Source organism: Schistosoma haematobium, chromosome 3 (genome assembly GCF_000699445.3).
Source record: "Schistosoma haematobium chromosome 3, whole genome shotgun sequence".
Classification (NCBI taxonomy): domain Eukaryota; kingdom Metazoa; phylum Platyhelminthes; class Trematoda; order Strigeidida; family Schistosomatidae; genus Schistosoma; species Schistosoma haematobium.
This window is the reverse complement of record NC_067198.1, coordinates 46,341,598-46,451,899: the sequence shown is the minus strand read 5'-3', so window position 1 is coordinate 46,451,899 and position 110,302 is coordinate 46,341,598. Positions and strand designations below refer to the sequence as shown.

Here is a 110,302-nt window from a genome sequence, read left to right as displayed (position 1 = left end):
AGGACACTCGAAGAAAGTTTAAAAACCGTTTCTCGCATCAAGTAGTGATTACTGATATTCTCTACCGTAACACGTAATATCAGCACCTTCTGTTGATATATTCAAAACGAGATTGGGCATCCACAGTGTTACAAACTGCAAGGATTAATATAAGTCGATAGACCACCTATACTTGTTACTGAAGACGGAGTACATACATACATGGAGGGGGGGATGATAAACTATCGTATGATATTTAAGCGATCAACATTTTAACTAGAGTCTGTCATGTGATCTAGTGATCATAAAGATACAAAGAAATAGACAAATTGTTCTTGTTCTAATAATATTTTCTGTTAACTAAGTTAATAAAAGGCCTTATCGAGAATTGAGCATAATCGAAATTGATTACAGAATAGTTGCGGTAATAAAAATTAAATGTCAAAAAATACAGTAAATTCAACGTACATTCATAAAAGTGAAACTAGTCAAAAATGAATGTAACCTGTTTATAGACGTCATGTAAGTCCAGATTTAAATAAAGTTCTACAATTTCAGTTATATTGAAATAAATATTCGGTCGAGAAAATTGACGAAGGATACATGTGTAAGGATGGCAGATCAACATTTGTGTAATTACGTAAATGAAAATCAATTGATGAATAATTAAGATTAAAATATGTAGTGGATGATATTCAGTTGGCTAATGTGAAATTATCACACAGACTAGCAAATTATGTAAGGTAAATTGAACTTAACATTGTTGAACTCTATAAACTGAAGATCCAATTAGTTAGGTATATAGAAAGCAAACTTATTACAAGAGGTGGTTATTGTTGGAATATTTAGGCTACGCGTTATTGACATCTAAATATCTCAACAAGTCATTTTTGTTTGTTTTAACACACTATTATATCTATAATTTACACAACCTACTCAACCGCATTTATGAAAAGTTTATGACCTTTCACTGTACAACTTACAATAAAGTACAATCAGCGACATCGTGATGGCTGAAAATATGCATTGAAGTTAGTGAACACTAATCATATGTCGAGTCTTAACATGTCAACCAGCGTAAACAATGACAGCTGGATGGCCAACTGCCTATGTTTCTACCTCTCTCGAAGTGAAAAGTACACTGTGTTTGGAGGAAAGTGTTCGACATCTTTACCGTCTCATGGTGTGCCACAAGGAGCTGTTTCTCCCCTCTTCTCTTTTTTGCGTGATCTGCTATTATCCGTAGAAAACACTTTCGCTAAATATGTAGACGATCTCGCTGTAAGGATACCGATTTCGGCGAGACTCTAATTTAGCGACGACCTTTGAACGAATCTTAAATGACCTTGACAATTATTAGCCAATCAGAAGGCAGTTAGTACAAAGTGAAAATATATTGTAAGTAATGAATTACAGTAGATATTCTTCTTTTACATGATTTAAAAACTGGTTAAGGTTTGATAAAGGTTCAGAGGCTCTGAATTCATAATACATATGGTATAGAAACTCGTCCACAGGGTTAGTGGTTAGGGTTAAGATAAACTCTAACCATAAACCCTAACCTCAACCCTAAATCTTAATCTTAACCTAACCCTAAACCTTAACCCGAACCTAATCCTAAACCCCAATCTAACCCTAACCTTAACCTAACCCTAAACCCTATTCTAACCCTAACCTAATCCTAAACCCTAATCTAACCCTAACCTTAACCTAACCCTAAACCCTAATCTAACCCTAAACCCTAATCTAACCCAAACCCTAACCTTAACCTATCCAGCGCGATTTTCGAACGGGAAGTTTAGTCCTAACGTGATTTGCATATATCAAACTTTTGCTGTGTTCTTACGCAACAAAAGTACCATTTCAGTTCTAAAAAATCTATCCTGAGCTATACGTTCGGTAGATTACTTTTTTTTGAGTTTCACTATATTTAATAGTTACCTGTGGTTTTGCCTCAGCTTACTATTCGGTTTTTTTTGTTTTTCACGTATAGACTAGTTTCAGTTTACATCACTCGTTTTGTCCGTTTTCAGTGTGCATTTTAGTGTTTTTTTTTTTTTAAAAAGGTCTTAAGCTTTGCCAGCATCTATAACATAGTTTGCTTCAACACCGTCATGAAAAACTCATGCAAACGTCCGGGATGCCGTTTTGCTGTCACAACTGGCATGCAGTGTGACAACTGCAAAGGTTGGTTTCACGAAGCATGCACAAATCTGACAGCAACTGCTTACAACAAACTCAGCAAGTCAGACCAAAAGTGGGTATGTGTCACGTGCAACACGGACGCAGTAGTCTTGCTGAGTAACATCATTGTCCTACTGACAGGTCTTCGAAACAAGCTGTCAGTTAACTTGGAATACGACAGTAAAAAAACCGATATACAAACAAGAGCGCGCAACGGACTCAAAAATAGGGATGTCGATAGGTATGTCATCGATGGAGCATCCATCAACACTAACGACGACGTGTCGAGGCTCAGTACCATCATTACGTCGACGGTACTAGACTCCCTAGGCAAACTCGGGTCTCCCAGCTCAGGGTCGCTGAACACAACAGTGGTTCCCAAAAACCCTGCAGGCGATTCGACCCGCGTTAAGAGAGCCCAAAAGAACCAGGCATCACCGCCTAAGCCGAGCAACCCAAGTGTTGCTGCACGGAAAATAACTGGTGATTTAGTCGCACAGTCTACCCCCAAGACTGTTCGTCCGGTCAATAAAGAGCCCAAGATTCATAAACGCACACTGACCTCCAAAAACAAGTTATTAAACCTGAACCCATCGTGAAACCTGGTAAATTAACAACAGTTCGTGACGATTCTCTCATTATCATGAACCTCGTCGACAATCCTGACCTTCCTCTCAGTCTGCAGGATAAAAACGACAGGATGCTGTGGGGTGAATTGAACAAAAAGCTCGAACTTCCTAGAATAGAGCCTTTGACGGTCACCCGGCTCACTCGAGGAAAGGATTCTAAGCATCTAAATCACCCGAGGCTTCTCCGAGTAACACTTAAGAATGCTACCGACGTAGAGGACGTCTTGCTAGCAAGTCACTTACTGAAATCAGATGGTAACGTAAGAATATTGCCCGACATACCGTACTCTGAGCGCAATATCATACGAAACGTCCCTAAAGAATCTCGCGAGAAGTTCTTCCGCGGAAGAAACATAATTGTCCAAGGTATACCGGAAAATGCAGACCCTACTCAATCAAATTCTGACATCAGGGAATGGAAATTCATCAAACAGTCCTTGAGGCTCAAACACATACTGACTCAGCATGTGACGAGACTAGCCAAGAAGGACGGTGATCCTAGACCTCGTCTGATGAAGATAACCTTCCCATCTTCTCACATGGCGGCTGCAGTTCTGGAAGCATTTCGTGCCAACAGACGTCGATTGCCACCTGGAATCCACATGCACCCGGATAGGCCATACGAAGTCAGGACCAAGAACAAAGGCAAGCTGGAGCTGACCATTCCACTTGTGGACTGTCTAAACGATAAAAAAACGTGTAAAGGACAGGGCCTACCACCTCGGCAAACCTCATATAGGTGGGCTACCTGTCCATTCACATAAGGTTCATACAGAAAAACAGGACGAAGCTCATGCGTTCCAAATTGAAAGCATAAACTGCTTATATACGAACGCCGCGAGTTTACCAAACAAACTGGATGAACTACGTGAACTTAGCGACGCTAACAAGGCCCATCTGATAGGAATATCTGAAACCTGGACATCTTCTCAGTTCTCGGATCAAGAGTTAGCATTGCCTGGGATGACTTTGTTCCGCAACGACAGAAAAATAGGAATTGGGGGCGGAGTAGCCATATACATAAGCTCTTGCTTGGAGGTGCACCAGGTTCACAACCTCGAGTTTAACAATCTTGAGGAATCCATATGGTGCTCTGTAAGGTTGTCTAGTACTTCCAGGTGTCTAGTCGGAGTCATTTACAGGAAGCCAACTGCCGACACCGAGTACGATAGTCGTATGCTGGAAGGACTATCCCGCTCTATCCGTCTCGGTTTCACACACATCCTGATTCTAGGGGACTTTAATCTCCCTAGAGTCAACTTCGCGGAACACACGTACACTGGAGGCGACAACTCAACTGAAGCTCGGTTCTTCAACCTCATCGATAACTTGGGCTTATATGAAAATGTGAGGTCGGCAACTCGTTGGAGAAACAGTCAGACACCATCGCGCTTAGACTGTGTATTCACTAACGAAGAATTCCTAGTCGACAACCTCTCAATCCTGGCTCCTCTGGGAAAAAGCGATCATGCCGTCATAGCCTTCAGTTTTGTCATCAAAACTAAGCTAAGGTATCCCAACAATAATTTGCGATGGAATTTTAAACGGCTGAATGTGCGAGCTCTACATGACCATCTACAACAGGTGGCTTGGGATGTTCACCCTCAAATCGATGTGGATGGTCATTGGGACTTCTTGCTGCACACGCTCTTACGTGCTACAAACCATTCAGTTCCTCAAACGGTTCCCAAAAGCTTCAAGCCACCTACAGTAATCAAGAACCGTACCCTCCGCCTCCTAAGCCGCAAACGGCACTGTTGGGCGGAATACAAACGAACTAATAACGATGGAGCGTATAGGCAATACAAACATATCAGGAACACATGCACGAAGGCTATAAGAGAAGACAGGCTTCAGTACCAAACAAAGCTTATGGACAAATTCGCCTCTAACCCTAGAAGCCTATTCCGTTATGCAGCCTCTCTTCGTCAAGCCAAAACAGGAGTTTCTCAACTGCTAGGTCCTAACGGCCCGACCAACAACGATGGCGACGCCGCTAACCTTCTGGCGGCCCATTACTCTCAAACATTTCAACCGGCTGATATCAACTTTATTGACGACAGTTTCATCTGCAATTCCACAGGACTTTCTGAAGTGGACCTAAGCGCTGACTTGGTGTTCCGGAAACTGCAGCACTTACGACTTGACACTTCTCCTGGCCCGGATATGGTTCATCCTGCCATACTGAGGGAGGCAGCCTCAATCCTGGCAACGCCGCTTAGCGTGATGTTTTCACACTCGCTTAGCCGAGGCAAACTACCGGAAAATTGGAAGTTGGCTCACATCACACCAATTTTCAAAGGTGGTCGACGCAATGAACCTTCAAGTTACCGGCCGGTAGCTCTTCTGTCGTTACCTTCAAAACTCATGGAGTCCCTGATATGCGACGGTTTAAATGACTACCTACTGTCCTTAAATTTCTTCTCACCCCAACAGCATGGTTTCAGGAAGGGTTACTCTTGTATAACCAACCTGCTGACTGCGGTGGACAGATGGACAAGCATCCTCGATCGCAAGGGAAAGGTTGATGTCATTTACCTTGATTTCTCAAAAGCTTTTGATAAGGTTAACCACTTGTGTCTTATCAACAAGCTCAAACGACTAGGTATCAAACCACCTCTAATCGACTGGCTTACTTCATACCTAAAAAATCGACACTTTAAGGTTAGGGTTAATTTCACTTTATCTCAAGCTATGGAATGTTCTAGTGGGGTCCCCCAGGGCTCAGTACTAGGGCCTCTTCTCTTCTTGATTTACATAAATGATCTTCCTCAACAGGTAACGTCAGACTTATTACTTTTTGCCGACGACGTGAAACTTTGGAGAGAGATACGCAACCAAGACGATATACAGGCTCTTCAAGAGGATCTGACTCGACTTCATAGTTGGGCAGACGATAACGGACTTACCTTTAACACTTCTAAGTGTAAAGTAGTCCATCTGCGACATGTCGCAAACTACAGTTACAACTTAGGAAACTCCTCTCTAGTAGTATCCCAAGTCGAAAAGATTTAGGAGTCCTGGTGCCCCATGACTTAAAGTCTTACGCTAACTGTGACAAAAATGCCTTCCGAGCAAACCTTGCACTGGTAACGTTGAGGCGCATTTTTGGTCAGTTTGACGGAAGAACTTTCCACACAATCTTCAATAGTTTCATCCGTCCCCATTTAGAGTACGGAAACATAGTACTCCCCCTCACTCCAAAAGGATAAGGTCACTTTGGAGCGTATCCAACGGCGAGCCACGAAATCAGTTCGAGGACTCAAATCTAAGCCTTACGAAGAACGCCTCCGTTCACTAGACCTTTACCCACTAGAATATAGGCGTCTTAGAGGTGATTTATTAATGGCTTATAGTATTCTTAACACTTCTGGACATCCTCTTAAACACCTACTTAAGCTTAGTTCGAACAATAACCTAAGGGGTAACACCCAGAAACTGGAAACACAACATAGCAAGACGGAATGTAGACACAACTTCTACTCCTTAAGAGTTGTCAAAAGCTGGAATTCGCTGCCGGCCGAGCTAGTCCAAGCGACTTCTCAGGAGTCCTTCAAGAGGCAACTTGACCTATTCTTAAGGACCAAGGACAGCATCGCACTATGATTTACCAATTTCTTTTCCTCTTTTATTGTTAACATACCTAGGTTCCTGCCTGGAGGATTTGGTGATCCCCTGCTACTAGACACGGAAGCCTGTTAAGCGAAAGCTTCTTCTATTCCGTCCACAACCATTTGAACCATTTGAACCTAACCCTAATCTTAACCCCAAACCCTAATCCTATGGATGAGTTTCTATACAATATGCGTTATGAATTCAGAACTTCTGAGCCTTTATCAAACCTTAACAAGTTTTTAAATCATGTAAAAGAAGAATATCCCCTGTAATCCATTACTTTCTTGTAACATATTTTTACTTTGTACTGTTTTCTGATTGACTAATAATTGAAATTGCTCAGACGCTTCTCATTGGCTCGTCCCTAAATTAGAGTTTCACCGTCCCATCTGTTTTAACCTCTCATTAATCACCTCCTCTCTAAAATCCGCTGTGAACCGACCGTATGATAGCATCGCGTGTTGAACTTGGCTCCGTGACCTTGAAATTGCTCAAACGCTTCTGATTGGCTCGTCGCTAAATTAGAGTCTCGCCGTCACATACTTAATCCGTTTAAATGTTAAACTGTCAAATTCAGTCTGAGATATTGACAGCCCTTAGACACACTGTTGTACCATTGGAGATTGTTTGATAAACACACTGTCAAAAGTTATTTTTCTCGGTGCAACCTTTCCTCTTGGTCACCTCATGTTTCATTGTTATCGAAGAAAGTTTCCTGTCCGATTTACTACATAAAGAGGCTACATGCCTTTGGGACTACTCGACATTTACTCGTAAAATTCGTCGATTCTGCATGTTACTTATTATTATTTACTGTTCTCCATTATTCTTTCCCAGACTTTTTAGAAAATAATTTTCTGTATTGCGGAGTGCTGAAGGCAGTTAGCAGCATGTATAGTGAATCTTTTGAGATCATTATTAATATAGTTGTGCATAGACATATAAGGTCTTGCAAATTCCTGGCACGTGTTATCTTATCAGATACTAACCAGCCCCTTCATTCACATATTTCACCTTGTATATCTTCTGGTAAAACGAGACTTCAATACATCCGAGTCCATGCGCCCAAGAAAAAGTATATAAACCCTACAGTACCTTATCTAGCAAATATACTATGTGACGAATAGATTGGTAGACTTAACCTAGTCAATAACCTATATTCTTAAACATGTTTCTAATTGAAGAAATCGTAGAGATTCAAATCTCCTTAAAAACATTGCGTTTAATTCCAGGTAGTTCATCTGATTAATTTATGCATGAATATATGCCGTTATCAGTTTCCTCCACTTTTTTTGTAAAAGAAATACCTTGTGCTGAGAATCCTATGTTGTATCATAAATAAAATATTAAGTAAAGCCATTAATAATAGTAAACTAGTTAATATGTCAGAGTCAATACAACTCGAATAAAAATCAACTGTTTGTGGCCGGTCGAACACAACCATTGTGTGTTACTTGTTGAGACAGTACCGCCGGAGACGGATATTCGTGGGACACGGCGAAGTGTGTATTTTTCCAATCAACCTTTTCTAATCCAACCCTACCTTGGCGGGAAAGCCTTGAGGAACGATTGTCCCAGCCAGTATAGCTCGACTGGTTCATCGCGATAGACAAGCCCAGCCACTAAGTCAAGATGGCAGCAACGGTCGGAAACAGCATTATTAGCGTCGTAGTTACAATTAGGAAGGTAATCAAAATGACAAGTTAAAAAACTTAACGTGCACAGTTCTGAATCAGTTAGTGTTACAAATCCATTCTCAATTTGAATTCTACGAAACGCTGAACATTTGGTCGGTCTAGATGCTTTTATTCTATATAATCACTGCTTTCTTTATTAATGAATTCCATCTTTTTTGACGTCCTCTAGATTTTCTTGAATTCGAATACACTCAAATCAGTATACGATTATGTAACTCAGACTGTTGTTGTAAAGAATAATCAATAGCTTTGTTGTTCGAAAAATATTTGATTGCTTAAATTGAAACTGTGACACTTTAATATGCCAACTTCATTGTATTTAGTCAAAATGTTTAAACTGCCAGTGATTATTTCTCTTTTCCGTTGAAAGTGTTTCTCTTAATTGTTGTTGATAACACTTCATTATTAAATAAATGCCACCTTTTAGTTGATACTATTTAAATGTGAGATTTTTATTAGTTTTTTTGTAAATAAAGCGTTATTTCTTCGATAAAGAATTTGCAACTATTCAACCCGTCTTCAAAATAACCAATAGATTTTCTAGTTTAAATCAATTACTGCATTGATAATACAAAACATTTCAAATTGCGAACAACACAATACAGTCATTATAATGTATTTCTTTATAAAATATAATGACTTATTATATGAAGTTTCAAAAACAAAATTTTTAAGCATTTATCAATTATCCATACAGTTTAAAGTCTATACAGCTTTATTGGGAGAATATATGATTTGTTTAGGGTATGGTTCAGTGATATGCCGTGTTCAAAGTATTTTCTAACGAACAAGCCGCTTGTTTAGTCAGTTAGTAAACCTTTGTTTTTTATCGTTGGAAGTTATTCATCTGAATTTGAAGTGTTTGAAGCACTAAAGTGAATGGTTTTATAAGTGAAAAAATTAGATATCAACATCCTAGGTTTTTTGTTTGATATCGTATAAATCCATCTGCCCTAGACTTTGACTTATACTGTTACGCAGTCCGAGTAAGTTACTCTGCTGTCGAGCCAATCAAAAATAACCACACACTCATTTCTCGATTGTAACTTACCCCTCCCCAACATAACAGAGAAATATTTTGATTGAATAGTATCCATTAGTTCATATGTACGAATCAAGTCATATACACTGGAAGATCAGAGAAAAACGTGCCTATTATGACACCTGAGGACACTTCAAAAATGGATGAATGCGACTAACCTTTTACAACTGATTATGAGTTATATCACTCGAGATCCACGATTAGTGTGCGAACCATAAAGAAGTATATGATTCCCAAGACGACCATTATAAGCAGTTAATAATATAATGAATCGATATCATTGCTTGGTTTAACGTTCCTTAGTTTTCTTTCAACCAACTTAGACGCTAGTCACCACTGAGAGTCAGGATGGATGGTGGCTGGAAAAGTTAACTAATATCGTCCGAATAATACAACAGATGTGCAACCCACATTTTACCCAAAAAGTGGTACGTAAATTTGAGCAGATAAACACATGTGTATCTAGAAAGGTTTGGTTTTCTATAATAAATACAGGTAAACACTAATGTGTGAATCAATTTCGGGAAGTGAGTTACAATTCAGTTCTAAAAATTCTCTTTTCATTTAAGATAAATTCATCATTTATCTCCTATACCATGATTTAATGTGTTTTTCAGATTTAATTTTCTTTTGCAGTTGTAATATAGAATACATCAGCGCTTCTGCAGATGGAGGACAACCTAACATTAAAAAGAAATAAATAAGAATATTATTGTTACTTTCAAGTAAAAGAATGAGCCCAATTTGACACAATAGTTTAACATTAGGCTAACTATTTAGTGCTTAAATTAGCTAGACATATAGTAGAACTTAACTATGACTAAGTAATTTGAACTTACAATTTTAACGTGTTTGATCTCATTGAAAAAGTGGCGAGACTATAATTTATGGACGAACCAATCAGGTAGAAGATAACAGGTCTCGGATTTCGGCACGAAATTCACCCATCCATTTGGCTAAACAGTTTTGGCATTATAGCTGACGTCAATCCGTGATGAAAACCTTGAATCTAATCCCTAAAACTAACCATAAACTGTAAATAATAATTCTCATTCCTCACACTGGTTTATAACCTTCAGCGTCGCTCAAAGGTCGTCCATAAATTATAGTCTCACAGAAAAAGTCTGCATTAAATTAACATGGGACCTTTAAATCAGTTAGTCATGAAAATCATATACCCTAGCACAAAAGTACGAAGCCTCAAGTTGTTATATTTCGTATTGGTACAGTGAATCAGAGAATCAACAAAAAACTAATGGCATTGAAAATATTGAATGGCTTCGAATAATACGGCATCTGAATACGACTTTAGTCGGAAACCATAGGTTGTTTTCACTAAACCTTTTAATCTATATTGATGATGGCTAAGCTTGAATCCACAGAATGAGCGTGTAAAACATCTCAAACTATGATTAAGTCAGTGTTATTTACTCAATTAAATGGTTGTCACCCAAAGAAATTATTAGTCATATATAACTGATTATTGTTAAAGTAACTAAACATGATACATTCCCATTCGCTTAACAAAAGAAAGGATACGGCGCGCAGCAGCTAACCCTATATTTACGCATGTGAAGTGGTATCTGAGGGTTTAAGATATGTGTAGATTGTTGGTAGTTGTCACGACAGTTTTGCACGTGTATAGTCCAACCACCACGTGAATAATGCTGAAGCTACTCGCAGGCTACTAGATGGAGATGATGCATGTCTGATAAGGATGTGAACGTTCACCGACAAGTGACCGAGATATGCTCTATATATTCCACACTACTCCCCAACTGTTAAATAAAATAAGTAGCCAGGTAGTATTTTTAGTCTTCATAGGAGTATCTCTCGTAGTCGAGTACACGGGTAAGTAATTAATTCAAGAACTGTCTGTGTTTTTCTTTTCTGAGTATGACTTATTTAATGGAATTAGGTTAGATCCTCTAGTTTGTGGCTAGCAAGTTAAATTTTTAAAAAAAACTAGTAGGTCCAACTGCGAGCAAAATGAACAATCTAACAACATACCTGGGACATATATATCAACTGGAATAATTCGATCACAGCCACGTACAACACTATATGAATAATGATAGTAACCACCACCATTTGCACAAGAGCCCATTGAAATAACCCACTTCGGTTGAGTCATTTGGGCGTAAATTCTGTGAAGAGCCGGGGCCATCTTGTTCGTAACAGTTCCAGAAACGATTAAAAGGTCAGCTTGACGTGGGCTAGCCCGAAAAACTACCCCATAACGATCCATGTCATAACGAGGCCCAGCGATATGCATCATTTCAACAGCGCAGCATGCAAGACCAAAAGTAAGCGGATATATTGAGTTCTACGAAGTGAAATAATAAAAATCGACCCCACTTTTCTAGCCCAGTCTGCTAAATCATCAAGCCGGGTGATAACATAGTCTATTTTCCCTTGTGGTTTTGGAAAAGGACTGTACGGTTTGTACGGGATGGACTCATCAGAACTATCAACTTTTGAAGGTTGACTAAAGTTATATTAACACAATTTTATCGCCAACCTTGGCTCCGACGATGAAAGTCGCGAGTACGATGAATAAATCAGCCTATGAAGTCCTTTTTTGCTACTCAAGGACAACATACTAAAGTAGCGGTGAGATCGAAAGTAGCGGTCTGAACGTTGAATCTGATATAAATCGTTAACATTCAGATTCAAATTTCTGTAGTGAGGACAGAAGACCTACGGCATGTGCTATTTCTTTTCTAGTATGTTTCTGTGGGTGTTCATTCTACTCTTGAAAGAGTCAATTGAGGGTGAGGACACCACTGCTTCGGGCATCAGGTTCCAAGTATTGATGACTCAGTGTGAAAACCTGTATGTCATGTGTATTTTGTCTGTTGTTGGCTTTTCTACGCGCTTGTTATGTCTTCTGAGATATCCTGATCTCGTGGGAAGAAAAAGATTACATATTAGGTCTAGAATCACCTTTTAGTATTCTGTACATCAACATCAGATCATCTCTTATTTTACGATACGACAGATTATAAAGGTCTAGCTTTTCCAACTGCCTTTTGCATGGTAAACCTCGGAATTCTATAATTGCACTGGTAACTTCCCTCTGTACGTTATCCAGGATATCTGAGCCACTTTTTAAACAAGGACTTGCAGCCTGAGAGCAGTTCTGAGGCTTAGTTCTCACTAAGGTTGTGCATACTTCAGTGAACATGGTAGTATCTAACTTGGTGGATGTCCGTCCAGGAGGGTTCAAGGCCTCTTAGCTGCGACCTCCCGGCAATGGGCCGTGGTCTTAAGACCATAAATCACTGTCACTCCTAGATCCTTATGGGACCAAACCACAGGTACAGGCACTCTCCCTATGTTATAGCTACTAACCTTTGTATCCACAAAGTGCATGTAGACAAACTTTGTCGCAGTGATAGGCATTAGCCACTCCTCAGACCAGCTAATCACAATATTTAAATCTGTCTGAAGTGCGCATGCATCTGCATCTCCTGTTATTACTCGCCAGATTTTTACATCGTCTGCGTATAATCACATTGGGACTGTACTAGGGAGATCATTTATATACAGTATAAAAAGTAAGGTACCTAGGACAGAGCCATGTTGTTCACTGTTTAGCAGGTCGTTGGTTTCCATAAATGTCATTATGCTATTTTTGACTACTATTTCCACTATTTTAACTACGATATTGGTGAGCCTGACAGGTTTTTAATTTGGTGGAAGTTGTCTTGCTCCTGTTTTATGTATGGGAGTGACGATTGCATCCTTCCAGTCCATAGGTAACACACCTTGGCCAAGTGACATATTGAATGTCACAGTCAGTGGGGACACGATATGTTGTGTAATATGTCTCAAGATTTTGGGGTGTAGTTCATCTGGTCCTGTTGACTTTTCCATGACCAAGGTGCTAAGAGCCCTAAGCACATCGTCTTGATCAAAGCCCACGTTGAGTAAGTGGTTTGTTGACTCTTTATTTTGGTCTAATTCTTTGTCTAGAGGAGGTTTCTGAGTAAAAAAAATGTCCCAAAATAGTTAGCCATGGCCTATGCTTTCTCCTGAGCTCCCTCTAACCTTTAGGATTCACTCTCTTCTTTAATTGGGTTGGTAGTCCAATGATGCATCCTTGTTCCGTAGTTTATGTACGAGAATATTCTCTTAGGCTGCTTGATTGCAGATTGTGCCAGCTGCGTTTCATATTTTCTCTGAGCTTCCCGGATTTTAATTATGCACTTGGTTCTTACCGATCTGTAGCGTTCCATCGCACTTGCTGTACAAAGGCTGATGGAAACATCCCAACATTTCTTCTTCTGTCTTAGTAAACGTCGAATATCCCGGCCTATCCAGGAATGGCCGTGCCTCTTCTTCTTTGGAACTGTGCAGAGTATATATGGTTGAGTTACCTGATTGTATAACTGCCTGAAAAGAGTGCATGCCTCTCGTACTGATGCCCTAGAGTCGATTTCCCAGTTTTCAGCCGATGCTGCGGAGTTGACTGCCTCCATGTCTGCCCTCCATATATTAAGACAATTCGGCGCAACTTTTTGATAAGCAATCTCAGCCATGAATTTGAATAAAATGACTGCATGATCTCTTTTACCTAGTGGTGGGAGAAAAGTGATTGGACCATCGTCATCACCGTGTGTGGAGCCTAAGTCCAAGGGAGACGAGGAACTTCTTAACTCATATCTGGTGGGACCTCCAACGTGCTGTAATAAAGCTAGTGCAGTTAGGGTTTCTTACAGTTCGCAATCGAATGACGTTTTCGATTATCACACTTCTAAGTTAACCCAGTTTATATATGGTGCATCAAAGTCTCTTGCTTTAAGGTTTTTACTTATATTACACCACAACTCAGGTTCGCTTAGGAGGAAATTATCGACTACACATTCTGGACTGCGATATACTACAGTTGATTCAATATTTTACAATTTGAAAATTCTTAAGTAGGAGGTTTCTTTCACCATTTAGGCGGTGCTCATTAATTTCTACTTCTGTAGCTCGTCTCTTAATATGGTCAACCAGGCTGTGATCCTCATGGACGTACATTCCGGACCCAATTAGTTTGCATGGACTTCCCACTATGAGGTTTCTTCAACTGTAACAAAAGTGACCTTCAATAGACGGCTTTTCTGAGTACTTTCGGAATCCACATTTTGTCCTATTGTAAGAAGCTTGCAGATGCCTGCTTATTAAGAACTTGATGTGACTGAAGTCGTGCTCAAATAAAGAGTTTGGTTTCTTTTCTTAAGATTTTCTTTACCTATAAAAAATGACTGACACCTCAGCAAGGTCTGAATTAACACGTGAAATTTTAGTTCCTGAAATCGTGTCTTCCTTGTAATCCGATTCCAATTTAGCGTCCTTAGGTGTGACTGTGAGCCACTCATTTACCTTATTTTGTCTCTCGATTACGTCCTCTACACCGCTCAGACTTGGCTCCCCCACAGCTTGTTTTGCGTTGATATGTGAATCCGGAACTGAAAACCTAAAGTCACATACCTTAGTACTATCTATGAGCAGTTTCTTCTTAGCACGCCTTTTCTTTTTCCTTGTGACAATCCTTACATCCGTATGCTGAAGATGATTTGATGGTAAAGATGCCACAATATTCGGAGTTTAACGACGCTTTATCTGTAACACCTTCACAATCAAAGTACGCTAACTCAGTCGAATCAGAAGTCAGAAATGAAGAAGTTTGGAGATATATTTGATAGGATGTCTGCACAACGAGAAGTGATCAATCTATGTTGGCTAGCTCTTGTAAGAGATGTGAAGAACGACGTATTCACTCGCATCTGTTTTGAAGACACGACTTTCTACGGCTTTCTTCCAATCTTTTAGTAGTCTACCTTTGATTAAAGATCGATTAAAACAAATATTTGAGGGATTTGTTACAAAACTCGTTAAATCCTTTAGTAAGCTATGATTAATATAATCAGCTCTCATAGATTTCCCTATATCAGACTCACTCAACAAATCAATCACATCGAGTTCTTTAATGGTTACGGTATCCAAAGTGTTTGTGAACCAAAGGGAGGTTGCCTCCAAAGCATGTATAACGCCAAAGAAATTTGAGAATACCTTGGCTTTACCTTGATCGTTTCCCAATAGCGATATATTACTTCTTTCTCCTAATAATTCTGAAATGCCACCTCTTCACTTAGGTATTTGATTCTTACACGAATATATAGACTATGACAGGTTTTTCTTCATACAATCTTCTGGACTTGAGGAGAGTCGTTCCGCAAATGTTTCTGTTTTCCCAATATTTAGATTCCATATAATCAACATCAAGTAATTGGCTTTATAAGTCTTTTAGAGGCCTGGATCAGTTTGCTTTCAAGAACCTCTGGCTACCTGATGTATAAACCTTCAGTAATGTGGTCACAGAGATACCTTGAGCACTTAGCTGGATAAGAAAATTCTCCGTCAATTAAACACCACGCTCATAGAGATTTCTGGGCTGTGAGCTTTAGCTCTTCTTGAGCCTACAGAAGAGGACTGTCCTGTTACGATGATCAGACTAGGATTTCTCACTCGCAGTTCGGAGGACCGACTTTCCTTTAACGACATCAAACGTTCCTTATTTTTGGTTTGCACCCATTCAATAACTTTCTCAAGATTAACAGCCATGGCCGAGTTATACACATTATAGATGGTCAAATTTTTTATTTTAGTGCCAGAAACTGATATCACATTACGATTAGGTTTTCTAGGTATCGCGAAGTCTTCATGTCCTTCTAGAGAACTCGTAATCTGGTGTAGATGAGTGACAGAGCACCCTCATCTAAGGTGGGTCTGGTAATACTGATAAGGTCAGCATCAATGTCAAAGAACTGCAGAACTATTTATTTTGAGGATTTATTTGCCGCGACACTTCATTTGCCAACATGTTCCAAAGGATGTTGTATCGATTGTGACATCAACATTGTCCGGACTCAAATGGGCCACCCAGCCTCCTGTCTTTTCCAAAATGAAACTTTCAATTGTTACACTCGGAAGTGCGACAAATATTAAAAAACAGTGTGCTCAATAAAATTTCAAATGCAAAATTACCCTTGAAATATATCAGTTTCAGTTTTGGAAGGACAGGAAGCCTGATGGCCTGTGTTAGTCCTGGCAATGGTGGTCCCTCAGTTGATCCAACTTTCTTTTGAAAGAATTGACGGATGGAGCCTCAACCACGTGCTGAGGTAATGAGTTCCACTCGTTGATGATTCTATGGAAAGTCGATAGTCAGCTGACAAGTAATTTGTTCTTGGCTTGTGAACTTTTTTGGAGTGTCCTCGTAAATTCTCTGTTTTGGAAGACAAGAAAAATGAGGGCATATCAGGTGCGAATTTGGCACTAAGCAATTTGTAGACTGTAATCAAGTCGCCTCTAGTTCTGCGATATGACAACGGGAAAAGGTTCAGCTTGGCCAGTCGAGCTTCATACGGAAGCTTCGCTATTCCGGGAATCAGCTTAGTTGCCGTTCTCTGAACCTTTTCCAGAAGCTCACTGTCTTTTTTTAAGCAGGGGCTAGCGGCTTGTATGCAGTACTCAAGTTTGGGACGTACGAACACTATACAAAGTCAAAAACGCCTTAGCGTCGACATGACTAAAAGCCCTACGTATTGACCATAACGTTCTAAAACCTTTGGCGGCTATTGCACGGCAGTGTGCAGTAGTCTTTAAGTCTTGACTAACGATGACTCCTAAGTCATTATATGTCTGGACGACAGGTAGCTCAGTGTTATTCATCGTGTATATATGTGTACCTTGATGACCGATATGCATCACAACACACTTGGAAGTATTTATCGGCAACTTCCAGGTTTGAGACCATTCAGATAATTTCTTCAGGCCATTTTGGAGTTCTAAGCTATCACCCTCATATCGTATCGTTCTCCATATCTTGACATCGTCAGCATATAGCAAGACCGATGATGATAGGAGAAGAGGAAGGTCATTTACATACAAGAGGAATATATATGACGTTAATTTTACTGCAAATATTTCAACCCGAAAGAAAATAGTAGTCTTAAGGAGTGATATATAGTCGGAACTATCGAATTATGTCTGAGGAAAAGAATACCTCTGATCTTTTAAACATCGCGCACTGTGTGATCTGACGAAACGCGTAGTATTATGACCATTTCTTGATACGTGCAAAGTGATACTATATCTTCTCATAAACAAAAATTACAAAATCTATGTAGATTACCTGATTTCATATCTTGATAAGTGAAGTGGTTTAGCGGTTTTTCGTAATACGCGTTGACTTGTTTGCTTGATCTATAACGGATGAGCAGCTATGATACATTCCCATTTAAAAGCAATTATCAAGTATCAAATCTACTTGGATCTGGAGCATATGGACGCGTTTTTAAAGGGACATCTTTAAATGGAACGACGGTTGCATTAAAAGAAATACTGATACCTACTGATGATGAAGGCATTCCACTCAGCACTCTACGTGAACTTAGTGTTCTGAAGAAGGTGCAATCCTATAATTGCCCTTACCTCGTACAGTAGGTTCAAATTTTCAACACTACTTTTGCTTTAGAATGCTTGACATTTCATTAAAAAAGCAGGAGACTGGGATATCGATTTATATTGTTTTCGAGTTTGTTGATTGCGATTTAGCTCGTTTTCTTTCTCACCATGTACCTTCGACTGGCCTTCCATCTGAGACCATCAGGGTAAGTTCAATGTTTGATAGTTTAAACTCCATAAATACGCATGAGTTGTTACAGTTTTGTGGTTAAATGGATAAATGTGTAGCCAATATACTGATCTCATTACTGTAGTTACTGGCCCATACAATGATACATCGGTGTATCAGACTTTGACCGACAGTTTCAGCCTCGACAGGAGGTAAAACTTCGTTGTCAACTGAAAGAAAATCACTACTTGGATGTATAATTATGGCAACCCCTCACAACTATTGGCTGGGTTATGGCTTTTGTCTGGCCAGCCGAATAGCAATGACTTTTGATTGCAGTATATTTATTTGAAAGGTACATATGACGTTTGCATTGTTTACTCAACTGCATGTTTATGTTAAGAGTGTATTCTGAAATTCATCCAGGTTTATGAGTGCGGAATTCTATCATTTTTATATTGCATCCATCGTCAGTCTTCAAATCAGAAAAATGGTGGAACCTAGGGTTTTCTAGATAGTTGATCTAGTGATCCAATTTCGGTTTTACTTTCGAAGTAAATCACCCGTGATATAACTATGAGGTTTCATAAAGAATTGGTGATATTATTAAATAAAAAACAAATATGACTATTCGGGTCACGGAGCTATAAAATGCCGCTTTGAACCACAATCTTTCAATATTGCTTTGAATAGTTGTCTGAGTTTTGGTTGGCTACATTGAAAACAATTGTAAGAGCATTCCTGGTCATTTCTAAAAATCTCATTTGATGCTGCTCAAGTCTAAACCTTTTAGTTTTTCTGTCCTTTGATACTTGGTTTCAGTACTTAAGACAAACTAGGCACTTTGTGCAACTATAAGCGTGTTTTTTGCTCTCTATTTTAGAATTTATCTGAACAGTTGCTCCGTGGTACGGATTTCCTCCATTCACATAGAATAATTCATCGTGATCTTAAACCGGCTAATATTCTCATCAATAAGGAAACCTTGCGCTTGAAGATAACTGACTTTGGTTTATCTCGTGTACTTGGTTGGGAGTCTTCACTCACACCGATTGTTGTAACATTGTGGTATCGGTCTCCAGAGATTTTAATTCAATCTGAATACTTATCACCTTGTGATATATGGGCTGCTGGTTGTATCATAGCAGAATTATTCAACTTACAAGCAATTTTCCGTGCAGATACAGAACTAGAGATGTTAAAACTTATATTTCAGTAAGCTTTATAGTGTTCGAAATTCGATAATCATGTATGATTTTCTAGAGTTATTGGATTTCCTGCTCAAAATGAATGGCCTGCGTTGTCTTACTTGAAACGATCTAATTTTCATTTCAACTCTTCTGGTTCAAAATTACGTTCGTGTATCAAAACTAACGATAAATCTGCACTCGAATTACTTGAAGTGTGTGAAAAATGTGTTATTTTCATGCATATATTTCTCATTCATAATTTTATCTTGCTATCGTATACAATTATCTTTAAAGTAAATAGGTTTGTTTTTTCAGGTTAACTGAGTAAGGTTTCATAATTTCAACTATACTACTGAAATACATAAGTATATAGATACGATGCATTACAATATCTACTTTTTATGAAATAATTGTAAAAGGATACGAAATAATCAGTCTCGTTAATAGGGTATTTTGATGCTCACTCTAAAATCGAGTTGGCTGATTTAAACATGTACATCTAAACAACTTAGAAAATCATACAATAAGTCAGATGGATAGTACATAGCTCCTAGGTTTATTTCTTATTATTCAAAGCTTAAAATTAGTGGAAGTTTAGTATTAAAAGTCGCATTGCATTAAAATACCATGGGATAAAGTGAGAATTTATGTAAGTAGTAAAAATGACTAACTTGTGATGAGTTGGAAAACCTCTTCTCATATATGATAATTTTATCTAAAGGGGATACAAAAACATTTAAAAATAATTATCATTACTATCTGCTTAGAGTTGTTAAAGAGTTTATCTTTCAGCCGCTAAAATAATTCGAAGGCTCGTTCTCCACTTTATTTTAGGGAGCTGAATAGTATCACTAGCGTTCACACAAAGTTCAGCTTAAAGTTAAGTAGATCAAGTTGTGATTGGCCTTGAGATAGTGAAGATCTGCAGCCCAAGTGAATGACTAGTAAGTTCCATTCTATGATCTAAAAAGGTTTCAAGTTCAGCGATGACCAATCAAGATCAATGTAGTGATGGTGAATGGTTAGTCATGCATGGAAAAGTTCGAACACCTCACTTTTACCTGGAGTTTGTGCTGGTGATTTTGTTCGGAAAAACAATGAAATCTCAACGATTATTGCTTACGTACATAATTATGCTAATAATTATATCGGACCAATTATCATTATTATTACTTCTGTTTCACTGCTTCAATAAGCATGCCTTAAACCAACTGTTTGTGTTAGACAAAACTGAGATATAATGAGCTGTAGTTTGTTGTTTAAAGCATTCAGTTTTCAACCATTAAGCATCAGTTTCACTATTCATTGTATCACCAATGTGGCTGACGACCAAGTGTATAATCTTCCATTCAGTCACTACCATTGGTCCACCAAACAGTTTGTCATTGCTTCATCCTAATTTTATTTGCCACAACGTTAGAACCTGTATGTACCAGAAATTCAAGTTACAAAGTTCAGACTTTTCATAGCAAGGATTAAATAAACACAAAGTACTTTTATCATATAAGAGATCTGGCGAACCATTTTATTTTTTGTATACATAATGGATCGTAACTGGTATCCTACTTTCCATATATTTACAGCTAATGATCCAGTTCAATCCAAAAAAGCGAATCACTGCCTTCGATGCACTTTCACTACCGTATTTTCATCCTACTGTCACTAGTAGTACTAATACAGGTGGATCCGTTCAAAACAATATTCAACACATTGAAACTGCTCTGCATAAGCCATTATTAAGAAATGTAAACGCTTCTCGATCAAATGGACGGCAATCCCGCTACTCTGTGAATGCCATTTATCCTACACAGTCATGTGCAGCTGCATTGTCGTCTTATTTCCAGAATAATTTGCCTTCTGCAGTTAATTTTCGACCATGCCGTGTTGGTGGTGGTGGTATTGATGAAGTTGATGGTTGTGTTCCAGTAACAAATGCTCAACTTGTACCTCACACACTTCACTCAACACTTGATCATTTAGTTAATTCTGCACTTACAATTGACCAAATGGTTCCCACTTCACGTAGTTCTGATATTGATCAGCATCAGCGTAATTTGATTATATCAGTTGTAAATAATGCCATTAATGATAATTCATCATCTGCACCCTTAAATAACACCGACCATAATTCTGCCACACCACCTAGGAGACCGCTAACTAGACAACAAGCTAAATCTATCCGAAGGCATACACAACCCACTAGAACCTGTCTTATGGAAACCAATTACGAAGTGAATAATTCACAGAAAATTGGAACCCAGAAGACATGCAAAAACTCCATTGAAATCTTATCAGATAATACATCTGTGCAAAAACCAAATAATGCAGACCCTTTAAATGTAACAAGTCACATAGTTAGACAGAAAAAAACAGCTCGCCGTCGAACAGTCATGGGTGTTGTAGAGGTAATATTGTTCACTAATAATTTCCATACCTTTTTGTAATACACTTCCAGACAAAGTTTGATTCTTAGAAGACCAATCTTAGAATCACTTCGGATGTCAAGACAATCAATTGATTTGTATTATTCTGTATTGTTTATTTGATGAGATACACACTGAAAAAAGCATTCAGTTACTCATAAGCAACATAGAACCTGGGAAAAATATGCATCACCCTAAGTTGCCACATCACGTCGACACATTGAGATAAGATTATAAAGACGAATAACAAAGAAATAATACTAGTACCAGTGATCGTACGAAAGATTAGGCATAATCAATGTGGTTGGAGAGAAAAGAGTGAATTTATAAAGTAAAAAAAACAGGATCTAGGCGTAACAAGAAATGAATACATTCGTATCGTTCCAACTCCATTCTTCAACCATGTCACCTGAAGTCTCTAACCTTTGGTTATAAAAATTGTGCTGATCCCAACCAAGTAGTCGATGTCCTACCTACATACCGTAATTTAACCAATAACGTTATCATGAGGTGATGCTATGTTTTAGCTTGACCTTCCTTACTTTTTTCCCAGTCTCTTTCTATACCAACCAATACCACATATCGAGATAGGTAATGGTTGGACTTACGTAACACATTTTATAGCTCCCTCAGCAAATAGAAATTCACAGTCTCACCAACCAGTTTTCTGACTTTACTCAAAAGTCATTGACAGTTGGACTGAACCATGTTAACAGGTGTAGACTACGTGGATGGTTAGAGACTTTAAATGATCCGTTTGTTGCTACCTAAAAACCCAACCGTTGTTGCTACCTTGACGTGGTGGTCGGGCTTGCCCATCGTGATGAAGCAACCGAGCTATACTGGCTGGAACAACCGTTCCTCAAGGTCCTACCATGTCAGACAGGCCGGTTGAAGAGCGGTAAGACTAAAAGCAACAAACCCAAGGTCCGAAGGCGAAGTCGTACTGCTAACTGTACAGAGGTGTGAGGGCAGTAAGGTGTTTCCTTCAGACAACCAGCATGACAGCGATGCTGCCTTCCCACAAGGAGGGGTGGGGTTAGGAAAGGTCGACCCTAAAAATGCACACCTCGCCTTATCCCTTAGACGTTATTCCATCTGACTGATCACAATCACTTATCGTCCCAATATATAAGAGAGGGTTAAAATCATCCTGTGACAACCATAGAGGGATTAGTTTAACTAATATAGTATCTAAAATACTAGCCTCGATAATTATCAGACGCCTAACTAAGACTCGTGAACTGCAAACACGAGAGAATCAAGCTGGCTTCAGACCTGGTCGTGGCTGCATCGATCGCATATTCACCATTCGTCAGGTTCTAGAACACAGGCATACTTATCGTCATCCGACAATGGTGGTCTCTTTTGACTTAAAAGCAGCATTTGAATCTGTAGGCCGCGAGATTCTGTGGCAGCGTCTGTCGTTGAAAGGCGTACCTCAGAAATATATAAACCTTGTAAAGGCTCTTTACTCGAACACTACTAGTCGAGTCAGGGCTTATGGCGAACTGTCATCTACTTTTGCAACCTCGAGTGGTGTCCGTCAAGACTGTCCACTTTCTCCATTTTTGTTTAACTTCATCATACACCTATTGATGGAAATAACATTCTCGTCTACTGAATTCTCGGGTATTGATCTCCTACCAGGAGGTCCACTTATCGATTAGAATACGCAGATGATATAGTTCTGTTTGGTGAGGACGCTGATAAAATGCAGAGTCTTTTGGTAGCACTGAGCAACAATGCCAGAATGTTTGGAATGCACTTCTCTCCCATTAAATGCAAGTTGTTGCTTCAGGACTGGCCTGCGTCAACACCTGAACTAAGGATAGGAAGCGAAGTAGTTGAACGTATCGACAACTCCACTTATTTTGGAAGTCTGATCAGCCCTAGTGGGTTAGTGTCTGACGAAATCTCTGTACGGATTCAAAAAGTTCGTTTGGCTTTTGCCAAATTACGTCACCTATGACAAAGGCGAGATATCCGTCTATCAATAAAAGGACGAGTATACTGCGCGGCAGTCCGTTCTGTTTTAATTTACGGCTGCGAAACATGGCCATTAAGAGTAGAAGACACTCGTAAGCTACTAGTATTTGACCATAGATGCCTCAGAAATATTGCTGACGTCTGCTGGGATCACCGGGTAAGTAATAGGGATGTTGGACACAGGTTGTTAGGGAATGATGTTAAATCAGATGATGAGGTTGTGAATCTTCATCGACTGAGATGGTTGGGCCATGTGTTACGTATGCCTGAACACCGATTACCACGACGTTCAATGCTGACCAGTAAACAGTGGCTGGAGAATCTGGGTGACACAGCTTAAAGTCGATCAGTTATGGCATAGGTTTGTAAATATTTGATTATTGATCAACGTAATTTGATTGACAACTTTGTAATGGTAATAATAATAATATTTTATTCGTTTATTTCTACAGACAGCGAATTCTTCAACTAAACAAACGAAGAAAATTGAAACAAATAACAGAAATACTAGAAAATCTAAAGAAGCCACACCTCTTACAAGGACATTGATGCCAAGTAAAGCGGAGAACTCTATTAACTATATCGATGCTTCTTTACCTTATGTCTCACTTAATCGAGAAGAGATTTGCAATAAACCAATGCTCACCGTTACCACTACTTCTGGTATTGATGTTACTACTGAATCAAATGAAGCGAAAAGAAAAGATATTGATGTAAAAATTCTTCAACATAGTAGTGATGTTGGTCGAATTTCAGAAAGTTGTCAACAATTTTTATCACAACATACTACTGATCATCATCGTTATCAACATTATTCTCATCAAGTTCGCCCAAGTTCACGATTTTCACTTGGGCCTGCTTCATCATTATCTTCCAACTCTACTTTGCATTCAATTCATGAGCATGAAAACTCTTCTAATGATAATAATCATAAGAAAAAGATGAAAGAAGCAAGATTAGTAGGCAATCATCAACAAATGTTAATTAAATCAACTAGTCATCCACCGTTAACTACTGAATTAGATGATAATAATGAGAACTATTGTTTATTAGGAAGTAGTAATTCGACTAAAAACACATCAACGACAACAACGGCATCAGAGACAGAAACAAAAACAACAATGACATTGTGTTCTCCATCAAAATTACCTCGTGTTATTGATCAGTTTTCTTCAAGCACTCTTGTTAACACTTCACTATTACAATCAACAAATAATCCAAATTGTGTAAAAACACATCATTTTACTAAACAAGGAAATATTAACGTCGATGAAGACGATACAACTGATGATGAAATCGATTCAGATGATATTGATGAAAATCAACCAGCTAATACAAGTCTTGGCATTAATACAGCAATGACCGGTTTAGCTCTAGTCAATAGTCATAGTAATAGCAATAGTAATTCTAGTCAATATAAAAATACTACTACTACTGCTGCTGCTACTACTACTACTAGTAATAATAATAGTAATAGTAATAGTACCGCTAATAGTTGTAATAATAGTACAAATAAAAAGGAAAATGACAATAATCATTCAGTTTTAACATCTTCAACAATCGCTATTAGTAATAATATTGAGTCAAATAACAAGACAATCCCTGTCTCATTATCAAATAATGTTGCAGTTCAATTGACCGCTTGCTCATTAGATAAGTTTTTATTTAAATAAGTAGAGATTATCAAATACTTTATTTATTTATTTATTTGTTTATTTTTACAATTATTATTGATAGTTTGCATTTTTGTTTTACTTTCTACCTTTCATAAAATCATCGGTAGAGAGAGGGAAAAGGTTGGAGAATGCTTATCGGTGGCCTATGCTCCATTGGGAGTAACAGGCGTAAGAGAGAGGATGATGCATTGCATTTCATACTACTGAGTTCTTGTTTTATTTTTGGTTTTTTGTAATCTTTTTTGTAATTTCACTATTTGAATTCAATAGTGTCAAATCGTTTGGAATATTTTTCTAGTGCATTTATTTGTCCCTATAAACACTATTACTACTACTACCTATTCTTAGTAGTATTCATTATATTCGTTTTTATATACAGTATTTTATTTTGTACGACTATTATTATTATTATTTTTCTTCAGTTATTCGTTAACTCTGTGCCTTCACTCATACGATTCCATGTATTTTGATACGATATATTCATTCATTTATTGTGCCTTATCATTATTACTATTATTAGTTGTAAATGTCAGAAGCATTTTTTACGAAAAATATACTACAAAGATGTTTTTTCTTTCTTTTCCATGGATCTATTCAACGTTTATTATTCTCGGTGTCATTTAGTGATCCAAGTCGAAGTTTTGAAGTCTTCTTTGTTCTTTCTTTTAAATCAACTAGAATGACTACACAAAGATGTTTGTTCTTTTTTTCTTTTCCATGAATCTATTTAACGTTTATTATTCTCAGTGTCACTTAGTGATCGAAGTCGAAGTTTTGAAGTCTTCTTTGTTCTTTCTTTTAAATCAACTAGAATGACTACACAAAGATGTTTGTTCTTTTTTTCTTTTCCATGAATCTATTTAACGTTTATTATTCTCAGTGTCACTTAGTGATCCAAGTCGAAGTTTTGAAGTCTTCTTTGTTCTTTCTTTTAAATCAGTTAGAATGACTACACTATTACCATTATTATTATTATATTATTATTAGAACTGCTATTTTGTCTTACCATTATTGTATATAAGTATACAGTCATTGTTATATCGTTTCCCCTCATTTTTTCTCGGTGAAAACAATAACAGAAAGAAAATTGAATTTTAAGAAATATCCCATTTATCCATTATGTGAGAATACTCAAATTTAACATTACTATTAGTACTGTAGTATTCTTTTTTGTATGTATTTAATGTACTTTATGAAAACTGCATATTATATTTATATGTGTATATAATGAAAAGAGTTAATATTTAATTAGAATGTGTTTATAATGACGATAATGATGATGATGACGATGATGGTGGTGTGTAATTCGAATGGATGAATGATGAGTAGTGACCAATTGTGAGAAAAAAGGTGAATAAATGTTATACGTATGTGTATGTGTGTGATCTGTTTACCACAACGGATTTCTTGTTTCACTTTGTTGTTGTGTACGAATTGTTGATCTTATTGGTCGGTCATCGTCAACTTGAGCTCCTTTGTTGTTTTTTTTAAAATAAAAAATTCAAATAAAAACAGAATATGTGTAAATAAAATGATAAATAGGTAGCGATTGATAGAAAACTGTTTGGTTTCTAGGTAGTTGAAAGTGGTCAACAGGAAATCCTGTCTGACCTAGGTTTCTTGGTAGTTGGCGCTTGTCAACAGTCTCGACTGAACTGAGATCGCCTGGAGGATTCGGACCCCAGTCACGATTGATCTTTAACTTCAATACAGGTTTGAATTCAACAAACAACTTATATTCCTAAAACTAGAATTAGCTCTAACCATTATCTAAAATCAGAACATAATCCATTGTGATTTCAAGTTGTTTAGACTATTTGTTACATTGCATGCTGAGTCGATAGGATTCTATCATCTGTAAGGATTAGGCATACATCACACTGGTTGCTACTCCATATCCAACCATTTAAAATGAGTAGATTTTGTAAGGATGTTTATTTAAAAGATCTTCGAATGCAACGATTTACACAGTTAGTAGAAAATCAAATTCGTGATATAAACATTTGACCCTAAGAAAATGAGTCACAAGTTTCAGTGCATTCTGAAAACAGCGGCAATATTTGAAGTCAAATTGTATGTTCACCTAAACACGGTGGAGCTCGATCACATTTATAGGGACGTAAATACCAAAACAAGCTTACTGCATATTCCTGATCTGATAAAAATGAGTAGTCCTATTGTCCAACTATGATCATCGAAACATTACATCATGATTCATCCTATGTTTCTATCGTTATCACCACAAAATTCTCTTATTTGTGTGAGATTATTGGAAATATCTGAATACCTACTAAAAACCTAGTTTAATATGAAGGGCTTCGCTTACTTTCTATCAGTTTGTAGCTAGAATATCAGGAGATTGGTAAAATACCAAGTTTACATGTGTCTTACCATATATGAGGAGCAACAGGGTTTAGTGTGCAGTCCTCTGAAATGACAATGAACCTACAATGTAGAACCTGGCACACGTTTGGGCGCTTCATGTTGCCACATCACTAGTACAGTGAGATGAAATGCAAATATCAGATTAGTAGAAGTAGTATAACAGTATCAGTAGTGGTAGTAGGGAAGATTGGTATTATTCTTTCAATCATTAACTCAGAGGTTCCAGCTCCTTAACAAGTACTTTGAGAACTACCAAACCCTGTTAGGTAGAAGAGTACATTAGAAAAATGCTTAAATTATCCGAAAAACGTATCCCTAACCAATAAATGACGGTTTCTTGCTGTTATGAAATTGTAAAAAAAGGTCATTCATTTCTTGAGAACGACTCTAAAGATAGGTAATAGTCAGTCACTCATCAACAACGTAAAACTTCGTACGTACATCAGTTCAAGTTGCCACACCACATTAGCACAGAGACACAATTTTCGATTCAAATCCCGTAGTGATAGAGGTAGTAAAAGTATCAGCACTAATCGGAAACACTAGGGTTTGAAGATGTTATTCAAGGAGTATAATACAGTGAAATAAATTTGGAAAGAGAAAAAGAAGAAACATGAAGAATTCAGAAGATTAGGATTTGGGAGAACTCAAAGAGTGGATGCACCTGCGCCATTGCAAACGATTTTGAGCCATGTGATTCAAAGTCTCTAACCATCGGTTGCTATCATATCGCGGATCCTAACCCGGTAGTCTACACCTACCAACATGTCTCAGTCCACATGTCAGTGACTTCATGGATTTGTGCCATGTTTTGGTCTGGCCACCCCTAGCGTATTTCCAACCTATTCCGGTCGGTGGTTGGGCATACGTAAGACGTGTCCCAGCCATCTCAACTGATGAAATTTCACTACTTCATCAATTGATTTGTCATCTTTACCTAGTTCCCGTTTCCTAACAACTGAGTTACTTACTCGGTAGTATAAGTTCCTGACACATTTCTGAGCTAAATATGATGACTTGCATAGTTTTACAAGCCTTACCATCAATAATCTTAACTTCAAATACAATTAAACATAAAACTGTTTCAAAATAATGAAAAAGAAATTTTAATAACTAACCACTTAATGAAAATCCTGAAGCATGTAAATCTCGATTACCACGTATTGTACGTATGTTGATTGGCGTTGTCACTAAACTTTGAGGATTTCCATCTTTCGTTTGTTCACTATTATTATTATTATGATTGTTTGTTATTTTTGAAATCGTTGTTAATTCTCCACTTAAATTATTCATTGTCCAAGGTTCACGAATAACAGGGATTTGATTTGTTTTACGTAACTAATTTGAGGAATAAAAAAAGTAACATTTCTATAGTAATGAAAGGAAAACATCATTTTGATTATTCACTGCTAAAGAGTCTTAAACTAGATCGTTCTAGGTTGTTCTATACTTTGTAATGTACACTAGTTGAAAACAGTACCTAACAAGCATCTAATATAAGTTAAAATAATCTTGCCATCTAAATTAATGTTTATGTTTGTTACTTTAGATTATCCAGTAATTTGACATTAATTCAATGAATGTCGATATATGATGTGTATGTCATTTATGTATGCTTAAAATTGATAGATCCACAACTAAAACGCTTGATATTGACTTCGTAGCTGTTTCCTGGATCACCAGAACTCTTCCCCCACTTGAGAGCTGAACAATCGAGGAAAGGAGTAGTGTCTAGTATCATGTCAGTCCCATATTGGTCTATTCATTCGTGTTGTGTTAAATTTTGACTTTGTTAATTATTCGTTTATTAACTTTGACTGCTTTTATAAGGGCGTATGTGTGTACATTGCTTATTGTACTCATAACATGTCTATAGCTTATTTTTGTCTGACTATAAATATTCAGCCATACTTGCTCAAATCGAGTTGGCTCACTCGCCTCGCTTCGTTTTTTGTTCTTTCAACGATATTCTCCGCTTCGTTTTGCTTTCCAGCTTTTCATTGTGATTGTTCTTTCAGATCAACCAGTGTAGGAAATATACGTACTCAAAATTCATCTTCGTATTTGACTTATGTTATTCCGTTATTCATAACATGATTTAAGTCAATAATGATATACGAGGATAGCTGGGATGTATATTTCGATAACATTATCATACAATCTAATTAGAATCAGATTAAAAGGCCAACAATGGCACAAAGTAGAAGAAGAAGCTTTATTTCAAAGTTTCTTAATCCACAGGAAATAAGAGTATTTAGAAGCTTATATGAATTCTGGTTATCTCTGAGAGAATACTAAATTCAGTTACACAGCAAACAGTTATCCACTCAAAGTATGACATAAAATCCATTAGGTTTCAAGGAATTTTTGTGTCATATAGGGATTGAACTAAATGTTCTCAACACTTTTCATGGTTTCTAAAGAACTTGTGGACGAACACAATTACATGAAAAGTTGAAGGATATTTAGTGATATAAACGCTTGTTTCACTGATAATCAACTGAGTGATATCTACATCTTAAGTCAGAGAATATCAGAATTGTTGGGTGTTGATAAAGGTCAAGTGTTTTTTTAAAAAAAGGATTAGATCTGAGACAAGATTACTTTTTCTTTATGTGATTGAGAAGTTTATAGAAGTTGGTTTTCATCACTTCAGTCTAAGCGAATCTTTACAAACATTTCATGTAAACATTAATCATGTGCTGACTAATTGCTGGATGGAGAATGAATTCCTTGTGCTATAGTGAAAATTTATTATTTGATGAAATTCAACTATATTGAGAATAAGGGAATTACCTACCAACGGTGTTGGTTGGTGTCACGTTATGTACTACACTATCACTAATGACAGTATTCAAGAGCTATTTTCTGGAGTCCTAATGAGAAGCCATGATCAGTGGAGTTCAGCCGAGTCTGTTGTGAGAAAGTAACTCATTGAAGACAATGGTGGACAATGGCACAACTTCGAGGATCGGTTGAAGTTAGACATTAGCACCATTGGATGCCGGCTCAGTGATCTAGAAGTTCGGTGTTTACGTACGAGACTGAAGGTCCTGGGTTCAAGCCCCGCGGGGCAGGATTGTAAGTGCTCATTGTTGAGGAGTCTCGCACTAGGACGAAACGGCCTTCTAGTATTTCCAGATTTTCTATGGTGATCTAGTTTCAAATGACTCATGAATTCAACTATTAAATTACTATAATATCCACAAAACCACTCATCGATTATATCTTAAATATGTTACTCTTTATTCATCCTTACTCAAATGAAATCAACTTATTCTATCTTTTCTAAACACTTACTCTTTCAAATGCATTAACCAGATCGTAAATAGTAGAGGGAAATAACTTCCCTGTTTGTAACATTCCAAGTGGTTGATTTGATTGAATTTCATTCAAATGATTACATGGTATAATCTTTAAATCATTATTATTATTACTTATATCTTCTATAAGATTACCATTGTATACTATTAATTTCCCATGATGAATAACTAAAGATGGATGTTGAATAGTACAATTAGTTATATTATCATATGGCCAACAGATTAAATCAGCATCTGATCCCGGATATAAACATCCTTTATTAGGATATAAACCTAAATAATGTGCAGCATTAGATGATGTAAGACTAACAAATGTAGAAGCATCTAACCATCCTGATGGCTAAAACAATAAAGAATAAAAAGAAAATAATGATAAATAAGAGTAGTATCAGTTAAAAGAAAGAAAGTAGTCATCTTATATAATTTATTCAGTCCATTTGAAGAGTTTTGATATGAAAATGAAAGAAGAGTTTATATTCTATAAAAATGACTAGTGGAGTTAACCGGGTCTGTTGTGAGATAGTAACTCACTGAAGACATTGGTGGATGTGTCTCTCAATTTCGTGGATTGGTTGGATTTAGACATTAACACCGTTGGACGCCGACCAGATCAATGGCCTAGTGGTTAGGCGTTCACACGCGAGATAGACAAGTCCTGGGTTCAAATCTCGTGAGGCGGAATCATGGACGCGCACTGCTGAGGAGTACCATACTGAGATGAAACGGCTGTCCAGTGCTTCCACATATTCCATGGTGATAGCTTCAATTGACTCGTGAATTCAACTATAAAATTTATTTATGTAAACACATAAACATTGGTACAAGGAGGCAACAAATAGATATATGCGCCACAAGTCATAGACAAATACAGTAATTCTTGTTTTATTCTTCTCTGAATACGAATCGGTAACTATTTCATAATCAGTTTTCTTTTGTCCTATATTTGGTGTACAGATTGAATTCTATAAATCAAATGTATAATATATTAATCAAACTTAATGGTTCAACTTGATGGTACAATTCATTTGGTGTATGATGGTTGGAAACAATCATTGATAAGCCACAGATCATAGCTTTTCTTGGTTGGTATTCATCATTGAGATTTGGCTTTACTTCTGAATAAATTACTGGTGTGTAAAGATTTGAATTCATGTCGTCTTTGAAACATCATTATTTAACAGTTTATTTTGTCTTTCATTTACTAATAATACTAACTACCATTTCAATAGTTGAAATCATGAATCAATTGAAGCTAGACCACCATGGAAAACCTGGAAGCGCTGGACGACCGTTTCGTTTTAGTATGGGACCCCTCAGCAGTGCGCATCCATGATCCCGCCTCCTCTACGAGATTCGAACCCAGGACGTGGCTTCAATTGACTCATGATTTCAACTATTGAAATTACTAACATCTCCACAAAACCCCTCCTGATAACTACCACTTGTTTACTCTTTCAAGTTTTGTTCAGTATTAACGTTTGTATTGTTTGATATGATGGCGGGGGTGGATGAAAAGTATTATTCGATTGAGGGGAGATAGTGACCCATAAAAATGACTTACCCCGATCTCATACAACGTTTAATTATGCTTATTTTTCTGTTAATATTTTGTATATTAACATATTATTTTATTATATCAAAGCCTACTCTACTGGGGAGCTGTTTTCTCCTCTGGTAGTCTATCAATTAGAGAGGAGCTACATCATTATTCCAGCTTCATGAGCAGCTATTGTTCAATCACATCTTATCGTCGCATACCAGTGCAATAAATCAATAATGCGTTCACTAATTTAACTGCCATCAAATATTCGCGCGCGAGACTGATACGTCCTGGGTTCGAATCTCGTGAGGTGAGATCGTGGATGCTCAATGCTGAGGAATCCCATACTAGGATGAAACGGTCGTCCAGTGCTTCCAAGTTTTTCATTGTGGTCTAGCTTCAATTGACTCATGAATCCAATTATTAAGTGTTTTATCATTAAATCACAAAATTTTAATCCATAATACGTTTGTACTTCTTGGCTTCATTCTTACTTTCTTTTGCAAATGTTAAGTGGTTACTTTGTTACGACTGTTATTTCAACTCATTTACTCTTCATCATGTGAATCATTCATTTCTTTGCATTGATATGGAGAGCAGCAAACTGAACGGGTAGATATTTGTTGTCAATTTATGAATAAATGACACTTTGATATGTTTCAATGAAACATATACAGTCTCATATCTTGTATTCTTATAACTTGGATGAAAATTCAAGTGAAATAGAGAATAAATTAAACATTTAGTTTCGTGGTCTCAAGTTTCTTAAACTATTGGCAGTATTATAAAGTGATTGATAGAATTTGACTTGTATTCAAGACTGAACAAATACAGCATTGACCATTATTCAGCGATTAATGAATATGGATATTTCAATCTTATCAGAGATGAATAACGATCTAAATGAACCATTAATAACATCAAAATATGAAACATGGTAGCTTAGATTCGAATTAATAGGAGAGAATCTATTCTATTATGATTCCAGATAAACTTAAAAGGTTTGAATAATTTTTTTCTGGTTAGCGTTTTTTTAGCGAGTTAGTTTTCTACGGGATAGGGTCGCTAACCCCATGCCCAACCCTCCTCCTTTATCCGGGCATGGGACCGGCAGTAGCCCCGAAGGGACTTCAGGCGGATTTATTTCGGATAGAGTTTGCTAATAAATACCTAACTATTATTAACCCTAAATCAATCAGGTTTATGTATCAAATAATTCCAACCAGATAACATTCAACTTTATCTAACGAGTCCGATGGTCATATTATATCATATGAATATATATATATATATATATATATATATATATATATATATATATATATATATATATATATATATATATATATATATCTGTATATAGTTTTACATGACTTACCACACCAGCTTTCCATGTTGTTATTAATCTTTGTCTAATTGTTTGTAAACTATTAGAATTTCCATTTGTATCAATATTAGAGTGATCACTTGAAATTAATTTGATATCACCATTGGTTAGTAATGGTAAAAATCCATTTCCGAATTGCTATTTATACATGATTTTGTAAAAAAAAAAAAGAGAAACAAAAGAATAAAGTATAGACGACAATTAAAGGATTCAAATTAGGTGTATATTATTGTAGAGCCGGTGATATTCCACTGAGCCCTAGCCAAATCATCCGGCAGTTGGGTCATTGATTATCGAACAAATCATCGATCCTCGTCAAGGTCAAGGACAACTAACGCCCATCAGTTAATCGTACGCCATGGACTGGCCCATGAGGCGGTGGTCTAACTTTCGCTTGTATCTACTGTAACTAATATATTTCTGTAATAACGTCCTCTATGTTGTACAATCTTCAAAGCATCTATAGTACCTTGATATGGCAATGGGGTAGTCCACGTAAGGTGCTGACCACGAGGTGTGACTTTGACGTTAGCTGGTTCGTCACGTCATTCCCGTTTAACTGGAGTAGGCTTCCGATCATTCGACATAGATAATCTACGTTGGTGATCTACATCATAATACATATTTCTAATTTAGTTTGATTATTGAATAAGCTGAAATGTTAGAGATAACATTGTAAGTGTGTGTATGTTTTGTCGATCAAGATAGATAATACACTTTAAAGCTTATCTCTACTAAATACAGGTTTATTTGCTCACTTATGTCTGTGTTTATGTATTTTGTCTACGCAAAATATATCGGATCCGTTGCCAAGACACTATTAACAACAACCTACTGTTGGAGAGAACAAACCAGAACCCAGTGGAGGAAGAAATCAGGAGGAAGTGCCGGAAGTGGATAGGACACATATTCAGGAAACTACCGAACTGCGTTACAAGACAAGCCTTCGCCTGGAATTCTCAAGGTCAAAACAGAAGAGGAAGATCAATGAACACATTACGCCGAGAATTGGAGACAGACATAAGAAAGAACCAAAATTGGATAGAGCTAAGAAGGTAGACCCAGGACAGAGTGGGTTGGAGAATACTGGTCGGTGGCCTATGCTCCATTGGGAGTAACAGGCGTAAGTAAGTTTATGTATTGGTATGTGATGTTTGATGATACGACCAAGTTTTTTAAACTAAGCTACATATAATTTTCTCAATTAAGCCAGTATTTACACAACAAAATAAGGATAGGTTACCGATGATGGGTTCCTCTATGTGTGTATACTAATTTAACTGCACTTGTGGAGCTAGTTACATAGACCGTACTCATAGGACTTTATTCTTGCGTGTTCGTCAACATGTACCAGCGTGGTTGGGAAAAGGAGTTGCTAAATCGACCAACAGTACTATTGTTTCTCATTTGGTAGATAGTGAACATCATATCAAAACAGATGAGGCTTTCTCTATTTTATATCAAGTTCCAAAAAATCAACTTCAAGGAGCTAGATTATGGCTATTATACATAGCCGAAGCCATCTGGGTCAACTCCAGAAAACCAAACTTATATGTTCAGAAAAGGTATATCCAGCCTCTATGTTTACCTTGGCCTATGACTGGATCACCAAATACCTCTGACCCCCATCCCGTTTTCTTTTTTTGATTACATTTATCTTAGTCTTCACATTCATCTACCCCAAATCCACATGATACCTTTTTTTTATATCATAATTACCCTGATAACACCCCTCTTATTACATATTATATTCAGACAACGATATTATTAATACGATTATTATTATCATTATTACATCAATTAACAAGATGAAATTCTCCTACTATGCATTTTATTCACACGATTTCGTTACATTACTATTATACTAATTGAGACCTGATACGTTACTTTAAATCAGTTCTGACCTTTATTCGATGACCTTTTTAACTTACAAATAGCACAATTTGGGGGGCATTTATGTCGTAACAGATGCAAATGTTCCTTACTTTTAACAGATAACATTGTCAAATTCATTAATGGATGTCTTATTTGGGCATATCATAAAAATTTATAACTGTGGAGCATAGAAAAGGCAGATACAACAGAAATCAATCATTCTAAATTATAGGTGATATTGACTTGACATTGTTTACAATAATGTAGATGCATTTACATATAATACTGTATATCATATCCATTTAAAAGAACGTAATGGATTTCATAACTAAGTAGCCTATTAGTAAACACGTTGATATTAGCAGTGATGAACAATGGATCTATATTTCATGATGAATATCATTATCAAGATCTAAGTCTATCTACCTGATTAGTATCAAATAGGATAAAATAAGCTTCATGGATTTCATTTCTATCAACTTATCACTTTAGACAATAACGAATATTTAGTATAGGAGTTCATATTACCAACAGACAAGTTAAAAATTTGGAAAATAAATGAAGTTTTGAATATAAGCAAAGATTGATAGTGGCTAGCCATGAAGTCCAAGACACCTATTTCGTCCTATTTGAGACTCTTCAGCTGGATATATCCGCATCTCAGAGTTGATACTCACCCTAAAAGCCGAACTCACTACCGTTCGCTTCAAACGTCATCGCATCATCTACTTAGCTATTGAGTCCTGACAGTCAATTGCTTGTGTAATAGGATAAAGTTTATATTCATTTGCTATTGTTTACTTGAATCTTCTCATCGATGCTTAGGACTGAGATTGACCATAAAATGAATTCCCATTCAAAATAAAATTATTATTATTATTACTACTACTACTACTACTACTACTACTACTACTACTACTACTACTACTACTACTACTACTACTACTACTACTACTACTACTACTACTACTACTACTACTACTACTACTACTCTCTACTGCTGCTGCTGCTGCTGCTGCTGCTGCTGCTGCTGCTGCTGCTGCTGCTGCTGCTGCTGCTGCTGCTGCTGCTGCTGCTGCTGCTGCTGCTGCTGCTGCTGCTGCTGCTGCTGCTGCTGCTGCTGCTGCTGCTGCTGCTGCTGCTGCTGCTGCTGCTGCTGCTGCTGCTGCTGCTGCTGCTGCTGCTGCTGCTGCTGCTGCTGCTGCTGCTGCTGCTGCTGCTGCTGCTGCTGCTGCTGCTGCTGCTGCTGCTGCTGCTGCTGCTGCTGCTGCTGCTGCTGCTGCTGCTGCTGCTGCTGCTGCTACTGCTGCTGCTGCCCTGCTGCTGCTGCTGCTACTCTACTGCTACTACTACTACTACTACTGCTGCTACTACTACTACTACTACTACTGCTACTACTACTACTACTACTACTACTACTACTACTACTACTACTACTACTACTACTACTACTACTACTACTACTACTACTACTACTACTACTACTACTACTACTACTACTACTACTACTACTTTAACTACCTCAAAAGTAAAGGGCAGTTTTGAAATAAATCTATGACCTTTTCAATTAGAAATGAAAGAAATTCTACATACAATAGTTGATGCATGGACTTATTTCATCACTTAACATTGAAAACCCCTTTAATACACATTAGAATGTTTAAACACTTAAGTGTACCATTCGATTGTATCAAAGTCACATAAATTGTCTAGACTTTTTTATTTTTTAGAGAAAACTGTACGTGATTTTGGTCAAAAATCTTATTGAAAAGATCTTAGTGATTCGTTTTTTTGTCTTAAGAAATAGACAAAAATTATTTCACACGATAAACGTGATTAACACTAACACTTGGATGACTCATAATTAACAGAACAATCCTGGTCTAGTTGGTTAAGCGCCTGGCGCGAGACTTATAGTTTCTGTGTTCGAATCTCGCGGAGGGGGGGCGGGATCGTGGATATGCAGTGCTGAGGAGTCCCATACTGGGACGAAATGGCCATCCAGTGCTTTCAGGTTTTCCATGGTGGTCTAACTTCAATTGACTCATGATTTCAACCAGTGAAATTAATTATACTGTATGTATGTAGATATGATTATCCTTTTTTTGCACTAACCTTCGGTTAACTATTCTACAATTCAACTATTAAAATTATTACAATCTCCACAAAATCCTCATTCTGATCATAATTATCATGTGTATATTTGGTGACTGGTTTCAAGATGGATTTCTTGAAGTTCTAATGAGAAGCCATGATCAGTGGAGTCCAATCTGTGTCAAGTGGAAACAGTTGTCTATTTCAGTCAATGAATGATAGGTTGTACAAGATCATGGGTTGATTGATGTTAGACATAAACACTGTCAGATGCCATCTCAGTGGTCTAAAATTTCAGCGTTTACATGCAAGATCGAAAGTCCTGAGTTCGAGTCCCTTATGCAGTATCATGGATGCACACTGTTGAATAGTCCCATAATAGGACGAAACGGTTGTCCAGTGATTCCAGCTTCTCAATGATGGTCTAGCTTAGATCGATGAATGAATTCAACTATTAAAATGACTAAAATCTCTACAAATCTCCGTTTTGATCATTCGAAAGTAAATTAAACTGAAATGACCAACTGTATTTTGTCTTTCTAAAAGATTTCTCAAAACCGCACACTTAAAATTTTAAGATTTTTCGAAATCAAATAGTTTGTATACTCAACTTTAATTATCAATGAAGTACAATTGTCCATTTGGATTTCGTTAAGTTTCAATGGGAATAAATGACCTATGAAATTTACTAAGTGATAAGTGAAACAATCATAATTCTATTAACATTAAATAATGATCATGTTATATCGTGAATTGATTAAAGCTGAAAATGCCAGTTATTGAATTTCACTTTAGTCAGTCAAACTGTATAATACTGTATGGTATATGGTACTGTTGTCGACAGATATAAGTAGTATGTACCACCAATCGAAAATGGAATACCAAGAGGTGGAAGGTTAATAAAAATTGAAGAGAAGACAATGAGAGTAGAGACTGATCAGTATGGAAATGAAGGAATAACAACAGTCTGAGACAATTGACGGATATTTTTTGGAAATAAAGTATTTACTGTATGGATCTAAGATTTTACCAAGATATCATAATAAATTTGGTTGTCTTCGCCTGTGTTCTCGTTAACTACAATACTAGATATAAGAGAATTAAATTTCTTGAATTATCTCATATATTGGACCAGTGACGCGAAACTCACAAGTAACGTTGTTGATTAACTTTCTAACTTACATCAGTTCGTAATAAAATTTTTCTTCCGTATATCATTAATGTCTTGACCGCTTTGATACTCAGTCAGTCAGTCAGTCAGTCAGTCAGTCAGTCAGTCAGTCAGTCAGTCAGTCAGTCAGTCAGTCAGTCAGTAACAACGTAGAACTTCGTACGTACGTACATCAGTTCGAGTTGCCACACCACCTTAGCACAGAGATGCAGTGGTCGATTCAAATACCGTAGTGGTAGAGGTAATAAGAGTATAAGCAGTAATCAGGAAAATTAGTGTTTGGAGATGTTATTTAAAGAGTACAATACAGTGAAATAATTTTGGAAAGAGAAAAAAAAAGAGACAAGGAGGAATAAGAAGATCAGAATTTGGGAGAACACAAAGAGTGTATGCACCTGAGCCATTGCAAACGATTTTGAGCCATGTCATTCAAGGTCTCTAACCATCGGTTGCTATCATCTCGCGGACCCCAACCAGGTAGTCTACACCTACCAACATGACTCAGTCCATTTGTCAGTGACTTCATGGACTTGTGCCATGTTTTGATCTGACCGCCCCTAGCTCCCTTCCAGCCCACTCCTACACCAGAAAACATCGCACGTTGTGGTAGTCGGTGGTTGGGCATACGTAACACATGTCCCAGCCATCTCGATGAAGTTTCACTACTCCATCAATTGGTTTGCCATCCTTATCTAGCATTCGTTTCCTAACAACTGCATTACTTAATCGGTTGTCCCAAGATATACGAGCAATGTTTCGAAGACACTTATGATCGAATACGAGTAACCCATGAATATCCTCTACTCTTACCAGCCGTGTTTCAATGCAATAAGGTAGGACGGAACGAACTGCTGCACAGTAAACACGTCCTTTGGTTGATAGACGGATATCTCGCCTACGCCATAAATGAAGCAAGTTGGTAAAGGCTAGTCGAGGTTTCTGTATCTGTGCTGAGATTTCGTCACACACCAAACCACAAGGGCTGATGAGACTTCCAAGATAAGTGAAGCGATCGACACGCTCAATTACTTCACTACTTGTAAGTATCAAGTTCTTTATATCCAAATATTCATAATGAATAAAGTTAAGGGTGACCACGATTGGACTGTTAAAATGCAAGCTGAATTCTAGACCATCCAGTGCTTCCAGGCTTTCCATAATGGTCTAGCTTCAATTGACTCATGAATTCAACTATTGAAATTACTAAAATCGTCATAAAACCCTCTTCTGAAAATAAACTTGAATCAGTAAAGTACTGTGCCAAATGTAATAGTATTCCAGTTATGCGAATAATTTATGTAAAATAGGATAGATTATCCTGGTGATTATATGAATGAACATAATTAATTTACAATTATTTACCATGAAGAGTTATATATGACTCATCTTATAGTGATATATGAATAGAGAAAAGCAATGTGTATGTATGCATGTGTGTGTGTGTATGAGGGAGAGAGTGCCATTGAAAGCTCCCCTTAGTACATTTATCTGTTCTTTTATGTAACTATAGTCACAAAACCGATCTTATCACATTATGACTTTGTATTTTGTTAACTCTGTAATTTTACCAATCAACAAACAAACAAAGAAAGAAACAGTTGAGATCAAACTATTTTCATAATTAGTCATATTTATATACACAATATGGATGATATACAATATACCACGTTTCTTTTCTTTATTTACCTTCAAAACTAAAATGTTGATCAAAATTAAAAGTTTCAATATTGATTATTGAACAAGTGTAGATTTAAACAAAATTCACTTGGCAACTGATTAACCCCTTTTTTTAATGATTATTTAAGCGTTGAATACTGGTTCAGTGGTCTAGTGGTTAAGTGTTCGCGTGCAAGACTAGTAGGTCCTGGGTTCGAATCTTATGAGGCGGGATCGTGGATGTGCACTGCTGTGGAGTCCCAAAATAAGACGAAACGACCATCCAGTGCTTCCAGGTTTTTCATGGTGATCTAGCTTCAATTGACTTATGATCTCAACTACTGAATTTACTAAAATTTCCACAAAACCCCTTCAAATATTTAATTCATAGATATCTGTTGTGAGATAGTAACTCACTGAAGACAATAGTGGACGGTTGTTCAGTTTCATTGATAAGTTGAAGTTAGATATTAACACCGTTGGATGCCGGCTCATTAGTCTAGTAGTTAAGCGCTCGCGCGCAAAGCCGATAGGTCCTCGGTTCAAGTCCTGCGGGGCAGGACCGTAGATGTGCACTGCTGAGAAGTTCCACATTAGGACGAAACGATCGTTCAGTACTTCCAGGTTCTCCATGGTGGTCTCACTTTTATTGACTCATGAATTTATCCATAAAAATCTGTTGAATGGTTAAGTATAAATTATGAAAGTCTATTTTATTTACATGATTACTTTATGTAATTTTGATACGATTAGAGATCACCATATCTAATTTATTCAAGATTGTCTGTTTTTCAACTATTATATCGTTAAATAAAGATGAATGGTGTTTAGCAGTGGAATCCAGAATGCGCGTTTTGTCCTGTTTGAGACATGTCAACTGGATGTACCTACATCACAGAGTTGGTATTCACTTCGGGAATACCATTGAACTTAGCACAATACTTTATTAATTCAAGTTTATTTATCTGGAACTTAAAACAACTATCTGTCAGTCAACACCAAAATCAGAATTTTCAATGCAAATGTGAAGACAGTTCTACTGTATGGGACGGAAACCTGGAGAACTACGAAAGCCATCATACAGAAGATACAGGTGTTTATTAACAGTTGTCTACACAAAATACTTCGGATCCGTTGACCAGACACTATTAGCAACAACCTACTGTTGGAGAGAACAAACCAAATCCCAGTGGAGGAAGAAATCAGGAAGAAGTGATGGAAGTGGATAGGACACACATTGAGGAAAGCGCCGAACTTCGTCACAAGACAAGTCCTCACATGGAATCCTGAAGGCCAGAGGAGAGGCGGCAGACCAAAGAACATAATACATCGAGAATTGGAGACAGACAGACAGAAATGAGAAGAATGAACAAGAATTGTATCGAACTAGAAAGGGAGGCCGAGAATAGAGTGTTTTGCAGTATGTTGGTCGGTAGCTTATGCTCTATCGGGAGTAACAGGCGTAAGTAAGTAATGTGGAGATTGTTGAACATGAGGTTTTCTCTCTGGGACCGATTTTGGTTAGACAACCATTTAAAACAACAGGAAGCTATAGATTTCTGTTTGATTCAAGTATGAATGTAGTCAGAAGTTTTCATTGATGACTCCACGATAGATCATACCTAAGATCCTACTTTTTAATAGTTGTCCAATCAAATTCAATTTGTGATATGAAACTTTATTTTCACTTATTAATTCATTATTCAATTCAAGATTGAACAGAATCTCAGCATTCACTTATGTAATTCTGTGTTCTGAAGTCAATAATCATGGGTGAGATGAATTCTCAAACTTAATTATTAGACATTATAGATCTATTATTTACACAATGATAAACTGGTCAGTTGTAAAACAACCTACAAATTATATGAGGACAGTAATATCGATTCAATATTATATAATCGATTATATCTAAATTAGTCAAAAATGATTGAGATGGATGGAATTCTATTACGTAACAACATTTGATGTATAGAATACTAAGAAATGATTTTGGACTTAATATATTCTCTCTTTTTCTTCCTACGAGATCAGGACATCTCAAAGGATATAACAGGCGAGTAGAAAAGCCAAGAACGAGCAGGTATGCAGGTTTTCACACTGGATCATCATTCTTTGGAACCTGTTACGGTAAGCAGTAGTGTCGGCACCTCAGATTGACTCATTCAAGAGAAGACTAGACACTCACAGAAGTATTATTTATTTAAACACATAAACATTGGTATAAGGAGGCACTAAATTGATATGCGCCACATAAATCATTTGATATGTGTGAGGGCTGGGATACTGTCCAGGTGCCCAAACCGAACCACGTGGTTTGCTTAGGGGCCACACCCAGAACCTTTGACCTAAAGGTCTGATCCATAAGGCAGTGGAGCAACGTCAGGAGATGCAGTCCCATGGTAGACGGTGACCAACAATTGGTTCATACGCCATTTGTTCCTTAAGGATCTTGGAGCCCATTTGCACCATTGGTTCGGAATGAGGCTTTTCCAGCTCCCCTAGGTGGACTCTCCATGTCCACTAACCTGGTTATAGCACCGCATATTCGCCTTTCTTCCTCTCAATTTCGTAAACAACACCCGTGGCGCGAGAAGGTAATGAGTAGGACTTCCTGGCAGAGGCTATATACGCGTGGCCATGTGACAGCATTTCGAGAAGGAGAGCTGACTCTCCCCACTCTCGGCTGTACCAGGACATTATTCTTAGAAAAGGAATAACATATGCTGTAGATCTTCTGTCCTTACTACACAAATCTGAATCTGAAGACCATCATCCTAAACAATTACAAAAATACCTGTCAAAAGTTGAATCCTCAACTTCGTTTATCTTCAATTCATTTTTCAAATTAAACATTACGTTAACAATAAGAAATAATCAAAATGTATTAACTTATATGGATCTGAAAAGAAAGAGAACAAAATACAACGACTTTACCATATTCCACAAATACTGTCATTCTTTTTTAATTAACGATGGAGATTTGTTTGAACAATATTTAATTATCAGTAGGTTGTTCATCAAAAATGGAGAACTATTAGAGACCAGTCAGTATTGGATAACTATTTGGTACTAGTATATGACTGTGAAGAAGTGTAGATCTATGACTATTCCACTGATTAAATCTATGAATTTAGAGGATTTGGGACGAGTACCTAATCATTAGACTATTGAGCTGATAACCAATGGCAACCACTTTCAAATTGAATTAATTTACTATTCAATATCAGAAGGGATTTTTTTGGATATTATAGTAATTTCAATAGTTGAGATCATGAGTCAGTTGAAGCTAGATCATCATGAAAAACCTGGAAGCACTGGACTGTAGTTTCATCCTATTGCGGGACTCCTCAGCAATGTGCATACATAATCCCGCCTCGTGAGATTCGAACCCAGGACGTATAGGTCTCACACACGAACGCTTAACCTCTAGACCACTGTAATTGGTAATAAACATTTCACTCCCCACATGTTTACACTCCACAAGTCACAAATTCCTGTTAAAAATCTAGGAACTTATCTTGAAGTAATTTATTAAACTTCATCTATAGTAAATAACAATTGAAGATTGAAAGAAATCTTCAGTAAACATCTTAATCAACTTACTTGATTATGTGTTATCTCCGATAATAATGAATTTGATGTACAACATACAGTAATATGAATAGGTGGAATTTGTCGTCTTATTTTAGAAATTCTTTCAATTATATTCATTTCATTGATAGAAGAGAAAATTACTGGACAATTTGTTGATGTAACAAGAACAATACATTTTTCAATGGATCTTAATTTCAACTAGATATAATAAGAAAAGTAAATTGAATTTTACATTTATAGAAATTTCTAATGAAAATTCTCATCACAAAGTGATGAATTGAACTAATAAAGATCAGATCATACTCTATACAACTATTTCATCTCGCAGGGGCGAGGTCGTGGATGCGCACTGTTGAGGAGTCCCACAATAGGACGAAACGGCCGTCCAGTGCTTCCAGGTTTTCCATGGTGGTCTGACATTAATCGGTTCATGATCTCAACCATAAAAAGATTCCTTATTACTTTAAAAATATGATCTTGCACAACCTTTCACCCATTGTCAGAGGTAGATAACTGTCTCACACCTTGCACGGATTGAACTTCACAAGTGAAAATACTACAATCTCCAAAAATCCCTATACTGATAGTGTAAAAATACACACTCGACCTCATATGAAATCAAATTCTGAGGTTAAAGTTCTAGTGCCGAACACAACACTGTTGAATCACCATTTCAGGATTTCAACTATCTCTACTTTAGATGACATGGCTCAGGATTGATCACAATGGCTTAGATGTATTACTTACGCCTGTTACTCCTCGTGAAAGAACACAGGGCGCTCACCAGCATTCGCCATCCAACCCTGTCCTGGGCAAACCTTTCTAGCTCCTTCCAGTTCTCATTCATCCTTTTCATATCTGATTCTATTTTCCAACGTAATGTGTTCTTTGGCCTTCCTCTTTTCCGTTCTCCTTCAGCATCCCAAGTTAGGGCTTGCCTCGTGATACAGTTTGGTGATGTTCTATCCATTTCTATCGTCTTTTCCTAATTTCCTCTTCAGCTGGAAGCTGGTTTGTTCTCTCCCACAGAAGGCTGTTGCTGATGATATCCGGCCAATGGATGTTGAGTATCCTGCGTAGACAGCTATTTATAAATACTTGTACCTTCTTGATGGTGGTTGTTGTAGTTCTCCAAGTTTCAGCTCCGTACAGTAGAACTGCCTTGACATTCGTATTGAAGATTCTTACTTTGGTATTGGTTGAAAGTTGTTTTGAGTTCCATATGTTCTTCAATTGTAAGAATGCGGCCCTTGCTTGTTGATCGATGATACTTCCTAGGTATGTGAATCATTCCACATCCTCCAGAGTTTCTCCATCGAGAGTGATTAAATTGCTGTTCTCCGTGTTGTATTTGAGGACCTTGGTTTTCCCTTTGTGTATGCTCAGGCCTACTGATGCAGTGACTGCTGCTAAACTAGTTGTCTTTATCTGCATTTGTTCATGTGTATGAGATAGGATGGCTTGGTCCTCTGAGAATCCCAAATCGTCTAATTGGTTCTGAGCTGTCTATTGTATCCCGTGCTTTCCTTCAGATGTCGACGTTCTCATAGTCCAGTTGACCACCAGAAGAAAGAGGAAGGGAGAGGGTAGACAGCCTTGTCTGATTCCTGTCCTTACTTGGAATGCGTCTGTCAGCTGTCCTCCATGCACGACCTTGCACTGTAGTTCGTCGTATGAGTTCCGGATAATATTGACAATCTTCTCAGGAACTCCGTAGTGTCGAAGAAGTTTCCATAACGTCCTCCTATCCACACTGTCAAATGCCTTTCCATAATCAATGAAGTTGATGTATAGTGACGAGTTCCACTCCACTGATTGTTCGACGATGACCCGTAGTGTCGCAATTTGGCTTGTGCACGACCGATCCCTACGAAATACAGCTTGTTGATCTCGAAGTTGGGCGTCTACTGCATCTTTCATCTGGTTCAGCAACACTCTGTTAAAGACTTTTCCTGGTACTGACAGTAGTGTGATGCCTCTGTAGTTTTCACATTTGCTCAGATCTCCTTTCTTTGGAATTTTGATGAGGTGTCCTTCTTTCCAGTCCATCGGCACTTGTTCCTCCTCCCAAATCTTTTTGAATAGAAGATAAAGCATGTTTGTAGTTACTTCGATATCTGACTTCATTGCTTCAGCTGGTATGTTGTCGGGTCCTGCTGCTTTCTCGCTCTTGATTTGTCTGATGGCCATTCTGATTCCTTCCATCGTTGGTGGATTGACATCTATAGGAAGATTTGTGTGTGCTACTTCGATGTCCGGTGGATTCACTGGAGCCGGCCTATTCAGGAGTTCCTCGAAGTACTCTACCCATCTGTTCCGCTGTTCTTGAATTTCAGTGATTGGCCTGAAATATTTGTCTTTGACCGGTCTCTGGTTTACTGTATTTCCCTGCTAGTTTCTTCGTTGTATTGTGAAGCCGTTTCATATTTCCTTCTCTAGCGGCTTTTTCTGCCGTCGTTGCTAGTTCTTCCACGTATTTCTTCTTGTCGGCTCTAATGCTCTTCTTCACTTGCTTGTTTGCTTCTATGTATTCAGCTTGTGCTTGGACTCTCTCTGCTCGTGTTAGGCTGTTATTAATTGCTGTCTTCTTGTTTTTCCTTTCTTTGATCTTGTCCGGTGTTTCTATAGAGATCCATTCCTTATGATGGTGTTTCTTTAGACCCAGAACCTCTTGACACTTTGAAGTCAATGCTTCTTTGATACTTTTCCAGTTGTCCTCCATGGTAGTTTCTTCTTCTTTCAGTAGATCTTGTAAGGCTTGGAACCTATTGTTGAGAGTTGTCTTGAATTTATTGAGTTTGTCAGTATCTCGAAGGAAGGCTGTATTGAACCTTTGTAGTGTTGTTTGTCCGGTTGTCCAGTTCTTCTTTAGCTTCAGTTTTAAATTGGCTACAACTAGATGGTGATCTGAAGCTACGTCAGCTCCTCTCCTGGTTCTCACATCTTCCATTGTCCTTCGGAATTTCTTATTGATGCAGATATGATCTATCTGGTTCTCTGTAATGTGGTCCGGTGAGATCCATGTAGCTTTGTGTATACGTTTGCGTGAAATATTGTGCCTCCTACGACCAATTTGTTGAATGCACAAAGATTTGCAAATCTTTCTCCATTTTCGTTTCTCTGTCCCAGTCCATGTCGTCCCATAACATCTTCATATCCGGTGTTGTCTACTCCGACTTTGGCATTTAGATCTCCCATCAGAATAGTGAGGTCATTTCTTGGGCACTTGTCTATGATTGGTTGCAGCCGCTCCTAGAATTGATCTTTAATGTCGTCGTTGCTATCATTGGTGGGTGCATAACATTGGATAATATTGATTGCGATCCCCTCCTTCTTTGTTTTGAATGGTGCTTTGATGGTTCTGGATCCGTGAGATTCCCATCCTACAAGTGCATTTCGTGCTACTTTGGACAGCATTAGAGCAACTCCTTGAGTGTGTGGAACATTTTCCTCTTCATGACCGGAGTATAGCAGCATCTCTTTCATATTTAGCCTTTGTTGTCCACCTTAGGTCCAGTGGGTTTCGTTGATTCCCAGTACTGCCGAGTTGTATCTCCTCATTTCTGTTGCTATTCGACTGGTCTTCTCGGTCTCCCACATTGTTCGGACGTTCCATGTACCGATAAAATGTTTGCTCTGGTTGTTAGAAGGGGCATCGGCCTCGTGGCTTCCGAAGGAACTCGGCTTTCACCATGAAGCGTCATAGTTCTTCTAAATGAAGACCTTCTAAATTTCAGGGCAGAGTTTAAATGGTTTGAATAATTTTTTCTGGTAAGCGTTTATTTAGCGAGTTGGTTTTCTACGGGATGGGGACGCTAACCCCATGCCCAACCCTCCTCCTTTACCCGGTCTTGGGACCGGCAGTAACTTTGGAAGAGCTACAGGCGGAGTTGGCTTAGATGTATACACTCTATGAAATTAGAATAGCTAGATCACATTAGTTAACTTGAGATCTTAATCCATATTTCATCATCTGATATCTATGACCTACTCCACAAAACAATTTTTATTAAGAACATGCAGAAAACTCTACCTTCTTATGTATGTAGTTTAAAGTTTTTCAGACATATCCTACTTGCTATAAATGCATTTATACATACAATATTAAGAATTTATTTGTGTAATCATCTAATTACGAAGAAAAGAGAGTAGCTAAGACTTTAATTATAATGCTTAATCCTACTGCACTCAATAGAAAACAAGGCCTTACCATACATCCGACTTGGACTATCTATCCAAGCTACCATATCTAATATTATTCACATTTCACACTATTATCTTACATACAAATTAAACTCTCTCCTTTCTCACTACAAAGGTCACATTTTATCATCCCTGACCTTGCACATATACACAGTCAAGCACCCACCCACCTACATACATGTCGTTTATAAATCATCTTGACCGAAATGACATAACATTGACTGGGTGACACGGGAGCGAATCCGTCAGGGAGCACCAGTTCCCTAAAGATTACAGGTACATGTTGCTGATGAGTGCCAAGTAGCACGAAACCTAAGTACAGGGTTTCCTGTCGACTACCTCCAACCACCATCTAACATAACACTAACTTGCTTAGATCTGTTTTCATCATTGATCGCACATAATATTTTTGTGTTGTTCTGTTGTACTATTTAAACTTGGACTCATTTTGATTTGATCAGTTATTTACCCTGAAGAAGTGACTTACACTAAGTTACGAAACATCAGAAAATTTAAGTTTTCTACTTGTTAGGATATGTACAAATATATTACTTTTATTTTACTTACATCATTTTGTTTATTCAAATAATCACTTGGACAATTGTAATTTAACTTTCTTAGATCACATTTGATAACAGCAATTGAACCAGTTTGTTTACATTTATCCAAAGCTTTTAATAAATTTGTAATGTATGATGAATTTTTAGAAGGTTTATCCATTTCCATTGGATCAACAATAAACTGTTGATTAGTAGTTTGTTGATTCACATTTCATTTTTTCCAAGTGTTTCCATGTAAAACAGATCATTTAAGCATAAAAAGAAAAATAAGAAATAGACTATTGTGAAAACACTTACAGATCGAGATCATGAATCGCTTGATGTTAGACCACCACTGGAAATCTGGAAGTACTGGACGGCCGTTTCGTCTCATTGTAGGACTCCTCAGCAGTGCACATCCACGATCCCGCACGCGGGATTCGAACCCAGGGCCCTCAGTCTCACGCGCGAATGCTTAACCCCTAGACCAATGAGTCGGTATCGATATGTGTTAGTGTCTAACCTCAACCAATCCGCGAAATTGCTCGACCATCTTCCATTGTACAGTTTCAGTCATAAAAACAATAATTTTATGTCTATTTTGTCCTAGTATAGAACTCATTATACTAACATGATAAATGGATGCTTAAGGTGGTTAACATTATCTGGAGAGTAAACGCTATATCGAATCATCATAGTCGTTGGTCATTACACCCATCTTATACTTGACAGACATATCTGTTGTTCATATGTCTTGGTATTCCAGATGATTAATCTAAAAGAACACTGAAGTTTATCACGATGATGATTTTATAACCAATTTTCTTTGGATATTATTTGACACTACAGATAGATGTATGAGGTTAAGCGTTCGCATGCGAGACTGATAGGTCCTAGGTTCGAATCTCACGGGGTGAGATAGTGGATGTGCACTGGTGAGGAGTTCCATACTAGGATGAAACAGCCGTCCAATGCTTCCAGGTTTTCATGTTGATTTAGCTTCAGTTGATTCATGAATTCAATTAATAAATTACTACAATCTCTATAAAACCCCTGTCAAATATATGATTGTCCATTTTTGAACGAAAACAACTGGATATTCATTCTTTTTTCCCAGGTTCTGATATCACATGGCAAAATATTGATAATCAAAGGGATCAAATAGCTCACTCATTCTAGTTGGCATATTTACCAACCTAATGTTTATTAAACCAATAGAACATTCAGATCTTATGAATAACTGGATATCTTTAGAAATGGTATTTGATAATCTAATAAATTCACATTATAAAACTCAACTAAGTCATAATATAATGTAACAATCATAAGTCATTCAATAATCATTTGGATTTAATAACTCGTAAGCCGATGGTATGCTAGGAATAAAACTAGAATAAAGTTTAGAATTCCTCATAAAATGTTACTCAATAGAAAGAAACAAATAATTCATTAATTGACTTGAACTCACTAGAAACGAATTAATCCCATGTTGTTTAGCTAATTGTTCTATTTCATTTAAATGATTCTCTTGAATTTCCATAAAACCAATACGAATGATAATATCACACCAAAATTTTGTTTCTTTGAAAGTATTTTTATATTTTATTAAAAGATCAACAGCTGATGAATCTTTTGGACATATGATAGTATCAACTAGGAAGATATTTTAATAAATACATACATACTACTTAAATATTAATTTAGTAGACAAAGACTAAAACAAAAATATTTAAGGCAAATAAAAGGGAAATCATAGTGATAGGTAGACTGATAAGTCCTGGGTTCTAATCTCGCGAGATGGGATCGTGGATGCTCATTACTAAGGATTCCCATACCAGGGAAAAAACGGCCGTGTAGTGCTTCCAGGATTTTCATGGTGATCTAGCTTCAGCTGATTCATGAATCCAACTATTAAAATTATTATAGTATCTACAATACCCCTCTCTGATTATAATCCTAATTACTGAATTATTGTCAATTATTTCAACATCAGATATCTATGATATCTATCAGTTGATTGAAGTTAGACATGAACACAATTGGATGTTGGCTCAGGAGTTTAGATGTTAAAAGTTCACGAGCGAGAGCGAGGGTCTCGGGTTCGAGTCCATCATGAGGGATTGTGGGTGCTCATTGCTGCGAAGTCGCACATTGAGATGAGGCGGCCATCCAGTACTTCTGGATTTTCAGTGGTGGTCTAGATTAGATCGACTCATGAATTCAACCATTTAAATTACTAATCTCTACAAACTGTTATTCACATATTTATGTGCTTATTGAGGATTTAGTTTATTTTTTTCTCAGCTCTAGATCATTTTATCGACTAACCGTACTGAATCCTTCAAGCCACCACATACTACGCAGAGCTGTCTCTGAATGTTAAGTGGAAACCCAATAGGGATCAAGTGTTAAAGAACCACTTGACAATATAATGACTTGAAAAGTGAACTGGCATTTCATAGTATTTCACTGCTTTTCACTACAGAAAGATAAATCCAGAGATTTTACGCTCTCTCCTTCTCTTTGATTTATATTAGTTAATAAACTTCGCTGATCCGAATTAACTGGACGTTTGCTGATTTGAGAGACATTATAATGTGGTACAGTCATTCTGATAACAAGAAATTACCCAGAAAATAGAAACTCTCAATTGTTAAACTTACCGATTGTTGTAGTCCCACCAAGTAGAGCCTCTTTTGTAAAATTTATATACGCTTCTGTATCAATCGGATGGATATCTTGTATTAAGTAAGTAGACATATCAATTCCAGCTGGCATAATTAACATTCCGGTAGCATCAAGTCTTGGCGTATCCGGTTGAACTTCAATGTTTGTGCCAGTTGACCTAATTTGTTATAAATTGGAGCAACACAAATCTAACTTATCCACTGATTAATCAAATGAAGGTTAGCAAATTTGAAGATGAGGTAAATGCTAGGTGGTTGAGGTCAACTAGCAAGTCAACCGCTGACAAAATCGTACACATCAATCTTCATGATGAGGAATAACCAGAATGAGATCCAGGTAATCTTATTTCTGTCGACTCTCAGCAACTATTCAACATAAGAACAAACTACACCTTGAGTTTTGATGATATGTCTCCGAAATGATCATAGGGGAGCACATGAGGTTTATTCTTTATCTTCCTCTAGATTTTGAGTTTATATATTCCCTTATGAATGCCTTCTTTCTATTCCTTCTCAGACCATATTTTTAATGTTGAACCTTGTTTGTTATCAGTATCCGTACAGTTATCATGATTTCATTGCCATTCATCTTATTAATTTTATATTATTGTGCTTACATTTTATGATGGAGACCGAGATAACATTTGCACAAGGCTCTACGTTAACTACGACTGTCTGATATTATGATATACCAATTTTCATGTTGCTAATTTAGCCAATAAAGTTTGGTCTAAACTAGGAACTAGACAGAATGAAATTGTTTATCACTCAGCTAATTGGGGGCAATCCATCTGACGTCTTAGTATTCTGACTGGTAGGTTTTAAACTTGAAAATTTTGCATAGAGCTGTTGTTTATAGTGTATATAGTAATTGAATTAATGGACATAATGTTGCTGGTGCACACAAAGCATCGTCACACATTTGTGTTAAGTCTGTTTTACGTTCTCTATCCTTATTCACTTCCCTTCGACTCTTTTGTGTATTATATGTGTATTGTGTATTGTTTTATACTACTTATTATTATTCAGTAAACAGTTGTATTCCAGCAATTTTTACACTTATGTTGTCAGGCAATTTTGTGGTGTAAGATTCTGAAATATTTACATATACTTATAACATTTATTGTATTTATCATTATAATTACTTTATCTGATTCATCGTAGCATTTATTCTCGAATTCGTGCATTCGTTTGACCCTTGTTTAAACGTAACAGTTTCCATATATGTTTTGCTCTTAGTTCAGTTTTTGCTTGTTGATAAACTTTTACCAAGTTTGAACATAGCCAATGGCTGTCATTTTGCAGTATCGAAGCCTATCAAAGACGTGGCAAATGCCAAAGACATCTCACAAGTTAAGGTTTGTAACTAATTTTTGTATATTATTCAGTGAAGAAAGGCTATTTTAGACAAATCGTTGCTTTATGAACTTCGATTTTACGTGTATCTCAATTAGGTGATTTGGACGCTTCGACAGACTTAACAATTTGTTATAACAAGTTTTATTGTCTAATTCTATAGAATAGCTCACCGAAACATTTAAAAAGATACCAATATTCAATTTGACTGAGAAGATAATTTGTCATTTTATCTATTACTTGATAGTTCTTAATTACCAGGAGCTTTGGAAAGATCTGGAAAGATACCTTACATGTGAATGTATTCATGTGAAGATGATGAAAGATTTCTATGACACTAAGATTTGAAAACCGACAGTAAACCTTCAAATCATTATACTTTAACATATTTGACTCATTCAAGATAATTGCTCATTGGCTGAAAGTAGATTTAAAGTCTCAAAGTTAGTTCAACATCAACATTGTCCTAATATTTCTGTTAAGTTTGTCTTACATTGTTCCTACTCGTTCTCTTTCTACTCTTTTGTATGTTGTCTTATACTACTTATTTACATTCAGTAAGCAGTTGTGTTATTGACAATTTTCACACTTATGTTGTAACGCAAGTTGTACTGTAATATTCTGAAATGTTCACATATACTTATAACGTTTATTGTACTTATCATTGTATTTATCATTATAATTACTGTATCTTAATCTCTGTAGCCGTTGTCCACAGTTTTGTGCATTTGTTTAAACGTAACAGTTTCCATATTGTTTTGCTCTTGGTTCGGGTTTCGATTGTTCATAAACTGTTATCAAATTTAGACACAGCTATCAGCTGTCTTTTGTACTATTGAAGCCTTTTTATTTTCATACTTGAAGGACGCGTTTAAACGCCTCAGGCATCTCACAAGTTGAGAACCGCTATTGTAGACGAATTGTTGATTTGGAAACTTCGGTTTTGCGCGTATCTCAATCGGGTGACTTGGACGTTTCGATAGATCTAACAATTTCAGTACAATGACATAAGAACTTCAATATGAATAGTAATAAAAGTAACCAAAAACTTTTGAATACTTACACAATTTTTCCATCCTCAATCAATATATTTGCAAACTGTATATGATCACTATTTACTAATTGTCCACCGGTTATATAAAGCTGTTCCTTCTATCAAATAAAATAACAAATAAATCAATAAATCAGTTGAATTGACTTCATTAAAGTCATATGCTTTAAAGAATCAATAACTCTGAAGATAGTTTCTGATATACTTATTTACCTACGCCTGTTACTCCCGATAGAGCATAGGCTACCGACCAACATACTCCAACACACTCTGTCCTCGGTCTCCCTTTCTAGTTCTATACCATTCTTGTTCATTCTTCTCATGTCTGTCTGTCTGTCTCCAATTCTCGATGTATTATGTTCTTTGGTCTGCCGCCTCTCCTTTGGCTTTCAGGATTCCATGTGAGGGCTTGCTTTGTGACGTAGTTCGGTGCTTTCCTCAATGTGTGTCCTATCCACTTCCACCACTTCTTCCTGATTTCTTCCTCCGCTGGGATTTGGTTTGTTCTCTCCAACAGTAGGTTGTTGCTGATATTATCTGACCAACGGATCCGAAGTATTTTGTGTAGACAACTGTTAATAAACACTTGTATTTTCTGGATGATGGACTTCGTAGTTCTCCAGGTTTCCGTCCCATACAGTAGAACTGTCTTCACATTTGTATTGAAAATTCTGACTTTGGTGTTGGTTGACAGATAGTTGTTTTGAGTTCCAGATGTTCTTCAGTTGTAAATATGCTGCTCTTGCTTTACCGATCCTCGCTTTCACATCTGCATCAGATCCACTGTGTTCATCAATGATGCTACCTAGATATGTAAAGTTTTCTACATGCTCTAAATCTTCTCCGTCAAGTGCGATTAGATTGGTGTATGTTGTATTGTATCGGAGAATCTTACTTTCCATCTGTGTATATTGAGACCTACTGCTGCTGAGACTGCTTCTACAGTGGTCTTCTTCTCCTGCATTTGTTGTTGCGTTTGCGTTAGAAGAGCTAGATCATCTGTGAAGTCTAGATCGTCCAGCAGCATCCTATTTGTCCATTGAATCCCATTCTTTTTCCCAGATGTTAACGTCTTCATTATCCAGTCGATCACCAGGAGAAAGAGAAAGGGTGAGATTAAGCAACCTTACCTGACATCGATCTTTACTTAGAACGAGTTTCTGTCATAGCCTGATATCAATATGTGAACAATTGAAAATTATTAGGAACATGACATATATTTTTGTCTCTTAAAACTCCTCTGTATCGAATAAAACTCAAGGATTTGAGATCAAATCGGTATGTTGATTTCAATTTGGGCCAATACAGAATTACTTAGGTAGTAAATCTATTCAGACTAGTGTCAAAGATCATTACATCAGAAGAAGACAAGCAAAAACAATAACAAAAACATCTAATTAATGTCTTACAATTTAGTACCTTTCCCATGAATACTATTAAAAATATATAAAAGCGGAGTGTTCTTTTAAATTCACTTGGTATTGTTTACTTGAATCTGCTCATTGATGCTTACGACTATAATTGATCAGGCTCTTATTGGAATATATGTATATTGTGCTTATTGCTTCGATGTTATCTTAATTTACAGACGTTATAAGCATTATAAGTGGATAAAGTGATGACGTTTGGAGTGAACATTACTGGGTTTGAGTCCCATAGTGAACATCAACTCAGATGCAAGTATATCTAGCTGAGAAGTCTCAAATAGGACGAAACGGGCGTCTTGGATTCCACTGCTAGCCACTAATAAGCACATACAATTACATATAACATTGACTATGTATAATCTTGATGACCAATCCACCGTTGGTTGGCGGCTCAATGGTCTAAAGGTTAAGTGACCGCGCGCGAGACCAAAGGTGCTGGACTGGGGTCACGCACACGGGATCGTGGAGGCGCATTATTGAGGAGTCCCATAGTATGATGAAACGACTGTCCGGAGTTTCCAGGTTTCCAATGGTTGTCTAACATTGATACATTCATGATACCAATCTAAGCTCAGTCATCAAGGGTTTCCATTAATTGATTCTTAACATCTCGATCATCGAAGTCAAAGAAAGATTGCATTTTACCAAACTATTTGATCACTATGAAGAGTTTATAGAGATTTTCCCAATTTTATAGTTAACTTCACGGACTGATCTTAGTTAAAAACAGAGCTTCAAAAATCATGAAGCATTTGAAAGTTGTTTCAGTTAAGTATAAGATTATTGATTAGCGTGTATCCCTGACTTCGCCATCAGGGACTAGACCTATGATCGTTAGTCTGTCAATCCTGAATCAATTCATCAGTTCTAAGTAACTACTTGATACGAGATAAAGAGTGGAGATTTCCAAACCACTGGAACTAATGTCACTTCAAGTTTCAAAACTGATCTCCGTAGTTAACTTGAATCGAGAATTGTTAATATACAAGATAGACATTATATCTATACCTGACAATCATGTAACTTGTTCAGTTTGATTTTTATTCAAGCTATCATTTACTTTTTCAAAGTGGTGATTCCTATTCAATATATATGTCCCAATTTTCTCAGACTAATCATGTAAAAATATATCATGGCCTTGTCTACTGTTTATTTTTCTGGTTAGCGTCCTTTGATCAGTCAGTTTTCTTCGGGATGGGGTCGCCAACCCCATGTCCAACCCTCCTCCTTTACCCGGGTTTAGGACTGACAGTAACTTTAGAAGAGCTACAGGCAGGGAACCACTACAACCATCATCATGAAGCTACAAGTATTTATAAATAGCTGTCTACGCAAGATACTTAACATCCATTGGCCGGATACCATCAGCAACAGCCTTCTGTGAGAGATAACAAACCAGGTTTCAGCTGAAGAGGAAATTAGGAAAAGACGATGAAAGTGGATATGACATACATTACGCAAATCATCAAACTGCATCACGAGGCAAGCCATAACTTGGAATCCTGAAGGGAGGTGGAAAAGTGGAAGGTCAAAAACACATTACGTCGGGAAATAGAAGCAGATATGAAAAGGATGAATGAGAACTGGAAGGAGCTGGAAAGGACTTCCCAGAACAGGTTTGGATGGAGAGTGTTGGTGGGCGCCCTATGCTCATCCACGAGGAGTAACAGGCGTAAGTATGTGAGTAAGTCTACTGTTTACAACATATTAGTGAAGTTAATACCTGAAAAGTATAATGGGAACTCTCAAGGTATTAAGTATACTTTCAATTATATTTGTCTTTCGGATAAACGAACAGGAGTCACTATAAAATTTATGTATCAAATACATTACAAGGTTTAAAAAAGAACATTTGTATCTGAGATCAAACGTATAATAAGTAATCATTGTTGATATTTTTCTAATGCTTTTTATAAGGTGGTATTGTAGTGTGAGCTACTTAAATCTACATAAGTAGTAATATAACGATGGTTAGGAATAGAATGTACTTCAGTAAAAGATCAAGAAGGTAAGAATGGAAATGGAAAGTAGTTGGTATGAAAATACAAAAACAATGAAATCTGAGAAGATGAACTAATATTTGCAAACGAAACAGTCAAGTTCAAGACAATTGATCGACAGTTTGCAAATGAAGTATTTACTGTATAGTTCTCAGATTTTAGTGAGATATTCTGTAATTTTATGCTCAGATACATCCGATTGTCCTCACTTGTATACTTGTTCATTACAGTATCGTCAAATCAATGAATAATTATAAACAGTAATTAGATCTTCACTTGAAAACATACTGGAAAGATTAACACAAGTCAACCGACCAAATATCATTATGACTGAAAGCTGAAATATATGGTCCATCTAGAATGAACCTAAATCTTATTTATATCTTATCATATATATACATAGAATTTTCTTTAATCTACTCTTATTCTAAGTTAGACATTGACACCGTTGGATGCCGGCTCAGTGATCTAGTTGATTAGGCGCCTGGCGCGAGACTGATAGGTCCTGGGTTCGGATCCCGTGGGGTGCGGGATCGTGAATGAGCACTGCTGGGGGTTCCATACTAGGACGAAACGGCCGTCCATTGCTTCCACGTTTTCCATGGTGATCTAGCTTCAATTGACTCATGATTTCAATCAGTGAAATTTCTGATTCCAAGTGTCAATACAAAGTAAATAATCTGAAATCTCTTCTAAGGAATCTAACATATCATTCAACTCTTAGAAATTATCATCAAGATGATCTTTCAGATGATGGAGAAGATTTTTAATTCAAATGAATGATTTGAATAGAATGTTTCATCTACTTGAAATGTATAATTGATAATGTTATTCAGAAGAATGATGAAAACTCCACGACTAAACCGTCCAAATGATAGAACAAAACTCCAACAAGATTACTTTGTTACAATCATAAACTAAATTGTTATTGATTTGTATTAAGAAATAAACCAGTGGTTATTAAATCAATATCATAGTAAAAACTAGGTTGAGAACTGTATAGATGAACAAGTAGAAAGATCAATAGAGAAATGTAAACACAACAAAAGTACAGAGGGCAGCTACCCGTGCAATTCGAGAACTCCGGGGTTTACCATACAAAGAGCGGTTTGAAAAGCTGGACTAAGGAGAAATCTAATTTTGATGTACAGAATACTGAGAAATGATTTTGGATCTAAATTATTCTCCCTTTTTCTTCCCACTAGATCGGGGCATCTCAGAAGACATAGCAGGCGAGTAGAGAAGTCAAGAACGAACAAAATATCCATGGCGTACAGGTTTTCAAACCGAGTCGTCAATACTTGGAACCTGATGCTCGAAGCACTGGTGTCTTCACCTTTAATTGACTCTTTCAAGAGAAGACTAGACACTCATAGAAGCATACTAGAAAAGTAATAATACAGGCCGTAGGCCTTCTATCCTTACTACACAAATCTGAATCTGAAATCATCATATGGAAATATTATAATATACATTGTGAAATTCACTTGGTATTGTTTGGCTTGCATCTTCCCATTGAGGTTTAAGACTGCAATCGATCAGCCTGTGGCTATCAAGACTCAGTAGCCGAGTGGATAACGCGATAGTGTTTGAAGCGAATGGTACCGGGTTCGAGTCCCAGAGTGAACAGCAACTATGAGAAGCAGGTAAATCCAGCTGACGAGTCCCAAATAAGACGGAACGCACGTCCTGTATTCCACTGTTAGCCACTATCCATCAATGCTTACATTGTGAAAGATTAGAAGGAAAAACTTTACAAGAAAATAGTACAATATTCAGGAAAGCATAAATCTGAAAGAACGAAAAAAAGTGAATGCATAAGTGGGATGTAAAGCAATAAAGTGAAGGATTAAAAAGTTCATTAATTCATATTATTGGGATTGATGTGTAGTACAGTCAATCAGTGATCCTAGTTACTGTTTTGTTGTATATTAAATAGGAAAATCAATTAAAATGTCAATTATCAGTATAGAGTTGTGGAGATTATTAAGTTATTGATTGAGGTCATGAACCGGATGATGTTAGACTACCACTGAAAATCTGGAAACACTGGACGACCATTTCGTCCTATTGTGGGACTCCTCAACAGTGCTCATCCACGATCCCACTCGCGCGATTCAAACCCAGGAACCTCTGAGCCACTGAGAAGGCATCCAATGGTGTTAATGTCTAACCTCAACCAATCCACAAAATTGCGTGACGATCTACCATTGTACTGAGGTAAATATTTGTCTCTACTCGACACATAATAACTCCACTGGTCACGGCTTCTCATTAGAACTCTGAGAAGTCACTCACAAAGTTAGTCTTTAGTGAGTACATGGTAATTATTAGTAAAGGTTTGTGAAGATTATTAAGTTATTGATTGAGATCTTGAACCGATCGATGCTAGACCACCATTGAAAACCTGAAAGCAATACTTTTTAGATAAGATTTAGGTTCATTCTAAATGGATCATAATAATTTGGCTTAGATTTCTCCATTTAGTTCTGTTGTTTAATATTTCTAATTCATGTGTAGTTGTAATCTGTTTTCGAACAGTATCAATTCATTGTACATAAGTTATTTGTTAAACACATTTATTGATTATCTGTCTATATATTATACATATATAAACTACATCATGAGACAAGCCTTAATTTGGAATCCTGAAGGGAAACGAAAAAGAGGAAAGCCAAAAAACATACTGAATCGAGAATCGGAAACAGACATGAAAAGAATGAATAGCAACTGGAAAGAACTGGAAAGGATTACCCAAGACAGGGTTGGATGAAGAGTGTTAGTCTGCGATCTGTAATCCTCCACAAAGGGTAGGAGGCGTAAAGAAGTAATACATATATATTACACTTTTATATAAAGATTTACTAATGTGAATATATTTATTTCGATCAATTTTATATCACGGTTCATTAAACTGGTTGGTCTTCTTCCATTTGTACTGAACTAGATGTAATATATATGCATAATATGTACCACATACTGTGAGGTTGTACTCGCAACAGCAGGTTAATGATGTAATTAGTAATTAACGTAAATGAAAACTACAATTCATTGATTCATTAACTAATTCAATATGAAAGGGGTTTTTGTGAATATTATAGTAATTTCAATGATTGAGATCGTGAGTCAATTAAAGCTAGACCATCATGGAAAACCTGGACTCCTCAGCCGTGCGCATCCACGAGATTCAAACACAGCACCTATCAGTCTCGTGCGCGAGCGTTTAACCACTAGACCACTGAGCTGGCATCCTACGGCGTTAATGTCCAACTTCAACTAATCTATGAAATTGTGCGACACATCCAACATTGTTATCCGTGAGTTACTACCTCACAACTGACTCGGCTGAACTGCACTGGTCACTGCTTCTTCCTGCGAGTGGGATCGTGGATGCGCACCGCTGAGGAGTCCTACAATAGGATGAAACTGCCATCCAGTGCTTCCAGGATTTCCATGATGATCTAGCTTCAATTGACTCATGATCTCAACTATCTGGATTTTTACTAATAAATATAAGTTCCTTCGTGAAAGGATAGCAGCGATATCGTTAATTTATTCCATATTTCCACAATAATCTATTCTATTATTTTATTTATTGAAAAATTCATTACAAAGACAGCCAGTAGAGGTTAATACAAGATTACTATTATTATAAATGACTTTATGAAAATGTCATATAGTACGAGGGTAAATTTAATTGTGAACGGATTTCTCAAATTAGATTATAATAGCTGATCATCAACTTCGCCTGCAGCTATTCTACAGTTACTACCGGTCCCAAGCCCTGGTAAAGGAGAAGGGTCTGGCATGGGGTCAGTGACCCGATCTCGTAGAAAACTCACTAAAAACCGCCAACTAAGCTGTTCATCATTAACCGTTTCGTTAAGTTAACACCAATACATAACGAAAATTCTCGTTCAAATATATTCAGTAGTTTAATTGAAATGATTCCGAAAAGTAACAAGGAGAACAAACCTGTCCAAATGACGAAAACTGAATGTCTTGTGTTGTATTGCCAAGGATTTATTATCATTAACAAACATTCAAATCTATTTTATTTACCTCTTCCATTTAAGCTGTTATTACTGGAATATTCAAGATGCCTACTGTTTCTAACAATGAATATATTTTAGTGTCACTTAACCTGGGGATTGTAATGAGAAATATAATCCACTGACATCAATTGATACCTTAGGTTTTAAGTCATTCTATCTAAATTTCATACCTATTATATTGCACAATAAGATAGTCATTTGACAGTATCGTCGTTTGATAAAAAATGAACTAATATAATCACTCATTTGGTATTGTTTGTTTGAATCTTCTCAATGATGTTTAGCACTGTAATTGATTAGTCTCTTATTGGAATATGTGCATACATTGTACGGATTGCCTCAATATTGTCTTAATTCACAAGCATTATAAGCAAAGATGGATGATAGCTAGCAGTGGAATCCAGAACGCATGTTTCTTCCTATTTGCAACTCGTCAACTGGATATACCTGAATTTCAAAGTTGATATTCATTCTGGGACTCGAACCCAATACTGTTCGCTTCAAACGCCATCACGTCATCTACTTAGCTACTGAGTCCTAATAGTCACTTGCTTGTGCAATGGGGTGAAATTTTTAAATTCACTTGGTATTGTTTACATGAATCTCCCCCAATGATGTTTAGCACTACAATTGAGTAGTTTCTTATTACCATATATACATCCTGTATGGATTGCCTCAATATTGTCTTAATTCACAAGCATTATAAGCAAAGATGGATAATGACTAGCAGTGGAATCCAGAACGTGTGTTTCGTCCTATTTATGACTCGTCAACTGCATCCTAGAGTTAATGACTACTACTGTTAAAATGATGATTGAAATATAACAATAAAAAATGTTTTATTACAATAAACTAATAAAACAAAACTTGTATTCATTATTTCAGCTGAATATTCTCTTCATAAACTAAACTGAAACTCATTAGTTCTATGTATATTTTACATTGAAACAAAAGATTATGATGATTTTATGACCTAATTAACATGTTATACATCGTTTATCGATTTCAACTATACTATGATCATAGAAGAGGGTAGTAATCAAAAGCTTTTTCTTAGTAGTATGGTTATTCTCTTTTAGTTATTGAATAAAAATTTCAACAGTTTGTTAGATACAAATTGTAACTTAGTCAATCAACCATTAACAACGTAGAACTTCGTACGTACGTACATCAATTCGAGTTACCATACCACATTAGTACACAGATATAATTATCGATTAAAATCCCATAGTGATAGAGCTAGTAAAAGTATCAGCAGTAATAGGAAACATTAGGGTTTGGAGATGTTATTCAAGGAGTATAATCCAGTGAAGTAAATTTGTAAAGAAAAGACAGAAAAGGGACATGAAGAATTCAGAAGATTAGAATTTGGGAGAACACAAAGAGTGTATGCACCTGCGCCATTACAAACGATTTTGAGCCATGTCATTCAGGGTCTCTAACCATCGGTATTTATGTGTTCAAATAAATAAACCATCGGTTGCTATCGTCTCACGGATCCCAATCAGGTAGTCTGCACCTGCCAAAGGTCTCAGTCCACTTGTCAGTGACTTCATGGACTTGTGCTATGTTTTTCTGTGGCTGCCCCTAGCTTTCTTCCAACCTACAGTATCCTACATTGTAAAACATCGCACGTCGGGACAGTCGGTGTTAGAGCATACGTAACACGTGTCCCAGCCATCTCAAATGATGAAGTTTCACTACTTCATCAGTCGATTTGCCATCCTTACCTAGTACCCGTTTCCTAACAACTGCATTACTTAATCGGTTGTCCCAAGATATACGAACAATGTTTCGAAGACACTTATGATCGAATACGAGTAACCTACGAATATCCTCTACTCTCACCGGCCATGTTCCACTGCCATAAATTAGGACGGAACGAACTGCTGCACAGTAAACACGTCCTTTGGTTGATAGACGGATATCTCACCTACGCCATAAATGAAGCAAGTTGGCAAAAGCTATTCGAGCCTTCTGTATCTGTGCTGAGATTTCGTCACACACCAGACCACAAGGGCTGATGAGAATTCCAAGATAAGTGAAGCGATCGACACGCTCAATTACTCCACTCCCTATCATTAGTTCGGGTGTCAATGCAACCCAATTCTGAAGCAATATTTTACATTTCGAGGGAGAGAATCGCACCCCGAACATGCTAGCGTTGTTGCTTAGAGTGGTCAGAAGACACTGCATTTTGTCAGCGTCTTCACCAAATAGAACTATGTCATCGGCATATTCTAGGTCAAAAAGTGAATCTCCCGGTAGAAGTTCAACCCCTGGAAATTTAGATGAGGAAAGTGTTATCTCTAAAAGCATGTTAACGACAAAGTTGAACAAGAATCGAGAGAGTGGACAGCCTTGACGAACACCACTTGAGGTAATCAATTCTGATGACAGTTCTCCATAAGCTCAAAATTGTAACTATAGTAAATAACTTTATTGGGTAGTTCAACAGACACTGTGAATCTAGTAAGAGAATATCTCATGAGATAGATATTTATCAAAGTAGTTAAATGTTGTGAGGAAAAAAACTGGTGATTTTATAATGAAATGTTGGTAACAAATCGATCAATAATTTGTAAAGTAGTTGAAAGTAATAAACTGAAAGTTTAGTATGACCTAAGTTTAGTGTTAACATATATTAGAAAGATAAATTTTCAATCTATAAATGATCTTAATAGTTGAACTGATGAATCGATTTAAGCCAGATCACCAATAAATACCCAAAAGTACTAGAATAGGACTCGTCAGAAGTGTATATCCACGACCCTGCACGTGGGACCCGAACACAGTACCTAAGGTATCATGCGTAAACACTAAAACTCTAGACCACTGAGATGGCATCCAACGGTGTTTATGTTTAACTTCAACCAATCCACGATATCGCACAACCGTCCACCGTTGTCTTTAGTGACTAACTGCCTTACAACAGACACGGTTGAACTACATTGGTTACAGCTTCTCACTAAAACTTCAAGAAACCATCTTGAAACCAGCCACTAGGGAACACATAATAATAATCAATGGTGTTCTAGCTTAAATCGACTCATGAATTCAACTATTGAAAGCCTTGGTCGGTGGTGGTCTAGAGGTTAAGCATTCGCGCACAAGACTGATAGGTCCTGGTTTCGAGTAGTGAGGGTAGGATCATGGATGAGCACTGTTGAGGAGTCCTATATTAGGACGAACCTGTCATCCAGTGCTTCCAGGTTTCCCATGGTGGTCTAGCTTCAATTGACTCATGAATCCAACTATTAAATAACATATATAATAGTAATAATACTCTTAACAGGGTTTAAAACTTAGAATTCAAAAAGTATCCTTAAGCAACGATCTGATAGATAATGACTAACAAAATACACAAATTAATTCACTTAATGAGATGGTGAAGAATATTTGTAACTCAGGTGGATGATTTCAATGAAGTTTTGTTCTCTAAGCTGGATGGTTTGTTCGTGAAGCAATTATCATTATTCCAAACGACATGAGCACTAATTTTACATGCTATAATTTGTATTGCTGACACTATGTTTACATCTCTGACTTATTGAATTTCATTCATAGAAACAATTGTTTATTAATGTCCATTAACCTAAAACAGTTCGTTCGAAGTAAAGACCGGTGTCAGGTAAGGTTGCTTAATCTCACCCTTTCTCTTTCTCCTAGTGACCGACTAGATCATGAAGACGTCAACATCTGAAGGGAAGTACGGAATACAGTGGACAGATAGGATGCTGTTGGACGATCTAGACTTCACAGATGATCTGGCTCTTCTAACGCAAACGCAACAACAAATGCAGGAGAAGAAGACCACTGTAGAAGCAGTCTCAGCAGCAGTAGGTCTCAATATACACAGATGGAAAGTAAGATTCTCCGATACAATACAACATACACCAATCTAATCGCACTTGACGGAGAAGATTTAGAGCATGTAGAAAACTTTACATATCTAGGTAGCATCATTGATGAACACAGTGGATCTGATGCAGATGTGAAAGCGAGGATCGGTAAAGCAAGAGCAGCATATTTACAACTGAAGAACATCTGGAACTCAAAACAACTATCTGTCAACCAACACCAAAGTCAGAATTTTCAATACAAATGTGAAGACAGTTCTACTGTATGGGACGGAAACCTGGAGAACTACGAAGTCCATCATCCAGAAAATACAAGTGTTTATTAACAGTTGTTTGCACAAAATACTTCGGATCCCTTGGCCAGATATTATGAGCAACAACATGCTGTTGGAGAGAACAAACCAAATCCCAGCGGAGGAAGAAATCAGGAAGAAGTGGTGGAAGTGGATAGGACACACATTGAGGAAAGCACCGAACTACGTCACAAAGCAAGCCCTCACATGGAATCCTGAAGGCCGAAGGAGAGGTGGAACACCAAAGAACACAATACATCGAGAAATGGAAATAGACATGAGAAGAATGAACAAGAATGGTATAGAACTAGAAAGGGAGACCGAGGACAGAGTGTGTTGGAGTATGTTGGTCGGTAGCCTATGCTCTATCGGGAGTAACAGGCGTAAGTAAGTAAGTAACCTAAAACAGTGAGTATTTTACAAGTTACACTTAGCTTCTATTACTGAATAATAGTATTTAATCATTGTTGAATATTTGTAATTTTCAATGAGGTTGTTACCAACCTACATATCTATTTATACCATATGACGATCAGATTTGGTTACCTTGACGATAAAAAGAAAAAAAATGTATCATATGATCTAAACGCTTCCAAATTGTTAAACATGATGTAACTTTTTTCGTTGTTGTAAATACAAAAATCTAATGATGTTAGTTCGGAATAAAATTCTTGTGAAACAATAGGTATCTGATGTTAGAAAGTTAAAGTAGTAAAGTTCTTCAAGTTGTTTAAACAATAGAATGAGTTTGATGTTAAACTTCTTAATGTGTAGAATATAACATGACATTATTTCATTCATAGTCGCCTTATAGCAACTATCGTACAACTCCGATTACGATTATGGTTCATTTCTATTAAACCCTTTTATTAACTTACTTAAAAGATAGTAACAGTTCACATATTTCTTTGTATTGTTCTCGTCACTAGATCACATGATAGACTCTAGTTAAAATGTGGATTGTGTTAAATATCACTCGATGTTTCATTCTCCTCCCTATGTATAGTATTAGTCCTTGCTTTGTTTTACTGTGCCCTTATGTAATTTGACTACAAATTTGCCTATGTAATTGCTCGCACATATAATTATTCACCTCTCAGCTTCAAATACACTTGATGTGTTTATAACTTTGTGATCTATGCTATCCGCTATAATAAATTGTAGTTGCCACTTCTTATTGACTTTTGATTTTAAACACTGTTGAAATTTATATAATAAAGATTATCATAGTGATCGATTAACGAAACAAAACCTCTACAGCTCTCATATATATGTTTTTCTGAATGATTCTTATCGGGTATATGTTCTTTAATACTCGTATCCCATCTCTGAGCTACAATACACACAAGTGAATTAATCTTAGACAACTAAATTATTCTTGTACACAAATTATTTTCAGAAGGGGTTTTGTGATTTTAGAAATTTCACTGGTTGAAATCATGAGTCAATTGAAGCTAGACCATCATGGAAAACCTGGAAGCACTGGACGGTCGTTTCGTCTTAGCATGGGATTCCTCAGCAGTGCACATCCACGATCCCGCCCCTCCCCCGCGAGACTGACTTCAAGAGGCATTTCCTGGGGTTTTAGTGAGAATCCGTTACCAGTGGAGTTCAACCAGGTCTGTTCTGAGATACCAACTCACTGAAGACAATGGTGTACGATGGCGCAATTTCGTGGATTGGTTGAAGTTAGACATTAACACCGTTTTGTGTTAGGCGCCTGACGCGAGACTGAAAGGTTTTGAGTTCGAATCTCGTGAGGAGCAGAATCGTGGATTCACGCTGCTGAGGAATTTCATACTAGGACGGAACGGCCGTTCAGTGCTCACAGGTTTCCCATGGTTGTCTAGCTTCAATTGACTCATGATTTCAACCAGACAAATTATTTCCTCATATTGTATTCATTTACATTATTCTGCAATTATCTCACAAATACAAACACACACACACACACACGGTTACAGGATTTGTTTAGAGAAAAACAATTTCTTTTATATAAACCGATAATGTTGTTTTGATTCGAATTTCTTTTCTGTTTTTTTCTCTCTTATTTTTTGGTTTAAGTAAATAAACCAGTAATGGTAATGTGTTTAGAAGTAAAACTGAAATTTCTACAGACCAAGTTTTAGGACTTTCAACTGATGAGTTTAGAAAGATAAGCCAAAATAGAGAAAAAAAAAAGGAAAAGATGAATGAATCACCTATATTCATAACGAACTTGTTTTTTTTTGTATTTTTTCTTTCTCTTCAATAACAAAATCATGTAACCATGGGATATAACTAGTTTTACCCATGTTTACTATTAGTAATATAGATAGAGAAAATAGAGGAAAAATAAATATAGAGACTGGTGGAGAAGATTTGTAGCTCAGATGAATGATTTTGATGCATATTTGTTCTCTAAGCTGGATGGTTTGGTCGTGAAGCTTTCATCTTTCCTCTGAACGACATCATCATGAGCAAAAACTTCAGGTAGAAGTCCTCTTCTTCTTCTTCTTCTTCTTCTACAACTAAACCATCCAGTTCAGAGAACAAAACTCCATCAAAAAAATATAAAGACTATATATAGGGATATAATGGAGTCCCTCCGAGGGCTACTGCCGGTCTCAAGCCCGGACAAAAGAGGAGGGCTAAGCATGAGGTTAGCGACCCCATCCCGTAGAAAACTATCTCGCTAAAGAAACGCTAACCAGAAAAAATTATTCAAACCTTTTAAACCCTGCCCTGAGAGTCAGGTCTTCATTTAGAAGAATTATGACGCCTCATGGTGAAAGCCGAGTTCCTTCGGAAGTCAAGAGACCGATGTCCCTTCTTACAACCAGAGCAACCATTTATTTAGGTACCTGGAATACTCGTACAATGTGGGAGAGTGGGAGAGTCTTCCAAATTGCTTCATATATAGGAAGAATTCAGTAGATAATTGGTTATTTATTGATTTATTTCATTTGTATTTTTTGTCTATTTTTCTCTAATAAACAATAACACAAACAAAGTTAATTATTTGTAAACAAATTCTAATGTTTATTAGATTAAAAATCAATATTAATGTGATTCCGTGAAAGAAATCATCGCGTACAGTTGTCATGTGAACTACTTATATCCACATAAGTAGTATATAACGATAGTTAGGAATAGAATGTATTGCAATTGAAGATCATAAAGGAAAGAATGGGAACAGAAAGCAATTGATATGAAAATGCAACAACAGTGAAATCTGTGACGATGGACTGATATTTGCAAAAGGTACAGTCAAATTCGAGACAATTGGATTGATATTTTGCAAATGAAGTATTTACTGCATGGTTCTCGTGTTCTTGTTCACTACACAGTTCATTAATTTATAGGTAGTTGATAAAGATTAATAAATTCTCATTGAAGATAGATTCATTTGATATTGTTTGTTTGAAATCTTTTTAATGATGTTTAGATTTGTAATTAATCAGTCTCTTGTTCGTATATGTTCATCTTGTGTGGATTGCCTTGATATTGCCTTAATTCACAAGCATTATAAGCAAAGATAGATGGTAGCTAGCAGTGAAATCCAGAACGCATGTTTCTTCCGATTTGTGACTCGTCAACTGGATATACCTGCATCTCTACAGTTGATGTTCACCCTGGGACTCGAACCCATTATCCACCTAGGACTCAGTAGTTAAGTACTAGGTTCGAGTCTCATAGTGAAAATCAATTATAGGATGCAGGTACATCCATCTGAATAGTCACAAATAGAACGGAACATACATCCTGAATCCCACTGCTAGCCATCAACCATCTTTGCTCATTGATGATAGTTTTTTTCATTATCAACTGTTAACAAGTTTAAAATCGCTGGAGAATCAAAAACTAACGGAATGTTAATGTGTTTCAAAGATGTCATCATATGAATTTATGATCCTATAGTGAACACAATACCATAAAGCTATTAAGGTGAAATTCATCAGTTTACTATGATAGGTTAATGATTTGTATTACTCTAAACATAGTTAATTTTACAAATCATAACTTGTCAATTTATCGTCAAGAGATCTATTTCGTAACCAATCACTATTAAACAGACAATTTATGATTTATTTAGATGATCTTGTGAAGTGACTAATAATTTGAAAAATAGTTTATATTTATGAATGATGTTAAGTGCACAACTGTTGAAAATCAATAAATACTGTTACTTTCTAGCTTGTTACCACTCAGCGGTACACACCTAGATATAGGATTATAGACCTTTAGTCAACAGTGGTTGGTAATCAATAAAAAAGAACATTTGTATGGACAAGTAAATGGTTTTATACTATATTGTTGAAGAAATTAAATAGCATTGATCTCATAAATTCATGTTGACATACGGTGATACTGTGGTGCGTGCTACTTATATTTGACATAAGTAGTATATAATGCGAGTTAGGAATGTAATGTCTGGCAGCAGAAGATTGGGAAGATGAAGTAAGGAAGAACGGGAATAGAAAGCAATTAGTATAGAAATGCAAGAACAAAGAAGTTCGAGACAATTATTGAACATTTCCCGCCTGGAGTCCCTCCGGGGGCTACTGCCGGTCCCAAGCCCGGATGGAGGAGGAGGGTTGAGCATGGGGTTAGCGTCCCCATCCCGTAGAAGAATAACTCGCTAAAAAAACGCTAACCAGAAAAAAAATTAAGTATTATAGTATGATTTTTCTATTTTACCAAGTAACTCTGTAATGTTGTGCTAAATATAATTCGGTTGTCCTCACCTGTGTTCTCCTTCACTACAATACAAATGTTTGATTAACAAATTGTTATCTTCAAGCTAATTATTGTCCTTTTTACTGATGTACGAACTAAATTTAACTGATAAAAACAGATTTGGGAAAATAAAGATGTTCTACACGGCTTATAGGCTATATGAACTAGTATTATAGATGTTAAATGCATAGTGTAGGTTGACAAAACAACGTATAATAAAATCATGAATTCACTTAGTATTATGTACTTGAATCTTTCTATTAAAGTTTAAGACTATAATTAATCCTTCTGTTATTGGCATATGTGCATACTGTACGTATTGCCTCTATATTACTTTAATTCACAAGCTTTATAACGCGATGGTGTTTGGAGTGAATGGTACTGGGTTCGAGTCCCAAAGTGAACATCAACTGTAGAGATGCTGGTACATCCAGCTGACAAGTCCTAAATAGGATGGAACGCACGTCCTGGATTCTACTGCTAGCCGCTATACATCTTTGCTTATAAAATCATGAATTGTTCTTAAGTGTCTTAAATACAATCAATAATCTACAAAACATATTAGCGATAAGAAGTTGAATTTGTTATGATTGATCTTAATCTATATCCAATGATCTTTTATTATGAACTGTTAGAACTGTTTACAAAATTTAACACTTATATAGACTACAGTTCTTAATATGATCTACTGAGTTTTGCCATCTGGCAGTTCTTTATATTTCAATGATTAAGATCATGGGTCAGTTGAAGCTAAATCACCATTGAAAACCTGGAAGCACTGAACGGCCGTTTCGTCCTATTGTGGAACTCCTCAGCATCTTGTAAATTTCATTAGCTTTAAAGAATAAGTACGTAATAAAATATTGATTGTGTCTTTTTTTAAATCATTCACTTAGCTTTTATCATCTTGTGACATACGTGATTTAACAGTTCTATTTGAGATTACATAATGTAATGGGGTTGAAGCCATGAGTAATATATGTTGATATTTGATCATAGATACCTTTAAAGTAATGCACCCTGGCAACAAAAACTTTGAGAATGGTATGTTAATTTTTACAAGTTATAAAATTGTTTTAACTAAGTTGGATAATAACATGTGCTAAACATTAGAAACCATTCCATACTCTAGATTTACAGGATAAAAGCGGTTCTAAAACAAGTCGATTACGTCATGACATTGGTCTTTGAAGTTACTGACTATTGGATTCATATGTATCGATAGGTAATAAACGTCCTACTTATTGTAAACAAAATTCTAGTCAATAGTTATAGATTTTTAGAATGACTGAAATTTAGTCTCAGCAACATATGTGTTTTCATCGTTTATATACACAAAAATCTAAAGTTTTAATTCTGTTTTATTCATGTTTTTTTGCCACTGATTCCTCTTACCCTTTGAAGAATGTATTCTCAATAGTTGGTTCTTTTGACCATTGAAAAAATCATCCTGACTCCCTCGCTTATTCTAATGTTAATATTCTCTGGTTATACTGACATGAAGTATAGAAATCAAGGCCAATGTACTATTAATACCTGTGTAGTGTATGCTACTTATGTCTGTCGACATAAGTAGTCTGTCACATCAATCAGAAGTGGAATGCTTGGTAGCAGAAGGTTGAGAAGATCAAAATGAAAAGAAGGGGGAATGTAAATAGACAGCAATTGTAATAACAATTAAAGAACGATGAAGTTTTAGACAACTGATGGAAGATTTGCAAATGAAGTAGTTGATGTATGGTTTTCATATGTTATGAAACAACTCTGTAATTTTATATAGAACAATAAGTTGATTTTCCCCGCCTGAGGTCTCATTCACTACACTTGGTATATCTAATTAGACTGACTGACTAGCGTGATGTTATACATTGAAACCCATAAAAATAAAACTTAACTTTCAACATATCAGAAATAATTATGATCACTTGATTCAAGTAAATGTTTTGATGATTTTGATCGAGTTTTATTCTTTGAGCTAAATGGTTTGGTCGTGGAGCTTTCATTGTTCTTCTGAACAACATCATCATCACTTCTACTTGAAGTTGGTGCTGATGATGTCATTTAGAAGTATGATGAAAGATCTGCGACCAAATCACCCAGCTTAGAGAACAAAACTCCATCAAAATCATACACGACTTATTAATCAAAGTTAGTCATTAGTATGTAGTATCGGTCATTATGTTAAACCCATATACCTTATTCTAGCTTTTGGACAAGCCAATCTATTCATTCTACTTGAGTCACATTCTGACCTTGTCGATTATTCGCTTATCAACCTTGACTGTGTTTATATGAGCATATACATGTGTGTACACTTCTTATCTTATTATTAATATGTGACTAAAAATATTGATTAACGCTTGACTGAAGAGGAGTTGGCCTACCTGCCATCTCCACTCCGCGTTGTTTCTCTTCTCTCTCTCTTCCATTCGCTTCATATACAAAATATATGTATTCACAAGTCCATTCTCGTTATTTGACTTTTTTGATTCCGTTATTGACTAACGCGAATTAAGTCGATGATTATATACGAGGATAGGCGACATATATATTTCGACAACGATCATTCATACGATCAAATTGGAGTCACATCCTGGGCTACTAAAGTGTTGAGACCGTCGACAACATTGGCCGATCTAAATGACGACAAAATAAAGGGCCCCACAAAAAGTGAAGACATAATTATTATTCATATAGATAACATGTAGAGATTATTATATTTCAAAGAAGTATTTAATACTTCCAGTTACATATGATATCTACTTCAACATCATTTGTGGCTACTTAACAACAATCTTACACTGTATTTTGTAGTAAACTATCAGATCCCTTAGCTCACAATAGTTTCCCAACTGATATTAACCAGTAGTCTTTACAAACTATCCAAATCACTGGGTGGTGATCAGTGTCATGCTTGTCTAGTCCTTATTAGTGCAGATCGAATGCTATCGATCATGTTAAAATGTGGCCACCAGCCTAGGTGACTCGACACTGCGGGCACTATGTAATGAGGTTTAGATGGTTGGAGGTAGTCAACAGGAAACCCTGGATCCGGGTTTCGTGCTCCTTGGCACTCGTCAGCAAGGTGTACCTGTAATCTTGAGGGAACTGGTGCTCCCTGGCGGATTCGATCTCATGTCATCCAGCTTCACAGTCAGAGACGTTAAAACTCAGCTATCCGAGCCGCGATTACAGGTACACCTTGCTGACGAGTGCCAAGAGCACGAAACCCGGGTCCAGGGTTTCTTGCTGACTACCTCCAACCATCTAAATCTCGATATACTAATTATTTTCGATGAAACTATAATTTATGGACAACCTTTGATTGACGCTAAAGTGACCTTGAGAGTGTTCAGCTAATAACTAGGACTAAATGAGGGTTATAAACCGAAGTGACAAATGAAAAAATTATAATTTACAGTTATCGATTAATTTTAGGAATTAAATAGAAAGGTTTTCATCCCAATACTGACATAAACTATAATGCCAAAACTTTATTTATCCAAATAGATGAATGAATTTCATGCCAAAATCCAAGACCTTTTATCTACTACCTGATTGATTATTATAGTTTCGATAGAACAATGAGAAGACGAAGTTTATCTGAAAAAAATGTGATGTATTTGCGCTATACATTTCGAACAATCTGGTTATAAAGACTCGGCTTGTTTGCTCGGATTCCTATAGCTTCTGCTATGTGTAAGAGACGAGATCGAACATCATAAGGAAAACTATTGGGAATCCGATAAATAAGGCCAAGGGAGAGATGTGGGAGTTACAAATTTCTTCTGAACACAAAGACTTGGCTTGTTGGCTCGGATTCCCGCTAGTTTTCCTTATGGTGTTCGATCTCGTCTCTTACACATAGCAGAAGCTATAGGAATCCGAGCCAACAAGCCAAGTCTTTGTGTTCAGAAGAAATTTTTAACTCCTAATCTGGTCATACACATATACTTGTCAAGGTCAATTCAATGAAAGTTCAAGTAAAATAACAAAGGGTAGGGGGAGGAGAAAGAATAAGAAATTGTCGCGTTATCCTAGGCCATAAAACAACTTAAGGATTACCAAGGTTAATTCAAGGTTACGACAAATTGTTTTTGTACACATAATGGGGGTGGTTTAAATTTACGAATAGCCAAGGCTTCAATAAACTTATATTATAGTTTTACCTTATTTTCTTATTAACATATAAACTGTTCACTTGACAACAATTTTAATAATAATAATAATAGTAGTAATATTCAAATATAAATAAATCACTACTTACTTTAGACTTTATCATTGATCCATTAGGAGTTACATTTGCTTTATCATTTTGGTGAGTTAAATAACTCATTTCTTTTACTTCATTATCAACATTTAATTTTGTATTTTGATCTATTCCACTTTTCATTGAATCACGTTTATGTTCTTCTGGAATAACCCATGGTGGAATAGCACCAGCTTCACGTCTATGTGACATTTATATGTATATGTAATAATAATAGTAATAATAATAATAATAATAATAATAATAGAATAGAAATGGATTGTTTAAATCAAGTATTCAGTTAATTATTGTATAATTTATATTAATGTCCTTTCTTTTTTTTCTTTTTTTAAAAAAAGGAAAAAATAAAGAAAAAAGAAAAGTAGAGTAAAGAAAAGTAAAAGAACGAATCAACGTGATTATTAGTTCATAAATTCTAAGAACCTATCAATCAATCAATCAATCAACCAATCAATCAATCGATGAAATAGATTAATTTTTGATTGGTTTAAACAATCATTATAATTCTGAATAATAAAATTTATAAATAAATAACTAAATAAATCTATGTAATCAGTTATTCACCGAACTCACAATAAATGGATTGTAGTTAGGTAGAGAAATCTGTTTTTATTCCCATGGTAATATGTCATTGGTTAATATAGCTCTATATTATTATTCCCTATATAGATATATATTGATAGTATTATAGGAAAGTTCTGATAAAATGGAATAATGGATTTTCATTACAATTCGTTTTTGTAACAGAAAAAAAAAATAAATAAACCAATCAAATTCAAGGAAAATAGGATAACTGTTTCTTCCTATTCTATGATTGGGTTAAAATAATTAGGCTATTATTATTATTATTATTATTATTATTATTATTATTATTATTATTGAAACCAAGATGATAAATTATTGGTATTCTATGAATTCAGTTTTAATTTTTGATGATGATGATGATGATGATGATGCTTTGAATGATGATGATGCTTTGGATGATGATGATGATGATGATAAAAACTCCACCAATTAATGAAATCAATCCGATAAACTTTCGGTGATACTATAATTTATGGACGAATCAATCAGGTATAAGATGGAAGGTCTCGAATTTTGGCACGAAATTCACTCATCCATTTGGTAAAATGTTAATTTTATTTGTTTTTTGAACACATGAATATTGGTACAAGGATATACCAAATAGATATGCGTTCCATAAGTCACTAGATTTATGTGTGGGCTATGAGACTGCTAGGGTGCCCTAACCGAAGTAGGTGGTTTTCTTAGGAGGCCACACCAGGAACCTTCATCCTAAGGATTTGATCCACAAAGCAGTGGAGCAGTGCAAGGAGATGCAGTAACATGGTAGCTGGTGGCCAATAATTGGTTCATACGCCATTTGTTTCTTCAGGATCCTGGAGCCCATTTGCACGATTGGTTTGAAACTAGGGTTTTCCAACTCCCCTAGATGAACTCTCCGTGTCCAACAACCCTGTTAAAGCGGCGGACATTCGCTTTTCATCCTTTCAATTTCGTAAACAGCAGTCCCGACGCGAGAAGTCAGTGGGCAGGACTTCCCTGATAGTGGTTGTATGCAAGTGGCCACGTGTGAGCATTACCAGAGTGAGAGCTGACTCTCATCTCTCTTTCAGCCGTACTAGGGCATTTGGGGGGGTAATAGCGTTTTGGCATTATAGCTGATGTCAGTTCGTGATGAAAACCACAAATCTAATTCCTCACATTTGTTTATAACCCTTATTTAGTCCTAGTTATTAGGTGGACACTCTCAAGGTTAACCTAGAGCCGCTCAAAGGTTGTCCATAAATTATGGTCTCACTAAACATTCTATAAGTACTGTAACTACCTTCTTATATTTCTTTGCTTGGAGAATAAGCTAACACAAATGATGAAATCCCTATGAATATACTAGTGTATCTGCTTCAATAAAACCTAGTGTGTTGATCGTTCATCAAGACGCTTTCTTCATTCCAGTCGAAACTATGTCCTAGTCTAACCAAAAACAAAACAGAATGATCGTATATTTTCATACATCAGTATGTAGTAGATACAGATTCATATTCCTTCTTTAATATAATTTACATGATATAAACAAAGATTTCGAGAAGTTTATCAATGTTGCTTAGTAGAAACTTTAAACATCTATAATTAAGCATCGGAGTTATCTGTACAAAAACAATTTGTTAAACAGTCTTTTGAATACGACCCTAATTAATTCACCTTTTGATTTTGTGTTACGTTTACAAAATTGTTTCAATTCATCTAATACTTATTTTTGCTTACCCTCTCTCTTTCTTTCGGTCGTTGACTGGATTATGAAGACCTCGACATCTGAGAGGAAACACGGAATACAATAGACAACCCGGAATCAACTACACGACTTCGACTTCGCAGATCACCTGACCCTTCTATCCCATACACATCAACAAATGGAGGTCAGGACAAACGGTGCAGCGACAGTTTCTACATCAGTAGGCCTCAACATACACAAGGGGAGAACCAAGATACTCAAAAATAGCACGGAGAACTCCAAGACAATCACACTTTATGACAAAACTCTGGAAGATTTTGGATCCTTTACATACCTGAGAAGCATCATCGATGAACAAAGAGGCTGGTATTATGAACAAAGAGGATCAGATGCAGACGTAAAGGCGAGGATTGACAAACCAAGGGTCGCATTCCTTCAATTGAAGAACATATGGAACTCAAAACAACTTTCAACCAATACCAAAGTAAGAATCTTCAATACGAATGTCAAGGCAGTTCTACTGTACGGAGCTGAAACTTGGAGAACTACAACAACCACCATCAAGAAGGTACAAGTATTTATAAATAGCTGTCTACGCAGGATACTCAACATCGATTGGCCGGATACCATCAGCAACAGTCTTTTGTGGGAGAGAACAAACCAGCTTCCAGCTGAAGAGTAAGTTTGGAAAAGACGATGGAAATGGATATGAAATACATTGCGCAAATCTTCAAACTACATCACGAGACAAGCCCTAACTTGGAATCGTGAAGGGAAGCGTAAAAGAGGGAGGCGAAAGAACACATTACGTCGGGAAATAAAAGCAGATATGGAAAGGATGAATAACAACTGGAAGGAGCTGGAAAGGATTTCCCAGAACAGGTTTGGATGGAGAATGCTGGTGAGCGGCCTATGCTCCTTCACGAGGAGTAACAGGCGTAAGTAAGTAAAGTATGTAAGTATGCATTTTTAGTAAATCTGAGTTGTGACCGTTAGTGAAATCTAGAACTTGAGTTTTATCCCATTCATCATTCGTCAACTGGATATACTAACATCCTTTTGCTAATATTTGCTCTTAACACAAATGTCGATCACCTATCACTTGAACACATTAACACATCACCCACTTATCTACTAAGTTCAGATAACTAATAACTTTTCTGCCATTTATTATAATTATCAGTATATGGGTTGTGAAGGCTGATGAACTTTACTGGGATTATGAACTGAATTAAATCAGACAACCATTAAAAATCTGGAAAAACTATGTGACCGTTTCGTTCCAGTATGGAACTCTTAAACAGTGGGAATCCACGACCACACAACCAGAAATTGAATCCGGGACGTTCGGTTTCGTGTGTGAACACTTAATCTCTAAATAACAGAACCGGAATCCAGTTTTACAAGTCATAAACTGATTTCTGTATGCGCAAAAGATAAGAGTCTTCTTTACTTCTCTATTTGTATAACATGTAATAAATTCCTGCAGAGCAAGAACATTAACTGTAATTAGAATCCACTTATAAAATGTATATTAAGACACATTTCAATCTTGTTCTTGTTAGATGGGGAAGAATGGTTGAAGGAAATATAACTTTAATAACTATTCTATGGAGAATTAATGTATATATTCTTATTGTTTATTCAATAAATACTTTGGTTGTGATATTTTGTTTGGTACTCTTATTGTAAGCCATCGTTTCTTTCATTAAATGTTATTATATTTTTTGCTAGATCTAAACTAACGTTAATTAGTTATTCGTCTATCACTCAGTTTATGTTAAGAGCTCCCTAGAATTCCTCTGTAAATTCTCTAGGAGACAGGAAATGGCTGAAGAGATCTTGTTTAACTCTTATGGTGGAGGAACATATCAGAACATCTGAAAAAAAACGGAAGATTATATGATACAATTTAATTGAATAATTAACAATAGAAAGTGAACTTTCCAGTCAATGTTACCAGACATTTGTTCATTTAATAGTTAAATTCATGTGTCAGTTGAAGCTAGACCATCATGAATAACCTGAAAGCACTGGACGGCCGTTTCGTCCTAGTATGAGACTCCTCAGAAGTTTGTTTGATTGACGAGATGTTTATTAGGTACATAAGCGTAAATGAGCAATTAGTTAATGTACTTTATAGTCTTGTGATCTAATTAAGTGGCTCCATAAAAATCTTAGTGTTATAACAGTTCTATAACAGTAGGAAAAATGTAAGGTGAATTGGATCCTTGAACGTCTAATTGACTTGAATTGTAGTGAACAAGGACACGAGTGGGGACAATTGAATGTGTCCAAACACGAAATTACAGAGCATCTCAATAAAATCTGAGAACCATATAGTAAATCGTTAATTTGCAAAATATCAATCCATTGTCTCAAACTTGACTGTTTCTTTGGAAATATTAGTCCATTGTCTCATATTTTATTGTTCCTACATTTTCATAGCAACTGCTTTCTGTTCCCTTTTTTCCTCTTGATCTTCTACTGAAATACATTCCATGCCTGACCATCGTTATATACTACTTATGTGGATATAAGTAACCTATACCACAGAACCACTTAGATAAATTACATAGCATCAGAAGGGGGTCAATTGTGAGATAGTAACTCACTGATGACAATGGTGGGTGTGTCGCTCATTTTCATGGATTAGTTGAAGTCAGACATTGACACCGTTGGATGCCGGCTCATTGGTCCATTGGTTAAGTGCTCGCGCTCGAAGCCAGTAGGTCCTCGGTTTGGATCCCGCCAGGCGGGGTCGTGGATGCGCACTGCTGAGGAGTCCCACAATAGGACGAAACGGCCGTCCAGTGCTTCCAGGTTTTCCATGGTGATCTAGCCTCAATTGGCTCATGATCTCAATTATTGAAATTACATATTGTTTTGAAGATTATGTATATGGTTCATTATGCTTGCTAAAATTTATTGAGTTCTAACTGTTTGAATTAATATAAATGTTATTTAATAAATAAAATGAAACCTGAACTTTGTATACATAAGTAATATATTGAATCTTTGTTGTAACCCTGGTTACAACTCATTATTATTGTTATTATTATTATTTCCAGTCCATAAACATTTGTATTTGGAAATGTTTCTCTTACAGAAAAGTGTTTTCTGATTTTCCTTTAGTTTTTCACACTGAATTATATTCTGTATTAATTTAAATGATTCACCTTATTACTTGAATATTCAATTTTAATGAAATTATGAACTTCCATTTTTAATTCGTTTCTTTCATTTTATTCATAATAGTCTTAGTTTATTATAGTAACACTTTAATCTTTAGCAACATACAATTTGTAGAAACTAAATAACTTTATTATCTACACTTGATTGAACACTGGGTGGTGATCAATAACAGTGATCGATCAATTGTAAGTACATCTCAGTCCTGCATGAGGTTAGTCGCGGCCAAGATAGTTCAGTGGTAATGTCTCTAACTGTGAAGTTGAGTGACGTGGCACTCAGTAAGACTGTCTAATACCTCGATTTGTCTACTTGTTGTCATGTACAGGAAGCCCACTGTCGATCTCTTTAATCGTCTCAGATATACTTATTACCTCATTCTATAAGAGTTGAATATTCCTAAAGTTGACTAAGCTAAAACCATGTATATCATAGGTTGCAGTTTTACTGAAGCTCGGTTCTTCAACCATATTGAAGAACTGCGATTATTCCAAAGTGTGAAGTTGAAAACTCAGTGGAGACATAGTCAGACGCAGTCACGCTTAGACTACATATTTACAAACGAAGAATTCCTAATTGACAACCCCTCAGTCCTGGCCCCTCATTGCAAAAGTGACCACACCGTCATGGCCTTCAACTTTATTAGCGAATCCGAGCCAAAACATCCTACCAACAACAAGCGTCGGGATTATAGACGGTTGGATGTGTCATCTTTGCAGGCCAATCTACAGAGTAGTTATCAGTCGTATTGGACTAGCCAGCAACAACAGTGACGCCGCCAAGCTTCTGGAAGAACTATACTTTCAGATATTTCAACCAACCCACACTAACTATATTGCTGAAAGCTTCATCTGCAACTCTACAGGACCCTCAGAGATGAAGCTGAGCGTTGGCTTGGTGTATCAGTGGCTGCAGCACTTAAACAAGGACAATTCTCCTGGCCCGTATATGGTATTTTCCGTAATACTGAGGGAAGCGGCATCAATCTTGGCAAACCGCTTAGTGTTATATCCTCACATTCTCTAAGCCGAGGTATATTACCAGAAAATTGGAAGCTGGCTCACATTACGCCAATTTTCAAAGGAGGCAAACTCAGAGAACCATCAAGCTGCCGACCAGCAGTACCCTAAAAATTATAGATTCCTTGATATACGATGGTCTACGTGAATACTTGTCATCCATAAACGTCTTCAACACTAACAGCGCGGTTCTGGTAAGTGTCATTCCTGTATAACAAACCTGCTAACCGCGGTGGGCAAATAAACAACCAGCAACGAGAAGGTCGATTTCATTCGCCTTGATTTCTCAAAAGCTTTCGATAGGGTTAGTCATATCAATAAGCTCAAGGGAGTAGATATCAAGTTACCGCTGTTTGATTAGCTTACTTCACATCTAAAAAATCATCATTTTAGGGCTAGGCTGAACTTCAGTTTTTCTCAGGCTACAGAATGTCTTAGTGGGGTTACCCAGGGTTCATCACTAGACCTATTCTCTTCTCCATTTTTATAAATATCCTTCCCTAACAAGTACCATCTGAGCTGTTACCTTCCGCTGAAGATGTAAAACTGTTAAAAGAAGTTTGCGACTAAGATCAGCTCCTGCTTCAGGAAAATCTGACTGGACTTCAAACTTGGGTAGATCACAGTGGACTTAATTTTAACACTTCAAAGTGTATAGTGGCCCATCTGAGACATGTCGAAGACTATGTATACAACTTAGGCAGCTCACCTCTAGAGTTATTCCAAGCTGAAAAAGTTCTGTGAGTGTTGGTAGACTGCGGGCAGAAAACTTACGCCAACTGGGACGAAAAAGCTTTTCGAGCGAACCTTGTACTGGTAACGTTGAGGCACATTTTTGGCAAGTCTGACGGCAGATTTTTCCACTTAGTATTCAACAGTTTTATTCGACTCCACTCATAGTATAGAAAAATGATATTTTCCCCCTCTCTCAAAGGTATAAGGACTGGAATGTATCCAGCGGTCAGCCACGAAATTAGTTGGTAGACTCGAGTCCTAGCCTTATCAATAGAGCCTCAAGTCAGTGAGACTTTGTCGGCTAGAGTATTTGCGTTACTGGGGTGACCTTTGTGGTGACTCACTTTTATCACGACAACAGGATTGGTTTATTGAAAACAATTATTATTATAACCAATTGTACTAGTGATTGTTTCAATGTGCTATCTGTTTAACTGTGCCAAAAACATTCATTATATACACTTTGATTGTGACCTCGCGCGCATTCAGTTACACTCTGTAACCAAGCTAGTATCCTGGCACGATCTCGGTATCCTTTCGATACCACGAGATCGCCAGCGAATATATCTCGATTTGGTCCATTAACTGCCTTCTGATATTTGGCTTCCGGGGGATTTTATGGATTTATTTGGCACGTGTTTCTCTTTAGCGGTGTTCATAGTCTACCGCGACTCGACACCACGCTACACCTTCTTATAAAATACAGCATCCTAAACACTTCCAGTCATCCACTTGAATATCTAATTAACCTAAGCCCCAACACAAACCTAAGGAGAACGCACAAAAACTGAGGGTAGAACATACCAGAGCGGACCGAAAAACACACTTTCTACTGGTAACAGTAGTTAAACTCTGGGATTCACTGGCGACTGAGCTAATCTAGAGACTTTTCAGGAGTCGTCTAAAAGAAACCTAAACAACCAGTAAAGAGCAAATAAAGGTGAACAATTGGGAAGTGAAAGGAAAAATGCGTTTGAAAATAAGGGGGAAATAATGGGGAGATGCACAAAAATGTCTGCTTTCTCTTCTGTCTGAGGGAAATAATGCGTATTTGCCCCTTTATTTTGCTCTGTGTTTCAAATGTCGCTGAATAGTCTGCCTAAATGTATTCCAAATTGTCTACTTTCTGCCTATATACACGCTGATTTCTCTAATTTTGCTTCCACTTTAAAAACACATATGACAAAGCCCCAAACGTCTCCTGTGTTCTCTTTTATTCCCACAACACAACACACGAAAACTGCAATCCAAGTAAAAAATGGTGTGCGTTTGATGAAATTTATTGAAAAAAACATCGTATTGTACAACATTATGGGTAGTTGACAGATGCTAGAGCATCAAAAGTTATGTGACTTAACTGTAATTACCAAGTCTTATTGTAATTTGAAAAGATTTACAAAAGAAAGAACAGATGATGTATTATTAATAAGGCACGTGTACATAATTGCAAGTGCATTTAAAATTAAACAGGCTTCCTCAGCACTTAGTCAAGGAGTTTCTCATGCAAGTAAGAAAGTAAACGCATGTTTAAAAAATGTTTATTGAAAACGAAGTTGAACATGTTAAATATTCCACTGATTATTTCGTTTCGCAACGCCTTTTCGACTACTGACAATTATAATAATCTCCTTGTGAATTCTGAAATGTAAAGAACAAAAAAGCAACGACGATTTCTGAATGACATGCCTCTACACAACTAGCTACTTGAAGCTTCACCTACGGTTATGGTTGTTAACACTGAAGACTGTACTTATAGAGCAGTAGAGAATAGTTATCACTTTAAATTAGTACATACGTGATCTTGTTTCCTTCGATTACGCCTTTTTAATTTGTCTCTCATGTCGTGAAAATAACCTTGCGTCGCGATGTCGTGCAGTTTCACAAGGTATTTTCGTCGATAGACAATGACAGGGACCGATTAGTTAATGTACCTGTACTGTCGAAAAGCCGAAATTTCGGATATTGAACGTGGCTATTTCCAGCCTTCGTCTCGGCCACATCCATGTCAAAGAAACCCGTCTTTACGATCCAATGCACCTCAACGAGATGTTAGTAAGATTATTGCACTGACCTCTTCGGCTTCTCACTGTTTAGTGGCAAGGTGTTTTCGTCCGTCGAACTGTTTATAAGGTCAAGTTTAAACTTGAAAGATTCTTAAAGACTACAGACAGTATCTCACCATAATTTACAGGCATTTGTTCTGTTTTATCGCCAAATATACCTAGGTCCCTACATGGAGGCACGGATGATCCACTGCTGCTAGAAACAGGAGCCCGTTAGACGAAAGCTTCTTCTATTCCGTCCAAGACCGTTTGAAACCGTACGGAACCATTCAAACTTTTGGATCAGAATCTACTTTAATAACCCCTCCCCGGACATCCTGTTTTTTCTTTCTCGTAAGACTTCATAAGTGTGGAAAATTGGGACTTGAAACATTGAACAGCATTTTGTGTTTCCCGGATAGTCTCCTGGCTAACACCCGGGATGTACCAAGTCCCTCGTCACGCGCGGCAAAAATTGTTCTGGTTTTTATGTTTTGTCCTTGTTTTCATATCTTGGGGATTTGTATTCTGGACAGGAGCTGTGATAGTTAAGCGAAACTTAGAGTCCAACTGATAAAATATCATTCTGAATTTTCAAGTTGTTGAATGGAACTCATTGATCCCCAAAATCCCAGGCTTTTAACAAATCTCGAAGTTCTGAAGCTTATCAAAGATAAACTTGAATCTAAAAAGAAAGTCAGGCGCCAGCAAACGCTATTGTATACGGGCGCAAAGTATTTAAATACCAAATCACCTTGTAGCAAACAGACAGAATCAGGAGTACAGGGATTTGCTAATGATGTCAAGGTATTTAATTTAACAAAATCTGAGATTCTTATGCTTATCAATCACTGTCCCAGTAGTCAAGTGGAGCTATCAGTAGTGAGTTCTATTGTTTTTTTTAACATACTTCCATGTATATGATAGATATACGTTCTCACCGCTAAATGTAATGTCATTTGTTTTTATGTACACGTTACTACTAAGCATAAACATTCTACTACAGTCAAACGTCTGTACATTCATTTGAAGTTAGTTCCGTCGAACGTCTTTGTAAACCATTCCGGGGTAACTGTCGATGTTGTTATTTGTAGTTGACAGCTCTTGGCACCCGATTACACATCTCAATTCATTCTTCAAAGCTTAAATTCGGTCACGTAATATAAAACGTCGTTTCGAAGATAGTGACTTTTTCGGCGCACCCTTGTATAATTTTGCAAAATCGTCTACAATAGAAGTATAGGGTTGACTAAAATAGTTTTGTAATCATTCTCATAACTCCAGTTGGTCACTCTCAGGTAACTTAGTTTTTCAAACACAAATCTAGTACAGCATTGTTTATTTATCATTGGTTGCCCCAGTAAACTTTGACAGTATCTCCAGTCAATATAAGCATTATGTAGGTTGGTTTTAGTCACAGTCACCAGCCATATTTTTCAGCCACTCTTAATTGGTGTGCTCCGTCGAGCTCAATTAATTGTAAACAGTATCCAAGTCGGTCTAAAACTAACCATATGAAGTGAAGAGTTTGGTTTCTAATCATTTTATTATGGATTAGATTGTGTGATTCTATGGACGATATTTCCCGTCTGGCGTTTGTTTGGCTATGAACTATAATTTGTACACTTATTATATGACAGCTGCAATAAGTAGATTGGTGTAAAGTATTTGACTGTTTCTCGAATACTTGGTGAACTAAAATTTCATTCCACTATCCATATATTTACCTAAATAAGATGCGTTTTCAAACAAGGTGGTTGATTTATTTCCAGCTATAGCCTTGATATTTAAGTAAAGATACTCAGCGATCGTGTTTGATCATTTGTTTCTTAAAATTGCTTCGCTTACAACAGCTTATAAATACTGTTAATTCTATATGTTATGGTAACGTTGGTGATGATCTAAAAAATGTGAGTCGGTGACACCTCTTATGTTGTCTACGTGATTTCCATATGAAACTTTCATGGTACTGAGATTAGTTGAGAAAGGCGGTCAGTTTATCAGCGGCTGTCTTAGTGGAGCTGTGTATTATGCTCTTCAGGGTCAGTAAGGCATATCTTTAGGGAGAAACGAGACCTATCGTGGATATTTATGAGTTGTTTCCGTATTTTCTTTTCAATAATATTAGGTGATTTCCCACTTTCATTTATTCACATAGTTTTCATGTTATTTTGTATTGTGCTTTTCATGATACCTAACTTTGATAAGCCTTTAAAGTAAAGTAGGTCTAAGTATTTGCGCTATTTATGATGAGTTAGTCGAAAAATATTTTGTGTCGTAATACAGATTTACCATATAGTCCAACTGAAAAGCACTATTTTTACTCCACAAATCCTTCAGCTCATTTCAAAGTGTACCAGTATAAACCCACAATTACACGAGGCAAGTATATAGTGCGTAATAGATGAAATAAGAGAATCAACCTACTGAGAATGACACGATGTTTTCAATTCTCACTTCATTTCAGTGAAGATGTTTGTTTTTGGAACGTGGATTGACAACAGTTGTCTTCATAGTGTTATCAATGTTCGCTTCAAAGGCCTAGTCTCGACTGTGTATATCAGGAATTTCTGGAAAATTATTTCCACTGTAGAAGATATTTAGTTAGATTACAGTCAATATTTTTTTGGTTTTGACTTCTCGGTTTTAATGTAAAAGCAGGCTTCTTTAATACTGTGTTGCAACCAGCAGATTGTTGATTACATTTATCTGGATTTCTTTTGTAGATAATCAGTGATTTGGATTCTCGATTATCTAACAGTCAAACTGACCAACTCTTACAATTAGTAGAAAAGCATTTTCCCGATGGTGTTACTGCAAGTCAAATGATCAATTCCACTGGTACATTAGAGGCATCTGAAGATATATAATTATTATTACTTATATTTATCTCCCATCCTAACATAAATACATCTTACTAGTCTTTCACTTTTCGTTAGTTTATTCTCTAAAGTCATGGATGGACAAGTATGGATTAATGTTTAAATAGTTCGGAACGAGCATCTTAATCAAGTTCTTGCAAACTATCAAATTTCGTCATGAGTATAAAACTAGCTTTATTTGATGAGAGCTCACTCTTTGAAAGCTGTACAAAGCGTTTACGTATGTAGATTGTTTGCAAAGCTTTGTTTCGAAAATACCAAACCCTGCAGAGATTTGTTAAAAATATAGGAATTCACGGTACTCTGGTTCAAATGTCTCTCAACTGAAGTTGACAAGATATATATTAACGATCAGTAGCATTATCAATGATAACACGAAAAATTAACAAAGGATACGGTTTGATCGGATTAAATGCGATTAATGAATAAGAGGTATAAAATAATTTTACAATCCAAAATTTAAAGGAAAACGACAAGTAAATATATCCACGCTACTGCGACAAATTTTGAGCCAACAAAATAGGTTATCTACCATTCAGTAGGATTGTCTTGTGAATCTCGGCTCCTTAGATTGGTGAATGTATTGATCTTGGTGTCTCTTAATTATTTCTAATGAACTCCTGTTAGTCACCATTGGACGTTGGTGTAGGCGGCGGCCAAGTCTGTGTAACACGTATATCAGCCACTTCAGTGAATAAAAACTTAAGGCTTCGTTAACCAATTTACATCTCTCTGGTACCCTAATTCCGTCTGGTCGTTCCATTAACATGTTAGTAGTTCTATGACCAAATATCAACAGCATATACCATAAGACTAAGAGGACTGAGGTTTCGTGTATTCCTCTGATAGATAGACGAATATCTCCTTGTGAAACTGGTGAGCAACGCTGAGGTCTCCGTATCCGTCAGAGGGTTCCATCAGCCAATGACCCTCCAGGGCCGATCCATTCGACCGTTATCTTGGGAACACATCACATCCCTAGGATCAAGCACATAATGGGCGCACCATATTGTCTTTCCGGGATGCTTGTTAAACCAGTGATAACTTGACTGCTTAGACACTCAAATTAAAACGCTATTATCCATGTTATTGAGTCCTGCTTTGCGGTATTCGCCCAGATGTCTTGTATGTAAACTTTTTGAACTAACAAGTGCCATACTGTCTTTTCATCCACATGGTTCTCGTACCGCACTGGTAATGTTATACGCGAGTGAGGGGTATTACTTGACATAATCAGGAACCGTTAACACTTAGGAATGTTGTGCATGCCAGGTCGACGGCCATCGGTTGTAAAATATCTGTGTGTATTGAAGAATCCATGGGAATGTCAAGGATGTGACGTGATGATCCATAGAGAAGCAAAACATTCAAGACACCGAAAACTTGACGGTACAATCAGCACTCCTTATCCTATAGTTACAATCAGACCATTTAGCCAAGTTATCTTCGCACTTCACTGAGATTGTCACTCATTTGTTGTATGTGGACATCTTGGGCTGAGTCCTCTCACCACGCTTTAACATCAGTCTTAAGTCGGACACGTGCGACGACGATACCACAAAGCAAAAGTCAGTGTTGTTCCCATTTAGTTTGTACTATCACATCCGCTAAGACTAATGGAATACTTTGCATACCAACCTAAGGCTTTATGAACCAAGAAATCTGTTTTAATAAAAAGCATTAAGTTTGAGTTTTCAATTTAAAGAACAATGACTAGGGTTATGGAGATCTCATTAAGATGTGGTCAAACTGAGTAGAACGAACCTCAGTCGCGCTGTACCTTACAATGCTACCCCGACTGTCACTGCTACATTGACGTGGTCGTTTGGTTTGCCTATCGTGATGAACCAATCGAGCTATACTGGCTGGAACAATTGTCCCTCAAGGTTTTACCATGCCAGACAGGTCTATTAAAGGACAGTAAAACTAAAACAGGTCAAAGGGCGAAGTAGTACTGTTTACCGTACAGTGAGTTGTTTCCCTCGAGCAACCACGATCTGTAGAGATCCTACCTTTTCGCAATGGGAGGGGTTAGAAAAGGTCAACCCTGAAAATGCCACATCTCACCTTACTCCACGGATCTCCGGCAGTAAGGTCCCAACAAGTACGCAACTAACACGGAAATTACCCACAAGAAGGTCGTGTGTGACCGACCTCAAGCAATTGTCCCTTGGGCGCTGCAGTTACGCTTTCAGGTCACTAAAACCACCTCTAACCCAATTTCCTTTCTATGTGCCTATTTCATGTCATTCTAAACAGATGAGATTCCGACCGTCTATACAAACATTATGCTTTTTGAAACAATTCTTAACTAACAGATGTTAAACCATACCGGTAGACGTCTTCAGAAGAATCCCCAAGGCCTATCAGACGAGCAGAAGTTCCAACCTGAAAACATCACTTAGTGAATGATGGTTTAAAAGACAAAGAGTAGGCCAATTGTACACGTTTATTAACTAATGAATTGAACTGGCGGTTGATGCAATCTTTGGCCACATATCAGCGCATTCTTTAGCCACAGGGCCGGTAATTGCCGAACCTGAAATGAAAAAGGCAGGGTTTACTTTACCGAATGACTTAACAAGTGAAAAGTTATATTTTTTCCATCAAACGTCTTTAACGTTCCAAATTAACACAAGATAATGGCAAAAACCTTACATAGTCACTGTTCATTCAGATGGAAATGAATTAAGTTTCATTCGAAAAGAATGAAAGATTGCGTGCCTACGCGAAACGGAAGTCCATCCAACTTGTCAGACTAGCATGTAAAACTACTAGTCAGTTTGTAAGTGCTAACAGTACTTAAGGGCAGGTGCGTAAGGTCATTAGGCCTTATTATTTAATGGAAATAATAGGCATGAGTTTATTCAGTACAACAATTTACTGAACTTGACTAGCAGTACTACATTCAGTAGATTAACTGTTGTCACTGTGTGGACTATCTCTTCGAAGTATCTAACTTGATTACTGGCTAATCAAGCAATAGTTGTTAATGAATGCCTTAAACAGTAATCGTTAACAGACTAGGCACCTAACAGCACGACCGACGATTACACATTTGGTGGATTACATCACGAAAATGTGAAACCACTCACAATTCTGTCTGGGTAAGTTATCCTTACTGAATGTTTACCCGAAGCAGACAAATCCTGGTGAGATATGACAAGATAATAATGTGAAAACAAAGGAGAGGAGAAAGGAATAGCCAGTTAAAAAGTCAACGAGGACGCCGTTTAGTAAGGAAAACACTACGGACGATCAGAATTATGTGCTTACCAATTAAGAACATGCAACTCTTCCTAAATGTGATATTGATTATTAGTGACAACTGGATTCCCTATTCCTTCATATATACTTGATGATACTACCATCTCTGTCTCATGTAATACAATCTTATGGCGCAACTATCCAATAGGAAGAATGATATTAAACTAATCCATGATACAGTCCACTTACAGTCCAGAAAACAAGTGAAAACAACTTGTAACAAATTTCTAGGAAGGTAAGGGTAACCCTATCAAACTACCCACCAGATTACTGGTGATTATTACATGTTGGATCGATTAGTTTTATCTACTTCGATGGGGATTGTTAATTTATTATTCTTGATGTGACTGCAAACAAATGCAACTATCCAAACTCTAAAGGATCAATTACAAATACAGCGTACAATTACTGTTGCTAGATAATTAGTCTTCGATACGCATACAAAAGGCTGGTTGAAATAAAGAGCTAAACATAGTTTGTCCGAAACACTAAGATGATAACTTGAACGGTTTAAGTAATGTAACTGGATATTATTGTTCAGATCCTGAACTCGAGTCTGTCATAAGATTCTATCATCAAAATTCAGTCTATCGTAGTCTTGTGCTAGATTATGCGGTTATAGCTGCAAATACCTTACTACCGGATTTTTCTAGTTAACGGAAGCATACTAATCTAAACGTGAATAAACCTGTAAAGTGCAAGATGACCCTGAACTCAACGGTAAAATACTTTAATCTTTACCTTTAAGTTCTCCCTTGTTGTTGACAATCACGCCAGCGTTATCCTCGAAATAAATGAATACTCCGTTTTTTCGTCTGAAGGCCTTACGTTGTCTGACAACTACAGCATACAACACCTTTTTTCTTAGTTCTGGTTTTCCCTTTTTAACCGAACAAACAATGAGGTCACCAGTTGCTGCCGATGGAAGACGGTTCAAGCGACCTCGAACACCAAACGTAGCTATTACATACAAATTTTTGGCACCACTGTTGTCAGCACAGTTCATTATAGCTCCAACAGGAAGAGCCAATGAAATACGGAATTTTCCACCAGATGAACCACCCCTTCCTAGTTAAATAAATAACTATAGATACAATCAGGACGAAAAAGGTTATGCATCAAGTATAATGTAAGACAAAACGAGGAACTCACCACGCTTCGGCATGATGCAGGTTTAACCGCGGTTGAGAAGTAGTGATGAAAGTAGCACAACATAAGTATGTTTGTGTAAACATCATTCAATACACCATTGATTCAGATTATGACAGACGAAATATATGAATTAGCTATGTGATCATATTACACGTCCAAGAGCATTACGTAACATACTTCATGATATTGGCTGGGGTATATAAAAGGAAACTGTTCGGACATTAAAATCTAATGGTCCATGACCTAGTATTGCTGGTAAACGCTGGAACAATTAGTTGCTCGCAGAAAAATTGGTTCTTCTTGTAGTAGAATAGTTCTAGTCCAACTCCATATTAAAAATGCAATTTAAACCACGTTTTGCCATGGTTACGGTTCCTGGATGGAATAGAGGAAGCTTTTGCTTAACGGGCTTCCGTATCTAATAGCAGTGGATCACCGATACCTCACGGTAGGAACACAGGTATATTAACAGTAAAAGAGGAAAAAGAAAAAACGTTGGCATAATTGGTAAAGTGAGGATTTTCCAGTTCAGCTTTAAGGACTATGTAGGACAGATTTCATATATGGGTTCGTTTTGATTGACTGAATTGGGAAACTGAAATCTGTACGTCTATTATCGACAGTCTTTGTCTTCCGGATGACTAACCCTTCTTCAGAACACATGAGACTGAAACTGGAACAAAGTTACCAGTCGTGTTTGAATGTCCGATAACTGATCTTCTGACTACATTTGGGTATTAGTTTCTTCCTGCCACTATTATACCAGTAGAGCTAACTGAAGTATTGTATACGAGAATAATTCTGCAAATAATATTTCGCTGGAGTCAACCAAGGGCATAAAGATATCACGGATATTCAGTGTTTCATAACTCTGTTGTCCGTAACACCTATATAGTTGAGGATTCGATGCCAGTCGGACCAGACGTCAGGAATTAAGAAGTTAGGAGATTTACTTGGAAGATAATCGATGTGCCAGCTAGCATATGATTTAAGCTGATGTGTGGCACGGAGTACTCAATAGTGAATGGATGCGGGTGCTTTACTAAGAGATTTCAGCCCGCCTATGTCTAGTAAAACTAATGAGAACCGCACCAAACTGTTCACTTTGGAGATTTATTTACTGTCAAAAACATTATAAAACCTGCATTATTAATTTGAGGGACGCGGCGGATAAATAGACCGAAATTCTCAACTTTATGGGTAAGATTGATGCGTATGCATCAAATTCTCTTACCCATCATTGTCGTATCATTGATGTTGAGCAGATTGATTTTTGCTTACCAACAACGCTGAAGATGTCGAATGGATCGAATAACTTCTGCCTACAGAGAGAAGTGATTATGCAGTCTTTATTTTCAAGTTTATTGCCGCACTGGTGCATCCTAGCATATCAGGTGCTGGCATTGAGGTAATTAACTCTACGGCCCTAAATAAATTTTGAAGAGAGCAATCTAAAAAATTGATGCAAAATGTATGGAGTCACTTCCTGTAGCTATACAATGGAGCGGTAGGTGTAATTGAATATTAAAAATCTATCTGAGATAAATGTCTGGACATGGTGTATCGATCAGCGCGAAAGCCGAATAAACTGAGGCGAAGCGCCATCAAGCAAATGAAGCGATTGACCTCCGATGGATATCACACAACAGGAACTCTTCAATGGATTTCAGTTTAGTCACAGAAGGGATCTCATCTCAAATAATAGGAGAAGACTAGGAAAAACCAGGAGTCATAGGAAACTAATTCAGGACAGCCTTCTCTCCTGAACCCCCTTTTGACACATAATAATGTCAGCAAATAGGTTGTTCACTTTGGGCTTCATTCAGGGTAGCGTACTAAGATCGCAAAACCACATAGATAAGAAAATCAACAGAGCCCGACGAGACACGCCCCAGAATGCTGAGACAATCTAGAGTTGATACCGTTGCTCTTTTAAAAACTTTTGTCAAGCCATAAACCTGCTATCCTCGCAAAGTTGTAGTTAAAATTTTTGAAAGGATCAACGAAGATGAAATGATGGAACACATGAAAACTGACTTGTTAACTAGTTGACTATACTGTTTTAGGAAAGAATTATCGTTTACGATTAATTTCCTGGTAGTGAGAGGGGTAAACGAAGTCTTCCAATAGTTCGAAATCATCTAGTGTCTTCTACGTTTGTTTAAGCGGAGTCGATGATAACCGTCACTAGATAACGCCCCAACGGTATATTAATCAGAAGGCGAACACGAAGTGTTGATTAGGTCTATTATGGAACCACACACATATATCCAAAATCACAGGTGCGCTAAACACGCATGAAAGAGTTGTGCCGAAAAGCAAGCAGGCAAGCGGGTGAGTCAGCGAATACAAGTACGAGTAAGCGAGTACAGATATGCGAGAGAGAGAGAGAGAAAGAGCAATGAACATGAATAACATGGACATATATATACATAGTGAAATGAATGAATCACCGAATCAATTAAGTGGTTAATATTAATGCTAGCAGTGTGAATAAATGCTTAGGCAGTAAGCAATGTTCAAGTATACATGTTCATACATTTGGAACAATAATAAAAATACGACGATATAGATAATTTGTTGTTGTACGGATGACTCAGTTCGCTAATAAGTTAACAAAATGACTTAACCGAATCAAATGTGAACAAACTCGATTGCACGTGGCTTGCTATAGGGTGACATCAAGAAAAAACTGGGCAGTGTGGACAGTGAATAACAACTATTAGAAACTCAAAAGGAATCTTATTCAAACGTTATGTCCGCAATGCATTATGTAAAGACAGTATTGTTTTTGGTAGGTCTTCAGTATTGATACATGAAATATTCGGTAAAACATTAGGCCATATTTATTTGATGTATATTTAAAGAATGATGATAGACTACTCACCTAATTTCATAGCACTAATAAACTTTTAGCGAGCGAATTATATTGTTTCAGTAACAAAATAACTGATTGGTTACATGACTTATACCTATTAAATACCACTCTAGAAGTCCACTGTTGCCAAGTTCGTTTGTTTGTAAGTGTAACATGTGACGTTGAGGAAATCGGAGGAGATTAAATGACTTAGACAAGAAATCCGTTGATTATAGTTCGGACATCCTGTAAACTTTTATAAACCTAATATGAATCAGTGACTGGACGGTGGTTTACAAGTTAATACATTTGATTCACAAGTAAAACAGTTAAACGGTCGGTTTTAGAAATACAAATGACATTGAAATTATGATACTATAGCAGCTTTTATGTCATTACACACCTCAGGATTGATTCTAATATTTGGGCAAATTTCATTGAACCAGACATCACGTCACTATTGAATTATATTGACGATACTGATAGCTTTGTTCTCTTTATAGGAGATTGTGATATTCAGTAAACAAACCCTTATGATTATAAACGTATTAGTCTCATGTGCAATTGTGTGGGTATCTAAACCATTATTATTTCATTTAATGCCTGTGTAATTACCGGGCTGTTTATTATGTAGCATGAATTAAGTTAACGATTGCAAGGAGTAATATGTTGAGTAGGCACATTCGCTGTCTTTGTTTCTAATCTCTTAGTTAGTCTGACGAAATGAATATATATGGAACCTAAGAATCCTAAGTACCCTGAATCAACCGTCAATATACATTTCCTTCATACTGATGTGTGGGCAAGAATGATGATGGTTGGTTGTCTGCTTAGTCAGACACGTGGATAGTCTGAAAAGGGTGTCAGATGAGTTATATATTCCCCTATCTTTATTATTACTTATTGTTCACTTACCATTGATTTTTCATTGCTGTTGGATTGTGTCGGGTTGTTGGTGTGGAAATATATTCACGTTTTGGTCAGGCTAATCACGTGTTCTTGATCATCTGAGTTGTGTTGAAATCCTGTAGAATAGACACTGGGAGAGAATCTAGTGTAGATATTCGTTTAATGTAAATTAACGTCTTATACGTGGAAACGTGGAAACTCAACCGTTATAACATCAAACGAAGTAAAACACGAGCGTTATGACACAGGGTCTACACTATCACTGTTCGATCACATTAAAGACAGACAATCAGCACAAAATTATAATATGGAATTTGAACAGACAGATATGATGCTTTTCATAATTACATCAAAATACCACATTCTCTCCTTGCGAGATGTTAAATATTTATTTGTACCGATTGGGAATAGACTTCACTTGCAATTAATTGATACTTACGTTATTTCCAGCGTTTAACTAAGCACCACGTACATCGTCCAGTTTTCTCCTGTACGTGCGACTAATAGCCTGGACTAATTTCTAATGCCCAAGCAAGCCAAAAAGAAGAAATAAAGGCGAAAATGTGGGAAACTAAGGGGAACTGTGCTAAAAATTCTCCTTTTTCTCCTGCATTGGCGAAATGGTACGACATTTCCACTTTTAGTCGCTTTAGGTTTGAAATATCGCTGAATCTATGCTGAATTGTTTCCATTTCGCTTAAATACATACAGAATCATATTCTGTTTGTTTCAATTCACGTACAACTGTGTGCTCTTAGCCCAAACGTCTCACATGTTTGCTTTCACTTTCATCACAAAACCAACGTTTAGAAAAAGTGAACTAGATTTTTAAAAAAGTATACGTGGTTAAACACATTTATTTAAAGAAAATGGTATAGAGTTATAACGCTGTTGGATTTATACTTCTCTTCATTCCGTCGATACTAATCGCTCAGAAAGATATTTAGTAATCAAGTCAACTCAGCTTATGGTAGTTGTCAAAAAAGGAACTTTCAAGTAGCGTCCACTACATATCTGTTATTATCATTATTCTATCATTCAATACATAACTTGGTTTAGAGTGTTTTGTTTTCACCGCTTATTTTTATTCAGATACTACCATTTCGGTCATGACTTTATGTCCGGCTAGTTATCACGTGATTTATCCACCAATCAAAATACGACTTATACAATCTTATCACTGTGCCAAACCAATGACGTTCAACCGGTATGAGCAGCTTAGCGTCCTTATTGGTCCTATGTTCGCCTAACCCGTCTACTTGAGTCCAGAACACCAATATCAGCTTCCACTATGCGAATCATTTTAATTGATCAGTCTTTTGTTGGCGTATGTGCATCCTGTGCGGACTGTCTCGGTGTTACCTGAAGTCACAAGCATTCTAAGCAAAGATGGATAGTAACTAGCAGTGGGATCCAGGATAAGTGTTTCATCCTATTCGGGACTCGTAAGATGAATGTGCTTGCATTTCAGAGTTAATGTCCACTCTGGGACTCGAATCCACTGTCGTTCGCTTCGAATTCCACCGTGTTATTCACTTAGCTACTGACTCTTGATAGCCAACTGCTTTTGCAATGGGGTGAAATTATATTCACTTGGTGTTGATTTACTTTTATCTCCCCCTTGTTATTTAGGTCTGTAGTTGATCACTCTCCTGTTCTCAGAGTGAACATCAACTCTGAGATGAAACTACATCCAGCTGACGAGTCCTAAGTAGGACGAAACGCGCGTCCTGTATTCCACTGCTAGCCACTATCCATCTTTGCTTACAATAGAAATAGTAATCAATTCCCAATCATTTGCGCTATATACCTATGATCTTAAACTTTAGTTTTAGACGATAGAAAGTCGTTACTCAGTGGAGTATAATCGTATCTACCCTTTTTAATTCTAATAACAATATGATTAACTCATTAGAGCAATGAAATTTTTAACTGACACAAAAAATACTAATAATCAACATGAAAAATACGTAATACATTTATGCTACTTATAAAATTAGTAGTAGTTCAATTGCAACAATAAAATAATAATACAGAATTTACACGTTTGATATGTATGGGTTATTATTGAGTGAAATAACTTATTAGTCACCTTAGATTGTTTGACCTGAAAAGTTGAAGGTTACAAATTTATTAAAATTAAACAAAAAAAGCTTCCTTATGAGTTATAATGGTGTAAATGTCCTTTTTTAAAAACTATATTTATCTAATCCAATCATTCCAGCTCCATGTTTAAATGGTATCCCAGTTCGTCGATAAAATGAATCTTCAATAACACATTGACGTCCAAATTTTCTAGATTGTGCAGTTGATTTACTAATTAAATCAGCATGACCCCAACCATATTCCATTGAACTAAGTACAGGAAATTGGAATTTATCTTCTAAATTTAATTTATAACGATCATGAAGATAAAGATTCCTGAAAATATGAAAAAAAATTATAAAGTAAATCGATTCAATATGATCGTCTTGTGGATTATGAGCACTAGTTCCCTCAAGATTACAGGTACACCTTGCTGATGAGTGCTAAGTAGCACGAAACCCGGGTCCAGGGTTTCCTGTTGACTACCTCCAACCACCATCTAATCTCAATATATAGTGCCCGTAGTGTCGAGTCACCTAAACTGGTGGCCAGATTGCAACATGATCGATAGCATTCGATCTGCACTAATAAGGACTAGACACACATGACATTGATCGCCACCCAGTGGTCAATCAATTGTGATTATGACTTAGTTTTGATATGCAGAAACCATTCATAATATAAAACTAAAACAAGCATTAATCAGATAGTTATAATACAATTTAAAACTGCTACACGAGTATGATTTTTAAATGATAGAATAAATTTATAAACCAGGTTGATGCATTTAATGACACTGCACTTTCTAAGGTAGATAGATTGATTGAAAAGCTTTTATTATAACTCTGGACAACATCATTAATGTCGCCTTCTATTTAATGTCTATATTGTTCTTGAATAATGTTGGAACTCATGTTTAGCTACATTTTTGATAGAACTATCCATTCGCTCTTGACTCAGAATCGATCACAATGGCGTAGGTGGTGTATACACTCTTTGTCCTCCTTTAAATCGTGAGATTAAAATCACTTTATATCTTTCTTTCTATCAACTAATTCTTTCTTCCTGTATTATATCCCTATACACAATCTTTCTTTTATATATTACTAACATTGAAGTGACTACTTCTATTAATTTTATGTTCATCTTGTTGTGCAACTTGGACCGATACACATATGTGCCTGGTCCTACGTTTTGCCTGATTGACTAACTGACTGACTGACTCAAGCAAGTGTCATTATTAGATTTAACGTATAGACAGAAATAAATGGGAATGAAGACAGGGTCGTGTATGCGCACAGCTGAGGAGTCCTACAATAGGACGAAACGGCTGTTCAGTGCTTCCAGGTTTTCCATGGTGGTCTAGCTTCAATTGACTCATGATCCCAACTGTTGAAATCACTACAATCTACACGACACTCCTTCTGATACGAACGAATATTTGCCAAAAATCAGTATAGAAATATTGGAATTTATTTACTATTGAAACCTAATAAGGATATGTTCAAATACCCTGCCCTCTCTTATTATATATCCTGGTTATTTAACCTTTTGTATCTATATTCACATATAATTATGTGAATTTGTAAACATAATAGAATTTGATACAGGCTGTTTAACTTTGTAGCATAACATGGAATTTCTTTCAATCAGAATAATTTTCCTTGTTTAACAGCTTGTGAACCTAAATCTGAACTTTCTTTTCAGTTTAATTACATCTCTTATTGCCTATATTTAAACACCGTAAAAGATTTTAGCACTTCCCTATGCCTTATATATCGTAACATAAATCAATTGTGTACTAAAGTTTCGAATATCAATAAACTCAAGGACATTTTTGTAATTTTATATTAATTTCAATGGTTGAGGTCATAAGTCAGTTGAAGCTAGACCACCATGGAAAACATGGAAACATTGGACGGCCGTTTCGTCCTATTGTGGGGCTCCTCAGCAGTGCGCATCCACGACCTCACCCCCCTGCGAGATTCGAACCCAGGACCTATTGGTTTCGAGCGCGAGCACTATAATATCCACAAAACCCATCTGATATTAATTTTATATTATCCGATTATCCAAATATTTTTAAAATTCCGTTTCGTCCAATTCAATGGTTAGTTTTAAATTCGTTACAATTGGTTGTTTATTTCTTAAAATTGATATAAAATATTGACAGAGCACCTTTTCTTCAAATTATGAACGATAGTAACGTACAAATTGTTATAACTTGTGGCCTGAGTGCCCTGGTAATGTATAGTGTAATGATACCGCCAATTAGAGAACAGTGATTTATCGACCGGACCAATGACGAATAAAACATGTACGAGTAGTCTAGAGTCCTTATTGGTCCTGCTTCCTGCCTAGCCCAGCCAGTTAAGTCCAGAACACAAATCTCAGCCTCGGCGATATGAATCGTTTATTTCAAGCATACTCGGTTTATATACCAACCAGACAGATCACATCGTGCCACAAAATAGAAAACAACAGTTGTACAAGATTTAGCCAAATGTGGCTATGAATAAGGCAGATAATAATTGATAGACTGAGCATAACTTAAGAATGGTAAATCGTACAATAATAGTCTATAAGTCAAAATAAAGCTCATGATAAGAGGAACACGAATATGAATAGCTCAATTACACAACAATTGCACAATAAAAATATACGCATAGGATTGGTCCATAAATGGATTCCAAAAGTTACCATTCATCATGTTTATCGGGACATAACACAAAGTACGAGCTCTATCGTTTCTCACGTTGTAACAGAAACAGATAACGTATTCTTAAATACATTGCATCTCGTAGCGTTCCAATCACTTGAAGCGTTAAAGAGCTCCATCAGAACTTGTGAAAGAGTTACGTACTGCCATTATGAAGTGAGAGATTTTCATTTCCTTAGAGATCAGAAGCTGTATATTAAATTTGTATGTTGGAGAATTGACCGTAGAACACCTAACGGTTCCTCACAGCCAATTAGACGAAGGAGGTAATTCGATTAATGTTATTATATTTTTTCATGAAGGACTTCCATGAACACTCATTGTCCGGCCTTCTTCTTTTGTAAGTTTATTGAAAGTTACTAAACTGTTGTTCGTGAGAATGTGCATCACAATCATGAGTGCAGTAGTAATTCTTGGATGTTCAGGTTAACGGACGCTGAATTTGAAACAGTTGGACCACTTCTGATTACTGGGACAGCAGCATTCAATATTGTGCAATTCGCTTACCAATCTTATGGAATGAGCCTGAATGCTCAAGATGTAATGCCGTTTCAGATCAAAGCTTCCACTTCCGTTGACCCAACAGACGGCAGTTATCAACTATGAAAGTAACATCGATTTAGATGCTACATTAAGTAAAGACGAGGAAGAAATTGTTTCTATTAACTCGTAAGAGTTCATTGAACGAGACAATGGCGAACATGTCTATGACAACAAACTGTGTGATATTTGCAATCTTACGCAGTCGCCAAGTGAAACTGCTGATGGAAGTGCTTGAAATTTTTTCCATGCGAAACAATGTTTCGATCAACAGTTTCCATTTCTACCCTTTCAAATAAAATCTTTTTCAAACCCTTTTCTAGATTGAACTCAACGGAAATCCTGATAGCTGAGGTAGAGCCATATCCATGCATAGGCTTCCTATAGATACTACTTGGCATGTTCAATACATTTTCCTTTCTATTCATAAATAGGTATAAAAAGATAACCAACTATTCTATTCATTTATCATATAGAAGAAAGATTCCTGTCAAGTTTATGCAGAGATGTTTTCAACATTATCATTTATTGAAACTGAAAAATCCTATCTACAGTTATCTGACAAATGTTAATCGGTGTACAAGGGTTTATATTATCCTACTGTCAACCACCCTTATTTGAAATAAGTGTATCCTAAGCGGATGAATTATTTAAACCATTTTGCATTATGATGTTGGTGTTAGTCCCCAAATCAAATTACTTACTTACTGACTTACGCCTGTTAACCCCAATTTGGAGAATAGGCCGGCGACCAGCATTCTCCAACCGATGGTAATTTAACTCTAAATATCAACAGTATAATATAAATCTTAACGAATAAATATCATATTTATTAAGTTAGTCACTATCTAGGATCAGTAGTTTACGGACGTTTTAGTGATGTATAATGGTATCAAGTCATTGTGTGAATATCAATTAATAGAATACACTGTATAATAATCCATGAAAAGCGATGTAAAGTATAAACATGATAATCATTTATTGATAAGAAATGTAAAAGACTGATAAAAATTAATTTTTAATATATGTATTCATCAGTCAATTGAAGCTAAACCATCATGGAATACCTGGAAGCAATGGAAGACCGTTTCGCCCCATTGTGGGACTCCTCAGTAGTGCTCATCCATAATTCCGCCTTGAAAGATTCAAACCCAAAACCTATCAATCTCACACACGTACACTTAACTTCTGCACCACTCAGCTAGTCGACATCCAACAATGTTCATATCTAACTTCAATTAATCATCATAATCAACGTATCCATCTAATCCTATAAAACTTACCGTCCTTTTCCTTCTTTTGATATTCCTTCATATAATAATTTCAATACTTCTGGTGATGGTTTAAACATATCTGGTCCAATAGTTAATTCTTGTTTATTCTCTTCTTCTATTACCTTATTATTATTATTATCATCATCATTGGAAACAATTTCATTCGATTCTTTCATATGATCTTCTTCATTATCTTTTATATTTAATTTTGATAAAATAGTTGACATATTCGGCACAGATCTATCCATCATACTTGATGTTGTCAATGAAATGGAATCATCTAATTTTTTAGCTTCTTGACATTTTAAAAACCAATTCAATTGTGATATAGTTTCTTTTTCATATAATTCTTCTAAAACTTTTTGTGATCTTGTATCCGCTGGATATGATCTTGACATTCTTAATGAATTCAATGATATTAAATGAATGAGAAATCAATACTTTTAGTGAATGAAATCGTTATCTATACACAAATTGATTACCTTTATATATATATATATATATATATATACAAAAATAAATAAATAATCAATAATTAGGAGAACAAATAACATTGACACCATGGCAACTAAAAGTGAATGAAAAAATAAAAAAAAATTTTTTTTATCATTTTCTAATTGGTTCTTTGTTTACTTGGTTACGTAATGTTTTCTTTTCTTTTTGTTTCTTTTCTTTTCTCTTTTTTTCGTTTTTCTTCATTTAAAGAAAGTAAAATAAAATTTGTTTAGATTAAATTATAATGCGATGGTTGTTATTAGCAACAATGATCAATCTAATATAATCGATATCATTCAAATATAAAAGTACTTTAATAATAATAATAATATCTATGATTTCATTGATCTTATTATTTGTTTGTATCTTGGTCTTATTAATTTAGGATTGTAATTGATTAGTCTGTTGTTGCTAGCAAATATAGATGATAACTAATAGTAGAATCTAGTTTGACGCACGTTTCATCCTATTTGGACTTTGTCAGCTGGATATACCTGAGTTTCAATGTGAATAGTTCACTCAGAAACTTGAAGTCGGTATTGTTCGTTTCAAACGCCATCGTGTTATTCACTTAACTACTGACTCTTGATAGCCAACTCCTTGTAAAATCAAGGGAAGTTATATTCATTTGATGATGTTTCACTTGAATCTACCGATTGATGTTTAGGACTACAATTGATCAGTCTCTTATTGGTATATGTGCATCATGTGCATATTGACTCGATATCACCTTAATTTACAAGCATTCTAAGCAAAGATTGATAGTGGCTAATAGTGGAATCCAGTTTGACGTGCGGTTCGTCCTATTTCACACTCATTAGCTGGATGTACCTACATCCCAGACTTGTTGATGTTCACTCTGTGACTTGAACCCAATTCTATTCACTAAGTGGATAACTTGATAGCGTTTGAAGTGAACAGTACTGATTTCGAGTACCGAAGTGAATGTTAACTCTAGGATGCAGATACATCCATCTGACGAGTCCCAGATAGAACAAAACGCGCTTCAAACTGGATTCTACTGCTAGCCACTATCAATCTTTGCTTAGAATGCTTGTAAATTAAGGTAATATCGAGTCAATATGCACAGGATGCATATATACCAATAAGAGACTGATCAATTGCAGTCCTAAATATCAATAGGAGGATACAAGCAAACAACACCAAGTAAATTTGAAGAATATTCTTTTTGGTAAATTCTCTCCAAGTTCTACAATTATATGTATCCAAATTAATAATCCGAAAAATGGTCAGGTTAAGGGTAAAGTGTATCATTTATAGTTAAAGTATGTGAATTTAGGATTGTCAATCAAAATGGAATAATCAGAAACAGGTTTTGTGGATTTTATAATAATTTAATAGTTGAATTCATGAGTCAATCCAAACTAGACCACTATGGAAAAATTGAAAGCACTGGACGATCGTTTCGTCGTAGTGTGGGACTCCTCAGCAGTGTGCATCCACGATGGTAATGTTAATATAACTCATATGGAATGTTAACTTGAATCAGCTTATATGTCAAGTGGAAATTTTAAGATCCATGATCAAAATAGCTATGGGTCAGATAGGGTGTAATTACAATGCGATCAAATGTTTAATAGAAGACTATATTGTTTAAAAAAATAATAAGGTGGGATGAACGTGAAGTAAATGAACTATGTATTGGAGAGACTAATAATGATGCTTAACCAGTAATAATGATAATACATAGATTTATGAATAAAGATAACAGAGAAAATCACATTTGACTACGAAAGGTCGTAAGTACAATAGTCAAATTAGGTGATTCAATAACTAAGATTACTATTGACTAATTGGCCTTGAGATAGGCCAAGGGAGAAGAAGCGGTTGAAGATTTATCTTTTGTACGCACAACTCTGGTTTCTTCATCCGGATGGCTATTACTTCAACTGTTTGAAGGACTTTAATTCTGACAAGCTTTGGCGAAAAATTGCTGACTCGATAAATAATTGAAAAGGATTAGCACTATGACCAGTTTGCACTAAATGGGTCAATATCGAGCTATTCACTTTATTCACCAGACATTTGCCTAGACACGTTGGGAGCATGAAAATGTAAATTCCTAGAACTTTGACCAACATAACGTGCTTCACAGGAACAGTCGAACTGATAAATACAAAATGAGATGGTCATTCTGGGTAATTCATCTTTTAGCCTCGGTATCACCATTGAGCGCGTAGGAAACACTAGTCGTAGTTCTCCGGCGTTGAAATTTTTTTGGATTGTTCTGCGTAGTCTCTGAGTTAATATTTCGCTAGTCGCATCCTCTCTGAGTTGTAGACGCATAAACAGGGATTTCTTAATCACTGTTTGTATTTCGCTTATTCTCACCTTTGTGATTATATATTTAATTATAAACCTTCTTGAGTAACCCAAGATGTTTAGCTCTTCTTCAACTATATCCGTAGAACATACAGTGCATATTCGGCAACAAAGAGAATTTATCAAAAAGACTATTCTTCATTCAAATATTAGTCTTTTAATATGATGGGGGGGGTCTTCAAACAATTAAGATTATTAATTACATTCTGGATGAATGAACACTAAAGTTCAGTCATTGAAGTATCAAGCAACCATCATATAGAGGTGTGAAATGTAAGGGTATGGTAGCAAAAATTGTCTGCATATGAAATATAAACCGCATATTCAATTGAAGTAAAGTCAAGTTATACAAAATCATATTATTGTTACTATAAGTATTGATGAAGCTGTTCCGTAAACTTCAAAACATTCAAATGAACACTACTTGTTATTTTGTCCTCAAAAACTTCATGTTTATAATAAAACTGCTCTTATAATTGCAGAAAGGATCAATGAAAAATCTTATTTTGTTTACTACAAAAATTTACACAGAAAAGATTACCGAGCTTTATTCTTCGGTTTTGGTGTTGAATAATATACTACTTAATATATTATCAGTAATATAATTATATTCATGAAATAATCATCCTGGAGCATTACTTACGCCTGTTACTCCACGTGAAGGAGCATAGGCCACTCACCAGCATTCGCCATCCAACCCTGTCCTGGGCAATCCTCTCCAGCTCCTTCCAGTTGTTATTTATCCTTTCCATATCTGCTTATATTTCCCGACGTGATGTGTTCTTTAGCCTTCTACTTTTCCGCTTCCCTTCAGGATTCCAGGTCAGGGCTTGCCTCGTGATGCGGTTTAATGATTTGCATAATGTATTTCCTATCCATTTCCATCATCCTTTTCTAATTTCCTCTTCAGCTCGAAGCTGGTTTTTTCTCTCCCAAGGAAGGCTGATATTGATTGTATCCGGCATGCGAACAATAAATCACTGGTTAATCTTCAAAAGAAAATCATTTAGTTTTGTGCTGTTGAATAGTGAAATGTAATTGTAATGATCTCATTCATACGCCGTCTGAAGGAGAAAATCATAAACAAACAAAGTTTTTTTACTCATAAGTAAGTAATATTCTTTTCGATCTCAGGTTACCCCCTGAAAACCAGGTAGTAGTGGGCGGTAATGGGTACTAATAACTTCAATAGAGATTGAACCCGAGACATTTTAGATTTCTTAACCAGTGCTTGATCATTAAAAAGAATAGCGTGATGTTTGCCCGGACACACTTCTAGCATTACAAGTAGTTAATAGGCTAATTTATATCTATATAGGAATAGTGAGAATTGTTGAATTTTATTGAGATGACGAATTCAAGAAATTCTAAGGGAGATTAGTGTGATAAAAAAAGACCCAGAAGTAAACTTGTTGGTACATTTAAAGAAATAGGATAATTAGACTCTAATTTATTCTGATTTGAAGACTGAATAATTCATCAGAATTTTTCACAAATGTAGATCGTAACACGTAATGTAGTGTTATGTGTTACAAATGTAATACAATTGACAATCAGTAGTAAGTTTAACATCCAAGACGATGCATATGATCGAACTCACTGAATTTAGATCTTTTAGCAAGCAAAGTATTTATTAACTTTTCAGCCAACTTAACCCCCGAAATGCCCTTGTACTGCCGAGGATGGGGAGAGTTAGCTTTACCTCTCAAGATGCTTTTATATGGCCACACGTTTACAGCCATTATGAAAAAAGTCCTACTCACTCATTGTTTACGAAATTGAGAGGACGAAAAGAGAATATCCGGTGCTGTAAACGGATTGGTGGACACGGAGAGTTCACCTAGGTAAGTTGGAAAACCTTGATTTCCAAACTAATGGTATACATGGGTTCCAGGATCCTGAAGAAACAAATAGTGTATGAACTTTCTGTTGGTCACCGGTTATCATGGAACTTCAACACCTAACGTTGCTCCATTATGTTGTAGATTAGACCTTTAGGTCAAAGGTTCCGTATGTGACCCCAACTGATTTGATCTGGACACCCTGACTGTATCACAAATCACACACAAATCAAGTGACTTGTATGGCGGATATATATTCGATGCCTCTTTGTACCAATAAAACTATAGTCAACTAACTAGTTATTAGTACAGATTATATCCGTAATTGTTAATGATATTGATATGATGAAAAGAAAAGTTAATTTTTGATTGATTTACTCGTTATGAGTTTTGGTTCAAGATTATTTCCGTTTTGATTCAATGGAATGATTAATCAATGTAGTTTTCTTGTTTTCTTTTCTCGTATGATATTTTATTCTGTATAATACGCGATGTTCTTGTATTCCATTGACATGAACTATGCTCAGTATGTGATTTCATCCTAATTATTAATCAAAATGGGTGTACAATCAGTATATAAATGAGTGTATTTTCTACTAGAGTTGTCGTCGTTCTCGTGTTTTGGGGTCAATAAATCATCACTTATACCAGTGTTTATGTCCTTACTTTCGCGTCGTGGGAATTGCCGAGGTCCCTTCGTTCCGAGTATAAGTGATAAGCGTTTCCGACATAACAATCAGTTTAAACATGTAAACCCATAATTAAAATAATAATTTGGAACAAGATTATTTATTAACATAGGAGAAATGATATCCGTATCTTTTTAATTAATTCAGGTCAAATTAATTAGATCAATCTAATAGAAAATAATTAAATACTCAGTTACAATGATTGATAATATCCGTTTCCTTTTTGTTTCCTTTCCCCCCCCCACCGTTTTTTAAAAAAAAATTCTTTTCTTCCGGTATCAATTTTTAATCTTATTACTTAATTAAATAAAAGTAGTATCCAATTGAATGTTCCATATCTTTATTTTTTCTTCTAAAAACAGGTTAATAATATGAATGATTGTCTTATATATTGGAGTATTACTTGAGGCAATAAAGATATATGGTGAAATTAATAATAATAATAATAATAATAATTCAAAGATAGGATAGATAGATATGTCATGTATAGTTAATTATGATTGATGACTGAATGATCTTTCTTGTCCTTCCGATATTAAAGGTTACTAGTTCTTCTTCTTCTTCTTTTTCTTTTTCTTCTTCTTTTTCTTTTTCTTCTTCTTCTTCTCCTAAGGTCATTTTCTCTTCCAATAAAAGAACAACTCCGTAATATTCCTATTCATTTTGTTCAATGTAATTGTAAAAAGTAGATATGATTCTGAATAAAAATATGAACAATATTTTAATTATGGATAGTGACTAGTAGTGGAATCTAGTTTGACGTAAGTTACGTTCTATTTGCGACTCGTCCACTGGATATACCTGCATATCAGAGTTGATGTTCACTTAGTACTGTTCACTTCAAAAGCTATCAAGTTGTCCACTTAGCAAATAGAACTGAGTTTGAGTCATAGAGTGAACATTAACTGTAGAGTTGCAGATACATCCAACTGATGAGTCCCAAATAGTAGGAAATGTGCATCCTGGATTCCATTGATAACCAATATTCATCTTTGCTTACAAAGGATACATATATGCCAATAAGAGATTGATCAGTTGCAGTCCTAAAGAACAATGGGAAGATACAAGTAAACAATACCAAATGAATCTAATATTTCAATTAGTTTAACATATGAATATAATGACGTGTATTTTGAATAGTTATTTCACCAAGTTAAAACTGTTTGATGAAAGTTTTCTGTAATTATATCAGATTAAGATCATGAGTTAGTTGAAGCTAGACCATCGTGGAAAACCTGGAAGCACTGGACGGCCGTTTCGTCCTAGTATATGACTCCTCAGTAGTGCACATCTACGACCTCGCCCCCTGCAAGATTCGAACCCAGGACCTACTGATCGTGGATTCGCACTGCATAGGAGTCCTACAATAGGACGAAACGGCCGTCCAGTGCTTCCAGTTTTCCATGGTGGTGTAGCTTCAACTGACTCTTGATCTTAACCATTGAAATTACTATAATATCCACAAAACCCATCTGATATATTAGATTAGTTCAATGTTTCTTTATTGAATTCTATGACAGATTGTAAAAGAAGATTCTTGAATGACAGAATATTCCGGATATTTCAGTCGTTTGAAATCACTTTAATTGATCAAGTTGTGATTAAAATATAATGAATCCTATAAGTGCATAGATTACCGATGCAAGTGACTTATATGGATGGTCAGTCTACTGAGGTCGGAGGAAGTTGGTATAAACACCTAGCTTTCATTGAAATCGAACTTAGGGGTTATACACAACTTATTTTATCCTAACATAATAACCATGTAAATCAGCTTACTTGGTGATTGCTTAGAATAAATAATCTTATTGTAACAGCAATATATATTAGTGATGAGAGATCCGTGAATTACATAATGCAAATATTGTTTCATGCACCAATCTATGACGTACCATTGATTAATCTAGGTTAATCATCCTTAGCCAAGACAATATTCAATAAACTGTTCGAAGTTTATCGGTCTGTCAGGTGAGGTTGCAACGATTTAACTTGACAGCTGATTTATCTAGAGCTCAGTGAAATTTCTCTGACCGTCTAGGTATTCATCTATCATTAATGAGAGGTTTACTGCGCAGCAGTTCGTTCCGTCCTACCTTATTGCATTGAAACACGGCTGGTAAGAGTAGAGGATATTCTTAGGTTACTAGTATCTGATCATAGGTGTCTTCGAAGCATTGCTGATATATCCTGGGACCACCGAGTAAGTAATGCAGTTGTTAGGAAATGAATGCTAGGTAAGAATAGTAAATCAATTGATGAAGTAATGAAACTTCATCAGTTGAGATGGCTGGGACATGTGTTACGTATGCCCAAACACCGACTGCCTCGACGTGCAATGTTCAGTGGTATAGGAGCAGGTTGGAAGAAAGCTAGGGGCGGCCAGATCAAAACATAGCACAAGTCCATGAAGTCATTGACAAGTGGACTGAGTCATGTTGGTAGGTGTTGCCTACCTGGTTGGGGACCGCGAGATGATAGCAACCGATCATTAGAGACCTTGAATGACATGGCTCAAAATCGTTTGCAATGGCTCAGGTGCATCCACTCTCTCTGTTCTCTCAAATTCTAATCTTCTGAATTCTTCATGTCCCTTTTCTTTTTTCTCTTTCCAAATTTATTTCACTCGATTATAGTCCTTGAATAACATCTTCAAATCCTGGTGTTTCCAATTACTGCTTATACCTTTAATACCTTTACTACTACGGGATTTGAATCGACAACAGCATCTTTGTGCTAATGTGATTTAGTATGGCAACTCGAACTGATGTCCGTACGTACGAAGTTCTACATTGTTGATTGACTGAATGAGAGGTTTATTACTAAGAGTAGTAATTATGTATATTATGAAACGAATTGAAATCATACAGTTTTCTTTTTAAACATAAATTAAAAACAAACTATAATTACATGATAATATACAGTTTAAGCAATGTATAATTTGTAGGCTCCATAATGAATACAATTTTACTTATTATTATTATTGTTTATGAATAAGACCACCCAAATAAACTTCTTTACATTCCATTTCATTACTGAATAATAATAAGTAGTATATATACGTAATACTATAATGTATTCAAATTATATACAAATATAAAGGTGTACAGTATATTTTAATGAGGCCTACGTATCCATATACTGATGAATTCATTTTATTGGCGTCAAGTGATTTTGGTAATACTGGGATATATATGTTTTTTGTTGCTGCATATTAACATTACATAATTTACAATGTATTGTAAGATTGAACTACATAGTAAATCATCATTACCTTGATAAATATATATGGGTAAACTGAACGTTAAATAAAGGGAGGGTTTACATGATAATTGAATGTTCAATTAGATAACACTATATATCAGAATGATCAGAATGTATCAGAATGATTTAAACTGGTTAGCGTTTGTTTTTTTTCTTTTAGCAAGATTGTTTTCAATGGGTTCGGGTTGCCGACCTCATGCCCAAC

The 110,302-nt window shown here is 36.4% G+C and overlaps 6 protein-coding genes across 7 annotated transcripts; 2 read left to right on the top strand and 4 right to left on the bottom strand.

The window, feature by feature from the left end:
• Window positions 1-9,605: 9,605 nt before the first annotated feature.
• On the bottom strand, window positions 9,606-16,309 carry NDUFS7 (NADH dehydrogenase Fe-S protein subunit 7 ndufs7; the record flags this gene model as incomplete). Its single annotated transcript, XM_051219078.1, has 7 exons — window positions 9,606-9,826; window positions 11,157-11,472; window positions 11,505-11,634; window positions 11,668-11,792; window positions 14,520-14,605; window positions 14,918-14,977; window positions 16,276-16,309. Coding segments are annotated over 7 exons (849 nt in total), but the record flags the coding sequence as incomplete, so codon positions are not given.
• Window positions 16,310-17,388: 1,079 nt separating this feature from the next.
• On the top strand, window positions 17,389-25,050 carry CDK6 (Cyclin-dependent kinase 6; the record flags this gene model as incomplete). Its single annotated transcript, XM_035729525.2, has 6 exons — window positions 17,389-17,641; window positions 17,677-17,812; window positions 18,659-18,990; window positions 19,039-19,177; window positions 20,549-21,370; window positions 23,830-25,050. The coding sequence occupies exons 1-6, from the start codon at window positions 17,415-17,417 to the stop codon at window positions 25,048-25,050; spliced, it is 2,877 nt and encodes a 958-aa protein (XP_035586626.1). The 5' UTR covers window positions 17,389-17,414.
• Window positions 25,051-25,397: 347 nt separating this feature from the next.
• MS3_00005903 (uncharacterized protein) lies at window positions 25,398-75,107 on the bottom strand. Its single transcript, XM_051213998.1, has 10 exons — window positions 74,539-75,107; window positions 53,930-54,018; window positions 51,487-51,668; window positions 50,292-50,476; window positions 48,852-49,025; window positions 44,091-44,279; window positions 33,680-33,826; window positions 30,739-31,101; window positions 28,557-28,776; window positions 25,398-26,526 (listed from the first exon to the last, which is right to left on the bottom strand). The coding sequence occupies exons 1-10, from the start codon at window positions 74,731-74,733 to the stop codon at window positions 26,444-26,446; spliced, it is 1,827 nt and encodes a 608-aa protein (XP_051070019.1). The 5' UTR covers window positions 74,734-75,107; the 3' UTR covers window positions 25,398-26,443.
• Window positions 75,108-83,981: 8,874 nt separating this feature from the next.
• MS3_00005902 (uncharacterized protein) lies at window positions 83,982-86,711 on the top strand (the record flags this gene model as incomplete). 2 transcript variants are annotated; one of them, XM_051213997.1, is made up of 2 exons in its annotated part: window positions 83,982-84,662; window positions 86,510-86,711. In XM_051213997.1, the coding sequence occupies exons 1-2, from the start codon at window positions 84,390-84,392 to the stop codon at window positions 86,651-86,653; spliced, it is 417 nt and encodes a 138-aa protein (XP_051070018.1). In that variant the 5' UTR covers window positions 83,982-84,389. The 2 variants fall into 2 exon arrangements, with proteins under 2 accessions (XP_051070018.1, XP_035586624.1); XM_035729523.2 differs by having other exon boundaries at window positions 83,982-84,677; window positions 86,510-86,653.
• RPL23_1 (60S ribosomal protein L23) lies at window positions 86,615-91,170 on the bottom strand. Its single transcript, XM_051213996.1, has 4 exons — window positions 91,085-91,170; window positions 90,674-91,000; window positions 88,998-89,204; window positions 86,615-86,639 (listed from the first exon to the last, which is right to left on the bottom strand). Exons 1-3 carry the CDS (start codon window positions 91,095-91,097, stop codon window positions 89,122-89,124), a joined length of 423 nt encoding a protein of 140 aa, XP_051070017.1. The 5' UTR covers window positions 91,098-91,170; the 3' UTR covers window positions 86,615-86,639; window positions 88,998-89,121.
• Window positions 91,171-96,788: 5,618 nt separating this feature from the next.
• MS3_00005900 (Protein atp6v1fnb) lies at window positions 96,789-101,935 on the bottom strand. Its single transcript, XM_051213995.1, has 2 exons — window positions 101,478-101,935; window positions 96,789-97,271 (listed from the first exon to the last, which is right to left on the bottom strand). Exons 1-2 carry the CDS (start codon window positions 101,864-101,866, stop codon window positions 97,040-97,042), a joined length of 621 nt encoding a protein of 206 aa, XP_051070016.1. The 5' UTR covers window positions 101,867-101,935; the 3' UTR covers window positions 96,789-97,039.
• Window positions 101,936-110,302: the final 8,367 nt, after the last annotated feature.

Coding starts and splice junctions, on each gene's coding strand:
- MS3_00005900 (XM_051213995.1), bottom strand. CDS start 101,866: ATGTCAAGATCATATCCAGCGGATACAAGATCACAAAAAGTTTTAGAA. Junction 97,272..101,477: donor TCAAAAGAAGGAAAAGGACG/GTAAGTTTTATA, acceptor TCATATTTTCAG/GAATCTTTATCTTCATGATC.
- MS3_00005903 (XM_051213998.1), bottom strand. CDS start 74,733: ATGTCACATAGACGTGAAGCTGGTGCTATTCCACCATGGGTTATTCCA. Junction 50,477..51,486: donor TGGTGGGACTACAACAATCG/GTAAGTTTAACA, acceptor ATATCTTCCTAG/TTGATACTATCATATGTCCA. Junction 31,102..33,679: donor CAACATGGAAAGCTGGTGTG/GTAAGTCATGTA, acceptor TTATTGTTTTAG/CCATCAGGATGGTTAGATGC.
- RPL23_1 (XM_051213996.1), bottom strand. Junction 89,205..90,673: donor CAACAAGGGAGAACTTAAAG/GTAAAGATTAAA, acceptor TTTTCATTTCAG/GTTCGGCAATTACCGGCCCT.